At 51.8% G+C, this 113,154-nt stretch overlaps 1 protein-coding gene and 1 long non-coding RNA gene across 5 annotated transcripts; one reads left to right on the top strand and one right to left on the bottom strand.

Moving 5' to 3' along the window:
• Nucleotides 1-13,261: 13,261 nt before the first annotated feature.
• Nucleotides 13,262-31,168, bottom strand: DUSP8 (dual specificity phosphatase 8). 2 transcript variants are annotated; one of them, XM_087855141.1, is made up of 7 exons: nt 30,885-31,168; nt 24,615-24,912; nt 22,770-22,908; nt 18,046-18,212; nt 17,367-17,526; nt 17,061-17,184; nt 13,262-16,807 (listed from the first exon to the last, which is right to left on the bottom strand). In XM_087855141.1, the coding sequence occupies exons 2-7, from the start codon at nt 24,801-24,803 to the stop codon at nt 15,751-15,753; spliced, it is 1,836 nt and encodes a 611-aa protein (XP_087711267.1). In that variant the 5' UTR covers nt 24,804-24,912; nt 30,885-31,168; the 3' UTR covers nt 13,262-15,750. The 2 variants fall into 2 exon arrangements, with proteins under 2 accessions (XP_087711267.1, XP_045626711.1); XM_045770755.2 differs by having other exon boundaries at nt 24,573-24,912; nt 30,885-31,159.
• Nucleotides 31,169-31,353: 185 nt separating this feature from the next.
• On the top strand, nt 31,354-83,760 carry LOC123775534 (uncharacterized). Of its 3 annotated transcripts, none has more exons than XR_006775091.2 (4): nt 31,354-32,440; nt 33,069-33,150; nt 76,830-77,079; nt 82,523-83,760. It is a non-coding gene; the product is annotated as an uncharacterized LOC123775534 (long non-coding RNA). The 3 variants fall into 3 exon arrangements; XR_015721485.1 differs by having other exon boundaries at nt 31,356-32,440; nt 82,501-83,760; XR_015721486.1 differs by lacking the exon at nt 76,830-77,079 and having other exon boundaries at nt 31,361-32,440; nt 82,501-83,760.
• The last annotated feature ends 29,394 nt before the right edge of the window (nt 83,761-113,154 follow it).

The raw sequence follows: 113,154 nt of genomic DNA, 5'->3' as shown, positions 1-113,154 counted from the left end.
AGGGCATCGCATCTGGAGGAAGAGCCGCGGTAGGAGTCATCATGTTTTTAAACTTGCAGTAACACACGATCCATCACCAACACGCCTCCATCTGCTGCACGGGCAACGTCCGAGAGTGACAGGAGCCTTGTCCTCTGCGTCTCTCAGGTCTCGGATGGTGGCGCTCACCTCTGTGACTTCTCTGGAGATGAGGTGCTGCTTGCAGTCTATTTGAGCAAGGAGCTAGAAATGTAGGATTTTCAATTAGCCCTTCCTGCCTGCCATTCCTTCATTCATTTGCCAAATAAATACCACGTGCCGATTACGTGCCAGGAACTCGTAACGTGCGCAGGATACGGTGGGTAGATAGAGCAGGCAAAATACTACCCCCATGGAGCTTACGGTCTACTGGGAGCAGGCAGGGGATGAAAAAACAGGAAGAAAGACACATAATAGGTCAGACATAGTCACACAATGACAGGGACAAGGAATGCGGGCTGCCCTCTCTCCCCACGACCTCAGAAAGTCAGGACCTGACTTGTAAAGAGGGTAATTGCAGATTAAATTAGTCAGGATAAGGACCCAGAGATTAGGGTGGGCACCTAACCCACTATGACAGGTGTCCTTATAAGCGGGGAGGAACGGAGAGCACAGAGGGAAGGCCGTGAGATGAGACACAGAGAGAAGACAGCCAGCTTGCAGGCGGGAGAGGCCTGGGCCCCATCCTCATCCACAGCCTCAGGAGGCACCGGCCCTGCCCACACCAAAGATTAAGGTTTTCTGATTTCCAGAACTGTGAGATGACAAATTTCTGTTGTTTTAAGTCACCAAGTTTGTGTTACTTTGTTACTAACCCTCGGCTCCAGTCCTCAACCTCAGCTCATTCACCAGACCACTGCCTCCTGCCCCGATTCCAAGGGGCTGTACCAGCCTGGAGTTCCTAGACTGGGAAGCGGGGCTGGGTTTTCCCAACTATGCTTTGCTCCAGATGGGGACCTGCAGGAATCCCCTCAAGGAAATTGTCCTCTGTCATGGGGTGGAGGATGACACTTCGGCATAAGGGTGAATGCATGGCCAGGACGGGGCAAAGATGAGTCTCCCCTCCATGGCTGACTCCCTGCTGGGCCCTCTCTCCTCCTTCACTGCCTCTGTCTCGACTGACCCTGCCTGTCCCGCGGGCTTACTCATCACCCTCCAGTGGGCCCCTCCCCACAGTGTGGGTCAGTCCAGAGCATCCCTTCGCGGGGCTCAGCTGCCCTGCCAGAAGGCCTTGGCACAGGGCGGGCCTCGTGACACACACTGTCCTACACTCTGGAGCTGGAGAACAATGGCTCCCTCTTGCCTCCTGAGCTGGTCCCTTGGTACAATCCCAAGTAAGGCTGAGGGTGAGCGACAGCCGTGCCGGGGCAGCAGGGAGGACTAGCCGAGGGTTAGCATTTGATTGTCTGAGAAGCTTGGGAGTCTGCTTTGGGAAGGGTACTGCGGGACACCAATCCCAGGAGAGCTTTGGTGATTGGTGGCCCCCTTGTCTCTCCTGAGGCATCAGCAAACACCGCAGGCCCTACAACGTCCTCCTGCAGACCCGCGGCGCCCTCCCGCAGACCCGCAGTGGCCTGGCTGCCGTGTCTGGGCTCCTTAACTTACACCGCACACCATTTGGGCAGTGCCTGCCAGGCAGGAGAATGAGGTTCTTAGAGGGGTGGGGACTGTCCAAAGTCCCTCAGCGGGCTGGGGGATTCCAGAGCCACCTGCTCCCAAGCCCCCCATCTTCCCACTCTGTCCTGCTTCCCAGTGGGGCTCTCCTCCCCGGGGCTTGAGAAACAGTGGACATCGGCCCCTCAGCAGAGCAACCTGCCGAGGGTCTCTCCAGAGCAACCACAGCACAGTGTCCTTGAGACTGCCAGCCTTCAGCCCCTTCCCCTGCAGAGAACAGCAAGCCCCCTGGGGGTGCATTTGGCTTAGGTGCAGAGGGGGAGGATCCGTGTCCATGGGGCAACTAGAGCTCAGGGCCAAGACATCGGTAGGGGTGCTCATACTCCATACCACCTGGGATCACTTTTGGGATGCTAAGCAGCAGCCGGGCACCAGGCTCCTCCAGGTGGGGGCCCTCAGCTCCGTCTTCCAGGTGCGGCTCCGCAGACTGGTCCATGTTACACCCCGGGAGGCAAGAAGCCCAGCTGCTCCAGCTCCTAGGTTTCTCACCCTCCCACTTCACACCTTCATTCCAGCTGTCCCCTCCTCCTCCTCCAGAGCCTCCTCCAAGCCTCCCTCCCCAGAGCATGCAGATGACTGCAGCAGCCAAGGTCAAAGCTCTGGCCAGCAGAGACCCCCTGAGAACCAGTGACGAGCGGAGCCTCTGCTCCAGAAAGCCACCTTGCTTATCCTGACCGACGCGGCCAGTGCTTGAAGAGTAGGGCCTTTTACATTCACGACGTCACTGTCTGAAGGCTCCTCGTTATGCTTAAGTTCGGAGGCTGTGCCAGCGCCTGCCCTCCCCTTCCCCCCAAGACACGGGCTGTCGTTCCGGGGACTTGCGTGTGGGCAGACTTAACCGTTGTAAAAACCGGACTGGGATTTGGGTGGGAGGCTGTAGTAGTCCCTGGGGCTGCTCTAAGACATGACCACGAGCTGTGTGGCTGCGAACAACAGAAATGTCTTCCTCCACAGTCCCCACGGCCAGAAGTCCGCACACCTCCATCCGTCGGTGACTGCCAGCGCTCCTTGGCTTGTAGGCACCTCACTCGCTCCGGTCTCTGCCTCCCTCCTCACACCGCCTTCTCCCTTGGTGGGCCTGTGTCTGCCTCCAGACCACCCTCTTTTTATACAGACACCAGTCATTGGATTTGGGCCCACCCTCATGGCCTCAGCTCACCTTGATGACCTCTGCAAAGACCCCTTTTCCAAATAAGGTCACGTTCACGGGTCCCAGGGATTAGAACTTCCACATATCTTTGTGGGACATGTAATTCAAACCACAACAGGGGTGGTTCCTTGATCACATGACCCACAGCACACATGACACACCTTCCATTTTATTGTTTGCTCTGCCGTCCAGCCCAGGTCGGCAAGAAATGACCTCACCAAGATAAGTGTCTCCGTATAATTTTTCACACATCCCATTAGCAAATGGCCCCCAAGACCAAGATGTTCTCCTCCAAATTATTGCTGCCTAGGACCCCACGCCCAGCGCTGCCAGGTCTCCCAATTTTTCAAAAGAAGATGAACGTGCGGGGCGCTCAGTCGGTGAAACGTCTGCCTTTGCTCAGGTCATGATCCCGGAGTCCTGGGATCGAGCCCCACATTGGGCTCCCCGCTCAGCGGGGAGCCTGCTTTTCCCTCTGCCTCTGCTGCTCCCCATTTGTGCTCTCTCACTCTCTTTCTCTGTCAAATAAATAAATAAAATCTTAAGAAAAGAAGAAGACGACGACGACAGCGTGAGGGTTTGCCCAACGTTTCCAGCTTGCCGCGGCGCTGGTCTTCAGCCTTCCGCCGGCACTAGAGATCGCAGCAGGAGCTGCCCTGTGGAGCAGGGTCAGTGACCACGTGTGAGTTAAAGGACACCCTGGCCCCCAGCACGGGCAGGAACCCGGACGGCTCCACAGGGGAGTCTCAGGCAGGGCACGGAGAGCGAGGAGGCGCTCGCTCTCGGGTTGTGGTGGCTGCCTGGGTGCCTCTCTTGCCTCACCCTAGCCTCGGCCCTGGCCCCAGGACCCCCATTCTAGACCAGAGTTCAGAAAGGGAAAGTGAGAAGGTGGGAAGGCGCCGGCTTGCAGAAGATGCGTTATCGAGCCAGCCTCCCGCCTCCCGGGGATCCCGCCTTGGCCCCGCTTCCCTGGTCCGGCCTGCCTCCCCTACCACCTACCCCGGGGGTCCCACCCCGCCTCTCCTCCCAGGGGATCCCGCCTCCCTGGGGGTCCCGCCCCCTCCCTGCCTTGGGGAGGTGCCCACCCCGCCTCGCTTCCCGGAGAATTCCGCTTGGGGGGGGTCTTGCCTCCGATCCGCCCCTGGGTTGTCCCGCCTGGTTGGAAGCGCCAGTGCTCCCTCCTCCCCACAATGTCTAGTCCTCCTTACCCCTCCCGGCAATCCTCACAACTGTCCTTCCAGACGCAGATGAGGCCCCCTGCTAGCTCCCGCCCCCAGCCCCACTTCGGGTGGAGAGAATACCTGGAAGGCCGAGACCACTTACCCAACCCCACAGGGTCACCGGCAGGCCATACCTCCGGGCAGGGAAGTCACCGACCCGCTGGGTTAGGAGCTGCCCTTCCGTCTGTGCCCAGTAATGTGGGAAACAAAGGCAAAAGAAAAATTATTAAATGTCTTTACTACCTGCAGTCCATTGACAAGTCCTTGAAACAGGCAGAGTGACCTTCCTCTCGGGACTCAGCTGCCTCCGTGATGTGAATACTTTGCTAAGGGCAAAAAGCAGTCCTAGCCTGAGCTCCCCCTCCGCCAGGATCCTGTAAGTCTACTTTAATGCATAAAAGTTCCTTTAGAAACTTCCTTTATCTCTAAACCCCCCAAGATACGTGTTGGCAATCATCCCTCAAGCATATGGCCCACCGATAGACATCTAAAGGGTCTCGTGACTAAGGTTTTATTAGACGGTAATAAATGACATTTTCCCAGCAACAGCTAGCCCCCTCCAGGTCCTGGAAACCTTGCTTCCAAATTCCTTAGGCACTTATGCTGTCCCTAACCCCCTCCCAACTTGAAAGTATATAATGGGCCCCTCCCCATGACCCCATTGCAGCTCTTTCTGCCCTGTGCTTCAATGAAATCACCTTTTTGCATCAAAGACATCTCAAGAATTTCTTCTTGGCCATCGGCTTCGAACCTTATCGTCTTTCCTGTATCACCCACCACCCATCCTGCCGCCTCTACCCCACAGGGGAATAACCTCTCCTCCCTGGCTCTGTGCTGCCAGCCGCCTAGCAACCCTTTCCGAGGTGTTGACCCGGTCTGCTCTGTTTACCCTCAGGACAGAATTCCATCCTTCTCCCCACATTAACCCCACTCTGTGCCCCAGAGAGCACCTGGCCCAGGGTAGATGCCTGGTCAATAAAGCACTTGTGTTGCTTGAATTATTAGGCTATCTCACATCACAGGGCTTTGCACTTGCTGTTCCTTCTACCTGCAGTGCCCTTCCTTCTAGAGAGCTTCTGCTCATCCCTCAAGGCCTCTGTCAAACGCCCCTTCCTCCAGGCACTACTTCCTTCAAGTAGTGGCATTTCCTGCACAGACCTGTCACGGGAACCACTGATATCACCGTGGTGGCATGCCAAGTCGTCCCTGCCACTCATCTTCCATTGTATTGGGGGACTGGGGGAGCTTTGGGGGTGAGGGGTCTATCTTATGCAGATCCCCAGCACCAGGGGTGCTACAATACATGTTAGTAAATTGAAAAAAAAATCACAAAATGTGGGAGCAGCAAATAAGGCAGTGCTGTTCTCTCCCTGCCCCACCCCCACCTCACAGACTGACATCGAGGCCCTGGGAGGGAGGCACTTGCCCTCCCTGGAGGGATTCCTGGGCCCTGTCCCCCTTTAGAGTCGGACTTTGTAGGTCTGGGTGGGGCCTCAGGATCGCCATATATCGGTGCTCCCGGGTGACCCTGAAAGGTGGCCGGGTGAGAAGCCCTGGGCCAGATGGCCCCTGATGGCTTTTCCGGATCTACTTCTGATCTGCAAAGTCTCCAGTCAGCCTTGGAGGCCACCTGTGGACCCACAGCCGCCAAGCCTTGTACCCAGGCACGTTGCTGAGCAGTTCTGTGAAAGAGGGCTGAGGGGCCTCCCCTCATAGTCCTGAGGTGGGCGTGGGTACCGCCCTCCCTCCCTGCACTGACACTTGTTATAAGCTGAATGGCACGCCTCCCAGAAAAGATAGGTGTGAGTCTGACTCCCAGAACCTCAGCATGAGAACTCACTTGGAAATAGGGTCTTTACAGATGAAATTAGTTAAGATGGTGGGTCCTAATCTCCTATGAGTGGTGTCCTTATAAAGAGGGGACATTTGGACATAGACACACACAGGGAGAATCCCACATGAGGTTGGAGGCAGAGAAGGGGACTCTCAGTTTTAGGCCCTGCTGGACAGCAGGGAACAGAGGCAGACCCCCAACAGAGGCGGGCAAGCATGTATGTCCCCTCAGCAATGAGGGGACGCATGCGAGGCCCTGCGTCTAGGGCTGGGGGACACCACTGAGAGCATGGAGCCCGGGGGCAGACCAGGGGAGGGGCACCTTCCAGGAAGAGAAAAAGGGTGCTCGTAGACAGCTCCTTGGAGGATGGGTGGGTGGCGGTGGGGGTAGATGGAACCACCCAGGTGAGAGGTGCAGAGGTGGGGGGACAGGTAGGAGTCAAGAACCAGAGCCAGTCCTGTTTACTAGGGCTGCAGGGGTGAGGGGTGGAGTGAAGGTGTGGGGCAGAGGAAACAGTTGGAGGCGCTGAGATCCAGCTAGACTGTAGACGGCACCCAGCAGCTTGGCATTTCCGGTCTGAAGGTCAAGGATGAACTCCGATACAGCTTGGGCTGTTGACTGCACAAGGGTGTCCCTGAAGCCCTGGGTGTGGCTGACCTTCCTGTGGGGCCTGGAGACCCAGAGCACAACTCGGGCAACTGACGGTGCCGGTGGTCCAAGGGGAGGGCCTCAGAAGAGGGGCAGGTGGGACCCACGGGACTCGAGACCGCCGGAGACCCAAACCCTGGCAGGTGGGCCTTGCAGGGGCTGGGGCCCCTCCGCCGGCTGCACCCCCATTCGCGGGCGCGGGCAGCAGATGGCGCTGCCGGGCTGCTTTCTGCCCTCCTGGCTCCGGGAGCGCGGGGTTGGGGGCCAACCAGGCCAGACAAGAGCACGAGGCCAGGAGGACGCACGCTGCGACCCCCGGGTCTGGAAGGCAGTCTGGGGGTGGGGGGACGCTCGGCCCTCCCTGCCCAACAGACGTTTGGCCACCTGGGGCCGGGACTGGGGCGCGGAATGGGGGCGCGATGGCCTCGGGCTCCGACGCGGAGCAGGTGCTCACCGCGCCCGCCCTCCACTCCAGGCCGGGGCCGGCGAGGGCGCGCGGAGGGGAGGGATCCCGGGCGAGCGCTGGCGCGGCGCTTTGAGGATGAAGGGCGCCGCGGCGGGCCGGGAAGGCGGGCGTCTGGGAGTGGGCGCGGCCCTTCCCGGGGTGAGCTCATCGCGAGCGGCGCGGCGCACCCACCGCGCCCAACCTCCGGACCCTCAGAGCTTGGGGCTGGCGGGCACTGCGGGCACGGTGGGCGGGATCTGGCCTCTGGGGAGGACGACCTGGGGGTCAGAGTACGGTGGGGGCACTTCTCAGGGAGCCCAGAGGCCGGCTGTTCACGGTCCAGCTGCGGGGCACGGAGCGCCCCTGTACCTGGGCTGACGTCACCGCCCATCCCGGCGGCCCCGCCCGCCCCAGCGGGACCGCGCCCATTCTCCCACTGGCGGAGCACCCGCCTCCTTCTCCAGCTTCGGGGAGGGCGGGGCAGCCAACCACCTGCTTGGAGAGAACAGGGCCTGAACGTCCAACGTCCCTTCCCCCACCCCGCCCTAATGCCCCCAATCCTGCCCCTCCTTCGGTTTCCCGTTAGGGCTGACTCTAGGGGACAGGCCTTATCAGAGGCGGTCGGGACACCCCCTCGTTCTTTATCAGCCCTAACGCCTGTCCCCCAGCCACCAGCTGCCCACTCTGTCTCCAAGGCTGACCCCCAACAGAGATCAGGAGCAGAGAGGGGCAGGCGCCTGGGGGGAGTGTCTCCGGGTAGGAACCTGGGCAGAAATCATGGTGGGGGAGGCCCTGGCTTTCTCCCTTTCACCTCTGGGCCACATTGTGGGGCCCCTGGACTAAGTCCCCAGACCCCCAGATAAATAGGTGGAAGAGAGAAAATACCGCCCCCCCCCCCCGCCTCCCCATCAGCTGCAGTGTGTCCTTGGACAGTTCCGTGCCTCTGAGCCCAGAGGACATTCCTGCTGGACCTTGCAGGTACTGGCGTACCTAGTGGAGCCCCCTTCCTGCCCAGCCTGGGCAGGCTAGTTTCAGTCCCTGGAGTTGTGTGAACCGTGTTGGAGGGGGCTCCTGTGCTGGGGGGGGGGGCTAAACTGGGAAGGGAGGAGGGAGAGGCACAGAATCTCATTCCTGCTGGGCATCAGGAGGGGGGGCCACTCAGCCTCCTAGGACAGAAGACAGGGAGCTGTGGCTAGCACAGGTCCCCACCCTTATCAATCAAGGGCCAGCGCCCCCCCCCCCCGCCCTTGGTTACTACCCCTGCACTGGGCAGGCAGGGTTCTGACTTCACCCTTCTTCCCCAACTGTTTCTGTATGCAAACACCCCATTAGACGGGCTGGGTGGGGGTGGGGCACTCTAGAACGGGGCTTTGTTTTCCTCCTCTGGCGTCAGGCACTCTGGCCTTTTCTCCTCTCCACGGGCTCCAGGAGTCCAGCCCCCTCCCCCTCCTCTTCCCCCACTTCTATTTCCAGCTCTCCTTGGCTATTTATAGCTACGTCCGCCAATTGCGTCAGGCTGAGTCTGGCTTAGGCCGGCCCCATGCCAAGGGTGCCACCACCCCCGCCTGGGCAGCTACCTGGCCTGCTGGGTCCCAGGTGTGCACACTGGGTGGGGTGGATCGCCCCCTGGCTGGGGCTCAGATGCAGCAGAGGAGCCAAGGGAGCACAGGAGCTGGGTTAGAGGAGGTGGCCCCTAATTCAAGACGGGGGTGGGGCGGGGAACCAACCTTCCCTTCTGCTCCCAGAACTACCCGCTGGGCTGCCCTGAGGAAGGGCCCCTGCTGCTCTGGTCTCATCTCTGGTATTTGCAAAGAGCCGGGGAGAAGGCTTCCATGGGGCTGCACAGGGTTGCCCACGGTGGCCTCTGCCTCTTCCCTCTGGAATGAAGGTCCCTCACGGAAACCCCAGTCTGCTCTGGTCCTATCCAACTTCAGGGAGCCCCTCTCCACCCACCCCTTTCCTGCCTGAGACCACGCCACTCCCAGCCCCTCTCCTGGCGGTCCCTGGGAACGGGGTCATTGCAAAATTTGCTCAGCTTCAAAAGGCTGGAAGGGCTCCCCAGGCACCTGCCTGTTGGCAAAGACCCACCCCTGGCATCACCCTGCCCTGTGGCCTGTGTGCGTTTGGGCAAGGGAGCACGTTTGTCTGTCCTCCAGCCCGCCAAGACCTCCTCAGGGCTCTGGGCACGGGCCCCCACATCTCAGCCTGGTGCTGTCCTGCCTGATGGAGACTAGCTCTGTTTCTGTCCTCGGGGTGGGGGGTGGGGACTGCTCCCTTCCCCTCACCTCCATTAAGCTACCAGCACCATCCTCAGGGCCTGGCCACTTCTTCAGAGATGACCTTGCGTCTGGAGACCCCTCCAACCCCAGGTCCAGGAACAGATCCTGGGACTGCCTTGCTGGCCTAGACCCCACCCCCTGACAAAGGCTGAGATTGCTGCAGGGGGTGGGGGCGGTGTTTCGGCTGGAGGAGCCCTGTCCACTGGGAGGGAGAACTTTGTTTCCCGAGTGCTCATGCTGGCTGCACGAGGCACCCCTGTGACCCTCTGCTGGCCATCAGCCTGCTTGTCCAGGACCCCGCCAGCCTCTGTGCCCCTGTCTGGAGAACAGGACACCCAACTGCCAGTTTGCGTTTGTTCAGACCCTTGGAGGCTCCATGGCTTCTCAGGAAGGAACACTTTTCTGCCGAACAGATGACCCCCACCACCCCCCTGCCATCCAGAGCCAGGCACTCTCCCTCCCACTGGACCTCACCTTGGCCAGAGGTAGCCAGCTTGCGCCTGGTCCCACAGTGTACAGCCCCACCTGCGCCGTTTCTCCGTGGCCCTAGCTGCTGTGTCCCCTGGCTACACATGCCCCAGCCCTCCAAATCCAACCTGGCCTTTAGAGGCCAACCCCCTCGCCCCAAGCCTTCCCCGGTGGCTTCTTGCTTCCCAGCTCTAAGCCCCTTTATGTCTGAGCAGGAAGGAGCCCGAGGGGCCACTGAGGCTGGCCCCTTCCAGGACACCTCCAGGGACTGCTCAGCCCAAATGAGCAGAGTCCAGAGATCAGCAACGGAGCCCACCCCGACTCTGCCCCGAGTCTGAGGGACGTTGGAAAGTCAGTTCCCCTTGTTAAAAAAATTCAACTGAATAAATGTGGAGATCTAATCGGCTTTATTCAAAGACCCGCGAATGGGGCAGCATCCCCCCTAACAGGTAGAAAGGAGCTCTGGAGAGTTGTACAGAATGGAAGGTTTTACAGGCAGAAGGGGTGGAGGGGACAAGGGAGCTGAAAGAGTGGACTGTTTCAGAAAGGTCACCTTCCCTTAGGGAAGGCAGGGATCTTATCCGGCAGATGACCTCACTGGTGCTGACCAGGAAATTCCAGACTGAGTCCACTCCTGGGAGAGGCTGAAACTGCAGTGAGGTTAGGTGTTAAGTCTCGATTTGCTGGCAGGGGGCTTGGCACAGGTGACTCCATTCTGGGCCTGTTGTCTCTCTTGGAGCACCTCCTCGGGCCTTGGAGAGGGTTGGACTGGGTCTCTGCAGTGGTGTCCAGCTCTGAGCCTGTGGTTTATACATTGAACATTTACTGATCATCTTCTAGAAGCAGGATGGGGTGCCCCACCACGGTCCAGTGGTGGGATGGAGGGAAGCACACAGCTGTATATAGGGTAGGCCAGCAGAAGGGCACTGTGCACTATGTCGGTACTTACCCACCTTCTTTCCCTCCCTCCTTGCCTTCCTCCCATCTACCCATCCATCAACGTCCTGTCCAGCCATCCACCTACCCACCCGACCACTAACCACCCAGCCAGCTTCCCATTTACTCTCCTGTCCACACATCTACACACTCACCTCTCTACCCACCCAGCCAGCCATCTCGCCCCCCGTCCGTATCCCCTATTCACCCATCCACACCCTCATCACCCATCTGCCCAACCACGTAACCCAGCCAGCCAGCCCCAGAGTGTAAGTGTCTGATGATTAGCTTTTTTGATTGGCAATGTAGGCGCATGGCATTAAAGTCTGGATTGCCGTGGCATTCACTTGAAAGACATCCATCTCAATAAACATGTTGCCAGCTTCCCAACTAGATGGAGAGCCAGGCTGCCCCTCCCATGTTCCACTCTAGAAGGTCCCGGGTGACCTGATGACCAACTGCTCTAGAAACCTCACCCCCACCCCCAACTCCAAAAAGTTAGAGTCCGAGGTCCACGCTGCCTCCCTCTCTCCCTGAGACCGAACTCTGTGGCCCCAGGTGTGCATATGACCTCCAGGACCTGTGAGTAAGAAAGCTTCATCAAAGCCCCCTGACGGCTGTTGCTGAAGTGTGTCCTGTCATCATAGAAAGGACCACCAGGGCCGGTCCCGCCATGACATCGGCCTCTGTGGGGAAATGCGGTCTGGTGGCCCACCACCAGTAGTTGGGGCCCAGGGGAGGGCCCGGGCATCCCCAGCATCTCTATCCATAGGTTGAGACCCACACAGAGCAGCCCTCTACTGACATGTGCTCACCCACCCAAGACCCATCAAGAGCCTAAAGCTCTTGACCAGATGGGGCAGGGAAGCAGGCAGGGTGCCCAGCGTTTACAGAAGACCCCTTGGGACAGGTACCAGACCGTGTGGCCGAGAGCAGGTGGTGGCGGCCAGCCCCCCAGTCTGCAGGTCTGGCCTCACCACCTGCTTCCTTCAGCCCGTGGGCCAGTTGACTTCCAGGAGCCTGGGCAACTGGATGGATGGCATCTCACCACCCCACGTGCATTCTTACACTGCCCGCAGGGGCCTTTGGCCTTTGGTGCCCCCAGGTCATCCTGGGCGAGGCGCCCTCACCCCGCTCCTGCCGCTGCAGGGGCTCACACACCCCAGGGAGTGGGAGGCACCACTGTGGTGCTCGAGACAGTCATCAGCTTTCTTCCAGTCCCTGGTTTTATGGACTCCAAGGGGCTGCCAGAGTTATAAATAGATGTTCTTGAGCTAAAAATAGCCTCACTTTAGCGACAGCCCTGTGCTTCTAGTTTTCGGCCTCTTGAGGGCTCCTAGGGATGCTGGATTCAAGGACCTGCCTCCGCCCGAAGAGAGGGGCCGGCTGAGCCCTTTCCCTGTCTCCTGCTTCCTCTTCTCTCCCAGCCTCCTGAAACACACACATCCTGCACGCACGCGTGGGCACGCACACACACACACACACACACACACACACACACACAGGTCTGGCCTGCATCCCTGGTTTGGGCTCCCTGCCGCTTGGAACTAGGGAAACATCCCCGGACTCAGCAGGCCAAAGCTCCAAGTAGGCTTAGACCCCCTTGGAGGCCTTGCACGGCATTAGCCACAGACGCTTGGAGCTGAGGGCGCAGACCTGTCCGCAGCCACTGCAGCCTGGGAGATCTGTTCCCAGGATGTGCCTGGATGCCTGGAGTCGTGCTTGGCACACAGTGAGCTTGGTACGCAGGAGCTGTCGTTATAGTAACGGCCAGGCAAGCGCTGGAGTGACCCAGAGGAGTCATGTCTGAAAAATCTGTCCCAGGAGAGCATTGCCTGAATGCCCGGAGCTGCGGCTGTAACCACACCAGGCAGACCCACCTCAGCCCCGCCGCAGGGGCTGCCGGAGGCCACGGGCGGCACGCTCGCTGCAGATGCGCCAGCCGCTGCAGCCCATGGGCCCCGGGCCCCCCGGGAAGGTCTGCAGGCAGGGCAGGGGCTGTCTCCAGGGAGAAGAACCCAGTGGCTGGGGACAAAAGTGGGCGAGTCACCCCACAGCTTCCACCAGATACCCTCGCGTGCCTTTGGTCCCTGTAGCACACGCGTGTGTTCTTTCAACAGATGATTTAAGTAATTGAAAAGTTGGTAGCAAACACTCTGTGGCCAGACCCCGGTTCTGTTGGAAAGGAAGGCTGTCGCGTGGCGTTCAGGCTTGTGCGTGCGCACACGGAGGTCTGCAGAGACTGGCCAAGTGTTCCGGTGCTCACACCTGGGCAGGTGGTGGAGGGGCAAAACCGTGATTTTACTGGACATAGTTGTAACTTTTTAAAATTTTCACCTGCAGGTAACGCGACAAACAATGGTGTTCTAGATTCTAGCGTGCAGCTGGGGCCCCTTCCCCACACCGGGCCCTCCCCCAGCACGGCTCCCCCACCCTGCCCAACCTGCCCTCAGGGTCCCAGGCAGTGAGTCCTGGGCAAGTTGGTCTGTGGCCCCAATGCCTCCTGGCCTCAGGAAGCCTTCAGGGCCACGGCCCCACGCTCTCCGCTCCACCCACCCACCAGCCTGAAGAAAGAGGCAGCCAGAGGCATGGAGAAAACATCCATCTCAGGATTTATTACAACACGTTGTTTCCAAATACAAAAGAAGGGGACAGGACAGGGAGCAGAGTGTGGCCGCGCTGGGGGAGGGGTCCTGGGGCAGGAGCAGGCCACCCGGTCCAGAGAGACTGGGAGCCATGCGGGGGACCTGCCACCTCCCCTCCGCTGGACTTTCCAGCAAATATTAGGAGGGAGCGGGGACCATCCTGGGGCGACCCCCAATGCCAGGGCCGGGGTGGGGGTGGGTAGGAGGGCTGAGAGACTTGGAGAGGCTGGGGCCCGGCCCCTGCCCCACCTCAGGCAGTGTGTGGAAGTGACCGGGGAGGGGCTTGTGCCAGGGCCCGGTCCCCCAGGACAGGAGAGGGGATGGCCGGGACAAGACCTCCCCCCACATTGCAGCTGCTCACTTTGGGGTGACCAGAGCCTCAAGAGCAAGCACCCCCCCCTCCACGCTCCAAGACCGAAGTCACCAGAGATGCTGGCGGCCCTAGAAAAAGGGCAGAGGGCAGAGGGCAGAGAGAGGAAAGGACAGGGGCTGTGGGACCTGCCTCCAGAGTTTGGGGCCCAACCAGTGGCCCCAGACCACTGTCTCCTGGACAGCACAGGGGTGGGGCGCGGAGGTGGGGACCAGTGCATCCTCCACACCCAGGGTCACCTCAGAAACCCAACGCGATAGACAGACAGAAGGCAAGTTTACATAATCAATCATAATAATAATTAACCAATAATAAATACTTAAACCTCTAATCCATAGATTGCAAACACAACGATGATAGCTTATTTTCTTGGGCAACGGGGTGGGGACAGAGGGAATAGGAAGAGGACTTTTGCTTAAAGGAGGGGTGACAGGTGCACAGGGCTGCAGGTCAACAGAACAAACGGAAGAAACAACCACAGGGGCAGCTGCCCCAAGGACTCGGTCTGCCCAGCCGCCCTCCCGCCAAGCCCCTGGCCTCTTCCCAAGGCTACCAGCCCCCTCCACCCACTAGACTCTAGCACATCTGAAGGTTGGGGGACATCTACTGCCTCCAAAAGCCATGGGTCCCAATGACCCAAAAGGGTGCGAGGCGGGGGGCAGCTGGGGTTTTTTCCCTGCCTTTACCGCCAGGCTGGCCCACCTGGGCCAAAAGCCACCTGGCATGTCACCGTGAAGATACCAGGGAGACTTCAGAGGAGAGCTCCCCAGGAAAGGGGAGTGTGGGAGTGCTCTTCTCCAAGGACCCTGTGGAGCTAGGGGCAGGCATGGGGGACACCTGCATCTGCCCACCCCAGGGGCCTTTATCTGTCTGCAGAGGGCTCTCCCAAAGCTCAGGACCCCCATTCCCTGGCAGCGTAAGGGCCTGACAGGTGCTTAACTACCCCCTCCCTCTGCAAGGCAGCCAGCCCCTCACGGAGGCCCTCCCCCTGTAGGAACACACCTGAATACCAAGTCTGGCCGGGGGCCTGGGGGCTGAGTGGGGGAGGAGCCCAGAACAAGACTCTAAATCCATCTGCCCTCTGACCAGTGGGGCCAGCACTGGTTAGCCCAGCTCCTCCCGCCTGATACCCCCCCCCCCCCCCCCCCCGGGGCCCGAGCTCCTCTCCTCCTGTGGTTTCCCCCACCTGGCAGGTGGTGGGGGTGCTAGGCGGCAAAGCGGAGGAGAGGGGAGCGGCCTCTACGGAACAGCCTTGCTGAATCCACGACACTGGACGAGGGCTCAGGCAGGAGTGGGGGGCATTGCACCTCCACCCCTGCCCTGGGGACCCACATCATCTGACACTCAAGAGCCCCATTCACCGAGCCCCTATCCTGTTCTATCCCCAGCCCCTCCAAACACCCTAGCCTCTCTAGGCCCAATGCCAGTCAACACCGACCAGGCAACAGGGTGGGGTGGGGGGGGGGGCAGGGGGGCAGGTGGTGGGGGTGCCTCCAGCTGATAGAGCTGCCTGGGCTATACCCCAGCTCCTGGGACACTTCCCCCACCTAGACTTTGGTGCAGAGCCCGAGAAAGGAGCAGAGGAGGAGGAGAGGAGGGGGGCGGGGAGGGACCTGGAGGTTTGCGGCTCAGTTTGTGGCAAAGTTTTTTTTCTCCTTTTTCCCCTTTTTCTTATGTAAAAAGTGCACGAAAGCTCGGCAGCCTCTTTGCAAAGATCAGCAGTTTCCCGGGGGAGGGGGCGGGGAGGGGACCCCAGGCCTGGCACCCCAGCTTGGAACTGAAGGTGGCCTCATATTGCTTAGAAACGTGTGTTTCAGTTTAAATACCAGACAGTAAAAATAGAGCTCCGAGGACCGCCCGCACTGTTGCCAAATCATTGCCAGAATGAACAGCTTAAATAAATAAAAAATCGAAATATTTACTTCTCGATAAAAATCGCAGTAAAACCATTTACCTTTCTTTGCATTATATATAATATATATTTATAGTGGGCCCGGCTGCTGGCGGCCCAGACTAGGGAGCCGAGGGCAGCGGAGCGCCGGGCGCTGGGTCCCCGGCCGCCGTCAGGACACCTCGATGACCTCCACGCTGCCCGAGAAGCTGGCCTGCTTGCCCAGCGCTGCCAGCTCCTCGCCGCGCGCGCGCCCCTCCACCATGCCCTCCTCGAACTCCATCTGGCAGCTTCGGCGTTTGAACTGCGTCTCCGGGGCCGTCTCGTCCGGCCAGCCGGTCCGCGCGTCCCGGGCCTCGGCCCTTGCCGCCTCCCGCCGCCGCAGGTCGCCGCCCCCTGCGCCCTGCGCGCCTGCCCGGCCGAAGGGTGCAAACCGCGCACCGCCCACGCCCTGCGCGCCCTCGGGGCTGAAGCACCAGGGCCCGTCTGGCGACGGTGTGCCGGGAGAGTCGAGCGGCGGCGCCCAGCTCCCGGGGCCGACCGGCTGGCCGGGGCCAGGGAGCCCAGGTGCCGACAGGGCCGAGAGGCCGAGCCGCGGAGTCTGCCGAGAGGCATCGCCGAAGTTCAGGCCGAGGCCGTGCGCCGGGGACCGTGCCGGGGAGCCGGCTGGAGGCCGGGGCCGCCGGCGGAGGCGCGGGCGCGTCTCTGGCGCCGCGTCTGGGCTGTCGGGGCCCGGCGAGGGCAGGCCCAGGGCGCCCCCCGACGGGCTGTCCAACTTGCAGAGCTTGGGGGCCTCCCCAGGGTCTGGTGGCCCGGGGTCGTCGGGCCGCCGGCTGGGGGCATAGGCCGACTTGATGTCCAGCGAGAAGGAGCGCTTCAGGCGGTTGGTGTCCTGGAGGCGGTCGGAGGAGAGGTGGAGGCCCCGCAGGCCCTGTTGCAGCGCGCTGGTGGCAGGGGCCGCGGAAGGCGCGGGCAGCTCCCCGCCGGCACCGGACGCGCCCTCCCTGGCTGCGCTGGCCGCCGCGCTCCCGGTGGCAGCGCTCTCTGAGGTAGGTGGTGGCAGCGGCGGCAGTGGGGCCGCAGGGCCCGGGAGGGGCTCGGGCGTCCCCGGGTGGGGCGCCCCGTCACCCTGCAGGGCAGCCAGCAGCTTCAGGCTGCGCTCATACTCCAGCAGCTGGCCCAGGAAGTTGAAGTTGGGCGAAATGGATGGGCGCCGGTCCTTCACGAACCTGGGGAAGGCCGCTGCACTGAGACGGGGCTCCCTGCCCGGCCCCATCCCCCTGCTCTCCCTGCCCCCTCCCCGCTCCCCCTGCGCATGCTTGGGCACACAGCTGGTGTGCAGACCCATCCAGGAGTGTTGGATCCGGGCTCCGGCCTCCCCTCAGAGGCAAGGGCCATCCCGCGGCTAGTGGGTGGAGACCGGGAGGGGAAAGGCCGTTTCCAGCCGTAGACTTCTGGGCCCAGGAAGAAAGGAAAGGCTACCTGTAGGCATCATCGGAGGACATGCCCATGGTCTTCATGATATAAGCGATGGCGATGGTGGCCGAGCGGGAGATGCCGGCCAGACAGTGGACAATGACTTGGCAGCTGGACAGCTTAGCTTTATCTGGAGGCAGGGGCCACAGGGGCCGGGTGAGGGCTCAGGGTGCTCGGCCCGACCGCCAACAATCCCAGCTCCATCTCAGGCCCAAGCACTGGTCGTCACAGTGCTTCTCCCTGTCCCTGGGCACCCTCCTCGAGGAGACCCCCCCGCCCCCGCAGCCCCACCAGGAGGGCGCCACCCCTCACCGATGAACTCGATGGACTTGTCCAGCCAGGGCAGCAGCTTTTCGCAGTAGTTGTCGTTGATGGGAATGCGCATGAAGCGGCTCTCACAGATGAAGTCCGGCTTGGGGCAGGAGCTGCTGGCATTGAGGACGTAGCTTATTCCGTTCTGGGTCATCAGATCCTGAAGGGACGGGAGGACAGGCTGGACAGGGGTGCCCTGGAGGTGGGAGCCCCTCCCACTTCCACCTTGGCGCTCAGAGCCTCCAGCAAGAGGGGAGAGGCTGCAGGGGGGGCAGGGATGCTGGTCTGGGGCTAGCGCCACCCACAGCCTGAGGTAGCCTCCCAGGAATGTTACGGCTGCCTGGGCGGTGGCTTTACCCTCTTCCCTCATCACAATTTTAAAACACGGGATTCTTTCAGTGCTGGCCGGGGGCCCGGTGACATCAGCAGTTTGGCATGTGGGCTCCGCCGCCTAAGGGGCTGGGAGCTGCTTCTCCACCCTGCCCTGCTCTGGTCCTGCCCCAGTCCCCTTGCATCCTCGTGCCCCCAACCCAGGCTTCTCCCACACCATGCTTATCCATCCCCTCCTTGGCTTTCAGCTCCCTTCTCCCCCGCCCCCAAACCAGCCCAGGAGCTGCTTCTGAGCTCCTGCCTCTTCCCCCACCCCCTCCAATGGCCAAAGCCCCAGCTGTGCACACACCTTGTTCAGGACATCTTTCTGAGAGCCCAAGTAGAGGTGAGGCAGGATGCGGGTCAGGCCCACACTGGGCACAGGCAGGCAGGGCTGGGAGAGGCTCATGGGCAGCAGGGCAGCAGGCTTGCCCTCACAGAGGCCAGGGAAGCAGGAGGAGAAGGTGGCAAAGCCCCCTGCAGGAGGAGGAGCGGAGGAGACGTGGGTCAGGCAGTCAGCCGGCTGGGGCACAAAAGCGAGCCCAGGGCACCTGACCACCCCTACATCTCGGCCACAGCCTGGACCCCCAGCCCAACGTGATGCCAGGGGGTGAGCCTCTGGCCTGAGCACCTGGAGTCAGCGCTGGGTGCTGGAGGGCTGCTGTCACCAGCTGAGGCGCGCGTGCTGTGCACATATACAGCCACCCCTACGCCCACATTCCTCCCCAGGCTAATGAGGAGTTGGCCCTGCTGAGGACGCCGCTGTGATGCCTGTAAATGTGGGGTCGAGGTGGCGGGCCGGCCTAGCATGTGCAGGACCCAGGCAGGGGTGGGTTCCGATGCCACGGAAGGCCCCTGTTGAGGGTGTGGATCTTCCGTGCCCGTGGCCGGGGGTCAGCCTGGGCCTTCCTGCCTCTCCCCTGGGCTGATGCAATCCCTCCCTGACTCTAGTTGGCTGGGAGCCCTGGGCTAAGCTTGGGTGCCAGGACCAGGAGGCAAGGGCTTCTGAGGGGCCCTCCTGCCCCTGGGTATGACATCACCTGCTGGAATTGGCACAGCCTGCAGGGGCACCTGTGCTCCAGTCAGGGCTCCCTCCTGCCCGGAGGACAGCACCAGAGGATGGGCCAAGAGCGGGGAAGCAGGGCGTGCAGCGGGCACGCATTCTACACGTGGCTGGCAAGTGCCGACTGCCTTCCCTGCACGTCCAGGTCCTGGGCCACAGGTCAGTGGAAGGAGGCCCTCCCCTGGCCTCAAAGCCCCAAGTGGGAATCCCCAGTATGTCTCTGCCCCCGAGAGTGACCACGGGCGGAGCTCATTCCACCCCTGGCCCACTTCTGCACCCTGCCTGCCACACAGCACAGTTGCGAGCCTCAAAGGAGACAGGGGCTGTGAAGATACACTGAGAGCTGACCGGCCCACACCCAGGCAGCTGGGTGACCGCCAGTTCCTGCTAGGGTGAGATGACACTGCCTGGTGGCCACCCTGGGGCTAACCACATTTGTGGGGACATGACGCCTGTGGACATTCCCTGCCCTCAGTGGACTGCTCCATTACAGAGTTCAACTGGACGGAGGCCTACCCTAGCGCACTGGAGGAGGCAGGGGAGTGAGGCAGGGTCCCAGGCCATGAGACCCCCAGTGCTCTTTCCTGGTCTCCAGAAACAGCTGGGGCCAGAGACCTGGCTGATTTCCCAGGACAGAGACGCCTGGTGCCCTCAGCCTTCACTCCAGCCCAGCTCAATGGCCAGTTTGTACAAACCCCCAACCAGAGTGCCTGCCAGGTGTGTTCCTTGTGCCCCCAACAACGGCTTGCCTTTGGCAGGGGCTGTGGTGATGCGGGACCTCCAGGCTGAGGGAGTGGAGGCACCAGCCTTGGAGGAGAAGCTGTCCCTACCTTGGCAGCCTGCTGGCCGGACAGGGAGAAGTGTCTGTCAGCATCACTGACCACACAACTCACAGGTGAAAGCTGACCTGGGTGCTGGGCTGGGCTCCCGTTTACTGGCCAGAGCCAGGGGTCCCCTGGATGTTCCTGCTGGAGGACAGCAACCCCCACCCAGGAGACGCAAGGTACACAGGATCTCTCCTAAGTCGAGGGGTGGGGGCCTGTATTCCACCAGGAACCTCCCCCACAAAGGGGAGGTACAAAGGTGATCTCTGGACAGGTGCAGACCTGCCAGTTTTACCTGCAATCCCTCAGGTAAAGCCCCACAGGGCTGCCCCCCTCCCCCCGCAGAGCCAACGGGCTTGTGGTGACCCCCCACAAACCCCCTATCGATGCCAAGTACAGCAGACCCTGAGGCCCCGCCCCTCCAGTGATTTCAGGACCCCTCCCCCCAGGTTCTGGATTACAGGAGAGGGCACCTTGCGTTGAATCAGTGGCAGCAGGCCTGGACCCTCTGCGGGTGTCAGCACTGCTGGCAGCGGGCAGGCGCCCCCATCCCCTAGGCATCCCCAAGGGCACCTTCCTTCAGGAGGGATACCCTCCTCCCTCTGCCTCACAGCTTCACAGCTCGCTGCGACGCACAATGGAATCCCGGATTCGCACAAAAGCTCCTGCCCAGGACGCACCGAGGCCACCGACCCCACCGACTCCACGGGCACCGGTCCGGCCACTGCCCCCGCCCGCGGCTCCCACCAGGCGCTCTCCCACCCACATGCCGGCGGCGCACCCCGCAGCCCCCTCTGCGCCGCCGCGGTCCCCGAGCCCCGGGCAGGGTCCGCACCTGCCACCCTCCCTCCGCGTACCCTCCGCGCACCCTCCGCGCAGGGGCCGCTCCTGCCGCTGTCTCTGGCCAGGGTCCGAGGGCGGCGCGTCCGGGGTCGGGCCGCGGGGGCGCACCGACCCGGCACGGGGACATCACCAGCCCGCATTCCGCAGCAACGCGGACCGGGCGAGGGCCGCCCGCCGCTTAAAGGGCCAGACTCCCTTTCCGTCCCCGCCCCACTGGACGTCACCGCCAAGCAGCTGGAGGGGTTGGGGGGGAAGGAGGCAGCGGTCACAGCAGCTGGTTCCGGACCCCAGCGCGCCTGCCCCACTGCCCTCTCCTGCTTCCGCAACCCTCCCCTGTCACCGAGAGGGATCTGTCTGCCCTCCAGCCGTGACATCCTCCTGGCGCTCCTCAGCCCCACCCACGGAGGGGTGGGCTTCTCCCTTTCTGGCCTCGCTGAGCCCCCTCCCCCTGTGCTAGTGATCCTGGAATGTCACTTCCCCTTTCTGGCGGGGCAGCATCCCTCTGTCCCACTCAACCTGGCCTTCCCATTCTCACCGGTTCAGGGGCTGTGCTCGCCTTAGGGGTGGGAGCTGTGGGCCAGGCTCGGAGGCTGTCTGGGTCCTGATTTGGTGCCACTATGAGCCCTTCTCAGACTGCGGTGGGTCATGACTTCTGCCTGGCTTGGCCCTCAGGGAAATGGGAGCAAATACTCTAACCTCGCAGGGAGGGGCAGGCAGGGAAGAAAGAGCAGGCGGCAGCCCCAAGAGTTTAGCGAACCAAGTGGGGCACGGCCAGGTCCCAGGTGAGCCCTCCTGGTACATCCCAGCCTAGGCCTGCCCCACTGCATGCTGGGTGACGAGCCCCAGCCTCCAGAGGAGACAGGCGTTAGAGGTTCTGGGCTTTCCTGGGCAGCCTGGGAGTAAGGGAGGGCTCTGCTCTGGGACCTGTTTCTCAGACTTCCAGAAGGCCTGGTGGCTCCCACTCCTGACTAGAGAGCATGTGTGTGCGTGCAAACACACACACACTGGGGTTCCTGGCTGGGCTCCTGTTCTGCCCAGGACACCCGCTAAAAAGACCAGAGCCTCTGTCCTCTCTCCTTCTTCTCCCTACCCACTCAGCCCCCAAACTGAGCCCAGGGGGCAGTGGCTGAATCAGAGAGTCTGAAATTCTGCAGCCTCCGGTTCCCAGAGTTCACACACAGGCACGCAAGCCCCACCTCCCACCTCCCCAAGCAAGCACCGATCACCAGCCTCCCAGAGCCACACAGATGCAGGTGCCCTCTGACCGCACAGACCCAGACCCGTGTGTGGACGGCAGCACGCGCACCGGCACGCGATGCAGACCCACCAGGAAGCCTCCCACAGGCTGTGGTGAGGGTCCACGCCCCCACTGGACACCAGCGCCAAAGGCCAGCCCAGTGCCACGGCGTGCCCGCACGTAAGGGGCTGCTCAGGGCAGACGTGGTGAACGTACACCGAGGAGGGGGCTGCTGACACCTTCTTCAGCCCTCTCCATCCTCCGCCCGCCTGCCATGGCCCCTGGCATGAAGAGGCCAGGGCAGGAGCACCCACAAGGGCACCACCCTGGGACAGGCCAGCTCCCGCCGCCCTGGGACCTGGGCCACCTCTGGGAGGTGGGTTCTACAGAAGTGCTCAGCCCCCACGTACAGGAGGAAGGAATCCTCAAGAAGCCTGTGCGCGCATGCGTGTGCGTGTGCGTGTGTGTGTGTGTGTGTGTGTGTGTGTGTGTGTGTGTACAGGGGGCTTCCCAGCCTCCAGGCTGCCTGGGCTGCGTCTGGGGAACAGGAAGCCCTCCAGGGACCTCTGCTGGCCCCAGGCAGGGGTCGGGCATCCTGTGCGGGCTGCAGCATTCAGAGGCATGCTCCGTCTGGGACCAGTTCTGCTGGATTGGGGTTTGCGGAGGATGGGGCTCTGCCCCCTCTCTCAGACAGCTGCAGGGGCAGGGACACATCTTTGCCCAGATCCCTGCCCTCCTCCCCGGCCACAAATGACATTTAGGGGTTTCCTCCTACCTACTTCTTCACCTGCTAGTAGTGGGGTGGCCCATGTTGGAGGGGGCTCTGAAGTGTGGGGGTCCAGGGGAGGGGACAATGGAGCCTCGGAGAACTCCAGATACTGAGACACCCCACCCAACATTGCCCCAATTCCTGCTGGTCTCTGGGCTCAGGGAAGAGAGCAAAGGTGGATCCAGAGCCTGACTCTCTGGCTACCCCCCTTCCCATAGCTAAGCTCACAGTGAGGACAGAGAGGAAGGGAGGAGAGGGCGCCCCAGAGCCCCCTGCCCCAGGTCTATCTGGAGCTCACCCGTGAGGATGGCCACGCTGTCGAAGCAGCCGTCCAGCTTGCTGAGCAGGATGGAGAGGAAGCTGTCAGCAGCCAGCACGCTGGCGTCCCGTGTGCTCTGGTCATAGACTACCACGTCCTGTGGCTCCGTGGCCTCCACCTGGAGGCCGTAAGGGCAGAGGTCAGGGCACTGCTGGGCACCTGCCAGATGCCCCCATCCCCTGCTGCCACCCACTGCAACGGGTCAGGCTATGGCAGGGAGGGGCTCCTGGCACCTTGCTGCCTGGAGGGGAGGGCAGGCTCTCACCCACCCACCCGCCCACCTCACAGCTCACACCTGGACGGGTGCAAACGCCCACAGTCACACAGGCAAGCCCTCAGAGCAGGCAGACATGGGCACGCTCCTCCTAGTGCCACGCCCTCACGCTAAGGGAACCGACACTGGGGGCCTTCACTGTGGGCCAGGCCCCCATGGAGGACGTGCAGGTGAATGTAACAGGCTCCCTGGGCACACACATGGGTGCCACAGTGATGGGAATGTACAGATGCTGTCAGGGTGGCTGAGGCAAAGGGAAAACCATCCCCTGGGGCACCGGGAGGCACGTTTTGGGGCTTCTGAGGGTGGGGTGACTTTGGGTCTGGGCAATTCCCCAGCAAGTGATGGGAAAAGTGGGGGCTGCTGCAAGAGTCCCCCTTAATTCAGGAGGCAGCTAGAGGCTGGGGTTCCGCCGCCCTCCTCCCATCCTGAATGCCCAGCCTTGGGACCAGATGCTGAGCAGCTTTTGCTCGAGTGGCTAATGCCCTGCCCCCCAAGCACACTCAGCCCCTAAGCCAGCTGAGCCGCCAACCCTGGGCCGGATGATGTCACCAGCAGCCAATGGGATTGCGCTCTGGCAGGGAGTCCTCGCTGGGGGTGATTAATCACCGGATTCCCCTCATTGAGGCTGCAGGGAGCTGGTTCTGGCCTTGGGGGGGGGCTCCCCACAAGTGGCTGTGCCACCTGCGTCCTCTCACATCCAGCTCTGCTGGCACAGGGCCTGTGACCAAGACCCCTCCCCAGCTCCAGGCTGCTGTCCATGTCACTCCCCCCACTGGAGGTGCCCCCACCTTCCCAGGTCACAGGGCCAGTGGTCCCTCCCAGTGCTGGACTTGATGCTCCTGGCTAACAGAGACAGGACTGTCCTCGGCAGGTGACCTGGGACATTCTGGGGGGAGGCGCACAGAGAGAATTCTGGGTCATTCAGAACTCTAGGGGAAAGAACTGGGGGGCTGGGCACACGACGGCTCAGCATAAGCCTCTTGGCCCCCCTCCTGTCTTCCTCTGGGTTCTCACAGCACTCGGTGTGTGCCTGACCAGCTGCCATCCCGCTGCACTGCCCCTCTGTGCCTCCAGCCCACCCCTGTGCCCCCCCTCTGAGCCCTGGGCTGGGCCCCAGGGACACTGCCCCATCTTATGTGGGGAGACCTCTACCCAGGGGCTGAGTGAGGACCCAGACAGGGTCAGCAGGCTCTGGGCGGGAGGGGTGATGAATCGTATCTGGGGAGATGTTATCAGCAGAGGGCCTCCCTGGGGAGGGGCATCTGTGCACCCTAAGAGGAAGCTCAGGGAGGGGGGTGGGAGCTGCCTATGAGGCCCAAGCTGTGGACCGGCTCAGAACATTCTGACCCTAGGAGCTCAGTTTGGGTTTGAAGGCAGAGGAGGGGGCGGCTGCCCAAGCAGACGGCCCCTGTGTACCTGGCCGAGGAGCTCTGCCCTTGGCCCTGGAAGTGATGGGTGCCTGGGCGGGGACCAGGGACAGGGTGTGGGTGGCAGGGGCCGGGTACCTGGCCGCGCACGGCTGGCTGGATGAGCTCAGCGATGGTCACCTTGCCCTGCTGCAGCCGTCGCTTCACCAGCTTGGAGCAACAGATGTTGACGGAGCTGAGCACGTGCCAGCTGTTGTACTCCACAAAAGAGCGGCTGTCGATGACCAGGGGTCCCCCAGGTCCGCCCCGCAGGAGGCTGGCCAGCTTCTTGGCATCCATCACCTTCCGAGGGAGCCGGTCCCCAGCCATGGTGGGGCAGTGGGCAGTGGGGAAGGGGTGGGCCCTGAAGTGAACAGGGGCTGCTCTGCAGGCCGGGGCTGTGGCCTAGAGTTCGGAGGGACCGGGCATGGTGCCAGACCTGCAGGGAGAGGCAGATGGTCAGCAGGGCTGCAGGCCCCCGGGGTGGGCACCCGGCCAGCTCCCCAGGCAGGGCCAACCTCAGAAGGGCCCATGGTGGGACCCAAGGGCACTGGAACGTTTGAGCCTGGCAGGCACCCAAGGGGGCCCTTCCTCCCTTGGGGTAAATCGGCAGCCCCTCTGGCTCTACGGAAGTCAACTCCCCGACAGCTGAGGTAAGCAAGGAGGACTGTGACCCACTGGACGTGGAGAGCGCTCATGAATGGTCTCATCCAGCCCCGCACTGTGCAGCTCTCGGTGATAACCTCTCAGTGGGACACAGCAAGGCAAATGGGGGACCACAGAGGGAAGGGTCTCAGGGCTTGCACTGGGCTGGACAGGCACTCTGGGCCCTTGGGCTCAGGGACACTCGCTCAATCCGGAACCCTTCGTTCTGCCCCCGAGGCTTCTGTCAGCCCATCGCTGGATGCAGACGTTCCCCATCTCTGGCCCGCACGTCTTATTCTCCAGAACTCCGGGGGAGGCAGGGCCCAGACCCTGCTCCCTGCCCCAGAACATGGCCCCCTCCAGCCCCACCCAGCACAATCATTCCCTAAGCTGACCATCTGGACCCGGAGGAAGGGGGGTCGGGGCTGCCACCACAGGGTGCTGGGCTCCTCGGGCAGGCGCCCGGGGCGGGGTGCTGGAGGGGTCTGGGGCGTGGAGGCAGGCTCCCCTGCTGCTGCTGCCATTGTCCCAGTCCTGCAGCCTGGCTTCAGTGCCTGCGGCGTGCCTGCTGCACAAAGGGTCTGGGGCCAGTTCTGGCTCCCTGCAGGAGGGGGTCACACGCTCACAGAATGGAGTGGGCAGTGTGGCAGGGTGTGCCAGGCACAGCGAAGGCCTGAGGTCTAGGGGGACCCTTCTAGGGGCTGGTAGGTCCCAGGATGGGGTGGGATGGGTGGTGCCCGAGGATGAGAGGTAAAGTAGGTGACCCAGATGTAGGGCTCTTGGGGGTGCGGGGACTCTCAGCATGGCCTGTAGGGGCCCCGAGGCTGCGGGGTGTGTGGAGGAAGTAGGAGGTGGATGCGGATGGGGGACCCCTGATCCCGGGGCAGAGAACCCTCTTGTGGGTTTGGTGCTACATACCCCCCACCCCACCTGCCCTGCCGCCTGCCAGGACTGACGTTTCTTAGGCCCACTGAGCCTCCAGCCCACCAAGAGGCGCATAGTAGGAGGGTGATGAGTTCTCGTTGGAGCTGGGGAGACTGAGGCTTGGGGAAGGGGCAGGGCCGGCCTTAGGTCACACCACCGAGACTGGGCAGGCCCAAGGCCTCTACCACTGCCATTCAGTCGGGGTCCTCCCGCCACCGCAGCCCCGCCTGGCTCAGGCACGGGAGAGGCTGGGGGGCAGATGCCGGAGGGCGGCCCGTCAGCAAGCCCCCAGCCTGCCGCTGCAGATGGTGTTGGGGTGAGGCCCCCTGCGGACATCTGTCACACTTCCAGTGAGCTCCCAGGCTGGTGGTGGGGGTGGCAAAATTCACAGAGAACTAGGTGCCAGGCAGGTGTAGACCGTGTCTGCTGGCCAAGGGCAGCCTTAGGCTGAGCCACCAGAGCTGGCCCAAAGGGAAGTGCCCAGGATGGCCCTGGCCAGTGGGTGGGGCCTTGGGATCCCATTCACAGACACCCTGCTCCCCAGGCAGGTGCCCAGGCTCCTCCAGGGTGGGGGTGAGGCCTGGGGTGCAGCTGGGGCTGCTGTCCCTTCTGAGGGCCATACCAAACAAGGTCGACAGCAAAAGAGCCCCTCTGCCAAAAGGGGTACCCCACACGCTGAGGGGGGTCTTCACTGGCTGGGGGGTCCTGTCTGTGGAGGGGGTTCCCCAGCTGCCTGGGGGTCCTCACCTGCTGAGGGGGCCCTGTCTGCTGAGGGGTGGTCCCAGCCTGTGTAGAGAGGGGTCCCCAATTCGATTCCCCTATGAGGTGTTTTGAGAAGCTTCTGAGTTCTAACGTGCATCTTGTCAAGACTGTGGCAGCCAGGCTGCAGCTGCCAGGCCCCCTCCCACCAGCCTCCTGCCCTTGGGTGCATGCCCAGGTGCACTCAAGGTCCTCATCAGTTCGGTGAGGGCAGACTGCTTCCCACCTAAAGCAACAGAAGCCAAATAGAACTTCAGTGCAGGGACAAGGGAAGGGGCTGGGAGAGAGGTCCTTTGCCCTCCCCGCAGCCGATGGGCGGAAACACTGTCCTCGGGTCCTTAACTGGCCAGGAGAGGAGCTGGAGTATGGAGGGGCACCCGCTCCACAGATGGGAGTCCAGGCTGCAGGACAGGCAGGGAGGTAGGCTCAGGATGAGGGTGGGGAAGAGCCGAGCTGGGCTGCAGGGCTGCAGGACAGGGGCGGGGGCTGGAGGGGTGGGCCGCTAGGCTCCCGGGCCCAGTACCTGGTCTCAGCCCCACCTCCCACAAGGAACTCTCCAGCTTGGCCCTATTAACCGCTATAGTATTGTTATTTGCAGCCCGAGGGGGACTCATTAGCAAGTTAGCACCTCCGTCGTTGCCATGGCAACCACAGAGGTGCCAGGCAACCACTGCTCCTGCGGCACAGCCACGGAGCAGGCTGGCTCTGCAGAACGGCAGGGCCCACTCCTTGCTTCCTGCAGGTGCCCAGTAGTTGGGGCCTGGGATGACCCTGGGCCAGGTCCCCATGAGCCCCAAAGCCCAGGCGTGACATTCCACCACCACCCCCCCTCCTCCACCTGGTCCCAATCCTCCTTGCTTGCCATGAGCACCCAGGCGCACAGGCTCCCTTATTCCCACCTTCCGGGAAGCCTTCTCCAGTGGCCAAGGTCTGGCCCAAATGCGCCTCCTGCAGGAGACCTCTTGCACTGAGCTGGCCTCCTGAGAGTGCAGCCTCACCCCCAGGGCCTCCTAGATCTAAAGCTCCTGGGGGCAGACCCTCACCTGCTGTGAGGATGGGGCGGGCAGAGCTCTGGCGGGGGTGGGGAAGCTTAGGACAGTCTTGAGCAGATGAGTGGGGCTAGAACAGGTCAGGTGGGCACAGAGGAAACAGATATCGTAGGGTCTTGGGCTTCTGTGATTTCAAGGACCCACTCCAGGCTCAGCCCGGACCTCATTCTTGGGAACGGAGGGGAAACAGTACCTATCGTCTGCTGTTCCAGAGCCCGGGTGCCAGTGGGACGGAGGCACAACCCCATATGCCCCCATCAAAGGGCTCGCTGCTGAGGAGACTCGGCTGTTCCAAGTCCAAGGGCCAGAGGCTCCCTCGCACCTGGCTGGGCACGGCCTGGGAGGCAGCAGGCAGCCCCCCTTTCCCTGGAAGGCCACATTCACAGCGCGGCCTGGCTTCTGTGTCCTGCTGTGCATGCCAGGACGTGCCCCTGCGCAAGCTGTCCACACACCGTCGGCTCACCTCTTTCCCACGAGGCACGCCAGCCCCTCACGCAACTACTCACATGCGGACGTGTGTGCGCAAGTGTGGTCACTGGGTGCAGCCACCCGCATACTCTGCATGCTGAATTCCCCCAGATCCGGGGCACCCAAACCCCAGGGGCCAGCTCCAAGACCTCTTCACACTGTTGGCTCCCCGGCACAGGTCCCTGAGCAAGGCACGCATGGCCAGAAAACGCCATCTGACGGCATCTTCACCAAGGCCTTCTGCTCAGCACCTACTGGGGAACTCGTAGTGAGCTCCAGAGACAACGGTCAGGACCATCAGCCATGGGCGGGCTGCGGCTCTCACTCAGAGTGGGGTTTCCAGCTCGAGTGGGACCTGGCACACAGAGGCAGGCCCTGGGGAGGATCTGGCAGTGGGGGCCCCCACAATGCTGAGATGTCCAGCTCACTGTGACCCAAGGCGGCACCTCTGGAGACAGAAACTACTGCACAGAGAGGCCAGGATCCTAGAGACTGGTAGGTGGCTCACACCTACTCAGTTCATTTTCCGCTCATCTTCTCTCATCAGGGATCCCCAAAGGCTCTCACCCGTTCCCGCCTCATCTCCCCGGGCTGAATGAAACAGGGCCCAAGCTGGCCTTCACTCTGTCCCGGAGGCGCCAATGGCAAGGCCAAGCAGAGCCAACTTGGTGTGGGGAGGCCATGGGCCTGGGAGACAGTGGTGGGGGGGCTGTGCCCTCGGCTCACAGGGGTCTGGGCAGAGCCTGCGGTAGGAGGTCTCAGCACATGGGTCCTTAGAAGGGCACGCTCAGGACCCTATGCATCTAGGTTTCCTCTGTTCCTGCCTGGCTTGTTCTAGCCCTACTGATCTGCAGGACTTCTGGTCACCGTCCCCCCATGCTACACACCGGGGCCACCCCGGGACATCTACCGGTCACTGCCTGGAGCGGTCCAGGCAGAGGCGGACTCAGCCCATGCGGTCCTGGTGGCCAGAATCCGACCCATGTCCCTCTCGCTGTGGCTTTTGGCTCCTTCCTCTCCTTTCCCTCTGAGCTGCACCCTCTGGAGACGCAGCCATGATACCCTCTGGCTTCCACGCCCCCTTGGGCCCTCTGTCCAGTTGAAACATCTGGGCCCCAAGGTCAGCCTCAGCTGGAGAGGAGAGGATGCTGGGTAGGGTTCTGGAGCAGAGGATGACTTCCACCATCTTTCTGCATCTGTGTGCACGGAAGCCGCTGTTCCTGGGGGCAGCCTCTGGGGCACAGGAGCCTTCCGGGGGGGCTGAGGGCAGCAGGGGACTAGAACCTGCCCAGCAACTCTCCAGGAGCCCTTGGCTGACTGCAGTGGGAGGTATTCAGTCAGACTTCAGGATGAACTCCCAGCTTCTGGTCACATGATCTGCCCTACCGGGCAGGTGCTTATTAAGCATCTGAGGAGTGAATTCCTGGGACATCTGTCCTCCCTGAGCAGGGTGGGGGCACTGGATGCTATGCTCCTTTGCTGAACTGCCCTTGGAGCAAGGTCTGAGGGAGGCAGCGGGGAGTGCATGGACCCTCCCACCTCCACTAAGACCCCCAGGGCAGGGGGTGCAGCAGATCACGGCTCCCCTAGCCTGCAGCACCCCACATCCACTCCAAGCTGCACCGCAACACTGTGGGCGCCACATTAGACCCTGCCACCTCTCTCCTCCAGCCCACGGAGTCTCCCTGCACCCTGCAATCACTGCAGCACCCAGGCCCCCAACTCCCCCTGCAGAAGCCAGTACATCTGTGCCGCAGGAAGTCAGGAGGCAAATTCTCCCAGGAGGGGTGACCTGGTGGGGGCTGGGCCCACTGTTGCCCCCTCCTGTCCGGGCCAGACTCTTAGGGACCCCTCCCCACCAAGGTGGGCAGACAGGCTGAGGGAGGCTGGTTGCACTCAGCCTGGCAGTGCCAGCCCCTCCCCCAGCATGCGCTGTTGCCTCTGCGGCAGGCTGGCGGATGGTCTTTATTCTGCAGAGGCCAGCTGAGCACCCTGAGGTGGGGGTACCCGTGGCCACCTCGCCAGATAGGGGACATGGCTCTGCAGCCCCTCCCCACCGAACGCGGAACGGGCCCTTTCCTGAGCTTCCCACAGGCTAAAACCCTGCGCTCCTTTGGTCAAGGCCTGCATCCCCAAACCCCGGGGGCAGGGACGACCTTCTCCAATTTGGGGCCTCCATGGCCGGGTGGGGGTTATCCCTGGGAGTCTGGGGCTCTCGCAGAGGTCCGTACAGATCCACGCTGGATCGCAAGAGGCCAAGGTCCTGGATCATCACTGCATGCCCCTCCCCCCACAAAATAAGGGATTTCGAGGAGAAAGGCGGCGAAGCGGGGGTGGGGGGGGGCAGCGTGGATCAGGCCGGGGTCCCCTGGGCTCTGTGAGAGGCGGGGGAAGGGCTTCCCGGGCCCATCCGCGGCGTCCCCCCAGCCGGGCCGCTCACTTAGGGGCCGCCTCCTCTTCCCGGGCGCCCGCCGGGTGCAGCAGACCCAGCGCTCCCGACTCGACGCCCACCGGCCGAGCCCCCTGCCCGCGCGTCCCTGCGTCCCCGCTCGGCGTCCCCGCTCACCTCGCCGTCGCTCGCGTCCGGGGCGCACGGGGACCCGCGCCCGCTCAGCGCGCCCACTCGGCCGCGCCGCCCATGGGCCCGGCGGGGGCCCGCGCAGCCGGGGCAGGGGCCGGGGGAGCGCGCGGGCCGCGTCGCCGTCGCCGCCGTCGCCGCCGCCGCCGCGGGGAGCGCTCGCTCGGGCCGGGGCGCGCGCACTGCGGGCGGGCACACGCGCTCGCGGCGCGCATCCCACCCCGGGCTCGGCGGGCGCGGCCGGTGCGGCTCCGGCGCGGCTCGGGCTCCGGCGTCCGGGCGGGGGGCGCGGAGCCGGCTTGGCCGCCGCGCTTGGCCGCGAGTGACAGGCCCGGGGCGGAGGGCGGGGCCGCCGGCGGGGATGAGGTCATGCAGAGCGAAAAAGGCCCTGACGTCACCTGCAGCCAATCAGCGCGCGCGGCTCGAGGGCAGGTGACGTCAGCCTGAGCCAGGCCGCGGGTACAGATCTGAGGCGGCGGCCGCGGGGGGCGGGGGGCCGGGCAGGACGCCGCCCTCCGCCCTCTGCCCTCCGCCCCTCGCCCGGGCACTGGCTCTTAAAGGGACCGTACGGCGTCCCTCCGTGCCGCCAGGGACTCCCACCTCCGGGAAGCCTTCCCAGCTCAGGCGCCTGGCCCCCCACCCGGGGACGCCCGGCCTCGCGGCACTCACGCCCGAGCCGGGGGGGCCGGCTAAACGCGTCCCGGAGCGAGGGTCTTTCCCCCTGCCGCGGCAGGGTCGGAGCTGGGGCCTCCTCCCCCTCCCCGCAGCCTTTGTTCGCGCGGGGCCTGCAGGCCCGGGAGCCCTCGCCAGCCTGGGTACCCCGCCGTGAGCTAGGCCCCGCGAGCACTTCACCTGCAGCACCTACGCTGACCCTTTCCACGACCCCCGGGGTGGGAAGCTGGGTTTCCACGTTACTCGGCAGGAAACTGAAGCTCAGAGGCGAGATGGTTTGTGTCGGGTCACACATCGGTCCTCCGGTGAGGGGGTCCCCAGTGCAGCGCTGTCCCCCGAGCCCCACCGGATCACCTCCAGCCCCTGACGCTTGCAGTGAAAAGCCGCCCCTAAACAGCGCTCATCGGGGTCCACCCTGACAGTGTGTGTTCTCCCCCACCCCCAGTGAAGGCTGTTGAGGGCCTGCCCCCGGAGACCTCGGTGGGGAAGCAAGCACTGGGGGCCGGGGCGCCGGGAGTCCAGAGCGGGAACAAACGTAGGTAATTACACCTTGAGCAGGGTTGGGCCGGAAACAAACAGGGCCCAGACACAGGGCGGTGGGCGGTCTGGAGGCCACCCCGGGAGGTGACATGAAGCAGAGACTGGAGGCTGTGGAGGCTCCGGTGCCCCCCCCTCCCCCCAGGCAGGAGAGACCTGGAAGAGGTCAGGGAGCTGGAGCCAGGAGAGCCAGGAGAGGACACGCACTCAGGCATCACTGAGGCACCAGGTACTCACTGAGCACCTTCTGGGGCCAGGCCCTGGCTGGCACCGGGGAGTTAGCTCTGAGACAGACGACAAAGACCTTTGCCCATGGGCTGACGGAGCCTTTGAAGGTAATTATTTTTTTGGGGGGGACGTGTGACTAGACAGCTCTGTTTCTAACACCCCTCCTCCAAGGCTGCCTGATGGAAAGTGAGGGTCTTTCCTCCAGCCTGGAGCCCCCTGGCCTTGGCAGGTCTCCCAAGGCCTCCTTGGGGCTCTGAGAGGGGCTTGGGCCCCCAGGGAGTGCAGCCCCTTCCCATGGAGGGAGGGAGCTGGGACGCAACTCTTAGCCATCCCTGGCTGAATGAGGGGTCACAGAAGATGGGCATTCAGGACTCCAGAGCCTTGTGTGGGGGTGTGGGAGGGCACTGGGCCGCAGGTGGGCACTGGCCAGAGCTCTGGGGCCCCTTTTCTGACCGACCTTCAGCTCTGGAGACTAGGCAGTGCCACCGGCAGCCTGAGTTTTGCAGGGAGGTGTTTAGGAAGCGCCTGGGGCCTCCTTCCTCGCTGGCAGAGGAATGTCAGGGTAGCTGTGTATATGGGGTGCTTGGGGGGGGGGAGTGAGTTCCTGGCACAGAGCCAACACCGAGGACAAACAATTATCTGGGCCTGTCCTGGAAGGAAGTGCTGGCAACCCAGAGGCTCTTTGGGGCTGGGGCTGGCGCTGGGTTCAGGTCCTTCCTCTTTCTCTGCCCCTAGCTGAAACCCGAAGAAGAGGGCCCTGCTGAGAAGAGAGGTCCTGGCCAGAAGCAGAGCCTGAGCTCGAGGGATGCATGCCCAGGTCAGTGCCGGGGGTGGGGGGATGCAGTGGGGCCTCACTGTTTGGGCTCACTCCAAGTCTGAAAAGTTCTGGGCCCTGGGAGGGGACAGGAGGATTCAGGCTGAGCCTCAGGTGGGGCCAGGTGGCTGCAGGGACACACGAGGCCCTTGGGAAGCAGAGGCAGATCCAGAAGGGCATGGGGCTGGCTGGAGTTGGGAGGTTGTCAGTGTTTAGACTGAGGAGCTGGGCTTGCTCCCTGGCCAGGCGCAGGATGAGCCTGGGAGAGGAGGAAGGTGCACGGTGCCCAAGTGGGCTCCTCTTGGGCCCAGCCCAGGCATGGTCAGGGCCCTCATGTGGCCTGGGAGTGCCCATGGCCCCAGAGAACTCTGGCTGTGCCCTGGGCAGCTCCTCAGTAGGCCTGAGCAGATGGCAGTAAATTGAGGGGCATGTGGTGGTGTCCTCTCTTCCTTCTGGAAGCTACAGGAGGTGAGTGGGTGGGGGTGGCATGCAGCTTTCTGGGACTCTGCCTAGCCAGGGAAGTATGTTTGGGCCATGATTGTTTTATAATCCTGTCATTTCTCCTGCAAAAGAGCACTTAAAACCTGGAGTTTTGCAACAATGGGGCAGAGGGTTAGGGAGGTACTGTGATTTTCCAAGGCCACGAGCTCTGCCCTAGGTTCTTTCCAGCCCCCATCTAAATTCTATCCCCTAGCTCGCCGCCTGGGGTGCTGAGACTCCCGCTCTAAGGAACGGGCCATGGAGGGGCTGGGGCGGCTTGGGGAGGGCTTGCGGTGCGAGACCTGGACGGTGCGTGGAAGGGAACACCTCGCGGGGTTTCCAGCTCCCCAGCCAGTGGCCGCTGTGTCAGGCGGGGTCAGGTGCAGGCCCGGCTGCCCGCTGGGCCCTGTCTCCCCGTCGGTGACCGCGGCCCCGTGGGCCGGCGCCTCCAGCGGTGGAGCAGGACCCCGCGCGGGGCCGGCGAGTCGGTTCGAATCGGCCCGGCAGAAGGTGCAAGAGTCCGGCAGGTGCGGGCGCAGCCGGACGGTCCGTGCGCGCCCTCTGCCGCCCGCCTGCACCCGACTAGCCGCGGGGAGGATGCCGAGGGTGGACTTTGCTTAACGCATCCTCTCCGCGCAAAAAGAAAAGCGGGGTCCGCTTTTTCATGCTGATTTGCAATTCAGCGTTTCAACCGATGACTCATAGTAAACGTGTATCCATGGCATTACTTTTCCCACAGGCTTTTTTTTTTTTTAAGTAGTAGTTAACAAAACGCACATCTCCGTTGTCCGAGGAGGTGGGCTTGGACAACTGTATGCACCCACCTTATCACCGCCCACATAAGGCCTAGAACATTCCTGTCACCCAGGGAGTTCCGTCACTCCCTTCCAGCCCGTCGTCCCCTCGCCTTTTGATCCAGCGCTCAGCTCAGTTTGCGCTGCCTGTCCCTGAACTTCGCAGACAGGGAAGCCGGCTTCTCCAGGTCCAGGAAGTGCTTTTGGGATTCATTCGGGTACCTGCTTTCCCGCAACCAGGTGATCAATGTCTGTGTGGTGTTGCATTCTAGGCACGCACGATGATATTTGAAGGACTTTTCTATACTTATCTGGCGGATTATCTCCATATTTTGGCTATCACAACCGGTGCAGTGAGCCGCATCCTTCTCTGTTTTTCATTACACATTGAAGATTATTACTCTTTCCTGGGTTTTAATCATGATATTAAAAAGAACCTGATAAACACAGAGAATGACGTAACAAACATCTTGCTCCTAGACCCAACCATGTCAGCAGTTTTCCGGTTTTGCTTCAGATTAGAAAAACAACAGTCTGGATCCTGGTGGCTCCCTGGTCTCTTCTGCCCCTTGTCCGGAGGCAGCCTCTGTTCTGAGGGGTGGATGTCTTCCCGGCTCTGTCTTTATCATGGAATGATGTGTATAGGTCTTGCATACAGCACATGACCTTAACTTGTGTGCTTTTAAATGTTTATGTACAAGGATCAATGGCACAACATTAGTCCTTCAATTTGCTTTCTTTTTCATGTTCTAGCCTGTTTATCCTTGTTGATGCGGGCGAGTCTACCCCATCCGTTTTCACTGCTGTACGGGTTTGCATTGAATGAACAGACCCGTTACTTAGCCATTCCTCTACTGATGGACGTTTAGCTTGCTTGCAAGTTTTTGTACATGCAGCAGTGTTGCAAAGAATATTCTGGAAAATGTGTCCTAGCACCATGTAACTCATGGTCATCCCCACCTGCTGTGTCAGCACCACCTGCGACTGTGTTAGAAATGCAGACTCCCAGCCCCCACCCAAGCCGCCTAAGCCAGAATCTGTGTTTTAACAAGTTCAGGAGATTTGTACGCACATTCAATTTTTGGTTTTTCTTTTTCCCATCATTTTATTTAATTTTTCAAAAGATCATATAGTAACATTGACTCGTGGACTTTTTTTTACTGTGGTAAGATATGCATACTATAAAAGTTGCCATTTTAACTACTTTTACATGTGCAGTTCAGTGGCACGATGTACTTAAACATTGGGGAGACGTCACCAGCACCCATTTCCAGACTCGTTCATCTTTCCAAACTCAAACTCTGTTCCCACTAAACACTAAACCCCACTGTCCCTGCCCCAGCCCCTGGCACCCACCCTTCTACTTTCTGTCTGCGAATTTCGCTCCTCCGGGATTCGTGAGTGGAGTCCTGCAGTGTTTGTCCTTCGTGCCTGGCTTCCTTCACTGAGCAGTGTGTCCTCGAGGCTCGTCTGTGTAGTAACAGGTGTCAGCACCTCCTTCCTATTTAAGGCTGAATATTATTCCCTTGTGTGGCTGGATCCATTCATCTGTCGACGGACGCTTGGGTTGTCTCCCCCCTTTGTCTACTGTGGCTAATGCTGCCATGAACATTAGTGTATGGGTATTTTTTGTTAAAGATTTTATTCATTTCTTTATTTGAGATAGAGCGAGAGTGTGCAAGAGAGAGCATGAGCAGGGGAGAGGGGCAGAGGGAGAGGGAGAAGCAGGCTCCCCGCTGAGCAGAGAGCCCGATGCGGGATTCGATTCCAGGACTCTGGGATCATGACCTGAGCTGAAGGCAGACGCTGACCGACCTAGCCACCCAGGTGCCCCAGTGTATGAGGCCGTGCTTTCCACTCTTTTGGGGATGTACCCAGACAAGGAATGACCAGATCCTAGGACATACGTGTGTAACTTCTGAGAAACCTCCAAACTGTTTCCCACAGCAGCTGTTCTCTTTTTTATTTCCACCGACAATGTACAAGGTTCCAATTTCTCAACATCTCAACAAAATGGACAATTTGGGTTTTGACACCTATGTAGATTCAAGCACCATCATCACAATCAGGATACAGAATGGCTCTGTCACCCTAAGAATACCCCTTCCACTATTCCTTTATGGGGACATCCTCCTCCCACTCCTACCCCTTGGCAGCCACTGGTCTGTCCCCATCAGTATAGTTTCATCTTTTTGAGAACATCAGAGGAATAGAATCGCACAGTATCTAAGGTTTTGAGACTCCTCTTGCCTCCGAGGGTCATCTGAGTTGCTGGGTGTATCAATAGCTCATCCCTTTTTACTGCTGGGAAGTATTTGATGGCAAATTTAAAACCCAGTGTACCCAGTCACTTGCTGAAGGACGTTGGGGTTGTTTTCGGTTTTTGGAGATTACTGATAGAGCTGTTAGAAACATTCAGGCTTTTGTGTTAATATGTTCTCATGTCTCCAGAGTAAACCCCCAGGAGTGTGACCACTGGGTCACATGGTAGGTGTAGGTTTGACTTACAAGAAACGGCCATTTGTTTATCAACCTTTGAGAGATCCTGTCCCAGGGCTCTTGGGCCAGAGTTCTCTGAGGTGTGTGCCCAGAAGTGTGGTCATCAGGCTACAGGATATGCCTTGGATGTTGCTAAATTACTCTCAAAGTGGGGATATAATAATCACCTACCAGTGGGTTGTGAAAGCTCCATTTTTTATGATCTTTGTCCACATTTGGTATTTTGATGGCAGCTGCATTGAATCGATGGGTTAATTTGGGGAGCACTACCGGCTCTACTCATCCATGCACATGGTTAGCTTTTAAATGTTTTTCCACATTGCTTTATAAATTTCTCCAGAGGTCTTACCCATGCCTGTTAGATGTAATCCTGCTTCCCTTATAGTTTCTGTTGCTGTTGGGAGGGGCTCTTTGTAAACATCATAGTTCCCTATCTGCTGTCACTTGTCTGTGGGCTTTGATTTAGCCTTTCTGAACTCCTTCATTAGCTCCAGATTACACGTCAGCTCACGCGGACTCTCCAAGTAGACCGTCATACATCTGTGGATCCCAAACTTGACGTCACCCATTTCTTTTCCTTGTCATATTGCATTGGCTAGGATCCCCCACCATAATGTCAAACGTACATGGTGATGGTAGGAGGCTCAGCCTGAGTTGCCTACAAAGCAGGCAGAGGCAAAGCCTAATGCAAGTGTGTGTTGAAGTGTTGACCCAAAGGAGGCCAGAGTGAAGGGGGAAAGAAGTTGCAGCTGGTTGCTCATCTGTGCAGGCCATCTCCAGGGAGGGCCTCATGGAGACACTGCATCTCAGGATAGTCTTTGCAGAGGAAGAAGGGAGAACACTTTATCCTCCTGTTTGCTGTTCTCATAGATCAACGCTCACTTCATGGGGAGGGAACTTACTTCCCTGAACTTTCGTGTTGTGGATTAAATCAGCTCTTCCAGGAAGCCACTGGAGGGGCCAGAGCATCCGTGGGTTCAGTAAAGTTGGACCAGTGTGCAGAATCTCCTGGCACTCTTGTTGCTGCAGGCATAGTGAAGGTCCAACCTTAGGCTGGCCCTCTCTGGAAGCAAGGCCACGGACCGGGGCTGGAGCGGGGCCAGCGGATATGGGAGGGTAACAAGCTGGGTCCTGTACAGTGGACATCAATTCCGTCAACCAACTTTAAGGGGAATATGCTATAGTTTTCCAGTCTGAATTAGCTGTTCTCAGTGCCTGGCCACAGAGCTGTCCTCCTGAGATCTCCCTGCACCACCACTGGGTGGCTCACCGGGGCATTGTATGTGAAACAGCCGTAAAGATTTGCAGCCCCTGGCCCCACTGTACACTTGCCGGGCCGTGAAACCTTGGTTCTCCCTGCGACAGAGACCGCAGACCCATGCTAATCCCCCTTCCCCTGAAGGCCATCAAATCCGGATACAGGGGTATGAGTCAGGTAGTAGGGGTGCCCCAAGAGGGGTTTGTTCTCAGGCAAACACTGGCTCTCAGTTCCTCTGGCAGAGGGCACCTGACCTCTGTGAGGATCTTCTTTGTGGCAGCCCTTTTGGTTTGAAAGGGGACTGAGCACCCCCTTGGGGCCTCCCATAGCTCCGTATGTGCCAGATTTCTGGGTGCTTGCCTCATTTATTTTTTCCTTGGGGACCTGCTCTTTTAATTCTCGCCTTTACTGTGTAGTGCGGCTAGGTCACTTGGGGGGACATTTGTACTCCTGTCCATTGTTTGCGTAACACTAACGAGACTGCCTGGTTTGGGGTAGGGGACATCTATCTTTATCCAGGGCATTTTAGGCCCTAAAGCCTCACAGCCTCCCAGGAGCACAGGACCTCTGGGTGCTAACAAGGTGGAATGCTCCTTAACGGCTCATTGCTTGCTGTCAGGTGAGGAGCTTGCCCTCGGGCTGCCCGTCTATCCCTGATATGGCTGGCCCAGGGCAGGCTCAGCCCTCAGGCTTGGACAGTTCCTCCTGTGGTGTCTGTGGGATTTTATCAGCCTTGGGGATGGCTCTCTGGGTCGGCCATGCCACGGTCATTAAACAGAAACCCAAATAGCAAGTTGCAGAGTGGACTGTGGGAGATGCCTGCCTGCGGCCAATACCCGGGAAAGCATGACCTTTGTCAGCCCCTGGGCACCCAGACCACCACCGTTGCCCAGCCTGTTGACCCAGAGGCCTGGGTGGTTCCTCTCTACTTCCTGTCTCTGTTGGTCTGTGTCTCAGGACTCGTGGGGGGGTCTTTGCCCTCAGGGATGGTTGCGGCCGTCAGGAGAAGGTGCACTTATGCTCTCTCCGTGGGGACCTGGAGCTCCCCTGGACGTGGCATCACTTGGGTGGCCTGTTCCAGCCTGATGCCTTGTCACTCGGCCTCTCACCATGGGCTCCACTCACGCTCATTAGCAGTTGACTCACTTCCTACGTTTTCCACCCGTCTTTGTTCCTTTCCCCCTTCTTTCTTGCTTTCTTTTGGACTCAACTATTTCTTATTCAATTTCTCTCTTCTATTAGCTGTTGAGTTCTACATTCATGTATTATTCTTTGGTGGTTATCCTAGAGATTACATTTCATATCCGTGACTTGTTATAATATACTATCAATTAGTAGTCTCGTGACCTCCTGAACAAGGCAAGAACCTTGTAGCTGTTTAATTCCATTTATCCCCCTACATTTTACTTCCAAAAATATTAAAAATCTTACAGGACATTAATATAGTGTTCTTTTATACTTACCCACATATTTACAAAGCTCTTTGCTCATTCCTGAAGTCCCGTGCTTCCATATGGGGTTCTTTTCCTTCAGCCTGAAGAACTTTCTTTCCTGTTTCTTGGGGTGTAGGTCTTTCGGTTGATAACTCTATGTCAGTTGCGTTCTGAAAGTTACCTTCATTAGATGTAAAATTCTAGGTTGGCAGGTGTTTTGTTTGTCTTTCTGCACTGTCAGATGCCATCCCATGTCTTCTGGCCTCTGTCACTTCTATTTAAAAATCAGCTGTCACTCTTATGGCTGTTCCTTTAAAGATAACGTGTTCTTTTTCTCCTGTTGCTTTTAAAATTTTCTCTTGGGGCGCCTGGATGGCTCAGTCGTTAAGTGTCTGCCTCCGGCTCAGGACATGATCCCGGCGTTATGGGATCGAGCCCCATGTCAGGCTCCTCCGCTGGGAGCCTGCTTCTTCCTCTCCCACTCCCCCTGCTTGTGTTCCCTCTCTCGCTGGCTGTCTCTCTCTCTGTCAAATAAATAAATAAAATCTTTTAAAAAATTTTTTCTCTTGATCTTTGGTGCTTGGAAATTTTCCTGTGGTATGCCTCTGTGTGGTTTTCTATTTATTCACTCTGCTGTGAGTTTGCCGAGGTTCTTGAATCTGTAGATTCATGGTTTTCAACCATTCTGGAAAAATATTATATCATTTTCTCTTAGTATAGCCTTCACTCCCTTACTTCTTGCTTCTCTTTCTGGGAGTCCAGAACTAGGTTTTAAACTACATATCCTCTGTCTCATGTTCTCTACTCCTTTTATTTCTATGTTTCTTCTTTCTGTGCTTCAATTAAGACATTTTCCATCTATTTTCGTGTTGTCTAAGCATGTTTTGTGTTGTTAAACCCATCAATTTTAGGCATTTCCAGATACTGCATTTTTCAGTACAAGAATGTTCTTCCACTTAACATTTTAAAATGTATTCTAACTTTTTGCTGAAAAAGCTTATTTTTTCATCCATTTTGCTTATCTTTTCCTTTATTTCATTTAACATATTTATCATAGTTATTTTAAATTTATGTTTGCTTATTCCAGTATATGGTTTATCTGTGGACCTGCTTCTCTTGTCAGTTTTCCTCTTAATTATCGATCACATTTTCCTGCCACTTTCTGGATCTAGGACTTTTTGAGTGTATGCCAGATATTTGTATAAAAGGGCTATGGAGGGTCTAGTTGATATCTTCTAATGGGGCACTTGGCCTTTCTTCTCTTATCCCAGTAAGTCAAGAAGCTGAACACTCCAGGGGCACCTGGGCGGCTCAGTTGTTAAGTGTCTGCCTGCGGCTCAGGGTGTGATCCTGAAGTCCTGGGATCGAGCCCCACATCAGGCTCCTCCACTGGGAGCCTGCTTCTTCCTCTCCCACTCCCCCTGCTTGTGTTCCCTCTCTCGCTGGCTGTCTCTCTCTGTCCTGTCGAATAAATAAATAAATAAAATCTTAAAAAAAAGAAGCCGAACGCTCCAGTCCAGTAGAGACTGCGCTGGGTTTGGGCTCATTGCACTTTTATGGGCCTTCTAGTTGTGGGTCTCCTGGCGTTTGGTTAAGAGCCTGGCTCCTCTCTATCTCCTCACTGCTGCAAGGCTCTAGGGAACTCTGTTCTTTTCCTCAAGTATTTTAAGCTTAGCTGTTTAGTGTTCTGCTCCGTCAGCTTCAAAATTTGGAAAATGTCTTACAGGACATTTGTCTTGTGTCTTAGGCAGAAACCTTATTCTCTAGAAGGACATCATGTGCTAAGTACCATGAAGTTACAGGAGATTTCACTTCGCCTGTAGGAGCCTCAGGTCTAGTTTTGTGCCTCTCATAGCCCTGGAAGTTAGCAATTTTCTACACCAGCCCTGGTGGCGATGGCAACAGTTTTGTGGGTTTTCTTTCTCCCAGTGAAGTCCCTCCTTCCAGGTCACACCTGATGATCAACCCACACCTATACGTGACTAATTCCCCAAAGGAAGAAAACATGGTGGTTGAGCCTCAGTTCCTCTCAGAGAGCTTTCCCTCTTGAGACTGGTTTTTCTCTGGTCCTCATTGATCCCACAGTGCCCTAATATTATATATGTATTCTGCTTTTTACAAATTGTGGTAAAGTACATACAACATACAATTTACTAGTGTCTTTTACTCTGTGGGCTTTTAAAGTAATTTGGCCTTTTCCAGTTGCTGCAATGGGATTGTCAACCTTCCATAAATATCACATCCCCTTTGAAAGTAGAAACTTTGCTCTCCTGGCTTTTACACATCATCATAAACCTTCACAGATGAGGGGTTAGGAGGGTGGGCTTAGAACCAGACTACATGGTTTTCAGTCCTGGCTCTGTAGCTCTCTACACTGGGGCTGTGGACAAGGTGTTACTGTCTTGTGGTTGCCCCATGGAGTGAAGGGTCAATTCTGTGCCCAAAATTGGCACAGATATCAGACTGATGACACTACATATACACCAAGAGGGTAGGAAAGGGTTTATTACTCACATGAAGAGACTCCGGGTGAGCAGGGCAGGCACCCAAGCTGGTTTGAAATGGCTCAAGTGAGGAGAGGGAATGTGCTTTGGTTTTTATCAGGGTTAGGGGTGGGTCTAGGCTCAGGGTTCCTGCACAGCCTGGAGTTTGAATGGTTTGAACTTCCCTGCCAGTGGCAATGGGCTTTCTCATTGGCTGCCTGGCTGTGGGGTGAAAAGAAGGTGGGGAGCCCCTGAAAACTGTTAGTGGCCCAACGTCAAAGATGGTGTTGGGCTCTTTATTCCACATACCCTCTCTGTGCTTCATTTGACATCCGCAGGCCGGGGCTGCTGTGAGCATTTGGTGCTTAGTGCAGCGCCAGGTCCACACAGGAAGCAATTAGAGGTGATTTCATTTTGGTCAGGTTCCTTCAGGAAAGGCAACAGGGCCATGCCCACTCGGCTCAGCACGGAGCTGGAAGGAGGTGTCTACCAGAGCTGACCCAGATGGTCATCCTGACGAGTCCATCTCATATGGCTGCTTTACCATGCGTTTCCTACAAGGAAGGTGCTCTATCAGCAGCCCATTTTACAGATGTGGACATAGGTTCTGGGAGGAAAAATAATTTGCTCAAGGCTCCTCAGCTAGTTGGCTGTAGGAAACACACTAAGTGTTTGCAGATGGGGAGCAGATCAGCATTTGCCAAAGGCACTCTGGGAGCCTAGGGCTTGTGGCCTGTGAGCAGGTCCAGGAACTCAGCGTGGGCACAGGTGTTACTCCAGTTCACATCCCCTCCCTCCCACCAGAGAGATGGAAACACATAAATACATCCACACAGCGATGAGTTTCTGGGGCAATGGCTTTATTAGATGCTTCAAGGACACTGTCTGAGAAGTTAGTGACTGCAGAAATTAGCTGAGGAAGCCCTGTGCTGCCCCTGCTCAGATGTTCTCACTGCAGAAGGTGCCAGGCAGGCAGGACTTGGGATGGGCCATTTCTGCAGGTGGCTGGGAAAGGTCTCCAGGTGCTGGGAGGTGGGGTCTTGGAAGTCATTCTTGCATACAAGTGCCCACTGTATTCCTTGGCAGGAGATCAAAGAGAAATGCTCGCAGAGGGCAAGGGAGGAGGGTGGATGACAGACAGATGCTGGGCTGGTGGAGAGTCTGGATCAGGGGTTCAGGAAAAAAGGCAGATGATGGCTGTGCTAGAACCCATGACTCCTGATTAGGGTTGGCCCTGGCTTTGGTAAGAGTCCCGGTGAAAATGGAAAATCAGATCTTGCACTGGCAGCAAATGGGGACACAGCAGCTGGACTGGGAGCAGCAGGGTTTGCAGCAGCTGGACTGGGAGCAGCAGGGCTTACAGCAGCTGGACTGGCAGCAGCAGGGCTTGCAGCAACTGGACTGGGAGCAGCAGGGGACACAGCAGCTGGACTGGGAGCAGCAGGGGACACAGCAGCTGGACTGGGAGCAGCAGGGTTTGCAGCAGCTGGACTGGGAGCAGCAGGGGACACAGCAGCTGGACTGGGAGCAGCAGGGGACACAGCAGCTGGACTGGGAGCAGCAGGGTTTGCAGCAGCTGGACTGGGAGCAGCAGGGGACACAGCAGCTGGACTGGGAGCAGCCACAGGAACCACAGCCGCCCTTGGAGCCCCCACATGAGCCACAGCCCCCCTTGGAGCCACTACAGGAGCCACAGCCCCCCTTGGAGCCCCCACATGAGCCACAGCCCCCCTTGCAGACCCCACAGGAGCCACAGCCCCCCTTGGAGCCCCCACACGAGCCACAGCCCCCAGAGTTGGAGCAGGAACAGGCTGGCACACAGCAGCACACAGGCTTGCAGCAGCAGACGGGCACACAGCAGCTGGAGCCACAGCCCCCACAGCCGGAGCCACAGCCTCCGGAACAGCCACAGCAGCTCATGGTTCTGGTGGGTTGAGGGTGGAGCAGGTCAGAGGAGCAGGTGCAGGGGACAGGTGTGCAGGTGTGGAGCCTCCTGGGCCGGGAGCCCTTTATGTACCTGCCCAGGGTCAGCTGAGATGCTGGGCACACAGTCACTTCCTGGTTCCTGTTTTTGCTGTGTTTAGGATCTTCCTCCCTGTTTTCCTCTAGACATCAGCCCCTGGTGTAAAGTCCATGTGCCATTAGCTGCTAATGGCTACTCATTGGGACCCAGCCCCTTACAGAATCCATGTCTAGACTTGAGGGTGTCCTTCCCCCATCCAAGGGTTCAGCCCATTCCCATTAACTACAGAGTCTCACTTGATTAAAAATGGTTTATTTTAGCTGTACAAAGGGTATATACAATAATATATCAAAAAACATGTAAAAACACCCAAGTTGTGAAAATATTAGAAAAATACATGAAGCCATCTCCATATATCTTCCCATATTGTTTCCCTCCCACCCTAGATAAATTCCTGAATTTGGAATGTGTCATTCCCATGTGGCCTTTACATTCTTACTAAGCATATTATGTGTTTTCTTTAAACACTATTTTGCATGCTTTAAACTTAGTGTAGTAATTGGTAATGAACTACTTTTCTCCTTCTGAGAACTGCTTTTGCAAAATGCGTGGTTCTGTTAAAACAGTTTCTCTTTGGTTTGTGTGGCTCTAATGAACCCATTTTCTCCCAGAAGCTACAACCCCAGACTTATCCCTTTACCTGTTGATGGACATATTGTTTCCTTTCTATTGCAATTTGACAGCATACTGCAACTTTCTTGCCTAAAGCTCCTGCATTTTGGAGTGTTAGGTCTTGGGCTGGGCTGCTCTTCACCCTGAGCGTGCGTGGGAGTCCCTGTTCCTCACCCACACTTGTCATTGTCAGCTTCAATGCGTACCAGAGGAAATGGTATGTCATTGTGGTTTAATCTCGCATTCCTATTCACCACAAGTAATTAGGAAATCTAGTGGGAAATAAGTTATTTAAAATGTCAATGGAATCTTACCTGTCTAAGAACTAATCGATAAAGAATGCCTGAGACCCCTATGGGGAAAATGTAAAAATCTTTTTCTTTCTTCCTCCCTCCCTCCCTCTTGCTCTCTCTCTTTTCCTTTCTCTCTCTTTCTTTCTTTCTTTCTTTCTTTCTTTCTTTCTTTCTTTCTTTCTTTTCTTTTCTTTTCTTTTCTTTTCTTTTCTTTTCTTTTCTTTCTTTCCCCAAAGAATTGGAGAAATGGAGAAATAGACCATGTTCATGGATGGACAGACAGCATTATAAAACATTAGTTTCCCCCATATTCGTCCACGTATTTTGTACAATTCCAGTTGGAATCCCAGAGGATTTAATTTTGGAATTTCTCCCACAGATCTAAAATTTATGTGCCAAGTTCATGAGTAACAGACAATTGTGAATAATAAGCAAAAGGGGTTTGTCTGCCAGTATTGTTAAATATATAATAAACATATAATAAAGTCTTACCTATTATAAGTTTGCTGCTAGCACAGGAACAGAAAAATAGAGGAAGATACAGAACAGGACTCCATAAAAGACCCATGTATTTGGGAACTTTGCTTTTTAAGAAATTGAATGGGGAAGGTGGCTCACTCGATACAGAAAATTAAAATTAGATGCTTATATCACACCCCCTAAAATGCAGATGGATTTAAGGTCTAAAAGTATATGTAGAAGTGAAGGGGAAAGTACAAAGTGTAGGGGATAGTGCTGGAGGTTAGGAAAGGAATTCTTTTTTTTTAAAGATTTAATTTATTTATTTATTTGACAGAGAGAGACAGCCAGCGAGAGAGGGAACACAAGCAGGGGGAGTGGGAGAGGAAGAAGCAGGCTCTTAGTGGAGGAGCCTGATGTGGGGCTCGATTCCAGAACACCGGGATCACGCCCTGAGCCGAAGGCAGATGCTTAACAACTGTGCTACCCAGGCGCCCCTAGGAAAGGAATTCTTAAATATCATCCCAGAGCATAAATAATAGTTAGGAAAATGGTGGACTTAACTACATCAGAATTATGTGCATATCTGTTCAGTGGAGGTCACTGTGGAACAACATAAAAAGATGGTTGGACTTTCAGGGGAATATACTTGCTGTTTATAACTACTAAGGGGTTAATGTCTAGACTGTATGAAGAACTGCACACCACCAGGTAATGGACAGATATTGGGAAGTGAGTGCTCACACATGGCCAGCAAGAGCATACAGAGACCTTCACCCTGATTTTCATCAGAGGAAAGCAAATTATTATTATTATTATTTTTTTTTTTTTTTTAAAGATTTTATTTATTCGACAGAGATAGAGACAGCCAGTGAGAGAGGGAACACAAGCAGGGGGAGTGGGAGAGGAAGAAGCAGGCTCATAGCGGAGGAGCCTGATGTGGGACTCGATCCCATAACGCCGGGATCACGCCCTGAGCCGAAGGCAGACGCTTAACCGCTGTGCCACCCAGGCGCCCCTATTATTATTATTATTAATTAATTAATATTATTTTAGATTTTATTTATTTATTTATTTGACAGAGAGACACCAAGAGAGAGAGCACAAGCAGGGGGAGCAGCAGGCAGAGGGAGAAGCGACTCCCTGCTGAGCAGGAGTCCGACATGGGGCTCAATCCCAGGACCCTGAGACCATGACCTGAGCTGAAGGTAGACACTTAACTGACTGTGCCACCCAGGCGCCCCCAGAGAAAAGCAAATTAAAACAAAACACCACTGTGTTGTTGAAGAGAGGGAAAACTCTGGAAGCATTTACTGGTATGGGGTATATCTGTTCCTTATAACAAGTGGTTTGCCCCCAATATGTACCCCCAGAGGAATGCTCCTACAACCTGGTGGCATTTAGTGAGATGGAGTCTATGCATACCTTTGACATGCAGATTCCACCCAGAGAAACATTCACACAGATGCTAAAGAAGAAGGATATTAATTACAGTGTATTCTGTCTTAGCAAAGAGCTCCCAAAAGGGCCATGAACGCCCACAACGTAGTATATGTATACAATGCAATACCCTTTAGTGGCCAGAAATAATGTACTGTCTTTTTATGTAACAAAACAAATCAATCTCAGATTTGCTAAAAAAAAAAAGAAAAAAGTGAGAAACAGAACAAGCTTTATAACCCCCATGAATTTAAATAAACATAAATGCTGGAAAAATACTACATATTTGTCATGACTGTATGCACACATATGGAAACACACTTACAGAAGGTGAAGAGAAGGATGTGGGGGACAGATGTCTGTGGGTGTGGAGGGCAGTGGGGTCGGGCTGAGGACGAAGGAGAAAATGTAAATAATAGAGCAGGGAGGACCCATAAACTGATGACCATGATCTATAAAGTCCTCCATGCACATGGAGGCTTCATGGCCAGCCTTGGTTCATTTTCGTGACTGCTCTATATGAACTTAGAAGAGTGGACGTTGTACAGTTGGCAGTACAACACTTGACATGAGTCATATTGGGTCAGTTTGTTAATTTGGGGGTTCAGATCCTTCACATCTGCCCCATGTTTCTTGACTTGTGTGTAAAGTACGGAGAAGGAACTTCAGAGCCTTCCGCTCTGATTATAGTTTGGTCTACTTCATCCCGTAGTTTGTCCCATTCTGCTTTACTTCCTGTTTTAGGCTGTTTCATTATGTACACGCAAGTGTTAAATGGTGAGAACTCTTAGTTTATGGAAGTGATACTGGTTTGCTCTAGGAACTCTTTTGGGCTTTTGTTTTTGTTTTGCCTGCTATTGATACAGCTTTGTTTTCATGCACGTCTTTCCCCATTCTTTATTTTTAATCTTTCTCCATCCTTATGGTTAAATGTGGCTTTTGAATTGGCATGTAGTTAGATTTTAAAAAATCTAGTTTAGCAATCTTTATATTTAAGGTAGCATATTTTTGCCCATTTCTATTTAGTGTAATTTCTGGCACATTTGGGTTTAAACCTACACCTTATCTTGTATTTAATATAGAATCAGCCTATCTTTCCTTCCTCTCCTTCCTCACACCCCTTCGGGTTGATTTCATCCAGTGACTGTCCCACAAGGCTTCCTCCCTTCCCAAGGACCCTGCTTACACTCGGGATCTTCTTTGCCTGTCTTCAGTATTCATCACTTTCTCTTGAGTCCTTTTTATCTCTCTCATTTCTTTTTGGCCTTAAAATGTAGTTGTTCTCGTCTGCTGTGTATTTCCTTCATTTTAGTCTTGATTTCTGGAATGGTTTTCCTTTTCTCATTTTCCCGTGAGGGGTGTCACCTCATCCAAACATCCTATTCTGACTTACGTTGTTTGTTTGTCTTGTATACTTTCCTCTGGTTGTTTATTAGCTTGTTTTGAAATAGTAGGCTACTTGTTGGTCTGTCAGGTGACATTTCTTTCTGTTGCCTGTTTCTTGCCCTAAGGACTCACCAAAGGCCCCTGCAGGCACTCTCCCCCACATTGGGGAGAGCCCTGCAGGTTCAGGTGCTGAACTCAAGATGTGTGCCATGCTTTCTGACACTTTTCCTTGCAGCTCTTCTGAGGCTGTCCTGTCTTCAGGTCTGTCACATGTCCCTTTGCCTTCTTTTGCCTTCTCCTGCAGAGATGCTAATACCACAGAGGACCTGTGGCTCTTGTGAATTTGTACTTTGGGGTTCACCTGATTTCATTATAAATTTCAGTCATGGAGCTTTAGTTTTCCTGTCTAGCTGCCTGATCTGTTTTTATATGGGGATGTAGGAATATACAGATGAGCCCTCAGTGCATCCACCTTTCTAAAATTCCCCTTCTGAAATTTTGACCTAAATACCTTAAACCATATATTTTTTTAACATCACAAAACAAACAATAACCCTATTCCCTGGTGAGATGAGACATCTGGCACACCTTTCTGTCCTCTCCTCACCTAAATGTGCTTGAAAAAAAATCTGATATTTTATTTCTGGATTAATTTGTTTTTTTCTCTTACATTATATCTCTTTTATCTCAAGGATCCTTTCTTCAAGGGCATGTTGGATTTCTTCACCCCATTATCCACAGTAATTTAGGTTTTGCTGTACATTTTACTGGAATTCACCGCTCACCAGTGTTTCTGGCCTCTGTGTTTTCATGCAGTGTTTAGTTGGCTGGAGAACATACTTACGTAATTTTGTCCCCTCCTCCCTAGAAATGGTATGGTTTCTAAAACTGTTACCTGCTCTGAGAATAGTCTCAAGGCTCATGTCAGTGTGAAACAGCTTCATGTTCCCCCAAATTCACCAGGCTGATCTTGCCTCTCCTGGGGGAGACTGCTCTCTCACGGTGCTGTGAGCAGTGCTGTAGCTTTCTGGTGACTCCAGTTTAAAGTCTAAAATCCTAATTTTGTATTTGAATCAAAGGTGGACCGTAGCACATGGGGAAGAGGCACCCTGATGCTTTACATCTCTTCTCCCTGACCCTGGCCTGCTCTGGGTCCTCCCAAGCACCAGCATTCTATATGGGACCTGGGAGGAGAGCCAAGGGGGAAGGCTGTGCATCTCTTACTCACCTGGGAGCCCACGCCTAGTCCCTGCTTGGATGGTTGTCAGCACCCAGCACCTGCTGCCCATCTGTACTTCCCATGGCAGACACCCACGCCCTCTTGCCTGGGGCTAAGCTCTCTTATCCTGGGAGCAGAGAAGGTGGAGATATTTGGTGGCCATTGGGGACATAGGAGTCAATGGATGGTTATTTGTGAATGTGCCAGCATTGTTGGCGGATCCAAAAGCCCATTTACAAGGAAGTTGCTAATCTGTCACCATATAGGGAAAAGGTTGGAAAGAAAAAAATCACACCAAGTATACAGCTGGCTTACAGAGACAAGAGAAATTTTATTAAAGGGAAATACAATTGTTATTGTTTTAAACAGGTGAAGTTAGAGGCAGCAGGAAGGAAGGAAGCTCTTGTAGGGGGAAGAGGGTCACAGGCGAGTAGGAAGTGGCCTGGTAGGATCCAGCGTCCTGATGGCTAAGAAGCCAGATTAAAACAGTCTTGGTTTTCACTCAGAAGCCTGGACCTGACTTTGCATCTCAGCCAGCTCCCACACATCAGGAGGGCTGATTGCAGCTGTCAGCAGGCACCTGCTTCTAAGCAGAGGCATCTACAGAAAATACACTTCTGAGTGAGGAGGTTAAAGACAGGTCCCAGAGGTAGAGATGAGCCAGGGAAGGAGGTATGTGTATGAATGAAAAGTAGGAGAAGGTTGTGAATACCTCAGGAGAGGACGTGTGAAAGGAGCTGATTCAGAGGAACCACAAGAATATAGGTTACACCAAACATTGAAAAAGAAACCCAAGGTCTGGGTTCAGAGCTCTAGATCTTGCACTGGCAGCAAATGGGGACACAGCAGCTGGACTGGGAGCAGCAGGGCTTACAGCAGCTGGACTGGGAGCAGCAGGGTTTGCAGCAGCTGGACTGGGAGCAGCAGGGCTTACAGCAGCTGGACTGGGAGCAGCAGGGTTTGCAGCAGCTGGACTGAGAGCAGCAGGGTTTGCAGCAGCTGGACTGGGAGCAGCAGGGGACACAGCAGCAGGACTGGGAGCAGCAGGGTTTGCAACAGCTGGACTGAGAGCAGCAGGGGACACAGCAGCAGGACTGGGAGCAGCCACAGGAGCCACACGAGCCACAGCCCCCCTTGGAGCCCCCACATGAGCCACAGCCCCCCTTGCAGCCCCCACAGGAGCCACAGCCCCCCTTGGAACCCCCACAGGAGCCACAGCCCCCCTTGCAGCCCCCACACGAGCCACAGCCTCCCTTGGAGCCCCCACACGAGCCACAGCCCCCCTTGCAGCCCCCACACGAGCCACAGCCCCCCTTGGAACCCCCACAGGAGCCACAGCCCCCCTTGCAGCCCCCACACGAGCCACAGCCTCCCTTGGAGCCCCCACACGAGCCACAGCCCCCCTTGCAGCCCCCACATGAGCCACAGCCTCCCTTGGAGCCCCCACACGAGCCACAACCCCCCTTGCAGCCCCCACACGAGCCACAGCCCCCCTTGGAACCCCCACAGGAGCCACAGCCCCCACAGCTGGAGCCACAGCCCCCACAGCTGGAGCAGGAACAGGCTGGCACACAGCAGCACACAGGCTTGCAGCAGCAGACGGGCACACAGCAGCTGGAGCCACAGCCCCCACAGCCGGAGCCACAGCCTCCGGAACAGCCACAGCAGCTCATGGTTCTGGTGGGTTGAAGGTGGAGCAGGTCAGAGGATCAGGTGCAGAGCACAGGTGTGCAGGTGTGGAGCCTCCTGGGCTGGGAGCCCTTTATATACTTGTCTATGGCCTCACAGGGCACAAGGTCACTTCCTGGTGACTATACTGTTTTCCCAAGCCCTATTTTTCCTCTTTGCCAGTGCCTTGCCACTGGCTCAGGTGAGCACCCACTTTCTGTTTCCTAAATCTGTCTTCTTCCACTTTTGTTTTGAGCCCTATAATTAGAACCTCAGCTCCAGGATGCCTGTGATTCCCCAGGAGCCCCAGGCACTGGTCACCTGCCCTCTCTTCTGGCCTCAAGTGACCTACGGATGCTCCTGCCCAGGTGCCCTTACCTGTGCTGTGCTGACCTCTCCCAATATTCCTCTTACTTGTTTAGATTGTAAAAATCTTCCATGGTCTTTACCGGAAACAGTAAAAATCTAAAGAAGAAAATAATTCCCATAATCCTGTTATCTAGAGATGACATTTTGGTTGATTTCTGTAAATATGAATAAGTGTATGTATGTTTCTGTTGCCTCAGTTTACCCATGCCTTTACCCTTTCTTGGAACACCCTTTCCTTTACTACCAAAATAAGAATAATCTACCCCATCCTGGTATTTGCAAGGGGATCCCTTCTCCCACTTGATTATTTCTGAACGCCTCACAAATAGCTCTGTTACTGTTTGTCCTGTTTCCATTCAGACCATCTGTTCACCCTGAGCTACTGTGTCCAGCTTCTGAGTCTGCTCCCCTTCTCAGCTTTGCTTCACAGGAGAAGGGGTGGTTTCTTCCTTATCACCAAGCCATTGCTATGCAAGGCTACTTTGTTGAAGGGATGGTAATAAAGCTTGAGGTGAGCATAAGAGGTTTACTCTACTGAAGAGGAAAATCTAAGTCCATGTACCAGATGTCCCTGCTTCTAATTTCTCTTGGCCATGCCTTTGGACATCGGCCTCCTGCTGACTCTTCTTCCTCTGGCCTCCAACCATCCAGCCTTGGTTGGACTGCTCCCCTTGGTATGAAAATTTTCCACCTTTTCTTCCACTTTTCTTTGTCATCTCTACCTCTGATTATGGTCCTGACAAGGGACCTCCAAATCAGCAAGTTATGTGATAATTTCTGTAGACGTGCACCTTGTTCCTCAAGAAGTTAGCCTTTTACTTGATTAAATAGCGAACTTAATAAATCAGTGTGCAGAGTCTGTGCCTGGCTTGTGCTCTCGTCTCAGGTCTTCCTAGTCAATGGGAAGGTGGCTATTTCTATATCTGCCGCTTTAACTGGAGTTCCTGGTATTGAACCATCCCTGCATGCTTGGGGATGCAACCCAGCTTGGTCATGGTGTATTCTTATTTTGATACACTGTTGAATTCTGTTGATTACTACTTAGACATTTTTGCATCTACATCCAGAAGTAAAATTTAGAGGGCATTCTTGGGTGATGGCAGCTTGAATATGTAGCATCTCTTACCTCCTGCTAGCCTTGATTCCCTGCCGTGTGTCTTTCAAGGGCAGCAGGCAGGGAGGTCATGTGTGAGCTGGTAGATGAGGTCCAGGCTTTCTTTGAAGCTCTGAGCTTGACGAGAGGTTGGGAACAGCATCAGGGACCCTGGCCTGGGCAAGGACTGACTGCAGAGAGCCATGGAGCACAGTGCAAGTCAGTGTCTGTCCCCCTCCTCGGGGTTCTCTGCCTCTGTCCCCACACAGCTGAGATAAAGGCGAGACAAGTCTTCTACTTCTGGAAGGACATGGCAACACTGGGAAGCAGAGTGGATCCTACCTGCTGCCTCATTGGGGGTCTGACCTTCCACGTCTTGTGGGAATGCAGACATTACAGATGCGCTAGCAGCTGAAGTGGGCCCAATAGGGCAGCAGGACACATGCACCACACAGAGGGGTGATCGAGTTGGAGGGATGAGGAGCCTGGGCACCACATCCCAGTAAAATGGAGTTTCCAGTGGGCTGAATGTCAGGTGAACAAGAGAAGACTAGTTCAGACAAGTAAAGTGTACGCACATGAAGATTAAAAAAAAGTGAGACATAATTTTTTTTAAAGCAGTTTTAGGTTTACAGAAAAAATTGGGTGAAAATTACGGAGGATTCCCATATACCCCCTTTACCCACCACCCCCTGAATTTTCCATATTTCTAACATCTCACGTTAATGTGGTACATTTGTTGCAATGGATGAACCAATATTAATACACTAGTGTTAATCAAAGTCCATAGTTTACGTTAGGGTCACTCTTGTTGCACATTCCATGGTTTTGAAAAATCATAATGATGTGTATTCATCATTATGGTATCATACAGAATAATAGTTTCACTGCCTTAAAATTCTCTGTGCTCTGTCTGTTCATCTCTCTTCCCTCCCTCCACTAACCCCTGGCAGCCACTGGTTTTGTTACTGGCTCCTTTGTTTTGCCTTTTCCAGAACATCATAGCATTGGGATCATACAGTATGTGGCTATTTCAGAATTTTTTTTTTCTCAGTAAGATGCATTTAAGGTGCCTCCATGACTTTTCATGGCTTGATAGCTCCTTTCTTTTTACTGCTGAATGATAGTTCATTGTCTGGGCTTCCCACAGTTTATTTATTCATTCACCTACTGAAGGTGGTCATCTTAGTTGCTTCCAAGTTTTGACAATTATGGATAAAGCTGCTGTAGACATCCACATGCAGGTTTTTGTACAGATGTAAATTTTCACCTCCCTTGGGTGAATACCAAGCAATGTGGCTGCTGAATCATATGGTAAGAGCAGATTCAGTTTTATAAGAAGTTGCCCGAAGTGGAGACACCATTATTGTATTCCCACCAGGGGGTATGTGGCGGTATCTCACTGTTGTTTTAATTTGCATTTCCCGAATGACATAGGATATGGAGCATATTTTCATACACTTATGTGCCATCTGTGTATCTTCTTTGGTGAGGTATATGTTCAGATCTTTTGCCCATTTTTAAATTGAGTTGTTTGTTTTCTTATTGTTGAGTTTCAAAAGTTCTTTGTATATTTTGGATGCCAGTCCTGCATCTGACATGTGTTTTGTGTTTTTCCCCCAGGCTGTGTCTTGTTTTCATTCTCTCAGTGTCTTTCATAGAGCAGATGTCTTTAATGTTTATGAAGTACAACTTAACAAATTTTTCTTTCAAGGATGTCCTTTTGGTGTTGTGTCTAAATCATCACCAAACCCAAGATCACCTAGATTTTTTTTTCTGTTATCTTCTAGGACTTTAATAGTTTTGTGTCTTATGTTGAGATCTGTAGTCCATTTGGGGTTTATTTTTGTGAAGAGCCTAAGGTCTGGATATAGATTCTTTCTTTTTTCTTTTCTTTTTTTTAGATTTATTTATTTATTTGAGAGAGAGATACAGAGAGAGTAACGATAAGCAGGGGGGAGGAGTGGAGAGGGAGGGAGAAGCAGGCTCCCCGCTGAGCAGGGACCCTGATGTTGGGCTGAATCCCAGGACCTCGAGATCATGACCTGAGCTGAAGGCAGATGCCTAACCTAGTGAGCCACCCAGGCACCCCTCTTCTTTCTTTTCTTGCATGCAGATGTCCAAGAGTTCCAGCACCATTTGTTGAAAAGTCTATCCTTTCTCCCCTGAATTGCCTCTGCTCCCTGTCACATCAGCTGACTACATTCGTGTGAGTCTGTTTCTGGGATCTCTGTTCTGTGGCTCCATCTGTTTGTCTGTTTTCTCACCAGGGCCATGCCGTCCTGATTCCTGTGGCATGTGGTGGGTCTTGAAGTTGGGTAGTGTTAGTTTTTGGACTTTGTTTTCCTCTATTAGTGTTGGCTGTTCTGGGTCTTTGCCTTTTGCTAGACTCCCCAACATCAGTTTGTTGACATCGTGGAATAACAGGCTGGGATCTTTATTGGGATCACACTGAATCTCCAGATCCAGTTGGGATGATCTCTTTCATCGGAGTTTTGTAGTTTCCTTGGGTATATCTTGTATATATTTTATTAGATTTTTACCTAAATATTTCATTTTTTGGTACTAATGTAAATGATATTGAGTTTTAAATGTCACGTTCCAATTGCTCATTTCTGGTATATGAAAAAGCAATTCACATTTTATATTAACCTTGTGTCCTGCAACTTTGCTCCAGTCACTTATTAGTTCTAGATTTTTTGTTGATTATGTGGGATTTTCTACATAAACAATCATGTCATGTCCCTGGAAACTAAAAAAAAAACAAAAAACAAAAAAACAAAAAAACATGATTTTAAAAAATTAAACAACCCCAAGTGCTGGCAGCAGGAGCTCTCTGTCACTGCTGGTGGGAAAGCAGAATGGGGCAGCCCCTCTGGAAGACAGTTTGGCGTTTTCTTGCAAAACGAAACATACTCTTACCATATGATCTGGTAATTGCGCTCCTTCATATTTACCCAAAGGGGCTGAAAACTCATGTCCACACAAAAACCTGCACACAGATGTTTATAGCAGCTTTACTTATAATAGGCAGAACTTGGAAGCACCAAGATGCCCTTCAGTAGGTGATGGATAATAAACTGGGGACCATCCAGACACTGGAATATTCTTTAGTGCTAAAAAATGAGCTATCAAGTCATGAAAAGTCATGGAGGCACTTTAATCCCTCTTACTAAATGAAACAAGACAACCACAGACTGTATGACCCCAGCTCTATGAAATTCTGGAAAAGGCAGAATTAGGGAGACAGTACAGAGATCAGGGGTTGTCAGGGTTTGGAGTGGGGGGAGGGATGAACAGGCAGGGTGGGGAGGGCTTTAGGGCAGGGATCCCACTTCACGTGACACTGTGGTGGTAGATACATACCATTGTATGTGTGTTAAAACCCACAGAACATATGACATCATGAGTGAGCTGTAGATGAAGGACTCACTCATCATGACTGAGGGTGTAGATGAAGGACTCACTCATCATGACTGAGGGTGTAGGCAAAGGACTTTGCTCCCAATGATGTCGGTGCAGATTCATCAGCTTCAACAAAGCTGTGTCTGGTGGGGATGTTGACGGTGGCCGAGGCTGCTCATTTGGAGAGGCAGGGGTGTCTGTGGGAGACCTGTGCATCTTTTTCTAAGTTTTGTCGTGAACCTAAAACTGCCCTGAAAGAAGTATAATTTAGAGACAAACTTGTAGATGACCCGAAGGACAGTCATGGGGCTGAGATTATTGCTCTGAAGATTAAGTGGAAGGAAAATCTCACATCACAGAACAGGAACATTAAGTAAAGCTACAAGAGGAAGGGGTGAGAGCCCACCTGGTACATGGCACGCAAGAACAATAGGAATGTCTTCGGGAGGCAGGCAGATGGCCAGGGGAGAGGCAGGTACAAAGTGCCCAATAAAAGACAATCCCCAGAGCTAGTCAGCAGGCAAGTCAGCTGCTGAAAAGGCTCACCAGCCTCAGGGAGGATTGCTGGGAGAACCAACCCTGAGGAATATCGTGGGAAACTCCTGCACAGAAAGAATGAGGATACAGCAGTTCTATCACCTGGACACCCACCCACCTGCAGAAATCCGTGAGAGATGCTCTGACCAGACACCGTGTATCTGGACGGCCTCCTCAGGAGGGGCCTGCATTCTTCCTAAGAAGACAGGGACTTGTGGAAAAACGCAGAACTTGGTGGCATGCGGTTTCCAAGAAACATGTAACAGAGCAGTAGAGAAGTGCTGGAAATCAAGCGAGTGATGGCGAGATGACAGGCAGAGGAGGAGAACGGACAAGACCGAAGCAGCAAGTGCACAAGGTGACGTTTAGGGTTAAAAGCACCAAACAGGGTAAAGAGGCCGATGCTAGAAGGCGTGCTGTATGGAAAAGCTGAAACAACCATCGACCCATGTGTCCCAAACAGCAGAGCTGCAACATTGACGAACAGAAATGATTAGGGCGTAGGGGAGATGGATAAAAACAACATTACGGAAGGAGGTTTCAATATCTCCCTTTTGGAATTGGGCTAATCTTTGGGCAAAGAAATAGAAGGAAATACAGGGACTGAATAATGCGAACAACAAACCCCAGTGCGGAGTGTGGGAACTGGCTCTGGACCTAGGGCACCCCACGCCCCCCAGAACCCTGCAGCTTTGCCACGGTCGTTCAGTCGTGCTGACGGGACGCCGGGACCCCACGGCCTGGTGAGTTCGGCTGCTGGCTCAAGGCCACATTCTCCAACAGTGTCTGCGTTGGTTCTTGGTGGATTTCTGAATGCAGTGGATCATCATTCCCAGCCCCGTCTTCTCAGTTTCTTGACCTCCTCACCCCTCGGTTGGTCTCCTTAACTTTGCTCTTAACAAGTGCAACCTCACTTTGTGCTCAGCTTGTGCGCCCCTCCCCCACTCCCCCATCCTCATTCTAGCTTACACGGTCCTGTGCCCTGGCCTCACCAGGACCCTCCGTCCGGGGGCACTGGACCCTCTCCGCTGACCCTCAGCCTCTCCGATGACTTCTTTTGCATCGGCTGGTTGGGATAAAATTGGCATAGCATGCGATTCACCCACTGAAGGTGCACAACTGGGTGGTGTTTAGTGTTTTCACAACTGCACCCACCGTCAGGTGTACCGCATGCTCATCACCTCAAGAAGAAACCCCCCCAACTCACCCTCCCCAGCCCCAGCCTTACACAAGCACTCATTTGCTTTCCGTCTCTATGTACTTGCCTATTTTGGAAATTACATAAAAACGAAATGCTGTAGTAGGCAGTCTTCGGTGACTGGCTTCCTCTACTTAGCATAATGTGTGGCGTTTCATCCCAGCTGTAGCCTGTGCCACTACTTCATTCTTTTTTATCAGATATTATTTGTCAATAATATTCCATTTTGTGGATCAACTACATCTCTTTTATCCGTCCATCACCTGATGGACATTTGGCTGTTGTGAAGATGCTGCCATGAGCATTTGAGTGCAGGTTTCCCGTGAATGTAGTTTTCATTTCTCTTGGGTGGACTTCCGGGTCATATGGTGACTCTGTGTTTAACTTGGAGGAGCTGTCAACTGCTTTCCACAGTGGCTACACCAACTCATGTCCCACGAGTTACAAGGGTTCCATGTTTCCCATGTCCTCTCCAATGCTTGCTAGTGTCTTACCTTTTTTTTTTTTTAAAGATTTTATTTATTTATTTGACAGAGAGAGAGGGAACACAAGCAGGGGGAGTGGGAGAGGAAGAAGCAGGCTTCCCACTGAGCAGGGAGCCCGATGCAGGACTCTATCCCAGAATGCTGAGATCATGACCAGGAGCCAAAGGCAGGTGCCTAACGACTGAGCCACCCAGGCGCCCCTCTCACCTTTTCTATCTAGCCACCCTGTGAGCATGAAGTGGTATTCTCTCTGGTGTAGATTTGCACTTGCCTGATGCTAATGATGTTGAGAATATTTTTGTGTGCGTGTTGGCAATCTGTGTGTCTTCCTCAGAGAAATATCTGTTAAGATCCTTTGCCCACTTTTTAGTTGTGTTATCTGTCTTCGTATTTTTGAGTTGCAAGAATTCTTTCTATATTCTGGACTCTAGCCCCTTATCAGTCCTGTGACCTGTAGATATTTTCTCCCATCTATAGTCTCTTCACTAATCTCCTCACTATCTTGACCATGTCCTTTGAGGCACAAAGTCTTAAAATTTTGATAATGTCCTATTTATCTATTTTTTCTTTTGTTGCCTGTCTTGTGGTATCACATCCAAGAAACCACTTTCAGACCGAAGTTTGTGAAGATTTACCCCATGTCCTTGTCCAAGAGTGTTATGGTTTGCCTCTTAAATTTGGGCTCTTTGATCCATTTTGAGTTAGCTTTTGTATGTGGTGTAAAGTAAGGCTCCGACTCATCCCCTAGTATGTGGCAGTGCAGTTTCCCCAGCACCATATGCTGAAGAAACTGTTCTTTCCCCACCGACCTTGACTCCCTTGTCAAAAACTGGCCATGTGCGTGAAGTTCTCTATTCTGTTCCATTGGTCTGTGTGTCCATAAGCCAGTTGTACACTGTCTTCATCACCATGGCTTTGTAGCAGGTTTTAAAATCAGGAAGTGTGAACTCCCAACTTTGTTCTCCTTTTTAAAGATGGCTACTCAAGGTCCCTTGAGTTTCCATATGAACTTTAGAGTCAGCTTGTCAGTTTCCATCAAGACGACAACTGGGATTCTGATAGGGAGCACACTGAATCTGTAGCTCAACCAGGGAAGTACTGCCATCTTAACATCATTAAGTCTCCAGGTCTCTGAACTTTGTATTAGTCAGCTCAGGCTGCCGTAACAAAATACCAGACACAGTGGCTTAAACAACAGAAATTAATCTTCTCACAGTTTTAGAGGTCAGAGCCCAAAAGCAAGGTGCCTGCAGATTCAGTTTCCAGTGAAAACTCTCCCTTTGGGTTGCAGATGGCTATGTTCTCACTGCGTGGATGCATGGCCTTTCCCTGGCAGATGAGAGAGAGAGAGATGGAGAGAGAGATGGAGAGAGAACAATGGAGAGAGATTGAGATAGAGGGAGAGAGAGATGGAGAGAGAGATATGGAGAGAGAGCTCTGGGTGTTTCTTCCTACCAGGACACCAGTCCTCTGGGATCAGCCCACCCTTCTAACCTCATGTAACCACAGTCACCTCCCTCCAGGATCCATGTCCACACCCAGTGCTCAGGGGGTCAGGGCTTCAGCAGGTGCATTTGGGGCAGGGAATGTTGACACCAACATTCAGTCTTCCCATTTACTTACATCTTTAATTTCTCTTAACAATGTTTTGTCACTTTCAGCATATTAGTTTTGCACCTCTCAAGAAGAATGAATATTCTGTTGTTTTAGGATGGAATGTTCTGTATGTATCTATGAAGTCCATCTGGTCCAGCGTGTCCTTCAAAGCCCTTGCTTCTTTGTTAATCTTCTGCTTAGATGATCTGTCCATTGCTGTGAGTGGAGTGTTGAAGTCTCCTACCATTAATGTACTATTATCAATATGATTCTTTATTTTGGTTATTAGTTGTTTTATGTAGTTGGCTGCTCCCATGTTGGGGGCATAGATATTTACAATTGTTAGATTGTCTTGTTGGTAGACCCTTTAAGTACGATATAGTGTCCCTCCACATCTCTTACTGCAGTTCTTGGTTTAAAATCTAAATTGTTTGATATGAGAAGTGCTACCCCAACTTTCTTTTGAGGTCCGTTGGCATGGTAAATGGTTTTCCATCCCCTCACTTTCAATCTGGAGGTGTCTTTACATTCAAGACAAGTCTCTTGTAGACGCATATGGATGGGTCCTGCTTTCTTTCTTTCTTTTTTTTTTTTTAATCCAATCTGAAACCCTGTATCTTTTGATGGGAGTATTCAACCTATTCACATTGAGAGTAACTATTGAAAGATATGAATTTAGTGCCATTGTATTGCCTGTAAAGTCCCTGTTTCTATAGATAGTCTCTGTTAATTTCTGATCCATATTACTCTTGGTGTCTTTCTTCTTTTATAGAATCCCCCTTAATATTTCTTGCAGGGCTGGCTTGGTAGTCACATATTCTTTCAATTTCTTCTGGTCCTGGAAGCTCTTTATGTCTCCATCCATTCTGAATGACATCTTTGCTGGATAAAGTATTCTTGGCTGCGTGTTCTTCTCATTTAGTACACTGATTAAGTCTTGTCAGGTCTCTGTGGATAGGTCTGATGTTATTCTGATGTTCCTCTAGCTGTACATAAGAAATCTGTTTCCCCTAGCTGCTCTCAGGATAGTTTCCTTGGCTCTAAGATTTGAAAACTTCACTATTATGTGTTGGGGTATTGATCTATTTTTATTGATTTTGGGAGGAGTCCTCTCTGTCTCTTGGACGTGAATGCTAGTTTCCTTCCCCAGATTGGGGAAGTTCTCAGCTGTGATTTGCTCAAATATACCTTCTAGAGATAGAGAACTATCTCTCTCTCTCCACCCACTTGTGGATCCCAGTAATTCTGACATTGGAGCGTTTCATGGCATCATTGATCTCTCTAAGTCTATTTTCATGGGCTACTAGCTGCCTATCCCTATCTTCCTCAGCTTTCTTCCTTTCTATCAGCTTATCTTCTGGATCACTGATTGGTTCTTCTGCCTCATTTACCCTGGCTGTTAGAGTATCCAGCTTAGACTGCATCTCATTCATAGCATTTTTAAGTTCAGCCTTATTAGATCTCATTTCTGCTCTTAGAGATTCTATATTGTCACTAATGCTTTTTTCAAGCCTAGTTATTGACTTTATGATTGCTATCCTGAATTCTCTGGCATCTTGCTTATATCTATATCCATTTGTTCTGTGGCAGAGGACATTGTCTCTGGTTCTTTTGTTTGTTGGGAGTTCCTCCATAGTCATTCTGTTGAGGCATGGTTGAGCGAATGGACAGAATCCAAAATATCAACCACGACCCAAGAAAAATGCACCTTAGAAAAAATCTGTAGTGGTCAAAAGGTACCATGGGTATGCAACCAAAGCCAAGATGATCCAAAACAATAAAAAAGCAAAAAAGGGGGGGCAGGGAGGAAGATTATAATTTCTCAGGGTGGACAAAGCAGGGTGATCTGCCTGTTCCTGCTTGATTTTTGTTCTCTGTGTTAGAAGACATTATATCCCAAAATTGCAAAGGAATCAAAACTATATATATATATACACATATATATAATCTCAAGATAAAATTGAATAGAGTGAAAAACAGGCTAGTATAGGGCATAAATCTATAAAACATAGATGTAAAAAAAAAGTTAAGAAGTGACTTAAGGGGGTGCCTGGGTGGCTCAGTCATTAAGCATCTGCCTTCGGCTCAGGGCGTGATCCCAGAGTCCTGAGATCAATTCCCGCATCAGGCTCCTCTGCTGGGAGCCTGCTTCTGCTTCTCCCTCTCCCTCTGCCTCTCCTCCTTGCTCTTGCTCTCTCTATCTCTCTCAAATAAATAAGTAAAATAAAATAAAATAAAAACATAGGTTGGGAAATAAGAATCTATTTGAAATGGGAACATGGTAAAAAAAAAAAAAAGAAAAAAAGAATAAGAAAAGAAACTTAAAAAAAAGTAACATTTTAGCCTGAAATATAAACAAGTTATGAGGGAACACCTGGAGCTGCCTATATTATTTTCCCCTGGTGCTGGAGTTTTATAATCCTGTGGGGAGTAAGCTTATCATTCACCTGTTCTTCTTGTCTGTCTTCTGGGGGAGGGTCTTGCTGCTCAGCTTCTCAAGCATCTTTGCCTGGGTGGAATTGCCCCACCCGCTGTCAGGGGAATGGGCTTAATGTGAGATAATCAGCTGTGTGGCTTTTGTTCCCTGGCCTCTTTCCACTTCTCTTTAGAGGGTCAGAGAAAATACGGCCTTGCAGGAATCTCTGGCCCAGAGTTGTAAGGTCGTGTTCCCCCACCCCTTCAACTAATCCTCCAGGTCAAACCATCTCCACCTCTGTGCATACCAAACTCCACAGACTCATGCAATTCTTGCCCGCTGCACCTCTCCTGGGGGAGTCACGGGGGCCATGAGTGTCTCTGGACTTTGTGACTTCAAAACTGCCAGTGGCTGTGGGTTCGAGTGTGCCCCCTCTTCCACAGCTCCCAGGTCATGCTGGGTGCTGCCCCAGCATCTCTTCATGGGCCACACCCCCCTGAGAGCTGTCTCTGTCATGGGCTCAAGCCATTCTGTATCTCCCCTAGGATGTTAGCCCACAACTTCTAGTCCTTTTCAGGGTGGTCAAGCAGAGGGCAGTCTCCCTACAGGCTTGGCTTGAGGTTTATGGTGTTCAGAGCTGAAAGGCCCTTCTGGGCTCACTGACCATAACAAGTCTCCCCACACAACTGCTTGGGCACTCTATTGGTTCAGGCTCCCCTGTTCTTTCTTAGTCTCCTGGAATCCTGAGACCACAGTGATCCACCTGGAATTCTGCCCTATTCATCCCCTGTGCCCTTTTCAGCAGGGGGTGCCTCTGGCTTGAATAGATTCCCAAGGGTCCCAATTTTTTGCTCCAGTGTCATATCACTTTCCGATGGCCAGCTTATGGAGGCTCCCTCCCCCTCCATTTATCTTCTGATATTTCCCCTGAAGATGCAAAGTTCTGCACCTCCTACCTTGCAAAAAGTAGTTGTTTTTCTGCTTGTGGAGATCCAGATAAGTCTTCTTACATCTCAGGTTGAATTCATGTGTGTTCAGAATGGTTGGATAGGTACCCAGCTGAATTTGAGGGACCAGAAGAAACCAAGCCCCCTACTCTGCCACCATCTTGCCCCCTCCCTCGGGAATCTCCAAGTTTAAGTTTTTAACCCTTCTCGTGATGATGTGAGATGATAAAATACCTACGTGATGAGATGAAGTGAGGTGGATGACGTAGTGGGTATGGGGATGCAGTGTAAAGTCTGCTATGACCTTCTGATGCCACCTCAGGAGACCATTTGCTTCCAGATGGAGGTTTTGACCACAGGTAGCTGAACCATGCGAGCCACCAGGAAACTGGTGCCAGGGGTGGGGAGTGGGAGAGGGTCCTCAGCTACGGCACCTGCCTGTGGATGTGCTCCAGGTCCAAGGGCTGAGCCTCTGCACCTATAGGACATACTCTTCTTCTTCTTCTCCTTCTTCTTCTTCTTCTTCTTCTTCTTCTTCTTCTTCTTCTTCTTCTTCTTCTTCTTCTTCTTCTTCTTCTTCTTCTTCTTCTTCTTCTTCTTCTTCTTCTTCATTATGTTATCTTAGTCACCATACAGTACATCCCTGGTTTTTGATGTAAAATTCCATGATTCATTGTTTGCGTATAACACCCAGTGCCCTCCTTAGTACCCTTCACCAGGCTAGCCCATCCCCCCACCCCTCCCCTCTAAAACCCTCAGTTTGTTTCCGGGGGTCCATAGTCTCTCATGGTTCATTTCCCCCTCTGTTTATTGCCCCCCCTTCATTTTTCCCTTCCTTCTCCTAACGATCTCCCTGAGAATATGTGTGTCTTGAAAAGGCATTACCAGCTAAACACTTGTAAATATCATGATACTTCACTGGTTTTCATCCCAGTGTGTTGGGCAGTTTGTTCACCTGCAGGGGAAGGAAGAAAGAGATCACAGGGAACCCAAGCTTGTGATTGGACAACGTGTTTATTTAGGGGCTTTTCAGGGTCTGGAGCAGACCTTGGTAGGCAGAGAATGAGCTGGGGAAGAAGGCTCAGGGAAGAGGACAGATGGTTTGGGTCCCAGGCAGCTCCAGAACTGGGGTGTCGGCTGCCTCCTGGGAGTCCCACACCAGCCTCAGCTCAGGTGTTTCAGGTGGAGAATACAGGTGGTGGGAATGGGAGGTAGGTCTCTAATGGTAACAGCACGAACCTAGTCCTAACCAAATTCAGTGGGGGGAGTGGTGGGTGTTTAGAGGTTCAGATCCCAAAGAGCTGAGATACAAGTGCAGCAGACAATGAGCAAGGACCTTCTGGAAGGTGAATGGGGAGGGGCTCCAGGATGGATAAAAGAACAGGGTCTGGTGAGGTGAGACTCTGGGCCCAAAGTCTCAGGTCACTCCATTTCTGGTAAAGATGGACAAGGATTTGGGCTCCAGGGATATGGAATGTCTCATTGGTCATGGCCAGGGGAGCTCATATCTGTGGTCAGAGCCTCAGATCTTGCACTGGCAGCAAATAGGGACACAGCAGCTGTGCTAGGAGCAGCAGGGTTTGCAGCAGCTGGACTGGGAGCAGCAAGGTTTACAGCAACTGGACTGGGAGCAGCAGGGGACACAGCAGCTGGACTGGGAGCAGCAGGGGACACAGCAGCTGGACTGGGAGCAGCAGGGCTTACAGCAGCTGGACTGGGAGCAGCAAGGTTTACAGCAACTGGACTGGGAGCAGCAGGGGACACAGCAGCTGGACTGGGAGCAGCAGGGCTTGCAGCAGCTGGACTGGGAGCAGCAGGGGACACAGCAGCTGGACTGGGAGCAGCAGGGTTTGCAGCAGCTGGACTGGGAGCAGCAGGGGACACAGCAGCTGGACTGGGAGCAGCAGGGCTTGCAGCAGCTGGACTGGGAGCAGCAGGGGACACAGCAGCTGGACTGGGAGCAGCAGGGTTTGCAGCAGCTGGACTGGGAGCAGCAGGGGACACAGCAGCTGGACTGGGAGCAGCAGGGGACACAGCAGCTGGACTGGGAGCAGCAGGGGACACAGCAGCTGGACTGGGAGCAGCCACAGGAGCCACAGCCCCCCTTGGAGCCCCCACATGAGCCACAGCCCCCCTTGCAGCCCCCACAGGAGCCACAGCCCCCCTTGGAGCCGCCACACGAGCCACAGCCCCCCTTGCAGACCCCACAGGAGCCACAGCCCCCCTTGGCGCCCCCACAGGAGCCACAGCCCCCCTTGGCGCCCCCACAGGAGCCACAGCCCCCCTTGGAGCCGCCACACGAGCCACAGCCCCCCTTGCAGACCCCACAGGAGCCACAGCCCCCCTTGGAGCCCCCACAGGAGCCACAGCCCCCCTTGGAGCCCTCACAGCCCCCACAACCCCCACAGCTAGAGCAGGAACAGGCTGGCACACAGCAGCACACGGGCTTGCAGCAGCAGACGGGCACACAGCAGCTGGAGCCACAACCCCCACAGCCGGAGCCACAGCCCCCACAGCCAGAGCCACAGCCCCCACAGCTGGAGCCACAGCCCCCACAGCCGGAGCCACAGCCCCCACAGCCAGAGCCACAGCCCCCACAGCTGGAGCCACAGCCCCCACAGCCGGAGCCACAGCCCCCACAGCCAGAGCCACAGCCTCCGGAACAGCCACAGCAGCTCATGGTTCTGGTGGGTTGAGGGTGGAGCAGGTCAGAGGAGCAGGTGCAGAGGACAGGTGTGCAGGTGTGGAGCCTCCTGGGCTGGGAGCCCCTTATATACCTGCCCAGAGATCAGGCTGATCACATACTGACTTCCTACTTCCTGTTAGTACCTTTTCTACAGGGCACAATCAGTGTGTGTGTGTATGTGTGTGTGTGTGTGTGTGTGTGTGTGTTATGTGTGTGTGTGTGTGTGTGTGTGTGTGTACGTGCTCCCATCCCTGACCTCCCACTGGCTTTGACATCCTCTTTTTCATATTTCTAAGTTTAACTTCTTCCCATTTTGTTTCATTGTTATTAATAGAAACTGATTTCTAGGATTCTTAGTTTTTCTTGAATTTTCAGAGAATGGAATATCTGCAATTCTTAGGTGCATGTGCTTCTCTCTGCCAGGCTGCAGGTGAAAGCCAGGCTTTTGCTTATCTGCAGGTGCTGGCTCCCACCCTCCCCAGGAGGGTCTGTAAGCATGCAGCCCAGAGTGGAGGGGAGACAGGCCCTGCTCACCCCCATTCCCACCACCACCTCCTATAGTGATGACTTAGGAGAATCATAATTTCTTTCTTTTTAAATTTTTATTTAAATTCTAGTTAGTTAGCATACAGTGCAATATTGGTTTCTGGAGTAGAATTCAGTGATTCATCACTTACACCCAACACCCAGTGCCCGTCACAGCAGGTGCCCTCCTTAATCCCCAGCCCACCTCCCTCCATCCACCCTCCATCTGTTCTCTATCGTGATGAATTTCTTATGGTTGCTTCCTTCTCTGTCTGTCTTTTTTCCTTCCCTCATGCTCATCTGTTTTGTTTCTTATGTTCCACACATGAATGAGATCATATGGTGTTTGTCCTTTCTGACTTATTTCACTGAGCATAATACCCTCTAGTTCCAACCATGTCCTTGCAAATGACAAGATTTCATTCTTTTTGATGGCTGAGTAATATTCAATTATATATACATATCACATCTTCATTATCCATTCATCTGTCGATGGACATCTGGGCTCTTAACATAGTTTGGCTATTGTGGACATGGCTGCTATAAACATTGGGGTGCAGGGGTCCCTTTGAATCTGTATTTTTGTATCCTTTGAGTAAATACCTAGCAGTGCAATTGCTGAGTCATAGGGTTGTTCTATTTCTAACTTTTTGAAGAAACTCCATACCGTTTTCCAGAGTGACTGCACCAGCTTGCATTCCCACCACAGTGCACGAGGGTTCCCCTTTCTCTGCATCCTCGTCTGTGTTCTTGACTTGTTAATTTTAGCCATTCTGACTGGTGTGAGGTGGTATCTCACGGTGGTTTCCTTTATATTTTCCTGATGCTGAGTGATGTTGAGCATTTTATCATGTGTCTGTTGGCCATATGTATGTCTGCTTTGAAGAAATGACTGTTCATGTCTTCTGCCCATTTTTTAACTAGATTATTTGTGTTTTGGGTATTGAGTTGTATCAGTTCTTTATAGATTTTGTATACTAGCCCTTTATCTGATATGTCATTTGCAAGTATCTTCTCCCATTCTGTCGGTTGTCTTTTGGTTTTGTCAACTGTTTCCTTCGCTCTGCAGAAGCTTTTTATCTTGATGAAGTCCCAATAGTTCATTTTTGCTTTTGTTTCCCTTGCCTTTGGAGACATGTCTAGCCAGAAGTTGCTGCAGCCAAGGTCAAAGAGTTTACTGCCTGTGTTCTCCTCTAGGATTTTGATGGATTCCTGTCTCACATTTAGGTCTTTCATCCATTTTGAGTTTATCTTTGTGTATGGTGTAAGAAGATGGTCCAGTTGCATTCTTCTGAATGTGGCTGTCCAATTTTCCTAACACCACTTGTTGAAGAGACTATCTTTTTTCCATTGGATATTCTTTCCTTCTTTGTCAAAGATTAGTTGACCATAGAGTTGAGGGTCCATTTCTGGGCTCTCTATTCTGTTCCATTGATCTATATGTCTGTTTTTTGTGCCAGTACCATGCTGTGTTGATGATCACAGCTTTAATAGAGCTTGAAGTCTGGAATCATGATGTCTCCAGCTTTGGTTTTCTTTTTCAACATTCTTTTGGCTATTCGGGGTCTTTTCTGGTTCCATACAAATTTTAGGATTGTTTGTTTCGGCTCTGTGAGAAATGCTATTGGTATATTGATAGGGCTTGTTAAATTGTCTCTACTACCCAAAACAATCTATACCTAATGCAATCCCTATCAAAATACCAGGAGAATCGTAAATTCTAAATAAGATATCTGGTTAACTTGTTGTTCTAAAGTATTTGTTTTAACATTTTACCTGTACAATTCAGTGGCATTAAGTATATTAACGATGTTTTATAATCGTTGCCCCCCTCTGTTTCTGGCTGTCTTTCGTCACCTCAGACAGAAATTCTGTCCCCATTAAGTAGTAACTCCCCATTTCCCCCTCTCCTCAGCTGTGGTAACTTCTAATTTACTTTCCACCTGCAGGAATTTGCCCATTTTAGATATTTCATACCCATGAAATAATACAGGGTTTGTCCTTTTGTGACTGGCTTATTTCACTCAGCACGTTGTGTTCAGGGCTCATCCATATTGTAGCAGGTGTCAGAGCCCCATTCCTGTTTATGGCTGAATAACATTCCATGTGTGGATAGACCACATTTTTTACCTATTATCTGTTGATGGACACTGTTGGTTTCCGCATTTGGCTGTTGTGCACACTGCCGCTGTGACTGTGGGTGTACAAATGTCTGTGCCCTGCCCTCATTTCCTTTGGGTAAATACCCAGGAGCAGAATTGCTGAGTCATATGGTAATTCTATGTTTAACAGTTAGAGGAACTGCCCGGCTGTTTCCACAGTGGCTGCCCCATTTTACTTCCCACCAGCTGTGCATGAGGGTTCCAGGTCCTCCTCCCCAACACTTGTTCTTTTTTTTTTTTTTTTAAAGATTTTATTTATTTATTCGACAGAGATAGAGACGGCCAGCGAGAGAGGGAACACAAGCAGGGGGAGTGGGGGAGGAAGAAGCAGGCTCATAGCGGAAGAGCCTGATGTGGGGCTCGATCCCATAACGCCGGGATCACGCCCTGAGCCGAAGGCAGACGCTTAACCGCTGTGCCACCCAGGCGCCCCCCAACACTTGTTCTTATTCTTTCTTTTCTTAATTGTAACTGCCATTGCAGGTGTGAGGTAACATCTTACTGTGGTTTTGATTTGTGTTTCCCTGATGGCTAAGGATGTTGAGCATTTTTTCATGCCCTTATTGGCCATTGGTATGTCTTCTTTGGAGACACGTCTATTCAAGTCTTTTACCTATTTTTTAATTGGGTTGTTTTTTGTTGTTCACTTGTAGGAGTTCTTCAAATACTCTGGATGTCCAACACTTATCTGATATACGATATGCAAATATTTTCTTTCTTTTTGTGGGTTATCTTTTCATTTTCTTGGTAGTGTCCTTTGACTACATAAATGTTTTCTTCTGAGTTTTGTAGTGTTAGTTCTTACATTTAGGTCTTTGATCCATTTCAGGTTAATTTTTGTATATGGTATGAGGGTAGGGGTCCAACTTCACTCTCTTGCTTGTGGATGCCCGGTTGTCCCAGCACCATTTGCTGAGACTATCATTTCCCCACTGAGTGGTCTTGGCACTCTCGTTGAAGACAAACTGGCCGTACATGTGAGGAGCGGGTTTAATTCTGGGCTGTCTTCTCTCCCACTGGTCTATAAGCCTGTCCTAGGCCAGCATCACACTGTTTTGATTGCTGTAGTTCACAGTAAGTTTTAAAATCAAGAAGTGTGAGTCCTTGAACTTTGTTCTTTTTCAAAATGGTTGGGCTATTTGGTGGTGGTGGTGGGGTCTCTTGAAATTCCTTATATGTATTAGGATGGATTTTTCTATTTGACAAAAAAGGTGTTTTTTTGAAAAAAATGAAACATATTAAGGAGGGCACGTGTTGGGATGAGCACTGGGTGTTATATGCAACTAATGAATCAAGAACTAATGATGTACTATATGCTGGCTAACTGAACATAATACAAAAAAGAAAAAAAATGAAACCTATTTATTTTGTTGTAAGAGGTTGACTGTCATTTACCAGAAGCAGTATAACTGTAGCTCTCCTGGTCTGCAGTGCCTTCGATGGGACCACACCTCCGTAGGTGTGCAGCCGGTGACCAGGTGGCTGAGATGTGAGTCCTCAGAGGTCATGGGCACAGGATTCAGAAGCATCATCAGCATCTTCAGTTTAGAAAACCGTTGACGGTGACTGTCCAGCTGGGACACAGGCAGGCAGGTGGCCGGTGCTTGCGGGAGGCAGGTTGCCAGGTCCTAGGCAATTCCATGGCAAGGGGGCAGCAGCAGCAGGGGCGCTGGGGTGCGGGGAGGATTCGTCATTTCCCAGCAGAGCTTGGAAGCCAGGACCCTAGGCAGAGCTCACACGCAGAGGAATCCTGAAACAAGTACGAGGCTGAAAGTGGGAAGGGAAGTTAAAAGATTTTGAATGGTCTGGGAGGACAGCGATACCACCGACTTAGGGCCAGCTGCACGGCTGCCACCTGGGTGCGTTGCCGATGGGCTTGTTTCTCATTTCCGGGTGGCATCCTCCACGGTTCTTGTCATAGTCGAAGTCCATACCTCCTACGACTACAGCGGCGTTCGCTTCTCAGTTCTGCTTTTGGTGGGTCCTTGGACGGCTTCCAGTTTGGGTCTGCGATGCGAAGCCGCACTGTCCGCGTTCTTTGTAAGCCGCACGGTCCACATGCGCATGCCCTCTGGCCCCTGCCCCGCAGCGGAATTGTGAGTCGCAGGGCATGCGTGTGTGGACATGTAGTGGACGGCGCCAAACGGCGTCCAGAGCGGTGGTATCTGTCGTGCTCTCGCCTGTTCCTGAGACTTCCTTGCTGCACTTGGCTCTGCCAGGGTTAGAGTTTGGGCCATTCTAGTGCTTCCACGGATATCCAGTGTGGCTTTAATGCATACTTCCCTGGTTACTAATGAGGTTAGTTTCTCTCAGATGTCTTCCTGCTGGTTCTCCCCAGAAAGGCTTTCTCCGGGTTCCAGTCTTAGTCAGCTTTTGACTTACACGGCACTTAATGTGCAGGACTCAGAGCCAGCAGGATGATGGAGCCTCTGTCTCAACCCAGCGCTGTGTGGGGCTCGAGGGACAGCAGTGCTTTTGGCCAGTGGCCACAGGAAAGGCCACACTGCAAGCCACGTGTCCTCACATACTCCCTTGCCTGATGGTGGTCACCAGCGAATGATGCCAGCTCAGTGCCCTGGTCCAGAGGGGTGTCCAGCCTCGCTGAGAGCACACCGGTCCCACATTCGAGCCCTCCCTGACATCCTCTGCGTTCTCGGGGACTGGCTCTGCCAGCTTTGTGTTTCTTGCAGGGGCGCTTGGCTTGAGCCACTGTGGTCCCTGCAGTGATTTTCTTAACTTTGAGTGGAAGATGGATTGGGTCTCACAAAAGTTTTCAGAGTCCTCTTGGAAAGTATCCTGACTCTTCTTTGCTGTTGCCAATGCTAACAGGTGCTTGGAGGGGCAGAGTCATCTCAAAACTGAATATTGGGGTGTGGCCTTTGCTGAGGACTGCAGACAAGTGATTTCCCCTGTGGTTTCCAGCACCGGGTTTGGCATGAGCTCTTCCTTCATGTGGGACTAAGAACAGCACCTGCATGCTTTACTTTCATGCTGTGCTCTGCTTTGGATTCGAGGTGAGGAAATGTGCCTCTCTTAAAGGCTCACAGCTCACAGAACGCTTGCACCTGAGTAAGCAGCACCCACTTCCCAATAAGGAATGCGCGTGGTGTCCCACCTCTGTGCACTTGTTAAAGTTTATTAATTTTTAATATCAAACATAAGATCATTAAAGACCGTCCACCTCATCTGTCTGTCTGGCACACATGGCTGTGATCATGTGCTATGTAACGTTTTGTGTCCTGGCTTTTTTCTGTTACATAGTAACAAAACCACATTCCCAGGCTATAAAGAACCCACAGGCATTTATACGGGCTGCCTGGAGTCCCTCACACCCAAATATATCCAGTATATTGTACGTTACACAGACAAGCATCAGTCTTTCAATTTTAGGCGGTTCCTAATCCCATCCTCTTCTAGATAATTTTGTGTTAACGAACCTTGTTCACAGAATCTATGAGCATGTAGTGTCCTTTTCTCCGGGATAAACCCTGAGAAGTTCATGCACTGAATAAAAGGGTCCCCATGCAGCAAACCAGTGCACGCTGGTTTCCAGCACAGCTGTAAGAATGAGGCTTGTTCTCGGAGGATCTGTTTATTTAGAAGTGTCACAAAGCTCACAGTCAGATCTACCAGGAATGAGGGTGAGCTGGCATCAGGGGAGACGCTGGGGGGGGAGGGGCAGGGTGTGCGGTGCATCTGGGCAGCCCTGGCTCCGGAGATCAGTTCCAGCTGAGGTGGGGAGGAGGGCTGAGCAGGAAGGGGTCAGGACGGGGGGATGGCTAGGACAGCTCTGGGACCCGGTCAGAGCATGACAGGTAGGTTTTTGGGGTTCAGTCCCCGAAGAGCCTGTGGATGACAAAGTTGAGCTGGCAAGGAGGAAGTTTCTTCTTGGTCATGAGTGTAGTGGCGAGACCCTGCATGGATCCGAGTATGAGGGAGACCCCCTTCTCCATCAGGAAATGTGGAACAGGATCTCTGGTCCTGAAGAGTCAGTCTGCATCACTCCTGAAGGGGATGGACACAGAACTGTGTGTTGGGATGACTCACCACTCATGGTCAGGAGCCTGGATTGTGTGGGGCCACCTGAGTCTGGTCACATCTCAGATCTTGCACTGGCAGCAAATAGGGACGCAGCAGCTGGACTAGGAGCAGCAGGGTTTGCAGCAGCTGGACTGGGAGCAGCAGGGGACACAGCAGCTGGACTGGGAGCAGCAGGGTTTACAGCAGCTGGACTGGGAGCAGCAGGGGACACAGCAGCTGGACTGGGAGCAGCAGGGGACACAGCAGCTGGACTGGGAGCAGCAGGGTTTGCAGCAGCTGGACTGGGAGCAGCAGGGTTTACAGCAGCTGGACTGGGAGCAGCAGGGCTTGCAGCAGCTGGACTGGGAACAGCAGGGGACACAGCAGCTGGACTGGGAGCAGCAGGGTTTACAGCAGCTGGACTGGGAGCAGCAGGGGACACAGCAGCTGGACTGGGAGCAGCAGGGTTTACAGCAGCTGGACTGGGAGCAGCAGGGCTTGCAGCAGCTGGACTGGGAGCAGCAGGGGATACAGCAGCTGGACTGGGAGCATCCACAGGAGCCACAGGAGCCACAGCCTCCCTTGGAGCCCCCACACGAGCCGCAGCCCCCCTTGGAGCCCCCACACGAGCCACAGCCCCCCTTGGAGCCCCCACATGAGCCACAGCCCCCTTTGGAGCCCCCACACGAGCCACAGCTGGAGCAGGAACAGGCTGGCACACAGCAGCATACAGGCTTGCAGCAGCAGACGGGCACACAGCAGCTGGAGCCACAGCCCCCACAGCCGGAGCCACAGCCCCCACAGCTAGAACCACAGCCCCCACAGCTGGAGCAGGAACAGGCTGGCACACAGCAGCACACGGGCTTGCAGCAGCAGACGGGCACACAGCAGCTGGAGCCACAGCTCCCACAGCCGGAGCCACAGCCCCCGCAGCCGGAGCCACAGCCTCCGGAACAGCCACAGCAGCTCATGGTTCTGGTGGGTTGAGGGTGGAGCAGGTCAGAGGAGCAGGTGCAGAGGACAGGTGTGCAGGTGTGGAGCCTCCTGGGCCGAGAGCCCCTTTATATACCTGCCCAGGGTCAGGTGATGCTGGGCACACGGTCACTTCCCTGTTGCTGGTGCCTTCCCTGGCCCTTTGTTCCTGGTGTTCTCCTCCTTCCCAGAAGCTGCTGTTCCCGCACCTGCCATGTGTGTTGTTTCGGTCGTTTCCCATCTGGTCTTGGGCAGAGGTCTGTTATTGTGCTCATCGTGCCTGAGCCCTTCTCACACGCTATGTGGCAATCTCCCAGGATCACGAGAGGGTGCCTCATGTGGGCGCCCTCTTCTCAGGGGGGCCTGGGTTGCAGCCCCTCCCTCTGTCCCCAGTGGGACCCCAGATAAGGCCTGGCGGCTCTGTGTGGAGTTCTCCCCAAACCTGTGATGTGCTCAGAAGAGCTGGGCTCTGGCTCACGGACGGACGTGCAGGACGGCCGGAGTGTGAGGCTGGGGCTTGTTGAAAGGAGGTGGGTACGCTGCTTGAGAATGCCCATGGCAGCTGGGCCATGCGGGCCTCTCCTGAGCCCGGGCTGCGTAGGGGGCCAGTGGTTGTGCATCCAGCTGGAGACCTCACGGCCAAGGGCCAGGATAGGGTTGCTGGGGTGGTGCCCAGTGACCTCAGGCTGGTGGAAGGGGGCTGTGGTCCAGGCTGGTGCACCCGAGAAGGGTGAATGCTTAGCGCCTGGTTAACAGGAATCCCTCCTCGACATGGAAAGCTGCCAGCTGACCGCACTGAAGCTATCAGCCACATGTGAACGCCACACCAGGATGGCGGTGGGGAGGTGAAGGCTTTCTTCTTGTTTTTGGAGCACGAATCTGCTTGCTCTGAGTCTGCCCCTAAGGCTGAGAAGGGGAGTGGTGGATGTGGCTTCTTCTGGGAGGGGACTCCTGCATGTGTGTATGGGGGTTTGGCCAACTTGGTGAGGTTGGTCAACAGAACATTCTTTTTGGGGGGGGGCAGAGAGAGAGGGAGAGAGAGAATCCAAGCAGGCTCCGCGGTCAGCACAGAGCCCGATGTGAGGCTCGATATCATGACCCTGAGATCATGACCTGAGTCGAAACCAAGAGTCAGACGCTTCGCCCACTGAGCCGGCCAGGCGCGCCTCAGCAGAAAATTCTTTGCAGAGGCCAGGCTGGTAAAACCATATTTGGAAAGGCACTCCGCGTGGGGGAAAGAGGAAGTACAAAGGCCCTGAGGCAGGGAAGCGGTTTGGGGGGTCTGGGGGCCGGCCACCACGGCAGCTTCTCCAGCGTTTACCCACCTCCGGCTCCGTAGGTGCGAAGCGGGGACCGCGTGGGCGGGAGCAGGGCAGGGGGCGGCGGTGGGCCGGTCTCTCTGGACGAACCACGAACCACGTAGTGAGGTCTTCTGAGGGTTCTGTGCTGAAGGACCAGCTCCCTCCTCCTGCTCTGCTAAGCCCACCATATGCCAAACTGGGGAGGCGGGAGGGGAAAGAAAGGGAAGAAAGGAAAACTGGAAAAGCCTTTGAGTCCGAGCCACGAGAAATGCGCCTGCGGAGGCCCCGAGCGGCTCCCCGGCCCCCGCTGTGGGCCTTTGCTCCTGGCCGGGCCCCTGCTCGGTGCAGTAGAGGAGCTGGAGAAGGGGCCACGTTGTTCCGTCCCGCCGAGCAGTTTCTGTGCAGGGAGATACTAAGTTCCTTGAATGTTTTGTAAAAGTTTTGCAGCGTCCGGGCTTGGTATCATTTTTTGAGGGCACACGATCTAGAGTGTTAGTATTTTACTTACTGAATTTTTATTTTTTTAGTTGGATTTTTCAATAACAGTGTTTATCCTGGGGAATATGGGGATTCTGTGCCCAAAGGCTTTAGGGGGAAGGTGAGCATCCTGGGGCCCTGGGATGCCGGCCACCTGTCGTCCGCCTGGGTTTTATCAGACCAGCCACCAGGGGGCTCTCGCGGACAGAGCATTTGGCCCCATTTTCAGCCTCAACTCGATTCTAAGAAGATCTGTGTGCCTCCTCTGATTTAGGAGCCCAACTCAGGAAGGGTGTGTATTTATTGTAGTTAATAATAAAAGTGAGAAATGAAATCACAATAGATTAGACATTTTAACAAGCTGGCAAAGACTACACACCTGACCAAATCTGGGAAAATAACATGATTTTATTGAATTGATGGCCTGAACTCCCCTCCCGACCCCAGGCTACTTCCTTCCACTATATTTTTTGGCCAGTTACTTTTTGGTCACTCTTCATATGGCAACGATATTATAATTTTACTTTCTTAAGAGAGAATAGAAAGACACCTTAGTGTTTTCCTGTAGCCGGGATGCTCGTGATTTGTTTTTTGGTTGCTGGTTTTGAAAATTTCCTTTAGCCTCATGCTATTGTCATGTAAATTATTAGGTTTGTTGTCAAATCTGGGAAGATGTCAGACGTTCTCACACGCGTGCCGCAGAACTTCAGGACGCCAGCGTTTCTTTTTTGTGCGGTGCTATGTTTGATTTTACGTTCTCTTCTGATCGGTTCCGTCCCAAGGCCGGTTGGATTACATCCTGCTCGCGGTGGCCTGGCACGTGCTTCACAGCGTCTTTGGCTGCTCAGTATTTTCATGTCAAATCAGCAGGAGGTTGAAATCTTTCCTAAAATATTTATGATTCACTACTGTACATTAATTGGATTGTCAAATAATTCATGAGCCTTGATTACTTCTGTTGGAAATGTATCTCCTCTTAATGGATTCTGCTGTTGGTGTGACATGAAAATTTTGCTGTAGTTTGTGTCTCTGGTCAGAGTAATTTATAGCTTATTCTATCACGCTTACTTCCCATTCTGTTAATCTTTATGAGGTCACTTTTGGTTCCTTCATAAATACATGTAAAGATGATAGAATAAAGTTTCCTTTATTTATGTTCTAGCCAGGGTCCTGGGCTTTCTCACTTTTTAATTAAAATGTTCCACAACGTATTTCCAAACTGCAGTTCAAGAGACAAATCTGTACTTTAGCAGCTTTCGCGTACACTTTTTGTATATTGTGTTCAGATTTCTCTTCTGAATTCTTGAAAATATATTTTAGAGTTCTTAAAATATTGAAGCCGTGTTGCAAAGCTGGAGTGACCTTGTATTGGGTAGATCATCTTGTCCCCTTTAGATTCTTTACAGAGAAAAATGCCAGTCGCCGTGTGAATTAAATATATTCCAGGTGTGGATGGAAGACCTGTAGCAAGACAGGAAGGAGGCACGTTTAGGGAGTCTGGAGGCAGCTGTGTTCTGCTGTGCTGGGGCCATGAGCTGCACATGGCACGGTGTTCTGCATGTGCACTCGTGTTTCTGAGGACGGCCGGCGACATGAGGCCAGTTCCTGTGCAAGCTTCTCTGACCAATGGCAGACGCTGTCCCATGACTGCTATGAGCATCCACAAACAGTTTCACTTTGTTGAAGAAAATCACAGGTAGGTGGTTTTCAGTTGGTGGAAATGTTTACCATAGTTTATAAGGTTTTCTGTTGTAGCAGCAGTCCCCAGTACTTTCCACCTGCTCAGAGCACACCATTCACCACTTCCAGAGGAGAACCTATGACAGTGGAGAGGTAGTTGGTGTCTGGTTTATTTTATTATCGCTTTATTTTGTACACATCCCTATTTGGGTGGGACTTTTGTGAACTCTTTTGGATAAATTCATCACATTTGTTTTTGCATTTTGAGATCTTCTTAAGGGCTCATGCAAAAATTCAGTAATGTGGTTAATTTTGATCAATGCTCCATGTGTCTTTGAGAGAATATATGTTATTTAACTGTTGGGAACTCTGTTCTACATACATTCGGGAGATAAAGCTTTTCAATTAGAGTATTTGAATTTTCTGTAATTGTCCTAATAATATTTTATATTTTCTCATAATTATCAAGAGAGGTTTGTTAAAAATATCTCATTATAACTGTAGGTGTATCCATTTCTCCTTACAATCCTCCCATTTTTGCTTTACATATTTTGAGTCTGTGTTGATACTTGCATTTGTGTTTGGGAATGTTATATCTGCCTAGTGAGTTTGTCCTTTCATTATGAATTGCTATTAATATTTAAAGGTAATGGCTAAAAGAATATTTTAGCATCATCTGGCATGTTTTGGAGCCATCTTCTTGTATTTGGGAAATTCTTCAGGGATAGTTCTCAGTAGAGGCCAAGCTGTCTCCCAGGATAAAAGGCTGAATGGCCAATATTCTCTCCTCTGACCTTCCGTTCATGAGGGCAAGGACATATGACCAAGGCATGTCCATTTGGAGCAAACTGCCCGGACACTGACTCAAAGACTAGCAATGTAAACAGCCGTGCTGGTGGTACTCTCTGGCGACCAGGGCTGGTCATGGCCCCGGTGAGGGCTGTGTGGATGCGTCCAGCAAGGACAGCATCTGTTTCCACACTAACTGTGGTTTCAGCAGTGGCTCTTCTCACCTCTCAGGCTTCCGTGTTCTAAGCCTGCTGTTTGGGAAGGCAATGCTATGGGTGCTCAACATCATAGTAACCACCCAGAAACGTTTTCCCTGACATATGACTAAAAACCCTGCCCAAATCAACAGAAATAAATGATAAACTTTCTTAAAAAGCCTGGAGTTTTCAGTGGGGGTGGAAAGAAAGAAAGAAAGAAAGAAAGAAAGAAAGAAAGAAAGAAAGAAAGAAAGAAAGAAAGAAAAACGAGATTAATACAATGGAGGACATTAAAAAAACGAGGGTAAAGAAAAAGCATGGTGAGTGGAAAGCGTTAAAAAAAAAAAAAAGGACAAAAGAAACCAGTCAGGTATATCCACAATCCCAATAAAAAACAATTGATCTTATCATTTCCAAGACAAATTTTCAGGATTTTTAAAAATCTGTTAAGAGAATAGTTGTAAAATGTAATGGCACAGGAATGTTGAAAATAAATAGGAAAATGTACAGCAGGAAAATACGAACCAAAAAACCCAGAGTATATTTATGCTTTAATGTCAGGTAAAGTAGACTTTTAAGGCAAAATTTTACAAGGGAGGGTGAGAGTGAGGAGAAAGGAACAGGAGATGGTGAATATGTCTTTCAAAGGATGTCCTGGTAAGTTGAGTAGGGAAGTAGGGTAATATTTTGAGAGAGAAGTGGAGTCAAGAGTTTAAGATGTGAAAAATAACACCATGGTTTTTTTAGATCGCGGCAACAATTAAACACAAAACTTAAAATTTGCTGTCCTCACCGTTTTTAAGCCTACAGTCAGCAGTAGTAAGTGCATTCGTGTTGTACCATCCACCTACAGAATTTTCCCACGCCAAGTTATTTTATGAATGATAATGATGGAGTGCTTCTGTGGGTGATGCAGGTGAGTGGGGGAAAAGTCTTGGAAAAACACCCTTGGATGGACAAGAAGGGGCAAGTCAGGCTGGGGTTGGCCTAAGGTAGGAACAGGGACTGTTCATCTGCTGTCACAGGAAGTGGGCCAGGTGATGGGCACGAAGCTATGGGAAGTAGATGTGGGGGTGTGAAGCTATGATGGTCCCCTTCTGAGGGTTCAATTTTCTCGGTGAGATAGGAAGCAAGATATTCAGTTGAGAGCAAGGATGGGGGAGAAGACATAAATAATACTTAATTACTACTCTACACAAATATGGAAGAATCTGTGTGGCATGCTCACAGTGTTAGAGGCTATTCAGTACATGGGCATTAGCTTTCTAAACAACCACAGGAAATCAGGATTCTAAAATCACAGACTCTATTACTCCAGATCTTTTTCCACTGTGGACCAACTTACCTTAGCAAGAATAAATAGAGGTAAAGCTAAAGGTAAAGCAATTCTAATTCTGCATTAGAGTCTAAAGCTTATTGATCCTGCTTACCAATTGAGGAATCTTTTTGTACACTTTTTTTGATTTTGCAAAGATTTTTGTTTTTCACTTTTTATTTTTATTTATTTTTTATTTTTTTAATAATAATATTTTTTATTATATTATGTTAGTCACCATACAGTACATCCCTGGTTTTTGATGTAAAGTTCCATGATTCATTACTTGCGTATAACACCCAGTGCACCATCCAATACGTGCCCTCCCCACCACCCAAAACCAGCCTATCCCATTCCCCCACCCCCTCCCCTCTGAAGCCCTCAGTTTGTTTCTCAGAGTCCATAGTCTCTCATGCTTCATTCCCCCTTCTGATTACCCCCCTTTCTTCATCCCTTTCTTCTCCTACTGATCTTCCTACTTCTTATGTTCCATAGATGAGTGAAACCATATGATAATAATTGTCTTTCTCTGCTTGACTTATTTCACTTAGCATTATCTCCTCCAGTACTGTCCATGTTGCAGCGAATGTTGAGAAATCATTCTTTTTGATAGCTGAGTAATATTCCATTGTATGTTTTTCACTTTTTAAAAATTAGTTTCAGAGGTAGAATTTAATGATTCATCAGTTGCATAAACACCTAGTGTTTATTACATCAAGTGCTCTCCTTAATGCCCATCATCCAATTATCCCTGCCCCCCACCCTCACCCCTCCAGCAACCCTGAGTTTGTTTCCTAGAGCTAACAGTCTCTTATGGTTTTCCTCCCTCTCAATTTTCATCTTATTTTTCCTTCCCTTCCCCTATGTTCACTTGTTTTGTTTCTTAAATTCTACATGAGTGAAATCATATGGTATTTGTCTTTCTCTGAATGACTTTATTCGCTTAGCATAATACCCTCTAGTTCCATCCATGTCATTGCAAATGGCAAGATTTCATTCTTTTTCATGGCTGAGTAATTTTCCCTTGTATATATACCACATCTTCTTTATCCATTCATGTGTTGGTGGACATCTGGGCTTTTCCCATAGTTTGGCTATTGTGGACATTCCGGCTGTAAACATTGGGGTGCATGTGCCCCTTTTAATCACTATGTTTTTGAATAAATAGTGAGTAGTACAATTTCTGGGTCATAGGGTAGTTCTATTTTCAACTTTTTGAAGAACCTCCACACTGTTTTTCACAGTGGTTGTACCAGTTTGCATTCCCACCAACAGTGCATGAGGGTTCTCCTTTCTTTGCATCCTCACCAACATCTGTTGTTTCTTGAGTTGTTAATTTTAGCCATTTTGACAGGTGTGAGGTGGTATCTCATTGTGGTTTTGATTCATATTTTCCTGATGCTGATTGATGTTGGGCATTTTTTCATGTGTCTGTTGGCCATTTGTATGTCTTCTTTGGAGAAATGTCTGTTCATGTTTTCTGCCCACTTCTTGACTGTATTTTTTGTTTTTTTTTTTTTTTTTTTTGGTATTGAGTTTGATAAATTCTTTATAGGTCTTGGATACTAGCCCTTTATCTGATAAGACATTTGCAAATATTTTCTCCCATTCTGTAGGTTGCCTTTTAGTTTTGTTGTCTGTTTCCTTTGTGTGCAAAAGCTTTTTATTTTGATGAAGTCCCAATAGTTTATTTTTGCTTTTAAAATGTCTATGCTACCCAAAGCAATCTACACATTCAATGTAATACCTATAAAAAAACTAACAACATATTTCACAGAGCTGGGACAAATAATTTTAAAATTTGTATGGACCCAGAAAAGACCCCAAATAGCCAAAGGAATGTTGAAAAAGAAAGCCAAAGCTGGAGACATCACAGTTCTGGAGTTCAAGCTATGTTACAAAGCTGTGATCATCAAGACAGCATGGTACTGGCACAAAAACAGACACATAGATCAATGGAACAGAATAGAGAACCCAGAAATGGATTCTCAACTGTATGGTCTACTAATCTTTGACAAAGCAGGAAAGAATATCCAATGGAAGAAAGACAGTCTCTTCAACAAATGACGTGGGAAAATTGGATAGTCACAGGCAGAAGGATAAAACTGGACCATTCTCCTACACCACACACAAAGATAAACTCAAAATGGATGGAAGACCTAAATATTAGACAGGAAACCATCGAAATCCTAGAGGGGAACACAGGCAGCAACCTCTTTGACCTTGGCTGCAGCAACTTCTTGCTAGACACGTCTCCATAGTCAATTGAAGAGTCTTGAATCATTTTAACTCTCATGACAATGATTCCTCTGGAGCCACTCATGTTATCAGTGCTGGTGTTTTTTGCCATCTTGTTTATAATACCCCCCAAAAAAGTCATGATTTTTTTTGTTAGTCAGCATGATTTATATTTACTCACGTGATGGTTGCCTTTCGTAACCTACTCCTTGCCTCTCAGCTTGATTTCCTTCTTCCTGAATTACATTCTGAATAAGTTATTATCGCAGAGGTCTGATGGTGGGTAAGCTCTGTCAGTCCAATTTAGCTGAAAGTGTCTTTATTCTATACTTAATTATTGACTGATAGTTTAGCTGGGTATAGAATTCCACATTGACAGAAATTTCTCCTTAGTATTTGAATTTTCCCTTTTTTTTAACCTCCTAGCCGTTTCATTGAGAAGTTTGTTGTCAATTGAATTATTAATTTTTTTCTCTGATACCTTTTAAGATTTTCTATTTGCCATTGTATTCTGAGGTTTTAGTATGATGTGACTAGGTTTGGATTTACTTATATTTTTATTTCTCATGCTTTAGACTTGTGATTATTCAATATGAAATTCATTCTTTTATTAATTTTGGATGATTATTGTGTCCAAATATTGAATTTTATCCACTGTCTCTGTACTCTTCTTCCAAAATTCACATAAGATATATATATTGAACATTTTGTTCTAGTCTTCATGTGTCTTAAGGGTCTTTTCAAACTTAAATTATTTTCCATACCGCATTCCAGTTAATTTCCTTTGATATCTCTCTCCTGTTTAGCAATACTCTCTGCGTTGTATGTACTTTTCTGTTTAACTAGCATTTTGGATTTTTAATTTTAGTGACATTATATTTCTTTTTTTTTTTTAAAGATTTTATTTATTCATTCGACAGAGACAGCCAGTGAAAGAGGGAACACAAGCAGGGGGAGTGGGAGAGGAAGAAGCAGACCCCCAGTGGAAGAGCCCGATGTGGGGCTCGATCCCAGAACCCTGAGATCACGCCCTGAGCCGAGGGAAGACGCTTAAGGACTGAGCCACCCAGGCTCCCCATTGTGACATTATATTTCATATTGGTAATTCTCTATGAACACTTAAAATATTTTTTAAAGCTTATTATTCTTTATGGATGCATTATTCTTTATGTTTTTAATAATTTTAGTTATATGTGTTTATAGCATTTTTTCATATTGTTTTTCTTTTATTTTATGAGTTTAGGTTCCTAATCCTTCTTTTTATTGTAAATACTGACTCTTGCTCATGAAAGTTTATTTTTTAATTTTTGTATTATAAACTCATCTTTGGCAGTGCTTATTTTTCTGTTCCTTTCCCTTCACTCCTAATCCATCACCAGTGCAAATCCTATGTCCTGGGTGGTGGTTTGGATTTCAGTCCCCCAAGGTTGTCCTAATCCTGGAACCTATGAATATGTTACCTCACATGGTAAAAGAGACTGTGCAGATGTGATTAAGAGTCTTGAGATGGGCGATAATGCTGCATCATCCTGGTGTACCCAATGGAATCACCAGGATCTTTATAAGAGGGAATCTTTGTATGAAGGTCCTTTGAGAGCCAGAGAAGGAGACATAACCACAAAACTGGAGACCAGAGTGATGTGCTTTAAAGATGGCAGGAGGATGAGCCAAGGAATGCAGTCAATTTCTGGAAACTAGAAAAGGCAAGGAAATGGATTCTTCCCTTGAGCCTCCAGGGGAGGTGAAGCCTTGCTGACTCCTTTGTTTAAACCTGGTGAATCTCCCAACCTCCAGAACTGTAAGAAAATAAATTGGTGTTGTTTTAAGACATTGTTTATGATAATTTGTGCAGCAGCAATAGACTGTACTACATGGACTATGTGTGGTTACTACTTATCAAAAACAAATCAATAATTCAAAATATATACTTATCTGCACTTAATGTACATTCCCGTTTGCCTAGTAATTAGCCATCAAGAAATATATTCTAAGGGGAAAATTGCAAATGACAGTTTGATTGTAATGTATCTTAATGTGGATCTTTTTGGATTTAATATGACTGGAGTGCTTTGAGCTTCTTGAATTTATACGTCCATTTATTTCCTCAGATTGGAAGTTTTTGTCCATTATTTCTTCAAATAAACTCTCTGCCTCTTTCTCTTCTGCTGCTGCTGTTGGGACTCCCACAATGCATGTATCAATCTCCTTGTTGGTGACCCATACATCCCTTAGGCTCTCTTCACTCTTTCTTCAATATTTTTTCTTCATGCTCCTCTGACTTGATTTCAACAACCTGTCTTCAAACTCACAAGTTTCCATCTGAACCCCTCTAGTAAATTTTTCAGTTCCATTATTGCAGTTTTCAGTTCCAGAATTTCCATGTTTTTTTGAAAAAAAATTTATTCTCTTTGTTGATATTTTCATTCTCTGCATGCATTGTTTCCCTGCTTTCATTCCGTTTTCCTCTGTGCTCTCTTTTAGCTCATTGAGCATCTTTATGACATTTATTTTAAACTCTTTGTCAGGCAGCTTATAGCTCTCTATTTCTTTAGGGTTGGTTGGTTTCTAGAGTTTTATTTTATTCATTTGGTTGGTCTGTGTTTCCATGTTTCTTTGTATGACTTGCATTTTGATTGTTGTCATTGAGACTTGGTTATTTAAAAGACGACCATGCCTCCCACTTTTACGGACTGGCTTTGTGCAGTGGGTGACGTTCACTGATTAGCCTAGCTAGAGGTTCTAGGATCTCTCAAACCTTTTCTGAGGTTATGTCTTCTTGGGGTTTGTGTGTGCGTGCTTTCAGTCATCTCAAATTCTCTAAGCAATTTGTCCCTGCTTCTCAGAAACCTGTAATCTCTGGAACCCCCTGGCATCTGCTCTGGAACTATGGCTCTAATATGTCATGTGACTGTGTATGCTTGCATTGGCTTTATTTGTGTGTGTGTGTGTGTGCGCGCACGCAGTGGCTTCTAAACAAGGCTACCAGTCCAGTCAGTGACGTGTGTCGGGCAAGACAGATGCCAGTGCTGAGACATCAGATTGTTCTTTGTTAATTATCAGTTGACATTGTTGGAAAGTTTTCCTTTTGCCATGAACATATTTTATTTTTACTGTTTATTTTTCTTTTATGCCAAATTTATCACTCATTTCTTTAGTGGCCAGCTGAATTTTGTGTCATGCTTAGAAAGAACTATTCTATTCCAATATTACTTAAAAATTCCTATTTTAGTTATTTTATGTTTTTATTTGTTTATGTCTTTACTCTGTATGGAATTTATTTATTTATTTATTTTTTAAAGATTTTATTTATTTATTTGACAGAGATAGAGACAGCCAGCGAGAGAGGGAACACAAGCAGGGGGAGCGGGAGAGAAAGAAGCAGGCTCATAGCGGAAGAGCCTGATGTGGGGCTCGATCCTGTAACGCCGGGATCACGCCCTGAGCCGAAGGCAGACGCTTAACCGCTGTGCCACCCAGGCGCCCCTGGAATTTATTTTTGGACGAAGAGGTGAAGTAAGCATCCAATTGTAATTTTCCTAGATCCCACATAATTGTTTTAATACCATTTATGGAACAATATTTCTTCTTACAAATTTGAAATGCTATCTTTTTCATGTAGATATTTCTCATGCATGTTTGATTCTCTTTCTGGTGTCTCTTCTTTTACATTTATCTGTTGGATTTTCATGTGTTTATGTCAAGTTGTTTGAGTTATCATAACTTTGTAATAACGTTTGATATCTGGCCCCTTTCCTTTTTAGCATTTTCATGGCTATTATTTTCTGTATATTTGTTACAATCAGCAAAGCTACTTAAATACGTTCTTGGTATATTTATTCAGATGAAATGTCTAGATTAATTTAGGAAGAATTGACTTGATTATAATATTGAAACTTCTTATTAAAATAAGAATTATCTATTCTTTTATTCCTGACTCTTTTTAGGTCTCTCAGTATGTTCACATTTCCTTCACATAGATATTTAAAGACTTTTATTAAAAATTGTACTGAAATACAAATTCATGGAGAAATATGAACATAAGACAGCTTGCTGAATTTCCACAAATGGAATACACCTGTAACCAGCATTCAGACTTAGAAATAGAACATTACCAGACCACAGAAACTCTCTTTATGCCCCCCCCCAGCCACTTCCCCCCTAAAGGAACCCCTATACTGACCTTTAATGAAATAGATTAGCTTTTTTTGTTTTTGTTTTTGCATGTGTGCTTTATATAGAAGGGGTCATACAATATATACCCTTTTGTCTGGCGGCTTCTTCTTCTTCTTCTTCTTCTTCTTCTTCTTCTTCTTCTTCTTCTTCTTCTTTTTAAGATTTTATTTATAAGAGAGAGAGTGAGCATAAGTGGTGGGGGAGAGGGGGAGAGAGAAGCAAACTCCCTGCTAAGCAAGGAGCCCAATGTGGGTCTCAAATCCCAGGACTCTGGGATCATGACCGGAGCCGAAGGCAGATGCTTAACCATCTGAGCCACCCAGGTGCCCCTGTCTGGATTCTTTTACCCAACATTATGTCTGTAAGATTCTCATTGCCACGTAGTATCCCCACTGAGTGACTATGCCACAAATAAATGTTCTTTCCTGTTATTAGTGGACATCTGGACAGTTTCAGTTTTTAGTACTAGAAGTGCTGCTTTTCTGTATAGACTTTTAAAAATGTTTCTTACAAGGCTCATATTTAATGGGTGGGTTTTCTTTGATTATATTTCTGTTTGTTATGTGTGAATAGAGAGATATTAATTTTACATGTTAATTATATACCTCGCCCTCTATCTGAATGCACTTACATTTTGAGTATTTTTCATTTGACTTGTTTTGTTTTTTTTCCAGTAATACAATGAAACCATCTGTAAATAATGGTAATTTTTCTTTCTCTTTTTAACTGTTATATTTTGTCTTTCATTCTCTTTAATAATTATATTGAATAATGCCACCAAAGCAAGTAAAATAATACTGACAATAGTGAAATCAGAGTAAATATTGCCAAATTACTTTCAGGAAAAATAATTGCACCTGTTTTTACCCCATCAGCAATGCACAGATGTTTTTTTAATTTCCCATTGGAATATCTATTAAAGAAGCATCATGGAGACAGAGGGAGCTTGAGTTAGAAATGTGTTTATTTAGAGCTGTCACAAGGCCCAATCTGGACATTGGTAGGTGAAAAAAGCACGGGTAAATTAGAAGGAAGTGCCAGAGTTGGCCCTGGTGATGTGTGGGCAAGGGGGGAGAGTGCTGCATACCTCCCAGGTCTGGACTCCAGCCATTGACTTTGTGGCATTCCCAGGCTCAGCCAAGTCCCACGCATGGGGCAGGGGTGATGACGCTGAGGATCAGGGTCCTGAGGGGACTGTAATTGTTGAGGGGGAAGGAAACTACTCTTCTCCAAGGCAAATGAGGCATGGGGGTCTAGAGTAGGACAAAAGAAAGATGCACTTTTCCTTCATAATCTGGGGAGAAACCCCACTGGGACTGAAGATTTGGGCTGTCAATTCTGGAAAAGATGGATTTAGATCTGCAGTTAGTGACTTCGGCATGGAGCACTGATCATTCCTTAGATCCTGGATCTGTGGGAGCCACTTGAGGTCCGTGGACATAGCCTCAGATCTTGCACTGGCAGCAGATGGGGACGCAGCAGCTGGACTGGGAACAACAGGGTTTGCAGCAGCTGGACTGGGAGCAGCAGGGGACACAGCAGCTGGACTGGGAGCAGCAGGGCTTACAGCAGCTGGACTGGGAGCAACAGGGCTTACAGCAGCTGGACTGGGAGCAGCAGGGGACACAGCAGCTGGACTGGGAGCAGCAGGGCTTACAGCAGCTGGACTGGGAGCAACAGGGTTTGCAGCAGCTGGACTGGGAGCAGCAGGGGACACAGCAGCAGGACTGGGAGCAGCCACAGGAGCCACAGCCCCCCTTGGAGCCCCCACATGAGGCACAGCCCCCCTTGGAGCCCCCACAGGAGCCACAGCCCCCCTTGGAGCCCCCACAGGAGCCACAGCCCCCCTTGGAGCCCCCACAAGAGCCACAGCCCCCCTTGCAGTCCCCACAGGAGCCACAGCTGGAGCAGGAACAGGCTGGCACACAGCAGCATACAGGCTTGCAGCAGCAGACGGGCACACAGCAGCTGGAGCCACAGCCCCCACAGCCGGAACCACAACCCCCACAGCCAGAGCCACAGCCCCCACAGCTGGAGCCACAGCCCCCACAGCCGGAGCCACAGCCTCCGGAACAGCCACAGCAGCTCATGGTTCTGGTGGGTTGAGGGTGGAGCAGGTCAGAGGAGCAGGTGCAGAGGACAGGTGTGCAGGTGTGGAGCCTCCTGGGCCGGGAGCCCTTTATATACCTGCCCAGTGTCAGGTGAGATGCTGGGCACAAGGTCACTTCCTGGTTTCTGCTTGTGCCATTTTTCTGGAGTGATGTCTTTTTGTGCTTCAAGAATCCATGGCCCTCTGTTGGCTTTCATCCAACAGATGCCTTCCTAAGTTTCTAAATTTGTCTTTTTCCCCATCTTGTGTATTTCCTGTAAAAAGGAACAGTTCCAGGATTTATGATGTTTCTAGTTATCTTTTAACTACATGTAATTGATGGATCCAGACATCTTTCCCACCTTCTCTGTATTTTGTGGTATCAAAACTGTCCCCATATTTAATTTTAGTATTTCATTTTTAAAAATGAGATCTTTGTAGGGGCACCTGGCTGGCTCAGTTGGTAAGTGTATGACTCTTGATCACAGGATTGTGAGTTTGAGCCCCATGTTGGGTGTAGGCTTTACTTAAAAAATAAATACGTAAAAATGAGGTATTTGCAAAGGCAACAGAAGCAAAAATAAAGAAGTGGGACTACATCAAACTGAAAAGCTTCTGCAGAGCCAAGGAAACCATCAACAAATGAAAAGGAAACCTACTGAATGGGAGAAAATATTTGCAAATTGTTTATCTGATAAGGGATAGTATCCAAAATATATAAAGAACGTATACAACTCAATAAAAAAAACATCTGATTAAGAAATGGGCATTTTTCCAAAGAAGACCTACAGATGGCCAACAGACACATGAACGGATGCTCAACATCACTGACTATCAGGGAAATACAAATCAAAACCACAATGAGGTATCACCTCACACCTGTCAAATACCTAGAATCAAAAAGACAAGAAACAACAGGTGTTGGTAAGGATGCAGAGAGTGGGAACCCTCATGTACTGTTGGTGAGAATGCAAACCGGTGCAGCCACTGTGGAAAACAGTATGGAGGTTCTTCAAAAAATTAAAAATAGAGCTACCATATGATCCAGTAGTTCCACTTCTGGGTCTTTGTCCAAATAAAATGAAAATACTAACTTGAAAAGATGCCTGTGCCCCCACATTCATTGTAACACTATTGACAACAGCCAAGATATGGAAGCAACCTGTGTCCACTGAAGACGAATAAAGAAGATGGGGTGTGTATCAACAGTGGAATATTACTCAGCCATAACAATAAGGAAATCTTGCCGTTTTCAACAGCAGGGATGGACCTTGTGATCGTCATGCTCAATGAAACAAGGCAGTGGAAGACAAACACTGTGTGATCTCACTTACATGTGGGATCTAAAAACAACAACAACACCCCCAAACCAAGTCTATAAACGCAGGGAACAGACTGGTGGTTGCCAAGGTGGGGCTTGGGGGTGGGCAAAATGGGTGAAAGGGCCAAAGTTACCAACTTTCAGTTATGAAATAGGTAAGTCCTATGGATGTGGTGGACAGCATGGTGGCCAGAGTCAACAATACTATGTTGCATGTTTGGTTTTTTTTTGGTTTGTTTTGGAGAAAGAGAGAAAGAGAAAGAGAGAGAAAGAGAGAAAGAGAGAGAGTGGGAGAGGGCAGAGGGAGAGAGAGAATCTCCAGCAGACTCCCTGCTGAGCGTGGAGCCTGATGAGGCATTTGATCCCACGACCCTGAGATCATGACCTGAGCCAAACCAAGAGTTGGACGCTGAACTGACTGAGCCATCCAAGTGCCCCAACAATACTGTGTTGCATATTTGAACATTGCTGAGAGTACTTCTTGGAAGTTCCACCATGAGAAACGGTTTTGTGACCATGTGTGGTGATGGGTGTTGATCACACTATGACCACGTCACAACGGGTACAAACACTGACTCATCGTGCTGTACACCTGAAACCAAGATCATGTTACATATTATATTTGAATGAAAAACGCAGTCTTAGTTAAATAAAAGCAGAAAATTAGAGAAGGAGGGGCGCCTGGGTGGCTCAGTCATTAAGCGTCTGCCTTCGGCTCAGGGCGTGATCCCAGGGTCCTGGGATCCAGCCCTGCATCGGGCTCCTCCACTGGGAGCCTGCTTCTTCCTTTCCTGCTCCCCCTGCTTGTGTTCCCTCTCTCGATGGCTGTCTCTCTGTCTGTCAAATAAATAAATAAAATCTTTAAAAAAAAAGAAAATTAGAGAAGGAAACAAATCACATAAAACTCCCCACTCCCAAGACTGCTAAGATCTTGGTTGATCCCATGGGATTTAAAAAAAAAAAAACAGACAAATCTCATGGTCTGTCATCCCAAGTCACTTGTGTTGTTGAGCTCTCTGAAGTAGTTTCTTCACTAGTCAGATAAGAGTTACCCAAGCCCTTGTCCTGGTGAGTGTGATCTGTCCCTCTTCAATGCCATGCATGCCCATGAATCCCAAGGCATGCTTTCTGTCCTGCACACTGGCCTGGTGGCTGCCCTCATGCTCCCTCTGACCCATGCTGCAGACTTCTGGGTTCGCTCTGCCATTCCTTTGGATTGGTCTGTGCTCACAGGGGAGAAACTTCAGGGTGACTGGCTTCTCCCTTCCCTGTGGGGCCTCAAGCAGACTTCCTGATGGCTGCTATGGATGAAGAAACCCCATGGCCTGGTCTGCACCATCACAATCCACTGATGGTTAGCCCTGCAGGGTGGTGGAGGGGCAGCCTGCTAGAGGACAAGACTTTCATGGTCTCTGAGGTTGTTTTAGTTGTGGGAAAGGGGAGATGGCTTTAGGATTCATATAAAGTGGTTAGTAGGTTGTCTGGCTGGTCAGAGTCTTGAAAGGAGCATGACTGGAAGCTTGGTGGCAAGGAATGGGCACGGAGTGTGAAGTCACTCATGTCCCGTGTAAGTGCCCTGCAGAGGGCATGCACCTTGGGGGACCCACCTGTACGCAGGCAGACAAGGCGACCCATCCTGTGGGATGCCTTCCTGTTTGTACCGTCATTCCTGGTTCTTTTTGCAGGGCTGCCATTAACGTAGAGATGGAAGCCACACGTGGTTTCCTTTCATGGGGGTTGACCCGTCATGTCGCGGAGCGCTCAACCTGCCTTCATCATGAGCCAGTGCTGAGCCCCTGTGTCTTCACTCTGTGGTTGGAGGTGGGGTGTGAGAATTCAGGCTTGCTTCTGACATAGGTGATCCACCGACTGGGGCCTGCCAGAGGCTCCACAAAGTGTGTGTCCGCCTCAGACACTTCACGCACCGATGGGTCTGTGTGCTCACACGACTCAAACGGCAGGCTGTATTACAGCCTGGTTCTGGAGCAAAATTCTTTGGTCAGAGCTCTGCTTACAACTGAAGGTGTTTACTTAATGGTTGAGAGCAACACACCCAAATGGAGTGCATGTGAAAATCCTAAAAGGCTCACCAAATGGTGAATTTTGGAAGGTGCGGCAACTTTGCCTCAATTCAGAAGGAATATTTTGACGCTTCTCAGACCACTGGATCCATAAAAACCATGCCCGTATCACAGGGTTTACCCCCATCCTTGAGTATACCTGTGTCTTACCGAGGGACTGAGGGTGCTTCTCCCGGGGGTAAAGCATTACTGCTGGGCTAATTAACATGGTTCCAACATGGAGCAGTCCAGTGTCATGTTCCTGGACACATAGACAGTTGAGACAGTTGTGGAGAATATTGTGGTGGTGGGCTTGGTCTAGCCTTGAGGAAAACAGCGGAAGTGTGTTGCTGCCCTGATGATCTCTGCTGCCTGGGCTTCAGGAGAAGACATCTGCCAGGTCAGTACTGGGTCTCAGGTCAGAGATTGTCCAGAAGAGCAGCCTCAACTGGCATCACCACACACTTGTTTAAACAATCCACAGCCTTTGTCCAAGACCCATCAAGATTTTGTATGGGCCAAACAGGAGAGGTACATGAGGACGGGCAGGGATTGTTAGTCCTGCATCTTCCAAATCTTTACTGGAGGCACTAATCTCTGGATTCCCCTGGGGAAGCTGTATTGACTTTGGTTCAGTGTTTGTGGTGTGTGTGTGTGTGTGTGTGTGTGTGTGTACATGCACACATATTGAGATAAAATTCTGGTGGGTTTCATTTTGCTACCACACTATCTCTTGTTCTGGCTTCTGGTTCTCAAGTTCCATGATCAGTAGTCTTTTCCTGTTATCTATTCCCTGTGGGCAGGCAGACAGATGATGGGTCCACAGGCCCACGGGACCCACTGTAAGGCCCCCCAAGGCCAAGACCCATGCTCCTGCTGACTTCCGCAGGCCTTTACTCTGAGTCGTGCCCCACTGTAGGATTTGGGGCCCTAAGGACCAGCATTGATTCAGAGCTGGTATCTGGTGGCCCTCTAGAATATCCAGGTTTATCCCTTTTTTCCAGGGCAAGTCATGGCTGTGGGTTCCTCCAGGGAAGGCCTAGGAGAACAACCATGTCTGTGGCTGTGCTGCAGGGCCCTCCTGCAGGGGGATCTGGCTTTCCTGCCCATCAGTGGGCTCTGGACTTGTGATTTGACTCAGGTTTAGGAACTTGGCTAGAGGCTGAAAATCTTCACCACGGTGCTTTGAATCACATTTCTGTCACTGGACCTAGAACTTTCCTGATGATGTAGATCAAGTAGCATCTTAGCAGGGCTCCCACTCCTGATCAGCTACCCCCTGCTACAAATCCCTGCATTTAAAGCACACTCAGTCTCATTGTTCCCTTCTTGCAGATTACTGTGATGAGTGGGACACTTGCCCCTGACAGCTAAGTGCCAGCATCTGGTCTCTGCTGTGCTGGGGTCTCAGGGGCATGAGGGGGTCCAGGACTGTTGTAGTGGCCCCCACAGTAAATATCTCTGGCCACAAAGAGCTTTGCAAGGACACTAAGACCCTCCTCACCAATGCATTTCTTCATCTCTACAGGGACACTGCCTCCTGACCCCACCAGGAAATGTATTGGGTGGGGGGGGTGGAGGGGAGCAGGCAAGCCATACCTAATCAACCCACTGAAACATCCTCATCTCCCTGGACCCTTAGGCCCCTTCCCTTACAGTGGGGGCTGGCAATACAGCCCACTGCCCGTTTTTGTCAATGAAATTCTACTGGAATACAGCCCTGCCTGTTCATTTATGTATTCTATGGCTGGTTCTCAACCCAACGGCAGAGTCAGGTAGTCCCACACTGACCTGATGACCTGCAAAGCCTATGGTGTTTACCACCTAGCACTTCACAGAAGAGGTTTGCCAACTCAGGCTCTACTGTGTGCCGGCAAAGTTCGGGCATGTCAGCCTTCCTGGCTGTGGGCCACTTTTGTGCAGTGCAGGCCTCTGACATCCAGTCCAAGAGGTGGTTCACACCAAGCCCTTGTGCTTAAGCCACCACATTAAAGCTTTAATGCCAAGTGCACCCATGTGGCCTGGCCCTATCTGACTTGTTATCCTCGCTCATTCCAACTTTCCAGACTCTCGATAATAGAGCTGGCAGCATCCTGCCCCTTCTCGGTTTGTGGACTGTCTCCTCCTGGGGTAAGTCTTTCTCACCTCCACCTGCATGGTCCTGGAGCTCCTCTTATTACTGCTACAGCTGTGCACCCTCATGTTCAGGCCTGAGCACAGCCTTCGCCAGTGCTGCCCACAGATCAGTGGCACCATGAGGGCACTCTGCTGACTCTGCTTCTCAGGGTCTGCTTCTACCATTGTTGTTGCTCTTAAATGTCTTGCACCATAACATCACAACAACCACAAATGAAATAATTCTGAAAATAAAGAAAAATTACCCATCACTCTATACCCTCCAATTACTGCATTCTGATGTTCATGTGCAAATCAATTTGTTAAAAATGGAATTGTCGGAAAAGATGTGACAAACCTCTATACACCAAACCCTGCTCTTTCATCCAAAAGCCGTTGCAAAATCACGGAAGGGGGTGATCTGGCTAATGAAAAAATGCCTGGGGTATTGGGATACTGTGCATGCTCAGAGTGGGGCTCAGAATGGGGCTGCTGCCACACTCGCTAAATGTGATTTTATGTTGCATTAATAGCCACACGGGCCCAACCAAGGGACGAATGATCCTCTCACCCTGGATTTATCAGTCCATATTAGTTTTTAAAAAAAGATTATTTATTTATTTATTTACTTGAGAGAGAGAGAGCAGAGAGAGTGAGAGAGAGCATGAGCAGGGAGGAGAGGGAGAAGCAGACTCCCCACTGAGCAGGGAGCCTGACGTGGGACTCGATCGCAGGACCGCGAACTCATGAACCGAGCTGAAGGCAGATGCTTAACTGACTAAGCCACCGAGACGCCCCTAGTTTTTTTTTTTTTTAGTAGACTATTTTTAGAGCAATTTTAGGTTCACAGCAAAATTGAAAGGAAGGTACAGAGAAGTGCTTCATTTTCCCACTCACGATCTATGTTGAGATTCATGACTTAGGTTTATCGTTTCCTGGTCTCTCCCAGAGCAGTCAGGAGTGGCCACCCTCACCCACAGTGGTCTTGGTGACCCCTGCTGCCCCTACCATTTGAGCTTGCCCCCACCCACATGGCCCGAATCCAGGGTGGGTCAGAGCAGGGAAATGTTTCTCTGCTGGCACTGCAGACAAATGTGGGCTGACAAATACCACTGTCAGTTTGCTTCCCCATCCTCATCCTCTGCTCTTCTTCTGGCCCTGCACCCCCCAGGGGACCAGGAGGGTTTTTCTTTCCCCAGAGGAGACCGTGGTACAGAAAACATAGGTCAGACTGGGGCAGACACTCATTCAAGATTTTGATGATGAAAGTGATGGCTCCTGCTCTTGAAAAACACATGGTCGCACACACTTACACGCTTGCGTGTACACACACGCACACACTTGCACACATATGCACACCCACCCACTCACGCATACACCCTTACATGCACACACACACATGTGCACATGCTCGTGCACAAACCCTTACCCATATGCACACATACCTGCACACCTGCACATGTAGCACACACTCTTACACTCATGCTTACACACATAGGCACATGCTCACACACACCCTTATGTGCACGTATGCACACACATGCACACCCACGCACACACCCTCACACACACACGTACATACTCTCATACATACCCTTACATGCTTGCACACACAAACCTGCACACATACACCCTTACACAATGCATGCTTACACACACATGTACACGCATGCACACGTGCATACACATGCACATCCCTCTGGTATCTGAGGGCTTCAGACTTTCAGAACTTGAGGAGAAGAAATGGGTTTCTGTGCAGAGAGCTCACTCTTTCCCTGATTAGAAAACGGCTTCTGTGGAGAGGGTCTGGTTGCCTCCAGGATGCAGGCACTTTCAAAGCATGATAGATGGATATAATGGCATTTCCAATTTGTTTTATAAGATTTGGAAATATAAATCCCTTTAGAACGAATAGCAAACCATTAAACCAACTCTAATGTTATCCCATTTTTTTAATAAAAATTTTTATATTAGTCACTATACAGTACATCTCAAGTTTTTGATGTAAAGTTCCATGATTCATTACTTGAGTATAACACCCAGTGCACCATGCAATACATGCCCTCCTTACTACCCATCACCAGCCTATCCCATTCCCCCACCCCCCTCCCCTCTGAAGCCCTCAGTTTGTTTCCCAGAGTCCATAGTCTCTCATGGTTCATTCCCCCTTCTTTTCACCCCCCTTCCCTTTCTTCTCCTACCGATCTTCCTACTTCTTATGTTCCATAAATGAGTGAAACCATATGATAATTGTCCTTCTTTGCTTGACTTATTTCGCTTAGCATTATCTCCTCCAGTCCCGTCCATGTTGCTGCAAATGTTGAGAAATCGTTCTTTTTGATGGCTGAGTAATATTCCATTGTATATATGGTCCACATCTTCTTAATCCAGTCATTTGTTGAAGGACATCTTGGCTCCTTCCACATTTTGGCTATTGTGGACAATGCTGCTATGAACATTGGGGTGCATATGGCCCTTCTCTTCACTACTTCTGTATCTTTGGGGTAAATACCCAGTAGTGCAATTGCTGGATCATAGGGTAGCTCAATTTTTAACTTTTTCAGGGACCTCCCCACTGTTCTCCAAAGTGGGTGTACCAACTTGCATTCCCACCAACAGTGTAAGAGGGATCCCCTTTCTCCACATCCTCTCCAACATTTGTTGTTTCCTGGCTTGTCAATTTTTGCCATTCTAACTGGTATAAGGTGGTAGGTATCTCAATGTGGTTTTGATTTGAATTTCCCTGATGGCTAATGATTTTGAACATTTTTTCATGTGTCTGTTAGCCATTTGTATGTCTTCATTGGAAAAGTGTCTGTTCATATCTTCTGCCCATTTTTTGATTTGTTTATTTGTTTCCCATGTATTGAGTTTGAGAAGTTCTTTGTAGATCTTGGATACTAATCTTTTATCTGTAGTGTCATTTGCAAATATCTTCTCCCATTCGGTGGGCTGCCTCTTAGTTTTTTTGACGGTTTCCAGCTGTGCAGAAGCTTTTTATCTTGATGAAGTCCCACAAGTTCATTTTATCTTTTGTTTCTCTTGCCTTTGGAGATGTGTCATGAAAAAAGTTGCCATGGCCGATGTCATATAGGTTGCTGCCTATGCTCTCCTCTAGGATTTTGATGGACTCCTGTGTCACATCGAGGTCTTTCATACATTCGGAGTTTATATTTGTGTATGGTGTGAGAGAGTGGTCACGTTTCATTCTTTTGCATGTAGCTGTCCAATTTTCCCAGCACCATTTATTGAAGAGAATGTTTTTTTTTTCACTGGATGTTTTTTCCTGCTTTATCAAAGATTAGTTGCTCAAAGAGCTGAGGGTCCATTTCTGGGCTCTCTATTCTGTTCCATTGGTCTATGTGTCTGTTTTTGTGCCAGTACCATGCTGTCTTTGTGATCACAGCTTTGTAGTACAGCTCGAAATCCGGCAACGTGATGCCCCCAGCTTTGTTTTTCCTTCTCAACAATTCCTTGGCAATTTGGGGCCATGTTGTTTAAGCAAAATTATATCTAAGACCAATGGAGAAGGTTACTTTGGGTTCCCTGACTCAGAAACAAGGGGGGCAGCCTTATCTTCCCGTCTATTTCCCAGTCTAAAATTCCGCCCCCAAACTACTCAAGAGTGTTGGCTGGTCCCCACTCTCTCTGCCTTGGCTGGTCTCTATCCCCCTGCAGTGTCCAGGTGCCCTGGTGGCTGCCTGGACCTTTGTTGTCCTCCAGGAACCACAGTCCTGGTCGCCTCTGGGCAGGTGCCATGCTGTGTTCTTTCCTGGGCTCCAGATCCTCATGTGGTGCATTCAATGGGTGCTGAGCACACCGTGTTGCATGGAGGAGAGGGTTACTGGATACCCTGGTGGGACTCAGGAAGTGCAAAGGAGGGTGCACTCTAGGGAGAGGATAGAAGTGGGAGATTAACAGAAGTAGGAAGGAAAGAATCACACTATCACTAGGACTTGTGGGGAATGGATATGTTTATTTAAAGGACTGACAAGGTCAAGAATCTAGAATCCACAGACTGTAACAGGCAGGGAATTAGAGCAAATCACATCAGGAGCTTGCCTCAGGGAGATGCCCAGGGACTGGGCTGTGGCTGGGAGGAGCAGAGATCAGAATGTCTTGGTAGACTGCAGTGACTGGGGAAAGGAGGTGGTTGAGAGCCTTCCTGGATGAGATGATGGGTGGCAAGGGGGTGGACCCCTCTCAGGGGTTGTGGGCATGCTATTCCTTCCCCAAACACACCTGCTTCCCATTCCATAAAACAGCAGGCCAGTCCTGTGATTCGGGGGTTTGAGATGGAGAACTGACCTCTGCCCACGGCATTGGATCTACAGCTAGTGGGTGTGTGTGCTAAAGAATCAGATCTTGCGCTGGCAGCAAATGGGGACACAGCAGCTGGACTGGGAGCAGCAGGGTTTGCAGCAGCTGGACTGGGAGCAGCAGGGGACACAGCAGTTTGACTGGGAGCAGCAGGGCTTACAGCAGCAGGACTGGGAGCAGCAGGGGACACAGCAGCTGGACTGGGAGCAGCAAGGTTTGCAGCAGCTGGACTGGGAGCAGCAGGGGACACAGCAGCTGGACTGGGAGCAGCAAGGTTTGCAGCAGCAGGACTGGGAGCCCCCACATGAGCCACAGCCCCCCTTGGAGCCCCCACAGGAGCCACAGCCCCCCTTGGAGCCCCCACAGGAGCCACAGCCCCCCTTGGAGCCCCCACAGGAGCCACAGCCCCCCTTGGAGCCCCCACAGGAGCCACAGCCTCCCTTGGAGCCCCCACACGAGCCACAGCCCCCCTTGGAGCCCCCACATGAGCCACAGCCCCCCTTGGAGGCCCCACACGAGCCACAGCCCCCACAGCTGGAGCAGGAACAGGCTGGCACACAGCAGCACACGGGCTTGCAGCAGCAGACAGGCACACAGCAGCTGGAACCACAGCCCCCACAGCCGGAGCCACAGCCCCCACAGCCGGAGCCACAGCCCCCACAGCTAGAGCCACAGCCTCCGGAACAGCCACAGCAGCTCATGGTTCTGGTGGGTTGAGGGTGGAGCAGGTCAGAGGAGCAGGTGCAGAGGACAGGTGTGCAGGTGTGGAGCCTCCTGGGCTGGGAGACCTTTATATACCTGGGTCAGGTGAGATGCTGGGCATATGGTCACTTCCTGGTTCCTGTTTGTGCCACTTTACAGCAGAAAAATTCTGAGTGTTTTTTTAGAATTTAATAATGCACATGTTCTGGTGTTTACAAGAACCCTCTGGTGTGTTTCACGTGTTTCCACAGCACACGCTTCCATCACCTGACAGGGCTTGTGTTTCAGGTTTTGCAGAGAGCAGAACCAGTGCCTCAGGGCCCTACTGGTCATCACCCTGACACAACTCCTGATCCTGTCTGGACCCTAAACTGTCTTGACAAGATCCCAAAGAGCACATGAGAGGTGGGCTCAGGGTGTGGAGAGTTGGGAAGCAGAAAGCCACTGTGGCGGTGGGAAGCGGGAAAGGGTCTGTCCTGTTCATCTCAGGGCAGCAGGTGCTCGTGGGAATTTGGAGCAGGTGGCACTCATGACTCTGGGCTGGGAACCTGGTGGCAGAACCCGGACTATTCACGGTCCTTCTTGAACTGCATTGTTATAGTTTTCCTTTGACTTTAATCTCCGGGTGTGGTAGTGCTGACAGATGTCTTCAGGCATCTCCTGGACTCCACACATGTTCTTCCTTACTTCTATCGTGAGCAGCAGCTGGACTTGCCTTTGGGAATTAGGATCGGTCATTGCCGTCAGTACAAAGCCCCTTGGTTGCCTGTTGACTCCGAGGCACGAGGGGCCCAAAGTGGCCAGGTGGCCGCCTGAAACTCCAGTCCAGTGGAATGGTTGTGTGTCCCTGGTGGAAGCATTTCTCCCTCTGGATCTAAGATATTCTGACCAGCAGAGCACAAGGTCGTGGGGATCATGGGGATTGGAAACAAACATTTTGCTAGCATGTCTGTAGGGAAAATAGTGAGGGAGGATGTGGTGGCAAAAACCACCTGTGCGTCTTTCAAGTCCTTGACAGTGGACACTCTCCATAGAGTCCCTCAGGAGCACAACCTGCCTTTCATATATTCTCTTCCCAGGGACAGGTGTCTGGTGGCTCCACCTGGTTTTTCCCACCGTTACAGCCCTCAACCCATAGACCAGGGAACCACATATGAGGACATTTCTCCCCAAAAAGTTTTTGATTGCTTGAGGTTTTGAAATTAATATTCAACTTGTTAGCATTACAATTTATTATTTTATTTATTTAAAGATTTTACATATTTATTTGAGAGAGAGAGAGAGAGTACATGAGTGGGGGTGGGAAGGGCAGAATGAGAGAGAGAGGGAGGGAGAAGCAGACTCCCCACTGAGCAAGGATCCCAACATGGTGCTCAATCCCAGGACCCTGAGTTCATGGACTGAGCCAAAGGCAGACATTTGACTGAGCCACCCAGGCGCCCCCAGTTTAGGGTTTCTACTGACATGACTCTGAGTTCACGGATTCTTTCCTCACCATGTCTCGTCTACTGATGAGCCCGTCAAAGACTTTTTTCATTTCTGTCAGGTGCATTTAATCTTAGCTTTTCTTTGATTCTTTCTTAGGATTTCCTTCTCACTGCTTACATTACCCATTTGCTCTTTCCTGTTTTCTTAGAGCATTGCCATATTGGTCATAGTTATTTTAGCTTCCTCGGTGATAATTTCAAATTCCCTGCCATGTCTGGGTCTGGCTCTGATGCTTGCTCTGTATCTTCTAGCTAACTGTTTTCCTTCTAGTATGCCTTGTAATTTTTTGTTGAAAGCCAGACATGATGTTCCAGGTGAAAGGAATTGTGGTAAATAGGCCTGTAGGGGTGTGTTAATAAGGTATGGGGGGAGGGGAAGTGTTCTCAGTCTCTTAGTGACCTGGATCATGACCTTCACAAGTGCTTCTTAGTTTCTCCTCCTCCCAACCAGGTGGTCATGAAGGCTGGGGGCTGGAGCGGGGTTTTTCCCTCCCTCCAGGTCACCTGGGCTCTGATAAAACCCCAGCAAGGTTATGCTTGTAAAATAATTTATCCTGATGGCAGACCTTATTAAGAACAGACTGCTCTGGCAGGTTTCAAAATGTCTACTTCCATCCTCCCCTGGACAAAAGCATGAGGGGATTTCTTGATTGTGTCCACCTGGAGTTTTTAACTCTCAGACATATCAACACTGAGGTTTCCTACCCTGGCATTGGTTTCCATGGAGGTCTCTGCTTCTGTAAGTTGTGGTTCTCTGTCTCTCCAGTCTAGTGGCATCTGTGTGCCCCATGACCTCCGCTCTTTGGTGGATCTATCAAGGGTTGCTGATTTTCAGTTCAGCATTTTCTCGTGTAGATGTGAGTGGCAACCTCCAAGCTCCTTACATGCTCAGCTGGAGTGGCTTCCCTCTTTAAGACACTTTAAAAACCTCTAAAAATCAAAGCCTCTTCCAGTATGTAATGTATATGGACCAGATAAATACAGCCTTTGAATATAATAAATATCAACTTCTTCTAAACACTTTAGTACTGTCTTTACATTTACTTAAGGTTATTTATGATTTTTACCTTGAAATGAGTCTGAAGTCAATGACTAAAATACACACCTTCAATGGAAACCACAAGGTGATTTGGTAAGTTTCTTATACATGTACAGATTATTTCAAAACAATGTCCTATAACATGAATTTTAAAATTGAGATATAATTCATATATGATAAAACACACACTTTAATGTGTACAATTCAGTGGTTTTTAGTGGATTCACAAAGTTATATAAACATTACTCCCATCTCATTCCAGACACTTTCATCACCTGACCCCCCCCAAGAAACTTTATAACGTTAGCAGGTAGCATCCACTCCTTCTTTCCCACGCAGGCCCCTCAAAATACTAATCTTCTTCCTGGCTTTGTGGATTCACCTACTTTGGACATTTCATATAAATGGGATCATATGTGGTCTTTTGTGTCTGTCTTCTTTCACTCAGCGTAATTTTTTCGAAGTTTGTTTATGTTGTAGCATGTATCAGAACTTTATACCTTTGTAGGGCTAAATAATATTCCATTGTGTGGATATGCCACATTTTGTTTATCCACGCATCAGTTGATAGACATGTGGGTAATTCCACTTTATGGCAATTGTAAATAGTGCTACTATGAACATTATTGCACGAATTTTTGCATGACCTGAGTTTTCAGATCTCTTGGGGTATGTCTAGCGGTGGAATTTCTGAGTCCTATGGTAACTCTGTTTAACATTTGAGGAGCTGCTGAACTATTTTTCAAAGTAGTTGCCCCATTTTTGACTCCCACTGGCAATGCACAAGGGCTCCAGTTTCTCCACACCTTCATCAACATTTGTTATTGTCTGTCCTTTTGATCACTGCCATCCAAGGCATTGTGAAGTGGGACCTCCCTGTGGTTCTGATCTGCACTTCCCTTATTCCCAGTAATGTTACGCATTTTCTCATTGGCTTATTATGTATTTGTGTATCTTCCTGGAAAAACGCCTATTCAAACCCATTGCTAAAATTTTAGTTGGGTTGTCTTAAAAAATATTTTTTTTCGAGTAGTAAGAGTTTTTGTATATTCTGAATATAAGCCAATTGTGAAATGTGTGATTTGCAAATATTTTCCCCCATCTGTATGTTGTCTTTTCATTTTTCTGACAGCATTCTTTGAAGAACAAAATTTTAAATTTTGATGGAGTCCAATTTATCTGATTTTTTTCTTGTGCTTTTGGTGTCATATCTTAGAACCATTGTGCAATCTAAGGTCACAAAGACCTAACCCATGTTTTCTTCTGAGAGTTTTATAGTTTATAGTTTTTAAAAATTTTTATTTATTTATTTGAGAGAGAGAGAGAGAAAGAGAATGAGAGAGAAAGCATAAGCAGAGAGAGGGAGAGGGAGAAGCAGACTCCCGGCTGAGCAGAGAGCCCAACTCAGGGCTTGATTCCAGGACCCCAGGATCATGACTTGAGCCAAAGGCAGATGTTTAACTGACTGAGCCACCCAGGTGCTCCTATAGCTTATAATTTTAACTGTTATGATTAAGTTATTGATCCAGTGAGACGGTTTTTTGCTGTTGCTGCTGTTTTTATATAGGACGAGAGGTGAAGATCCACCTTCGTCCTTTTGAAAGTGGTTATTTTATTGTCTTAGCACTATTTATTGAAAAAAGTCTTCCACTAAATTATTTTGGGACCATTGTGGAAGATCACTTGAACGTGACTTAAAGGGCTCATCTCTATACTCTCAGTTCTATCCCACTCATCTGTGAGTGTACCCTCATGGCAGCACCACCCTGCCTCAATTATTGTAGCCCCTGCAGCACTCTTTGAAATTGGGACGTGTGAGTACTCCACCCTTTATTTTTCAAGATTGTTTTGATTATCTGAGATTCCTTGAATTTTCGTATGAACTGTAGGAGCAGATGTTCAATTTCTGCAAAAAACAACCTGGGATTTTGATAGGGGTTGCATTCAGTCTGCCAGTTTTTGGAAGATTGTCATTTTAACAATATTGTGTCTTCTGGTACATGAATGCTGGATGTCTTTCCACTTATCTTGGTCTTCTTAACTTCTTCAATGATGTTTTGCAGTTTTCAGTATGCAAGTCTTGCATTTTTTTGGGTTAAGTTTATTCTTCAGTATTTTGTTCCGTTTGATGAGATTGTTTTCTTTATTTATTTTTATTTTTTTTGTTTTTTTAGTATTTTTTATTTTCTTAATTTAAATGCTGATTGCTCATTGCTAGTGGATAGAAATACAACTGACTTTTGTATGTTAACGCTGTATCCTGCAACCTGCTGAATTCATTTATATGTGTGTGTGCGTATTTCTTAGGAGTTTTTTATATGCAAGATAATATGTTCTGTAAATAGAAATAGTTTCACTTCTTCTTTCCCAACCTGGGTGCTCCTTATTGATTTCTTTTGCCTTATCACCTTGGGTAGACCTTCAGTGCAATGTTGAAAGGAAGTGGTGAATGGTGGACATCCTTTTCTTGTTCCTGACATGGAAGGAAAACATCCAGGCTTTCTCGATGAAGTGTGATGTCAGCTGTGGGTTTTTGGTAGATGCCCTTGATCAGGTGGAAGAAGTCCCCTTCTGTTCCTCCCTGTGCTGAACCGAAGCTGTGACATCTATGAGTGGTTGGTTCCTGCTAACTCTGAGCCTAGAGATGGAGTGTTCCTCACCCCTGTGCGGAGCCACACCATGTCTGGTCCCTGATGTAGGACAACTTCTATTTTTGTCCTACAGAACATGTCAGGAACACATACCACTTTCACCTCGCTTCCCACTTCCCTCTTCCTAGACTTGACTCTTGCCGTGGGGCCTGGATGGGCACAGAGATCACACGTTGGATCCCTTCTGAGGCACACCATCTCACGGGGAAGGAGCAGCATCCGTTATTCCAACAAAGACAAACTCTGAATCGCACTTAGGCTCAGCTGGAGCTCCCTCTATACTAATAAGAAACAATCTTTCATTCACTCATCCATTCATTAATTCTTTACTCATCCATACATGCGTGTAGCGATTCCTTCATTAATTAATGTAACAAGTGTGTGTGGAATGACCACTGCACCCACAGTGGAATGACAGCAGTGAACAACTGGGAGCAGCGGTCCCCTTAAGCAATGAGACGAGGGAAACATGGTCTGTATTGTTAATGAGACAGGATGGAAGGAAACAGTCACAGCAAGACCAAGGCTTATGGGTGGAGAGTTTATTTAGTGGTGGACCAAGATCCATTTGGATCTTAATACACTTGTGTTAATCAGGCCAAGTACATGAGACTTTTATATGCAAATACCACAGAGCTCCTAACAAGCAGCGGAAGCAAAGATTTGGTGCGTCACATAAAATGATCACAAACGGGGATTTCAGCCACCTCCTTGCCCTGTGGGCCATTTCCATGGAGTCTGACTCAGGCATTAAGGCATGTGAGGAAGAGAGGAAAAAGTGCTTGGAGGATGGAATCCCTTTGTAGGGAATGGGTATGGGAATAGTCCATTCCCTTCCCACAAAGGATGGGGGAAAAGTCCCAAGCCAGATGACTCCACTTGTCCAGCACCTGGAGAGGAAGTGTTTAGGGGGTCCAGGATATATCTACAGTCACTTGAGGGGAGACACAGGTCTTTAGGAGCTACCTGGGGTCTGTGGTCAGAGCCTCAGATCTTGCACTGGCAGCAAACAGGGACACAGCAGCTGGACTAGGAGCAGCAGAGTTTGCAGCAGCTGGACTGGGAGCAGCAGGGGACACAGCAGCTGGACTGGGAGCAGCAGGGGACACAGCAGCTGGACTGGGAGCAGCAGGGCTTACAGCAGCTGGACTGGGAGCAGCAGGGGACACAGCAGCAGGACTGGGAGCAGCAGGGTTTACAGCAGCTGGACTGGGAGCAGCAGGGGACACAGCAGCTGGACTGGGAGCAGCAGGGGACACAGCAGCTGGACTGGGAGCAGCAGGGCTTACAGCAGCTGGACTGGGAGCAGCAGGGGACACAGCAGCAGGACTGGGAGCAGCAGGGTTTACAGCAGCTGGACTGGGAGCAGCAGGGGACACAGCAGCTGGACTGGGAACAGCCACAGGAGCCACAGCCCCCCTTGGAGCCCCCACATGAGCCACAGCCCCCCTTGGAGCCCCCACATGAGCCACAGCCCCCCTTGCAGCCCCCACATGAGCCACAGCCCCCCTTGGAGCCCCCACACGAGCCACAGCCCCCCTTGGAGCCCCCACACGAGCCACAGCCCCCACAGCTGGAGCAGGAACAGGCTGGCACACAGCAGCACACAGGCTTGCAGCAGCAGACGGGCACACAGCAGCTGGAGCCACAGCCCCCACAGCCGGAGCCACAGCCTCCAGAACAGCCACAGCAGCTCATGGTTCTGGTGGGTTGAGGGTGGAGCAGGTCAGAGGAGCAGGTGCAGAGCACAGGTGTGCAGGTGTGGAGCCTCCTGGGCCGGGAACCCCTTTATATACCTGAGCATATGTTCACTTCCTTATGCTCGTTTATGCTATGTTCTCAGGGAAATTCTGTTGGCCATATACTAAAAATAGATACTACAAACTTCAGAATTGTGTCACATTTTTTGCTTTTTTACTCTGTTCACGATTGCCTGCAGTCATCCCTGTGTCAGCTGCAGTGACTAAAAGTCTATATTCAGGATCTGGCTTCTGTCCCACCTCTGGATTCTCTGGGCTTTTTCAGAATTCAAACCCCTGAACCTTGTGTTTTGCTCTCCTCGAATGTCTGTCCATCCACGTACTACATTGTGCTTGTGGTCCTACAACGTGTCTCATGGCCGGTGGACCCACTGCGCCCTCAGCTCCCTCCCACCTTCCCTCCTTCTTTCTTTCCTCTCATTTTACTTTGACGTAAGTTACACATGAACAGTGTCAAGCGTGCAGCAAACACAAACCCTAACAGAGACAGCAGTGTGCAGCTCCGACCCTCTCAGGTTTTCTAGCCGTGTCTTCTGCCAGGAGCTCAGCCGCTGGTTGTAAACAACATGACTGGGTATCCATCCATTGGTGCTCCTGTTTAAATGGTATCTGTGGGCTCTCTTCACTGCCCTGCCTCCCGCCCTCCCGGCACTGACTCCTGGACCGGTCCACAGATTCATCCCGGGAAGTCCGTTCTGGCTCGCTGGGCGTTCTCTAATTCCGGCTGTGTTTCCTTGGGGATGATGCCTGGGGCTGCTGCTTCCTCCTCGTCCTGGAGACGCCCTCTGCCTCCCTGACACTCATCTCCCATTCAGTGGATCCCGTCGATTTCATTCTGTTTACTTCCTTGTCTTGGTGGACCACCTCCTCCTGTAGTTTCTGGACGGAGAAAGCAATGGGTGTTCCATGTTAGAAAATCTGCCTTTCTGAGAATGAACCTTAATTCTCACTTCAAACCAGATATACAATTCTGGGCTAGAAATTTCCCCCCAGAACAGGGATGGAATTGCTCTATTTCCTTCTGGCTCTTGGTGGGACCGTTGGGAACCCGGACACTTACTCCTGCCTCTGTGTGTGCCATCTGTGGCTTCTCCTCCCTGGAAGCTTTGAGGATCTTTCCTGGGAAACCATTCTTCTGACCTTTCACCCCGTGTGCCCAGGTTCTGGGTCTCTTCCTTTTTCCCCAGCTGTTGTGCTGATGCCGTGCTGCTGGCCGTGGGTGTGGAAGCAGGGGTCTTCCATACGGGAACATTCCTGAAGGAGATCTTTGTCACTGTGCTGTCCTTCTCTTTCCACCTCTCCTCCCTCTATAGCTTCTGTTTGCTTGTTTGAGCCGAGGGGCCTCCTCAGCGGGGGCTCTGACCCCACCGCCGTGTCTGATTCTCCCACGATTCATCTCTGCCTTCCCGTTCTGTTTCCTGGGATTGCTACTCGAGGCTGGCTCTCGGCCTCTCTGCCGAGTCCTTGTTCTGGCTACCAGACCTTACACTTGCGAGAGCTCACTCTTACTCTGTGTTTTTCTTTTGGACAGCCCACTACTGTGGTTTCATGGCTCTGCTCGATATGAAAAATCTTCACATCTGCCTGAAGATACTGCCCAGGGCGCCTGGGGTGGCCGTGCTCCCACAGCGTGGTGATCCTTGGCTTCCCCTATTGACCATCCCCCCCGACAGCAGAATCCGTGTCTCTCTTGTCTGGGATACTCTGTTTTTCCGTAGAGGAATCACTCACTCTCGTGGGTGGAAGGTATGACTGGCTCCCGGGGCTGTCAGAGGGAGTGAAGGAAGAGGCTGGAGTCTCAAAGATTGTTATGTTTACTTCCACATACCCCCCGATTTCTCTTGGACTCAGCGTGCCCATGTCCCCTGGTTTCCCTACCTCGGTTTCCCCATGAGCAGGAAGACGATCTAAGCATCTCAGTTCTTCTTGTAGGGAATTTCAACCCATCTGCCAGGTTCCAGTCACACCTGCACCCTGTGCCCAGCCCCAGAGGCCCCCGTGACCAAGTCCCTACACGCCTTTTCTTCTGGTGGCAAGCCTTCCGTCCGCTTGCTCTGGGTTCTCCCCAGCACGGTGTGCGCCCCGGCTTCTCCTTCACAAGTCAGCAAACGCACACCGCTTTTCTCTCCAATTTCCGATATGCCATGGCTGTTGGGCTTTCTTTCCTTCTCTTAACTGGGGGGTTCTATCTGCTCAACTCGTTATTTTATTCGCAGGTGTTCAGAAGGGAACGTAAGTGCATGTATTTCTGTCCCCCCCATGACTGACTATCAACCCCTCCCCCCAAACACACACTTGATTCGTTGGTTTAGTTGCAAAATGGAATCCTGTTGGGGCTTTTATCTGGGTTGAAGTAAATGTGTGGATTAATGGGGGAGTAATTGATGGTTTTTGCTGGAGAATCTTCCTGTGCAAGAAGATCATGGTAAGCCTTTACTTACGTTCAAATCTTTTCCTATTTCCCTCATAGAGAGTTTTTCCTCTCACTGTTATTGGGATAGAATTTCTGTACAATACAACGGGCCCACTCGTAGCGCAGCTTTGACAAGTTTTAACAAAACCCTACACGTGTGTCACCACAAAACAAATGAGATGTAGGACGTTGCCATGGGCCCGGAACGTTCCGTGGTGTCCCCTTCAAATCAGTGCCCACCAGCCCTGCTGGCCAGGACACGCTGACCTGCTTTCTGCCACCGCAGGTGAGACTTTCTTTTGCAGAGTGTCACGTAAATGGAATCATCGGCATTTCTCTTTCGTGTGTGTCTTCTTTCACTCGGAAAGTCTGCGAGGTTCCTCCATGCCGCTTCCCTACAGCTGCCAGCCGCCACAACATCTCCAAGCACCATTTCTGGCTCCCAGCTCGGCGAGGACCCCGTACTCTGGTGTCCCCCTTTCTGCACCTGCAGCCTGGATGTAGCCTCCAGGCAGAGAGCGGTGATGTGGGCTCCCTCGCTGGTTCCCTTTGCATCCTGGCGCTCCATGTCTGAACACATGTATTTCAGGTATTTTAAGACAACTTCATGTACAAATCAATGACTTTCATTAAATTTACAAAGTTGTGTGACTGTCCCCGTAATTCAGTTTTGAGACAGTCTCCTCACCCCAGTAAGATCCCGTACACTTGTTTAGTGGGTTCCTATTCCCACCGCCAGCCCAGGAAGCTAACAGACTCCCTGTTTCTGTGGAGCCGCCTTCTCTGGACGTTTTTCATGAGCGGAATCGTGTACGGTCTCTGTGTCCGGCTTCTCCCCCCGAGTGTGATGGATTTGAGCTGCACCCATGTTGCATTACCCAGACCCCACTGGTTGTCATTGCTGGAGAGTGTTCCTTTGTGTGGACGTGACACATTGTTTATCCGTCCCCGGCGAGTGAACGTTTCATTCTGGAAAGGACCAGTGATGTGAGCCTCCTTTCTGGGGCATTATGCATTCATACGTCCTCTCTGGGAAAGTACTGTGTGAATGTTTTGTCCACTCTACATTCGGTTGTGCGTGTTCTTATGATTGAGATGAAGGCTTCTTTGTGGCTCTGCCTGTTCCTTCCGGAGCTGCCTGTTCCCCGTCTCCCTTCGGGACTCTGGTTACATGGATGGTATCAGACCATCTCACCTAGTTTTCTTTTTAGCGTGTTCCGTCTCTCTCTGTGTGCGGCATTCTGGGCCATCTGCATACGTGTCTTCCAGGTTACCAAATCTGGATTATTTGTGTCTAGACGGCTCTTTAATCTATACACTGACACTTTAAGAATCAATTCCTCTTCAAAGAAATGTGTCCTGGACGGTAGACCGGTCAGTCTTGCTGTAATCACAAATAACTCCAGCCTCTGATGGTGATTAGCAAGGGGCTGTGTCTCGTCTGCGCTACACGTCCACGGGGGGCTTTCTTTGGTAGCAAACACTAAGTTTTGACAGTTGTCTTTTCTTTTCGATGTGCATCTTCCTTATTTCTTCCGTGATACAATTCGCCCTGTGTGTGTGAGAGACACTGGAGGTTCCACTCTCATTCGTGGAGAGTGACCCAAGAGGCCACTGCTCTCGTCAGTTAGAATGACTCAAACTACAAAAGCACAGATCCTGTTGTGAAACGCACCAGAGAGCCAGGGACACAAAGAAATAAATCTCACCAAACTCCCCCCCATGGCAGAGTCCCATGGCAGCTCTCATGCCTGTTGGGTGGTCAGAGGCCAAGGTGCCCCAGACAGAGGCCAGAGAGACCAGCGGAGCAGTTAAGAAATCCCGAGGACGTGCACGTGGGCTGGCGGAAGGGACCATTATCCTGCAGGGCCCCCAGATTCAGAGCCTCACCCACCTGCCAACTCTTCCCATGGATCTTCTTGGCGTGTTTAGGAGAAGGAGGGGCAGGAACACAATCTGAGAAAGACCCCTCACGAGGGGTATGGGGTTTCACCGAGTCCAGGGCAGCCAGAAAAATGGCTGGGAGCTGAGGGAGAGCCCCCCGAGCACCCCTAGCTCCTTAAGGAAGAAGCCGGGGCACCCCGCACCCAGTAGGACGACTACTATCCAAGAAACAGGAAGTGACACGTGCGAGCGGGGATGCAGAGACACCGGAACACTGAGCCCTGTTGGTGGGAGCGGACGTTGGGGCAGCCTCTGTGGAACAGTGTGGCGGTTCCCAGAAAGTTGCAGATAGCATTACGGCCTGCCCCAGTGGCCCCCCCTTCTGGCTACATTCCCGGAAGAATTGAAAGCAGGGTCTCAAAGAGACATCTGTGCTCCCACGTCCACAGCAGCTCACGGGCGGACACAGTCCAGGTGTCCATCCACGGATGAGAGGGAGAACAAGGTGTGGTCCATCCACACACTGGACTGTCCTTCAACCATAAAAAGGAAGGAAATCCTGACACCTGCTACAACTTGGATGAAACGGGGGCACGTGATGCTGAGTGAAAATAGGCCAGACACAAAGGACACAAACTGGATGATCCACTCATATGAGATCTGTTGAGGAGTCACATTCATAGAGACAGAGTGGATGGTGGGCACCGGAGCCGGGGGAGGGAAGGGGGTCAGTGTCTCAGGGGGACGGAGAGTGGACGGTGGGCACCGGGGCCGGGGGAGGGATGGGGTTGGTGTCTCAGGGGGACAAAGTCTCTGGAGATGGATGATAGTGATGGAGGCACACAAGGTGAATGCCCCTGAATGTGCACTTAGGAATGGTTAAGATGGGGGCACCGTGGTGGCTCAGTTGGTTGGCCATCTGCCTTCAGCTCAGGTCATGATCCCAGGGTCCTGGGATTGAGCCCCATGTTGGGCTCCCTGCTCAGCGGGGAGCCTGCTTCTCCCTCTCCCTTTGCTGCTCCCCTGCTTGTACTCTCTCACTCTCTCTCTCTCTGTCAAATAAATAAGTAAAATCTTTAATAAATGGTTTAAATGGTAAATTCTATATTATGTGTATTTTATTATAATAAAAGAATATGGAAAAAAGGAGGGAAAAACTAGGACAAGGGAGAAGAACTAAGAGAAGCCCCTGAGACTTTCAGGCTTGGACCAAGAGAGCGATCCCATCCCCGCGGGCAGGGAGCAGGGGCAGCCCAGGACAGGAAGGGGAACTCCTCCGGGAACCCACAATGTGGCAGCAGGGGCAAGGACAGGGCCTTGGGGGGCACGGACACTGGAGAACAGTGAACCCCAAGAAAAGCAGACGCAGGACCTGTCACAAGGTCACAGACAAGAGAGAAGCTCTGGGGAAGCCTGGTGACCCGGGAGCTTGAGAAAATCTCAGATTCCCAAATGATGGACAAGGGGCAGAGGTGTGTCTCTGGATATAGAGCAGAACATAGCTTTTGATCATGCTCGATTTGCAGCATGAAGCAGGAGAGCCCAAGCTTTATAAATGTCCCTACAAAACAAGGACACCGCTGAAAACTCTGTAATGAGTCCTTCTGGAATAATGAGGGAAGCCTAGCTAGGTCACGAAGGGCAGAAGGCAGGAACAGACCAACCTCGCCTCGTTCCCAAAGGATCACCAGAGTGAAGAGAACTCTGACCTTGAAGGTTTAGAGGGGAAACATTGTGTGAGAAGGAAGTGTGTCACAGGCATAAAGCAATATTTATGTTACTTTAAAATGACACACAATTTCCCTGGGAGAGAACATGAATAGAAACAAGGAAGTGACCATGTGCCCAGCATCTCAGCTGACCCTGGGCAGCTACATAAAGGGCTCCCGGCCCAGGAGGCTCCACACCTGCACACCTGTGCTCTGCACCTGCTCCTCTGACCTGCTCCACCCTCAACCCACCAGAACCATGAGCTGCTGTGGCTGTTCCGGAGGCTGTGGCTCCGGCTGTGGGGGCTGTGGCTCTAACTGTGGGGGCTGTGGCTCCGGCTGCTGTGTGCCCGTCTGCTGCTGCAAGCCCGTGTGCTGCTGTGTGCCAGCCTGTTCCTGCTCCAGCTGTGGGGGCTGTGGCTCTGGCTGTGGGGGCTGTGGCTCCGGCTGTGGGGGCTGTGGCTCCAGCTGTGGGGGCTGTGGCTCCGGCTGCGGGGGCTGTGGCTCCGGCTGTGGGGGCTGTGGCTCCAGCTGCTGTGTGCCCGTCTGCTGCTGCAAGCCCGTGTGCTGCTGTGTGCCAGCCTGTTCCTGCTCCAGCTGTGGCTCATGTGGGGGCTCCAAGGGGGGCTGTGGCTCATGTGGGGGCTCCAAGGGGGGCTGTGGCTCGTGTGGAGGCTCCAAGGGGGGCTGTGGCTCATGTGGGGGCTCCAAGGGGGGCTGTGGCTCGTGTGGGGGCTCCAAGGGGGGCTGTGGCTCGTGTGGAGGCTCCAAGGGGGGCTGTGGCTCATGTGGGGGCTCCAAGGGGGGCTGTGGCTCGTGTGGGGGCTCCAAGGGGGGCTGTGGCTCGTGTGGCTGCTCCCAGTCCAGCTGCTGTGTCCCCTGCTGCTCCCAGTCCAGCTGCTGCAAGCCCTGCTGCTCCCAGTCCAGCTGCTGCAAACCCTGCTGCTCCCAGTCCAGCTGCTGTAAGCCCTGCTGCTCCCAGTCCAGCTGCTGCAAGCCCTGCTGCTCCCAGTCCAGTTGCTGCAAACCCTGCTGCTCCCAGTCCAGCTGCTGTGTCCCCATTTGCTGCCAGTGCAAGATTTAGAGCTCTGAGCCCAGACCTTGGGTTTCTCAATGTTTGGTGAAACCTGTATTCTTGTGGCTTCCCTGAATCAGCTCCTTCTACACGTTGTCCCCTGAAGCTCACTTCTGGAGCCTTTCTCTTTCAGTGAGTGGGAGCTTGGTCTACAGACTGAGGAGAACCCAGTTGTGCTGCTGTAAAGACAGACATCATTCACTTGGCAGAATTAGGTCCCTCTTACCTATTCTTGGGGAACCACATTTCTTTGCCCCTGTCACTCTGCAGCCCCTGCAGAGCCCTGACCCCTGCACCACCATCTTGGGCTCTGGCTTGACCTGGACTCCTGCAGGTATGACAGCTTCCTGGCCCATCCCTCCTGCTGAAGGTACTCCACCCCCAAACTTCATCCTCTCGTCTGTCTCATCTCTGACTCCAGACTGAGCCGAGTCACAGGGGAGCAGGGGTTCCTCTAAATCCTAGGGATGCTTTGCCTGCAAGAGTTGGCCCCACTCTACGCATCTGTACTTCTCTGACTTTCTGGTTGGTGTATTGAGGCAGGAACTATACCGTGAAATGCCTAAATAAACATCCCCCCACCCCCAACGTTGTTCTTACTGTGATTCTTTATCTGCTGTCCGATTAGCAGATGTTCCGCAACCTGCGTGGCCTGAGGATGTTTCTACAGAGTCCAAATGTGGGACCCCTGCCCTGGGTTCTGTGGAGGAAGTTGTGCAGGAGGTGAGATCCACAGCTGGGGAGGAGACGTGCC

The sequence above is a fragment of the Ursus americanus genome, chromosome 24, assembly GCF_024610735.1.
Source record: "Ursus americanus isolate L20-20 chromosome 24, mUrsAme1.1.p, whole genome shotgun sequence".
NCBI classification, from domain to species: Eukaryota; Metazoa; Chordata; class Mammalia; order Carnivora; family Ursidae; genus Ursus; species Ursus americanus.
The sequence above is the reverse complement of the archived record's forward strand: the minus strand, read 5'-3'. Positions and strand labels throughout refer to the sequence as shown.

Excerpts from the sequence above, each read along its gene's own strand:
- DUSP8 (XM_045770755.2), bottom strand. The coding sequence starts at position 24,803 with ATGGCTGGGGACCGGCTCCCTCGGAAGGTGATGGATGCCAAGAAGCTG. Across the intron at positions 17,185-17,366 it reads CAAGTCCATCGAGTTCATCG|ATAAAGCTAAGCTGTCCAGC; the intron begins GTGAGGGGTGGC and ends CCCTGCCTCCAG. Across the intron at positions 16,808-17,060 it reads TCCTCCGATGATGCCTACAG|GTTCGTGAAGGACCGGCGCC; the intron begins GTAGCCTTTCCT and ends GGCCTTCCCCAG.